A 144,179-nucleotide genomic window follows, 5' to 3' on the forward strand; every position below is an offset into this window, starting at 1 on the left:
TACTACTCCAAAATAGAGTGAGTAGCTCTATTATCATCTATACCACCCAAACAGTTGAAATTGCTCACAATGCCTTTCGCAATTTGAATGGAGTAGCGACCAAGATGTGATCAGGGGGTGCTTGTTGAACTTCCACTGAGTATATATTGCTAAACCTGAACTCCCCACAGGAAAGACCCCCCGTCCTATATATTTTACATTAGGCTATCAAACACTATTGAAAAGCACCATCTATTTACAATGTCACAGAAGAATCAAAAACCTTCTGCAACTTCTAAAAACACTATCCTTCATGCCTGGGGAAAAGTTGACACATTACCTCGACATTCCCCTTTGGTGGATCACACCTCAGATATTGGAGGACATAGCCTCTTCAGACACTCCTCTCTCAATGATATTATAGCTGTTGTCACTAAGACTATCCAATCACAGATGCGATCTATCCTTTCAGAGTTTAGATCTGAAATTGCTGCTTTGGGTTTGCGAACAGACTACCTAGAACATAAAAAGGATGGAACAGGAGTTTGCAGACCTCAAAGATGAATTTGAAACAAACAAAGATCATCAGGGGAATCGCCACCGCCCCAAACACTATTCGCATCCGTAATATCTCTGAGACAATACTGGCAGATACTCTACCGCAGTACTTAGAAAGCCTCTTCCTACAATTCGTTCCAGGTATTACAACGGGGTTGCTCCACCTGCACCGAGCTCTACGTTCTAAACCACCATCAAATCAGCTGCCTTGAGAGGTTATCCTTCGCTTCCATTATTTTAAGACAAAAGATTGAATTACGTCTGCGGTTCGAGGGGTTCCTGTGGTCTCATACTTCGGTTCACAATTGCAAATATTCCATGATCTCTCCCAATCCACCCTTAAAAAGCGAAGAAACCTCATTAACGTGATGAAAGTCTTGCAAAATCAAATATAAGTGGGGAATTCCCTTTTCAGCGATTAGTCACCAAGAACGGATGCACACTCAATTAAGACACCATCACAAGGATACAAACTTCTTCAATCCTTTGGACTTCCTGAGGCTCTATGGGAAAAAAAAAAATAGACTCTAATCTTACTACACCAGCCCTGGAATGGTCTATGGCAGGGGTCAACCTGTAAGACAGTGTGGGCCACATTAGAAAATTCAACGAAGCCCAAAGGCCACTAAGCTATACAGAGTTATTTAGTTTCTGCCCCCTAGTAACACAATTATGTCCCATAACTGCCCCTCCTACAATTTTAATTAGATTCCAGAATGACCCCCCCCCTTCTCCCACAATTATGCCCCATAACTGTCCTACCTCCTCCATTAATTATGTCAGATAGTTACCCCCATCCTCAATTATGTCCCATAACTGCTCCCCTCTGCAGTGCCCCTCCTTATACAGTGCCCTCAGTAATGGCCCCCATTATGCAATGCCCCTTATATAGTGCCCATTACATACATAGGACAAAGAAAAAAAAACACTTACCTGAATCCCTGCTCCTGCACCCGCCGCTCCTCCATCCTCCTGGCCCGTTCTGTACTATGAGAGAGATGTCATGACGTCTCTCCCTTCACCCACCGCGGAAGCCGGAATTCATGAGTGAGCGCCAGCCCGGCTTCAGCCGTGGGTGCAGCAGCCAATGAGTTTGGCACTCTCATTGGCTGCCAAAACAAACACACCGCCGCCAGCTATGCGTTTGTTACTGTGTAGTGCGGACTGCACTCACTCACTGCGGTCCGCAATACACGGGCCACGGTTGAAGGCCCCTGGTCTACGGCATAATTGTTCTTAGTGTTTAGTTCTCTGGTGTCCATCATGTAAATATCATGCCTTGCATGTCCTAACCGTTAAAGTGGTTTCTTAATGTCATAGTTTAGCAATTTGTTTATAATCCTTTCCGGTCTCCATATTGCATAGGCCAGGAAATTGTTAGTACTAACGGTCTCACCTATATTGTCCTTCATCAACTTGGTTTTATTATATTTCTTACATTCTCACACGCCCCGACTGTCTGAGTCCTTTAGTTTATTTCCAATATTTGACCTCGTCTGAATATTGTCTGTAACATAATCAGACTGTCTAATATTGAGGCATGGACATGCAGGCTATTCTCCTTCTTGTGTTATATTACATAGACTATAGTTACTTATACAGTAGGTCTTTACTTAATACTCCCTTTTCCCACATGCTTATACCACAACTTCATTTAATAATTAGCTGCAGTTTCCCAAATGGACCCAGCCCTTCTATAGGGGTCATTCCCTCTTAATGGTCGCCTCTTGCACGCCTTTCTTAATTAACCCAGCCCTAACTTACCTTTCACTTTCCCCGTGCCAGCCGGTGTGTGCACCCCCTACAACTATTGATCGTTATGGCGCCGAATGTTTTAACCCTTAACGTCAACGTCCTCAATTCTCCTACCAAACGTGCTATGGCTGTCCAATACCTTTTCGGGCATAATCCGGATATGATTATGCTACAGGAAACCCATCTCAAAGCTCCACATCCTTCTTTAGTTTGCAAACAATATCCTCAAGTATATTATTCTTCTATGTCAGCTAAACGCAGAGACACGGCTATCATGCCCCACCCAAACCTCCCCATTGTCATTAATGAATCTAGAACACAGACGCTTTCATTATACTTGCAGGCACCTATAACCAAGCTCCGATTGTGTCAACATCTGTATACGCCCCAAATGTTCACGTTCAGCTACCTTTTTTTTTTTTTTTTTTTAAACCGCCTGGCTCAGCTCCCTAGGGCTAAAAAGGTCTCGTTGTGCTACAGCCCTCCCGGCCCATGCTAAATTATCTAAGAGGCCTGTTCTCTCATCTCACACTTAATGATCTATATGATGTGTGGCGTGTTTCCTATTCTAAAGCTACCGGTTACACTCACTGTTCACCACTCCACGATCTTCACACACATATAAACTACCTATTTATAGACCGGTCCACCTCTCAAAACATAATCGGGGGTTCAAACTGTTCTTGTCCCTTGGTCTGGTCACTTAGAGAGGAGTTGAGTTCTAGATCTACAGCTAAGTCCTACCCCCTGATCGCATTTGGCGCCTTAATGAATCCCTATTGCTAAAACCCTCTAACATTATGGTTCATTCTAAAAGCTATAGTGGACTATGACACGTTCAACACTACACCTAACCTAACTCCCCCCCCCCCCCCCCCCCCCCCCCACACACTCTGGGAAGTACATAAGGCTACTTTCCATTGGTTCTTTATTAGCCTATCGGCGACCCAGAAAAAAGTTGAAGCTGCGCGAATAGCAGAACTAGAGGTTTCGCTCACCTCTCTCACCCAACTTCATCAGTTCCCTAAAAAAGACACTCATCTAAAAAGACTAGCAATTAACGGTCAGCTTTCACAAACCCTTGCTAAGAAAGCTGCTAAGTCCCTCCTATGGGCCCAGAAGAGTTTTTACGAAAAATACAATAGAGCGGATACCCTGCTAGCTCGCAAATTATGTGTCAGGCGCATGCGTATCCGCATTCATGTTTTAAAATGCCTAGATGGGTCGTCTACTTATGACCCCGTAGAAATGACTAAAAAATTCTGAAGCTCCTTTCAAACGCTATATGACCTACCCACCCCCATAATCGGCTGCTCCCTGCTCTTCAGAGGTTACACGTCAATTTATTGACTCTTGCGCTCTGCCTACACTCACTGCGGTTCAACTAACATCCCTTATTGCTCCTATCACTGACTAAGAGAAACCTCCAACCACATGCAGGCTAGTCAGATACTTACGAGAGGAAGGGAGCCCACCAAAGAGTGGAGGAGAGAACTGGGTTAATGAACCTCCGCTGTGGCTCACCCCAGGGCCATTTTAATAGTGTTCCCTATGCAAAATAGGGTTACAGCTAGATCGCCTTCCATTAATGTACCCTGACATCATTTACTATCCACATGGACATCGATTGGGAATAGTAACCTGCCTGAAGCGTGGTGAGTGAAGCGAGCCCACGAGGGTAGACGTTTCTACTGTTGGTAGCCAGATACTACATTTAGGACAAAAGAACCGTGCGTTCAGGGTATGGAACCGCACTGCCACCCTTACTCAACGTCATGTCCAGGTACATTAACTGAAGGGGATCTAGTAACAACCATGCAAATATGTCCCTAGTGGTCCAGTGGGGAAGCGGAGGACTGGGCTAGCACTATGTCAGCCCATCCTCCGCCTAAGGGGAACCGCCACCATCTCTCAGATCCCAGCAGAGCAGGAAGCAGCTTACCTGCAATGCCCATGATCCACTCGATGTTGCTGTCCCTGCTGTGTGCTCTGGTTCTCCGGAGTAGCTGACAGTCGCCATGGTCACCGATGGAATGGTAGGCATGTGCGCCTGGCTCTCAGTAATAACTGAAAGGTGCAGGCAGGGTGTGAGGCATAGAGGGAGGAAGAGCCTGTGCTGTTCAAGCTTAACCTTTTAGTGCCCAGACTCCTCTAGCTCCACCTATACCCAACGTAGGACCTGATTCAGAGTTTAACGCTATGCAGCAGCATCTAGGTCAGGGGTTCCCAACCATGGTCCTTAAGGTACACATAAGGCGGGTATCCACTTATAGATATACAAACAAGAACACGATTGCGACATGTAGTCATGCTCTAGTTTGTATATGTAGTGATGTGCCTAGACTGAACGTTCACTCGTTCAGTCCAGGCACATCCCTCATCCCCGCACATGCTGAACCTGACGAGATCATCAGGTTGACCAGCAGGTAAGGGAGATGTCAGAAGCGACAGGTGGGCACGCGCATCGCTGGTCGCTTCCGACCAAAACATGCCCGATGCATGCGCGATTTGCAAGCGATTGCACGATAACGACGTAGTTATCGTGCAATCGCTTGGTTAAATCGCTAAGTGGATACCCCCCCTTAACAGTCCAGGTTTCAAGGATAGCCATAGTTGGTGACTTACTTAGTACCTTAGTTGTTTTGATTTAACCATCTGTGCTTGAAATATCACCAAAACCAGGACTGTTAGGGTGCCTTGAGGACCGAGGTTGGGAATCACTGATCTAAGTTGTCGTAGCCACTACTGTGAAATTATGCTATTGTGTTAATAAGCCCGCTCCTGTGATCCGCTGCTTTGTCAGAGGACGCCGCCATCTGATCACTTGTGTGAATATTGGCCAACTCACTCCCAGGTTACTCAGGTTGGCCGTGAATTTCACGCATCTGGGGCCAGTTAAGCTGCATCGGAAAAGGCACTTCCCTCAGCACACCCAGATAACGGGACAGATACCCCACCGTGTTCTGGGACACTAGCTGTCACAGCCTCTTCCCACACCCAAACGGCCGCAGCATGTCACAATCATGGTACGTCTTAGGGGGCACTGCGACCGCCGTTGCAGACACAGGTCAACACAGGCGCTGATTGTAGACCATCAGGGCTACGTAATTCTCTAGATCCGGCGCGTATTCTTGTTTCCCTCATGGATGATAGCGTGTTAATTTCGGGTTTTCGTTACTGGCCATCAGAAGCTTCTTTTCAATGTCCATCCAATAGCTGACAGCTCGTATACAGCTGCTGACACCCAGAAGTGGTGACCTCCGCACAGCTAAACCACTGTTGGGTATACCATCTAATGGCTTGGATGATTTCATGTTGGAAGACCGGCAACCATTCATTGCCTGCTCTTACATTACCCACTTACTTTTTAAGTGGATTGAGATCAATTGAATCTTTTATCTAAAATTAATTGGTCTGATTTGTCTGTCCTTTTATGCATGCAGACACCCCTGCACCGACTAGGATGAAACCAATGCGAGGTGATCCAATTGAATCATGGCCAAATTTTAGTGGGGTTAGGGTCCCGGTCGGACCTCCCATTAGTGTACGCTGGGCAGAACTTTCACCCGGGGAGCCTGTTCTGAGTCTTCCACTGGAGGGATGTAGACAAATACTTCAGAGTGGCAACACTGGATCCCCAAAGACATACTAGGGGGGTTGAAGTCCTGGTTGGACCTCCTGTTGGTGTATGCTGGGCAGAACTTTGAAACAGGGGGCCTGTTCTGGGCCTTCCACTGCATGGATTTGGATTAAAACTTTACAGGGGGGGTCGGGGTGGGGGGGGGGGGAGCAATTAGTCTGGGGTAACTCAGTAACTTGAAGATTTAAACCCGGGCAACGCCAGGTACTTCAGCTAATTTATGTATAACCACAGCCCTTTTCTTTCCATTAACAGAAAATGGAAGAGATATGAGAGAACACAAAGTCCTGTCGAAGTCAAATAATTGCATGCAACCGCAATTCAACTGTTATCGGACGATTTGGTCGTCCGCCGCCCGATTTATATTGGTACAATCCATGACGCACCATTGCATGCGCACGCACCCACACATTCACACAACACTAAATAGCGAATAATATACAACACTCTCACACTGACAAAATATGAGATATGGTAAGAACTTACCCTTGTTATCTCTATTTCTACGAAGGCCATAGGGTTCCACAGGATACCTTGGGGTATAGGTGATGACGTCAGGCATCGGGCACCATAGAGTTAAGTTTTCAGCCTCCCAGGATGCACTAGGGTCCCCCTTCTATATCCCGCCCCAGAGCCAAGGCATCTCAGTTACGTACCAAGCCATAGGCCGGAGGAGGAGAAGGAAGAGAGAGAAAACAAAGATCTGGACACACACAAGAATCACATTCTCACCAGAGGGAGACGGGAAAAACCGGTGACCAGAGTAAAGCCTATCTGCAGCACAGGTGCAACAGGATGGGAGTCCTGTGGAACCCTATGGACTTCGTAGAAATAGAGATAACAAAGGTAAATTCTTACCATATCTCATATTTTCTACATAAGGGTCCATAGGGTATCCACAGGATACCTTGGGGACGTCCCAAAGCAGTATCCTTCAAGGGTGGGGACGCTCCTGTGCTGAAAGGAGAATCCGCCACCCGAAGTAAGCATCCTGAGAAGCAAAAGGTGTGAAAAGCGTAATACCTCACAAAGGTATGGACAGAGGACCACGTGGCAGCCTTGCAGATCTGGACTGCAGAGGCACCACGTCGAACTGCCTACGAAGGACCCACAGACCTAGTGGAATGAGCCCTCACAGAGGATGGAACCGGAAGGCCTTCATGAAGATAAGCTTCTGAAATGGCCATACGAATCGAACCTGCCAAAGTTTGCTTTGAAGCAGGCCAACCCATTTTACGGAAGCCATAGAGGACAAACTAGGCGTCCGACTTCCTAAACGAAGAAGTGAAGTCAACATAAATCCTTAAGGCCTTCACAACGTCCAAAGTGGCCTCACCCACTGAAAGATCAGGTGAGTTAAAAGCCGGGACAACGATGTCCTCATTGATATGGACACATGAAACAACTTTGGGAAGGAATCCAGGATGAGTGCGCAGCACCGCCCTGTTCCTATGAAAAATCAGAAAAGGGGGTCTACAGGAGAGAGCCCCTAAGTCAGAAACACGTCTGGCCGAAGCAATGGCCAGAAGAAATATTGTTTTAGCTGTCAGCCATTTAAGGTCCACTGAGCCCAGTGGTTCAAACGGCGGTCCCTGGTGAGCCCTCAGGACCACAGCTAAATCCCAAGGCGCCACCAGTGGAACAAAAGGTGGCTGAATTCGAAGAACACCTTGCATAAAGGTGCGCACATCAGGGATTGCAGCAATCCTACGATGGAACCAGATCAACAGGGCAGATACCTGTACCTTCAGAGAAGCAAGGCGAAGCCCATGGTCTAGTCCCGCCTGTAGGAAAGCTAACACTCTAGCCAGACGGAACTCCTGAGGGGCGTAACCTCTCGGTCGACACCACTGGAAGAACGTATGCCACACACGATGGTATATCCTTGCAGAAGATGGTTTTCGAGCTCTTAGCATAGTTTGCACTACAGAGCTGGAAAACCCCCTGGACCTTAACATGGCCGTCTCAACAGCCACGCCGTCAACGGCAGCCGAGTCAGGTCCGGGTGAAGACAAGGACCCTGTGACAGCAGGTCCGGTCGTAGCGGCAACCGCAGAGGAATGTCCACGGACAGACTCTGAAGGTCTGAGTACCAGTGCCGCCTGGGCCACGCGGGAGCTATCAACAGGAGCGTCCCTCCTTCCTGTTTGAATTTCCAGATTACCCATGGAAGAAGGGAAAACGGAGGAAAGAGATAAGCAAACCGGAACGTCCACTGGACGGACAGAGCATCCACCAGAGACGCCTTTTCGTCTCTTGTTCGAGACCTGTACACCGGCAACTTGTTGTGCCGTGACGCCAAGAGGTCTATCTCTGGAAGACCCCACCTGTCCACCAGAAGTTGAAAGACTGGCGACTGAGAAAGTCAACCTCCCAGTTGAGGACTCCTGGGATGAATACTGCTGATAGGGCCGGGAGATTGCACTCTGCCCAGACCAGGATGCGGGACACCTCTACGAGTGCCGCCTGACTTCGGGTTCCTCCTTGCCGATTTAAGTAGGCCACGGTGGTGGCGTTGTCCGACTGGACCTGCACGGGGTGACCTTGGAGAACCCGATGTGCCTGCTGGAGAGCCTTGAAAACCACGCGGAGTTCCAAGATGTTTATTGGAAGCTCCTGTTCAGCCTGAGTCCACCTGCCCTGGAACAAGTGTGGACCAGTGACCGCCCCCCAGCCCCGAAGACTGGCGTCCGTTGTTAACAGGACCCAGTTCGCCACCCAAAACGGACGACACTGGTTGAGATGGGTCGTCTGTAACCACCAGGCTAGGGACAGGCGAACCTCCGGAGTGAGCACCATCATCTGGGACTTTAGACTCTGAGGCAGTCCATTCCATTTGGACAGGATCAATTGCTGAAGAGGTCTGGAGTGAAACTGGGCATATTCTACCATGTCGAATACTGACACCATGGAGCCCAGTAACCTCATCGCTGAGTGCAGAGACACTCGTCGACGCTGCAGACAACTGCGCACCTTCAACTGTAAGGCAGAGAGCTTTTCCCCCATCACAAAGATCCTCTGCTGACTGGAGTCCAATAAGGCTCCGAGGTGCAGAATCCTCTGAGACGGGATCAGGGTGGACTTTTGCCAGTTTATTAACCAGCCGTGACGTTGCAGAACTGCAATCTTCAGGTCCAAGATCCTGCTACCAACAGAAGATCGTCTAGGTACGGCAACAAGCGGACTCCCTGCAGCCGCAGATAAGCCACCATGACCTTGGTGAACACTCGTGGTGCTGTCGCCAGGCCAAAAGGTAACGTCCGAAACTGGAAGTGATCGTTGTGGATTGCAAACCTGAGGAACTGTTGATGGTGTAAAAGAATAGGGACATGCAGGTAAGCGTCCTGTATGTCCAATGACACCATGTAATCCCCAGGTTCCAGCGCCAGAATGATGAACCGTAGGGTCTCCATCCGAAAACGCGGCACCCGCAAGGACTTGTTGAGGGCCTTGAGGTTGAGAATTGGACGGTACGACCCATTGGGTTTCTGCACCAAAAATAGATTGGAATAGAAACTCTGGCCCCTCTGGAAGAATGGAACAGCCACTATAACTCCAGCCTGGAGCATAGTGTGCAAAACCTTTCCGCAGTTCCACGGCTTTGTTCTGGTCTAATGGAAGGCCCGTGGTGAAGAATCAGGATGGAGGCCTGTGCCGAAAGGAGAGGGCATACCCGTGAGAAACCACCTCGTGAACCCATATGTCTGTCGTGGTTATCGACCAACACTTGGCGAACTGCAGCAGGCGGCCTCCCACTTTGGGATCCCCCAAAGGGAGGCCCGGACCATCAGGCCGCAGGCTTGTCATCTGACTTAAGGGGCCGGACGTCTGGTACTCCAGGCCTGTTTCCGGGGCTTGGCCGATTTTTTGGGGCCAGCCTGTCGGGGAAAAGACTGTGCTTTAGGCCTACCCTGGGCCCTGTAATGCCAAAAGGACGACGTACCTGAACTGAAAGGGAATGTGGCAGACGGGAGACATGCAGATTTGGCTGCCGCCAGCGTGGCTACAATTTTGTCCAGATCCGGGCCAAATAGGACTTCTCCATTAAAAAGCAAAGCTTCCAAGCCCTTTTTGGAATCAGCGTCCGCAACCATAAGGTGCGACGAGCAGCCACAGCTGCCGAAGAAATCTGAGAAGTCAGGGTACTGATATCCAAGGTCGCTTCATTGATGTAAGTGGCCGAATCCCGGAGATTGCCTACCAACTCGGCCTGTTCAGCCGAACAGTCGGAATCCAAAGACGCCTCCAAACTATCGGCCCAGCGCTCCATAGCTCTGGCTACCCAACATACGGCCATAGCCGGTCCGGATGCCCCCCCCAGCGAGGGAATAAATGGACTTTAGGCAGATCTCCACCTTACGGTCCGTAGCATCCTTCAAGGAGGACATGGAGGGCAGGGGCAATGTGGCACTTCGGACTAGGCGTGTCACATGAGTATCCACCTGAGGAGGAGATTCCCACTTAGAAAAATAATTGTACGCAAACGGGTAAGCCACCGCTAAGCATCTTTGAGGCTGATACCGTTTACCAGGGTGTTTCCACGCCTCCTCTAAATGGTCTACTAACTGACCCGAAAGAGGAAACATTGTGGCGTCACCCTTAATATCCTTAAAAAAGGCATATTTGGACTTGGACACCAGAGGATCATCATCCTCAATAACTAAAGCTGTGCGGACTGCCCGAATAAGGCCAGGAATATAAACCTTGGACTTCGCGTTCGACTCTTTAGTACGGAGAGGTTCTTGGTCAGAAAGATCCAGAATCTCCCCATCATCAGTCGTCACGTCGTCATCCTCATAAGGAGCGGACAGAGACGCCACCGGCCGCTTATGTGGCCGCAACACAGACTCCCCTTGCAAGTTGCAACATGTCCGACAAATGCTGCACAGAACTTGTCAGTGAATTAACCCACGCAGGCTCCTGAGAGACCTGGGGAGGGGAAATAGGGAGACTGTGGGGTACCATCAGTTGTCTCAGGAAACCCTGCATGGGTGACGACACCACTGACTGCTGGGACAATCCCATCTGTGAAAATGCAGGTTGCGGAGCTAACTGGCCCACTAGGGTTGTAAGCGCTTTGGCGAAACAAGCCCAGGGAAGTTCCTGTACCGGAGCAGTGACAGTAATTGGCCGCGCCAATAAATAACACTGCCGACATAGCCCCTCTGCGTTACCCTCCCCCTCCGCTATTGGTACTTTGCACGTAGTACACAGAAGCTGGAGAGGAAATTCACTCTCAGACATGATGGTAAGTATGTGACCCCTCTCACTGATACTCGTTAGTACAGTGGGAGAACAGGCCTGCAATCACCGCACCGCAAGGGCTTTAGCAGAAGAGCAGGGACAGTGAAATGGCTGACAGTAGAAAGTGAAAGTACAGGCAGCAGACGCTAGCAGCAGTCACATACAATGCAAAAAAATTAATCCCTGCACTATCAGCGCTGATCCTCAACTACGCAGACACAGGGCTGCATACACAGACCTGTTTCAACGGAGGAGAGGTATGCCAGGGCACCCAGACCGCGATGCCACCGATCAGCAGCTTCCAGCAGCGTACACCATGCTTCTGCAAAGATGGCCACCAAGGAGCAGAGAGGAGGCCGGCCTGGGGGAGGAGCGCTGCCACAGGGCCAATCGGCAGGTGCAGAGAGGGCTGTGTACAGTGGGGGAGGCACCTGCTGTGTACAGGGAAGGCGTGCTCCCCTGGCATGCAATTAACCCCTGGGACGCCGCAGCGCTACCGCTCAACTACGGTCCGCTGTCCCAGGGGGTAGTGGAAGCGCAGGTTGTTACCTGGCTCCACACTGCAGCCAGTCCCCAGGGAGCCCCCTGCCTGGGGACTCTGGACCATGTGTTCAGCAGGGAGCCACCGCGGGACCCCGCTGCTTACCTGCTGCCCCCTTGAATCCGGCCATGGTCCAAAACATCTGGGGTCACCGCTAGCTGTGACCCCAGATGCTTGCCAGCATCCCCGGATCAGTACCGGCGGGGGTGTAGGGAAGACAGCATGGACGTCAGTAGTGACAGAAAACTTCAGGGGCTATCCTTAGCCCCCCTCTAAACAGGTGCTCCGACTCCGAGCTGGGCACCAACGAAACTGAGATGCCTTGGCTCGGGGTATAGGAGGGGGACCCTAGTGCATCCTGGGAGGCTGAAAACTTAACTCTATGGTGCCAAATGCCTGACGTCATCACCTATACCCCAAGGTATCCTGTGGAACCCTATGGACCCTGATGTAGAAACACAATATTCATGCAGGGTCTAGTTAGTAATGAGAAACAGCTTCTGTATACATGTCTGGGAAAGGTAGTTGAAAGATATATACACCAGGATACTGTGAGTGTTTTACATATAAATTGAGAAGCCCCGCATACAGACAAGTGTGGCTGTGGCAATTGAAATATAACCCAGACACCGATATGCACAATTGAACTTGTCTGAATGAGAAGTTAGGAACAATGGTCGGAGGTTTGCTTAAGAAGTACTGATAAGTGTATTCTAAATAGGCAGAGGGAAACTTTTGAATTAGATATCAGACGAAGTGGCAATGGCAGTCAGCTGGGGGTCTCCACCCTGCTTGAAAGTGAACCTCACTGCTTGTAACACCTTGCACTGTAGTTTTAAAATATGTTAGGAAGGGATAATATATTAAATCCATCATAAATACACTGAATTGCATAACACACACACACATAGACTTACATGTATAACAGTCTCATAGACTTACATGCAAACACACATTAAATAAAACATATAAATATATCACAGCACAAAACACAAACACACCACACATATTAGCGAAACTATGCAAAATTCTTACACATTGCACACTTACATAAACGTTCCCTAGCATTAAGGTTAATATTCAATGTTTATTCATTATAATGTAATAAAGCGACCGTATTTAAGATCTCAGGTTTAGTACATGATAAACAGACAGTGTTTGGTGCTATTCTAAACCACTGTGTATTTGCAGACTTCCGGTTCCATCAGTGAGGAAATTGCAACATGTGTCTGGGAATTATGGATAATAGAGAGATAGGCATTAAAATGTACTCTGTAATGCAGCCAGGTTAGACTTGTTATTCAGCGGGAAAATGGACACAAAGAGCTGTTGGAGGCTGGACTATGAGACCTATGAACTGCATCGTAACAGGAGAACCAGGAAGAAGAACCAATGGGATTATGCCAACTTGTTCTATTGTATTGCCTATCTCTGCAAGGGTTTATATGCAAGCTCCCTGAACCTGCTAATCAGTCATCATATTCTTTCTGTTGACAGAGGCTTCACCTTTGATGCCGGAAATCTGGATCCAGAGCGCCTGCGTAATGTATTCACTGTACCCTGTTTATGTATAATCTTTTGCGCCAATTGTATTTTAGATCAAGTCGTGTAACGATCTGCTTTTTGATGAAACACAATATCTTTGGTGCTTTGGAAACACAATCAAAGTCTGGAGAGCAATTATTTCTTGTGCGACTTATTACGCTAAATTGTGACATTTTAGAGTGTATAGATAGGTAGGAATCAAAAGTCACTAGAAGAAATTGGTCAGATGCATTTAAATATGTTCTCAGATTCCATCTTTGTTTCAGAAGGGTTTGGTATACATGAAAAAGATAGACTAATGTCTAGATATACCACACATAGTTTTTTTGTTTCCTAACCGTAATCCTCACCCTAACCCTCCTGCTGCCGCCGCCTAAGACTAACAGTCCCTCCTAGAGCCTAACGCTTCGTTGAGTGCGCACATTTGTACCTGTCTTTCTTCATCCATGTCGACATTTTGACTATCTACCATTTGGTGTCTATCTAGACATTGTCGACTTTTTAATGTAGTACTATTGACTGGAACCAGTTTCAGAAACTCCAATTTATTTAGGAGAATGAGCTTATAAAGCACAGAACCATGATTATCCGGGTTAGGCTTAGGTTACTCCCAATTAATACACATTCATTTACCTATTTGTATATTAATATTGCCTCAATTAATCAGTTTGTTTGTACTGACAAATAGCTAAACTATGTTCCTAATATCTCGCGTTGGTAAGTGATCCATGTTTGAAACCTTACGGCGCTATGTACAGAAATATTAAACACAGAAGAAAGGTGCCAAGAATAGTGTGGTATATAAATGCAGAGGTTTAATTCCCCGAGGCATGATATTAATAACTGCATGCCAAAGCGCTGATCTGTAGGGAGAGCCGTCATAGCTGGCTCTCCTTCCTAACGTAATGCAGGCGCCTCGCTGGTCTGTATCCCCTAAGGTCACAGTAAGTAGTGTGATCGAATTATGAGCATTTATAGTTACTGTATAAAACAGTTGCATTAATACTTTATAGATATAGTAAACAGCAAGTGGTTTATCTGCAGTAAACCTTAAGGGGTACATTGCTTAACTTAGACTGCTCAATAGAAGCACCACCGAAGTCCCCTGGGGGGATGTGATAACCGCATAACATCACGCAGCGTGCAGAACACGACTGTTAAATGTAATGGAATTCCTTGGAGATGACAACTCTCTTCGCATTTTTTCCGTGGACATGCGTTACATAACAAAAAAAAATAAAAAAGGATGAGACTTATTAATCTGGTCGATCTGCCATTAGATGCCACCATTCTCCTTATCTATGAACCCTCTTTCCCAGGTCATTCTATAAATCTGACCAAGCCCCACTGAGGACATCGGTGTGGCTCCTAAGTTGGCGGAAAGTTATCGGCTGTTCGTGTACGTAAACCTGATCTGCAGAGGACATGCATTCCGTCAGTCTGTGGGCACACGTAGACTGCACTGCCCAATGTGATCTGATCACTTGACCCAAGTGGCTCTCACCCCATTTGTCAGTAGGTGGTGGTCCAATTGAAGAGCCATCTTGTCCCCGAGCCCTTTAGCCGAGGAGCAGGGTCAGTGTGGCTGCTGTTTTGGTTTATGGTCATCGCCATTGCTCATCCCTGGAACATTCCAGCTGCACAAGGCGCCCGTGTGTCACGGTGTAACGGGTCCATGATAACACAGCGTTCTATAGCCTGTAAGCACCGCTGGCCGGATCTAGCAGCAGGTGGAAATTCAGTATTAAGTTTACAGAGAAGAAAAAAAAAACATAATCAAACTTGATTGCGCCTTAGGGCAGACTCGCCGTAATTAGAGCTGAAACACAGATGTCTTTGTTATGCAAGAGCAGTGGATTTTCAGGCCCATTTACCTGCCCAGATAGATTTGGTGTGTAACGGCATAGGAGCCTCGTGTCTCTCCTACAGGTGGCACAGAGTAAGCGATAATGGGTAATCTGCCAGGTAATGAGTCATACACACAAAACAGGAACACGCTGGAATATACAAACATAAAGAGTTTATTAAATGCTGCCCCCCCCCACCCCTCCCTCCCAGCCCCCGTGACTGCCTTTAATTACAAAACAGTTTCACATGACTGCAAATGATTGGAATGGTGCTTCTAGAGACATCATCCATCGGGTAGAGACGAGATTGAATGCGTTCAGCTTTATATTCAGGAAATACCTGCATTTCTATGACATAAAATGAGGCATTTACAGCTAAATCCTACAAGATGGAGGAGAGACAGTAATTTCACAGAACACGTCATATATTCACATTCCAATTTCCCGCTATCACAATTTCTCATCAGCGTATAATACAAACGTATCTGCTGCCTTTATCTCATATTTTACTCAGTACAATAATAGACTCTGCAGTATCCTAAAGCTTATCTAATATAAATTCTGCTTTTTCTTTTTTTATTTAAGGAAATGTTACATGAAATTTAAAAAAAATATATATACTGTATTTCTGACTTGAATACATCAATCTAGTATGAAAATAGTCATCAAGAGACAAAAACCTGGGAAAGTGGATGGAATCCTTCATTTCTGGTTCTTTAGAGCTCTTTAAAAAAAAAAATGGCATAAATATATTTTTATCTGCTAAAAGTAACGAAAAAAAAAAAAAAAATTGGGAAAAAAAATAAGTTTTAAAAATGTAATACAAATATTTTTATAGTTAATATGGCGAAACCTTCTCCTACACAGTGTAAGCCTTCCAACGTTAGACAGACTAAGAAGTAGGAGTTCCCTGAAAATAATCTCCCTGATTCCGGTTAAGATATTATTGCAGGTTTCTGTAGGGCGAGGAGGGGGAGAAACGCGTTGTACAGAGTGACGTACGGATGGGTCACAATGACAAGAATGTGACTAATGAATACTGCAGTGTGTGTATCCGTACATTACAGTAGGCAAAGGCTACATGTGGCTCAGGTTGTACCCTGCAAACCATGGCTGATGGGGTATGCTGGGACTGTTAGTTCCGCAAGTCGCCTTCCTCTTACAGGGTAACTAAAGAAGGGTCAGAGTGTTATCGGCACGGCCACGTCGGTAGTAACGGCTTGCTGGCGCACAGCTCTTGCACATAAAGACCGTTGTGTTGCTCACATTCAGATTATGGAATGATAGCACTTGCATGTACTTTAGGCCTCAACAGGGCTTGGATAACGTAACCGTGAACGTGCTGTAATCTGAGACAACCAATCAGATTTCAGCCATCATTAGTCTGACAGTGCTAGGCGTCATATAGCCTGTTTCCCACACGTTACCTCGTAGCACTGCTCTCTGCACCAAGTTACTGAACACGTCCCATTTGCTCTTGGCATGCAGACACAGCAGACAACAAAGGCCATATATTCCGTATGGGATGTAACCATACGCACGGGCCTATATGAATGGGGAGTCTACGTAACACATTAAGACCTGATGAAGCAATGCAGCCGCCACCACCCTTCAGTTCTCGCTTATACGGAATGATTCCCTGTAAGTATCGTCCCCACTGAGGCCCACGCAGCAATCTGGGAAATGGAAGCCCATTTGCAGGCCACGTTCTAGATCAGGAGTATTCAATATACGGCCCTCTCCAGCTGCTGTGGAACAAATCCCAGCATGCCCTGCCACATTGTATTATTAGGGCATTCCCAGGATGTGAAGTTCCACAGCAGCTGGCGGGTTGCATGTTGCATAGCCCTGTTCTACATAGACCCTACAGACAGGAGCTGGAAAAGATGACGAGGGTGACAACTCTATGAGGCGAGTGGGAGTAATTGTGGACCCTTAATAAAATAACAGCACACTGGTTGTAAAACATATAGAGACCACTTAATACCTCCCATTATAATACCTGTTTGCGGGATGAACCTACTCCCTGATAAATGGATAGGCTGCAATCTCTGGTACTCCCATTCAGACCACAAAAATGTCCTCCACTGTTCACAATTATTGCATAAGGCGCAATTAATAGATCAGAACCCAGAGATGCAGAAAATATTGTCAGCTTTCTTATTGCGCTGTATAATTTACCTAAATAATAATCATCTGTATATTTGCGTAGAACGTACAGTTCAGTAGTCATCAGATCAAAGTACTGGGACAAATCAGATGCAGTTACTTAGTTTGTACCATAGGTCAGTTTTAGGTAAGGATCAGAATATCTACACCATTGGATGGATAGAAGATTCAATTATATTTCTATCATTCAGATAAATGCAACACAGCCAGCACAGTAGTCATAACAAACAGGAATAATCAATGATTTAGCTCAGTCCCAAATTGAATTTCTAAATACCGTTCACAAGCATTGAATCTTCTACTCAAGAGACCAAATGGTCCAATTAAATAGAGCATTATCATTTGATATTCCTCAGTGCGCTTTAGTGAACAGAATTCCTCCAATTAACATGCTTCTGTGGTTTAGCTCCCACTAAAACAGATTCTAATGGTTTCCTCCACCACTGCTCAGTGGGTGCCCTCCGCTTCCTGCTACAGATAACTAAACTGTTACAGTAATAAAACCGATCAGGAGATCCTTTGCACCCTGAAGTGGTTACTGTTCAGCAAACCTACGCGTTTCGCCTGTGATGTGAGGGCTTCACCAGGGATGTTTGCAATGCAGTAATGTTTACACGTGTTCCATTGTGGATTTATGACGGAATTTCCTTGTGTGTTCACAGCGCAAGGTCTTTCTTATTTACAGAGCCGACGGACAGTATTTTCATAGTTGTTAGTGAAGCACTCTGCCCCGCCAGACCCTACTTTTGCGGAACTGTGATCAGTGTAATTACCTGCAGAAAGAAACCAGGAGACTCCCACTGAGAAGTGAGCGGAGAAAGCCGCAAAACTCATTTGTGAACGAACGCGGCTCTCAGAGGGCTTATTATATTACACTATTCAAGTGTACAGACCTTAACTACAAATTCATTTGTTACTGCTGATGTATTGACTTTTTTACATTCCATGAATTATTTTATCTTCTTTATAAGCAGAAAACCTGTTCTTACAGCAATCCAATGATCCAGTCATACTGACCCTGACCTACGCTGCAAACTAGGTAAGTTGCTCTGATAGTCATAGAGACTTGATCTGAACTGTATATTATATGTATATATACAGATCATAATCGCTCTCATTTTTTCAGCTCAAAAATAAAAAGTAATACTTTGTAGGTCCATAATCTATTGAGCCAGTACACACACGCCCTTTGGAAATTTATTCTGAACAATTATAGATTCCAAAGGGTGGGCTTTCCCCCTAACCCTGCTCTCACCTAGGACTGAACGGACAGAACTGGTTACACACCTCGCACTGCGTAAACGTAACTGGTGCAGCTTAAAGGACAAAATAAATGATCTCTAGTTACATACACTATGGCTGAAACCTGGAATCCACTGACAAAATCACCCCCACACCCACCCCCCCCCCCCGCAAAACAATAAAAAATAAAAATCAGGAGGAGAGAAAAGATCATTAAACTGGGCTGATAAAGGGACAAATGTCTGCACAGCTGGTCTCTGGGACACGAATAAGTCCTAGTAATCTAATCTCATTACGGGACTACCAGGGGAGAGTGCACAACACGAACACGGACACAGACGTGACTAATACTTCCCTGCCAGTCACTGCACGTTGTCTAATACTCACTGGAATGATTTGCATAGGTGACCACTACGATGTAAATGAATGGCAAGGGTGCGCCCTGTCCGTGTTCTCACAGCCTCTATTCCCACAGGCAGGCTGCAAGCTTAGTATCTGCTGAAAGGAGATTGGGACGTAGGCTCCTGCTGGGGGACACAGAACTAAAACCCCATCACTGTGGATGGAGCAGACTCTAAGTTCACAAGGATGTATAGGGTGGGGAGACAAAAAGTACCTTTCTTTTAATTTACGGCAGAAACCGCAGCGCCAAGGGCCACGCTTTCTTTACAGTGGACCCTGTCACCCACGTAAAAGTGGAAGCAGCCATTTTGTGGAATGAACAGATATGGAGTCTGTCAATTCACTGGCAAGGTAGTGATGTCACTGACGCTCCAGTGTCGCCACTAGAGTACATAGACTGGAAAAGGCTGCATTCTCATGAATATTCAGTTTTGGTAGTAAAATGGCTGCCTTCACGGAGAGTTGGTAAATGGTGCGCATTAATAGCCTCCAAAAGAGAAAACCGCCAAGAGATAAACACATGTAAAACGCAGAAAAACAATGTACATAGCAGACTAATACACCTATGTGCAACACAATAATAATAATAATAAAAAAAAAATATTAAAGAATTCAAGTCATAAATTCTCCCCACCCCCAGAATTACCTCACGCATATTACAAAAGTCATCTCTCCTTAGTGATCGCTTTGCAGAGCACAGGAGGCGCCGCGGCAATGCACTAACGCCTGCTGTCGGAGAGGTCAGCAACGTGTCGCCCTGCAATGTATTACTGGCCCTCCTCACAGCCAAGACAGGGATGTGCGCCCTCCAAAAAACTGTCCTTAAATCTTCATGGAGAACCTGTGGTATTTACTTTACATTTTTTTTTTGGGGGGGGGGGGGGGGGGGGGAAATAAAATAAAAATATAGAAAAGTAAGCCTATGAGCGTTGTCGTCATGTGGTTTATTTGGCACTTGTATTTTTCTGTACACTGAAAGCGCTGTTCTCCACCAAGGCCTTCCTCAGCTGAAGGTCATCCAGCTTCCGCCATAGTTCCTCACGCTCCAGCTCCTTTTTCTTCTCTCTGACGGGGGGGACACAAATGTACATATTGGAGTCATTACCACTGTACGGTCTATACAGTACTCGCTTAGAGCAGCGTTTCCCCCAATCCTGTGCTCAGGTAACCCTAACAGTGCATGTTTTCCAGAATCACAAGTGAAATAATTAAAACGCCTGTGCACTAGCAAGGAGACCTGGAAAACATGCGCTGTCACGGTGCCCCGAGGACTGGATTTGGGAAACACTGCCTTACAGCTATCAAATTCAGGGCCGCCGAGACTCCTGGTGGGTCCGGGTGAAGTGGGGTGGGCATGGCTATGCTCGCTCGTCTGTTATATATGTTGCAGGGACACAGCACAGTAGGGTCCGTGACCTTGACACAGGAGAGTTGCTAATACCGCTTTTCCACCAAAATCCCGGATCCAGTCCAGGACACTGAACACGGGTTTCAAGCTTGAACCCCATTTACACCGCCGCCTGGACCAGGGATGTTTACAGTTTACATCATCTCCAAGCGCTGGGAAATGAGGGTCTCCCCATGCTGTAAATGGGACCCGGGATACCGGTTTTCACTGACCCATGTAAAACCCTGCTCAAGACCCGGGATGGAATGTTGGGACAGTCGACCCGGGATTTATTCCTAGGAGCCTTTTCCACTGAGCTGCGACCAGCGCTGACACTGCAATAACCTGGATTTTAGCAGCAGTGGAAAAGGAATATAAGCCTCCCTGCAAACCCAGGCCTGGATAATCACTACCCGCTTTCCCCCTCTTTGCACCCTGATCACATAAAAAAAATCGGTTTGCCACAAAATAGCTGCCTCAGCAACATGCCGCGGGATGTAGTTATGAGACCGGCGTCCGCGATGCCCCTGGTCTCAATACTGACAAGGAAATCCCGACAAGGGACTTAAGACAGGCGTTGAAATACCTGGGGGGGGGGGGGGTTAGGGTCCCAAAGCGTTATGTTTCACTTGCATGTACCGAAGAGGGCACACGCCCTACCTTTGCGGAAAGAGGTCGGGGTAGGACAGGTCGCAGGCACAACACACAGGTGCGGATCATTGTGAGGCTCGGCAAATGAGAACGCGGTCGCCCTGCGCCACATCTGCCCGATAAGGTATTAACCCTCACATCTGTATAGGTTATTCTTTATATACCTTTGCCGTTCTGCTTTGTATGAGCTGGTAAGTTCATCAAACAGTTTCCCATTCATTTCCATTAATGTTTTCAACACGTTGTACACCAGGGCTACAATCGTCCTAAAGAAAGAGGAAGGCACACATAGAAATAAGAGACTGGAGTAACACCCTATGCTGTATGGGACAGACCACTGAGCCAACCCTCATACTGCAAAATGCATCACTATCAGTAACCTCCTGCAGTGACATTGTATATAACATGGCTCCAGAAACTCAGTTTCATAAAAGATCGGAGTAATACTATTTATGTGTATGGATATTTAGCAACAACCCCACATAGGATTGGTCCTTTCTCCAAATGGCAAGAGAAGGGTCTGTAAAGCATTTATGTATTACAGTCAGATTTCTGAGCTGCCCTCCTAGAAATCATTATATGTTCTGGTTTTTGTTTTCCAAAACCTCACTGGTGGGAGGGACAGTATGGCTGCCAGTCACACAGCTCTCAGCATCAATGTCACGTGAAGAGGTCTCATTTTACTGTACACAGAGCTCAGAGAGGTATTTCAAAGACTCTCTGCTCACTATACCATGTGACTATGGCCATCATAATTCATGAAACTGTGCAGAATTTTAAATCACTAACAGCAGCCTGACGACACAAACCAAGAAAAAATGATAAATACAAAGATTCTTCTTATAAGCCTGCTAGTTGGATTATTATATTAAACTTAAAAAAAAAAAAAAAATCATGTTTTTGCATGGCATTGCTTCTTTACATAACAAATATCTATGTTCACAGGATTTAGAACAACAAAAGCCCAAACATGTCATCTTAGGGCAACACAAAACCAAACCAGTAGTAAGAACCCAGTACCAACGAGTCTAGAAGCAAAACTGACTGGGGAACCGTAAGCACAGATGAGCATGACCGTACGGTGGCAAGAGGAACACAAGGGGTACTCACGGGTTCCAGTGTTCTTTGGAGATTTTGTACAAACTAGCGAACATGATTGGTAGGATTTTGTCAATGTTTTCCTCAATCAGACTGAGAATATACTCGTTGTTCCAGAAATACAGGGCCCTCTCAGCCACCTGCACAAGAGTGTAATGACAAACATCAGCGTGGTCTAATGGTGTACACCGATCACTATACTGTAACATTACCCACATGTGTGGAAGACACGACTGTAATCCTGGACGGTGTTGTACAAGTCCATCGATGTAGTGTCAGTCGCTAGCGGTTATTCAATACTAGTCAGGTAGGACATAACACATTGCAAACTGTACAGCGTAATCACTCACTAATGCAAACTGTACAGCGTAATCACTCACTCCACCCACCTGAAAGTGAGAGCTGGACACGCACTTTGATATCTGCTTAAACAAGTGTTCCTGAATCTTTTTGAACTGAGTTGGCTCAATTACATCCAAGATCTCTTCTATTTCACCTAAAAACATCACCTGTGGCAAAACAGAACATAAAAGTAACACAATGGAAAAGGGATCATCGCACACTACAAGCAACATCTCACACAAGAGCACAGAAGACAGCAATGCTGGATACAATGACATTGTCCACACGATTAACAGACGTTACAGAGTAATATGTATCTCATCCGTGTACTTGTCTCTGCGGCTTCCCAAAATCACCTATTAGGCGTAACCCAACTGCCTGAGCCTATCAGGTGTGGCCAATAATCGTGTGCAGACTGTTCTATTTGGAACAATAGGAGGAATAGTTCAAGGGTTATATTTTATCCTCTCATAATATTAAGTTAATAAAATATAAAGGTAACAGTTCTCCTTTCTGTCTTCATATCTACATCAGGGGCATTCAACGTGCGGCTCTCCAGCTGCTGCGGAACTACACATCTCAGCATGCACAGCCAGTTTTAGCGTGCCCTAATAGCAAAACTGTGGCAGGGAATGCTGGGACGTGCAGTACCACAGTGACAGGAGGGCCGCATGTTGAATATCCCCGATACATATAGATCAGGACAGGCTGTGTACAAGATTTCGGAAGGTATATTTCCCCTTTGCGCAGTGCCATGTCTGTGTTACAGTGCGCCCCTGTTGCGCAGTGCCATGTCTGTGTTACAGTGTGCCCCTGTTGCGCTGTGCCATGTCTGTTACAGTGCGCCCCTGTTGCGCTGTGCCATGTCTGTTACAGTGCGCCCCTGTTGCGCAGTGCCATGTCTGTGTTACAGTGCGCCCCTGTTGGGGATATTATACACAAGGGGTGTGCAGTAAGTTTCTGGGTGTGCAGGGCACAGGTAGAGTAGACACAATCAGACTGTCTGGTTGTGAATTGTAATCTCTGACTAACGTTCTTGTGACATGTCAGAGCACAGAGCCGTACATAAGCAGCACTGCACACCGAAGCCGTCAGTGTGTTCACTTCCTTCACAAACTCCTTATGGAGCTGAACAGAGGCGACTGGAGAGCCATTATCTTCTACTACAAGAGTGGTCTGCGACAGCAGGACAGTTGACTGGCTGCGAGCTGCTTTTCGAGAGAAAGCACCGTCCCAATAACACTGAGTAGTTTGCAGAACTTCGGCGCGTAAGACGGTCCCTGGAAGATTAGGAGCGCTGTGTCCGACCTGTGTCGGCCATAGTTGAGGTGGACGCCAGGGTGACGGTGGGTCAGTTAGAGAAGGGGATAGGCATCTCAATGCGAGCCATCTGCTCAATACTCCACAAAAAGCTTGGCCTGAGCAAGGTCTCTGCATGCTGGGTGCCCCATCAGCTGACTCGGGAGCAGAGCAGGAGGCGGCTCGGGTGACTTGGAGCTTCAACATATGGCCAGGTTTGGTGACGATCTCTCAGACAGAGTTTGAGCAACCATCAGTGGTGTTGAATCCAGGATCCTCAGTTTCGACCCCGAAACCAAACAGCTCAGTGGACTCCAGTTGGAGGTGCGCCACCACAGAAGTTCCGACGTGAGTGCAGCATGGCCAAGCAGACAGTGGGGGGGACTGGTACGCCAATCAATGCCTGCCGCAAGTCATGGCAGCCATTTCCAGGTGCCGTTCAAGAAATCTCGAGCGTGGTGCCCTTCTCCATCAAAACAATGTGCCTGCCCACAAGCGGTGGCTTTTCTGGACCATGAACGCATCCAGGAACTTAGTCATCCGCCATATAGTCCAGACCTGGCCTCGTGCAACTTCTTTGTGTTCCACACAAATCAAGCACAAGATGCGCGGGGACTCGTTCTGAGTCATCGGAAGCTGCAGTGAAAACCTTCATCCAGCATGTAGAAGACTTACCCGCTTCGGACTGGTCCAGCTGCTTCACCAAGTGGTTTGAGCGCATGCAACTTTGTATAGGCAACTCTGGTGAATACTTAGAAAAAATGTAATGTTCACTTTGTTTGTAAATATAATACTTTATGTGCACCAGGAAACTTATTGCACACCCCAAGTGTATATATGGGAAGACATAACTGGCTCTCCAGTGATCGGCAACCCCTGCATGCAGACTACATCACACCATTACAGATGCTGGGGAAATCTCTGCAACAGGATTTCTATCATTATACATTATTCACTTAATATTCACATTAGTCCAAAAGAAATAAAATAGCGTTAGTGCGCCAATGGGTACCGACTAGGTAAAATCGTGCCAGTGAATGACCACCTTGTCACAAAACATATATTTTTAAAGTACCCATATTCAGTTCATAGCACAGTAGGTTATATTTAAAAACTTCTAATACAATCTGTACATTGCTTATCATCAGTAGAAACAGATACATACTTCTTTCTGACTACAGGTTTTAGGCCAGAACTTCAGCAATCCTCTGATGACCTACAATTAAAATAAAAGGTAAAATGCGATTTAAAAAAATAAATAAAATAAATTAGTCCTTTTAGTTTATTATTTACCTCGGTTCGGTTAACCATTACCACTTATTGCTCTTACTCTACCCTGCCACCAACCCCCCTCCCCCTCTTAGGATTAAGCACGTATTTAACACTGCACAATAGTTATGTACAGTAGCCACCGAGGACAATATATTAAATAAAATCTGTACTCAAAAGATAGTGGAACAGAATCAGTAATGTTAAGATTGGAACACACTACGCGATCCATTGCGCGATATATATCGTTATGAGGCACATCAGAACGATATATTGTGCAAATTGCATAGTGTGACCGTGCGTGCCGTGTGTTGTACATCACAGCAGATGGGACGATGTGAAGAACGACGCCGTGCTGCTAAATGCAGCATGGAACTAACAATCGCGCCGTCGTGCAGTGTGTACAGATGGCGTGCAGTATCGCGCTGTCTAGGGAGGCCAAACCCGTGCAGTGTGTACGGATGGCGTGCAGTATCGTGCTGTCTAGGGAGGCCGAACCTGTGCAGTGTGTACAGATGGCGTGCAGTATCGTGCTGTCTACGGAGGCCAAGCCCGTGCAGTTTTTTCAATCCGGGATCCAGGATTGAAAAACACTCAATCCCGGGATTGGTCCGGTTTAAAAAAAAAAAAAAAAAAAAGGCCCTGCCCAGCCCCCCCAGTGACTTACCGGATGGCGATGGTGGAAACTATAGCATGACCATGTAGAGGGGTGGGTGGTCAGATGCTACAGCCAGCGCAGGGCTGCGCAGTGTGACCTCTGTCCTCACGTTGCGCAGTGCGCACAGCCGGGGGAAGGGGAAGCTGGGCAGCCTCAGAGCGCACTGCTGGAGGTGCTTAGTGCTGCCCAGCATTTATACAAAAAATAAAATAAAAACATTTATGGCCATTGTTGGGATCGGGGAGGCTTCCGATCCTGGGATTTAAACCGGGCCATACCTAGGCCAAAGTCCTGGAATCCTGCCGATCCCGGGATCGGCCTCCCTCCTGCTGTATCTGAGTATACACATCGTGTAGTGTGTACCCAAGCGCAAGACCCTCCAAGGGTGGAGTGATCAGTCCTGTATCTGTAATAAAAGACCGGACCAGATTTCGCTGACTGCGCATCACTAACAGGGCTACTAAACTAAAATACAACTTCACTCATTTTGAAAAAGCGTCTTGTCCCGAAATATACAACACATACAGGTTATATCTCCTACAGCAAAAATTGTGCCAGAGGCTAAGTTTAAACCACTGAGCTCAGCCAATATCTGATCTGTCAGAGGTTACTCATCCCTCTTTACATATGACTGAGCACAGCCTACTATAGTAATGGCACATGTACTCCACGGCTTCCCACGCTGCCTATAAATAAGTGTGTGCCGTATACATACTAGAGAGCAGACAAATGCACGCCGCACACCCACATACGCGTGTTCCAGCTATAATTAGCACAGCTACTTCCCATTGTGAATCTCCACCGCCGCCCACACAGACAATGGAAGATGCGCGCTTGCTGCGTTTTCTACCTGCGCGTGACTTTTCCGTGTTGCTTTGGTTGTGAAATCTCCTCTGCGATGGCGATTCGCGCCACACATTTATCTCCATGGGGGATCAGATTCCAGCTTGTGCTGTGATCTCGGCTATAGAGCCGTTATGCATTGGCCGTGTACATACAATAATTATAATAAAATAATAATATAGATCTCGCCAATGACTTTCAGCATTGCCTCTCGTGTCCAGAACTGCAGCAGCAGCAGGACCCTGCAGTGTACTTCCAGCCTGGCTTCACAGGCATCAAGATCACATTCATTTATATTACCAGCTAAATCAATAAATGAATGAAAGCTAAGTACATACAGGAGAAATGAGAATGACTTACTGGCTCTGTGAGAGTTGTATCTTTCTCCAAAAACTGGACAACGCAATACGCCAGCTGCAGACACAAGAGAAGTCTTTATTAGTGTAAGTACACAGAGTCCCGGTTTATCATCCGATATAGAAGACGCACAATTAAGCCCAAACAATAGTTCTCCTACACACTGTTTACTTAGCCGTCACAAGAGAACAGGTACTGTAACTGAAACATAACAGATCATTAACATTAATGTGTAACGAGAAAACTAGCGCACCTCAGTTATTCATCTACTAATGCAATTACTGAGCTATTTAGGGTGGCGTCACATTGAAGTGCTTGGAAAGCATGGCATCCTGAGGGGCTCGATCACTCCTGTGAGGGGCAACAGTATTGGGGGGGGATGTTTCTATGGAAGGGATTGGTGAATCTAAGTGTGTATGTGTGAAGGAAGCGGAGCTCCCCTTAAGCTGTTACCAAAGGAGCAAATTATCACTTGGGGGAGATTTATTAAAGCTAAGAGAAAATTGTGAGATAAACCAACCAATCAGCTCCTAACTCATGTTTGAAAAATGACAGTTAGGTGCTGATTGGCTGGTACTTTATCTCTCACAATTTTCTCTCTCTCCAAGCTTTATTAAATCAGCCCCCTTAGTGCTCCCATGTGACTAACCTTCATTAATCTAGGAAGTTATGTTTTGTATATCAGAGACAAGCATGATAATGTGTATACTATGGGATCTTTTTAATTAGGAGAGAGTATGCGAAGGTGAGTCATGAAACTTACATACATCACACATGTAACATACATCACGTGAATGCACGCAACCGAAAAATGCGACATTCAATTAGAAATACCAATTTACAGTACTCATTGCGAGGATGTGCAACTTTTATACAAAAAGCGACCTGGGAAGAGTGCATGAAAAAGTGGGGAAACCACCCTGGACCCCAAAAAAGTGACAGCAGGACCATAGAGGAGGACGTTAGTGACAAATGAGATAACAGGATCATACAGGAGGACGTTAGTGACAACTGAGATAGCAGGACCATATAGAAGGCTACTCGTGACAACTGAGATAGCAGGACCATATAGAAGGCTACTCGTGACAACTGAGATAGCAGGACCATACAGGAGGACGTTAGTGACAACTGAGATAGGATCATAGAGGAGGTCGTTCGTGACAACTGAGATAGCAGGACCATAGAGGAGGCCGTTCGTGACAACTGAGATAGCAGGACCATACAAGAGGCCGTTAGTGACAACTGAGATAGCAGGACCATACAGGAGGCCGTTAGTGACAACTGAGATAGCAGGACCATAGAGGAGGACGTTAGTGACAACTGAGATAGTAGGACCATAGAGGAGGACGTTAGTGACAACTGAGATAGCAGGACCATACAGGAGGACGTTCGTGACAACTGAGATAGCAGGACCATACAGGAGGACGTTCGTGACAACTGAGATAGCAGGACCATACAGGAGGCCGATAGTGACAAATGAGATAGCAGGCCCATACAGGAGGACGTTAGCGACAACTGAGATAGCAGGACCATACGGGATGATGTTCGTGACAACTGAAATAGCAGGACCATATAGGAGGCTGTTCATGATAACTGAGATAGCAGGACCATATTAGAGGTTGTTAGAGGCCGTAAAGAAAGTACTGGGGGTTCTTACAAGTTGTCAAATGGCAGATTTTTGCACATTTTATTAATGGTAGAAAAATTATAGCAACCAGGTGTTTTCATCAAATGAAAGGGTTCCAGCATTTTGGGGTACAGAAAAATGTATGTACCCCACATACCTGTCCCACATCATTTACACCTCCCCATACCTGTCCCGCATCATTTACACCTCTACATACCTGTCCCACATCATTTACACCTCCCCCATACCTGTCCCACATCATTTACACCTCCCCATACCTGTCCCACATCATTTACACCTCCCCATACCTGTCCCACATCATTTACACCTCCCCATACCTGTCCCACATCATTTACACCTCCCCATACCTGTCCCACATCATTTACACCTCCACATACCTGTCCCACATCATTTACACCTCCACATAACTGTCCTGCAACATTTACACCTCCACATACCTGTCCCACATCATTTACACCTCCACATACCTGTCCTGCAACATTTACACCTCCACATACCTGTCCCACATCATTTACACCTCCACATACCTGTCCTGCAACATTTACACCTCCACATACCTGTCCCACAATATTTAAACTATTATTGAGGTTTTTAGAGAATGTCAACTGAAAACTGTCTTTATTGGCTAAATTATGTTATCTAAACCCCTCCAAGTGCATGATTATACATTGGGAGGGGTGTATCAGAGGTTCTGCACCGTGTCCTGACATTATTGTAGGTTGCGCACGAAACCCCCCCAATTTCCTCAGGGACAGCACTGCGTGTATGGAATTGAATTGCAAATGAAAATCGCAGTGCGGGTGCGTTGTGAATAACCACTGCAGGACCCAACTTGCATCAACCTCATATAAATAAATTCCTTTTATTTTTTTTTTAGATACTGTTTTTTTTCCCAAAGACCAGGACATACATTTTACTGGTAATTCTGTAGGTTTGTAGAAAAATGACGGTGCCACCAATCTGTACCTTATATTTAAAACATCTGCATAACCTGTGCTGGTACCTGCACATACTACTGGATTGTCACCAGCCACCTGCTGCGTTCCCTTAGCTGCGCTGACAGGACGGCAACGGAACCGTAAACCCCCAGCCCTCCATCACTGCAATCAGCAGAGGTGTCTCTCCATGCCCCCGAGCAAGGAGTATTGGTCAGGCTGCTGAAGATGGGCCACACGTTACCAGTTATGCATTGTAGCCTAATAATAAATATGTGTGTCTGTGTGTTAGTAATTTAATCAATGTAACAATGCAAATGTGATGGTCCGCTTGTATTTTACGTGCGACTTCTGTACCGGTTATGTCCACAGAACACAAAAGAAAAGTAAAAAGTAAATTAGCCCTGTCAGGAATACTTAGCGAATTTTAGGAACAGAGGAGAGAGAGAGAACCACCGTAATACAGGTTACAATTATGCAAATGACTCACTACAGCTGGAGAGTGAACTGTAGAATAATATTTCATTATAGGCATGCCAATCATAAATAAATACTAATAATGATAATTATTGTTATTATTGACTCACACCAAGAAATTGGGTTTTTTATACAAAACAGAATGTTTAAAAAAAACAAAACAACCCCCAACAAAAAAAAACAACCACAGGAACAAATCTGGCAATAAAATAAAAACGGTATATTTTGGTCTTTTGTGGCACTTTTTCCCTCCAGCAGCAACAAAACTAACTGTACGAATATGTCCTGTTAAGACCTAAGAGTTAGGTGACCATTACGTCAGTGTTTATTTCCTCGTAGACATCAGATACAAGACATAGTAAAAGCATCTCACTAGTATCCCACGTGGCAGCCGGAACGTGCGAGACTCACCTGCGCGTGAAACAGAGCTAGGCCTTTGGCTGTGTGCATAGGAATCAGGACTTTCATAAGGAATTGTTTATGTTCAGATTTTAAGGGTAACGCGAATCCATTGATGATACTGTGGTGGAAACAGAGGCACAAGCTTTAGTACAATTAACAAAAAGTCTGCTAATAAATTGCATGTAACACGTTCTACAACAACCCTTAGAAGTATAAAAAAGCAAAAACACTAGAAAACAATAAATCGCTGGGTCCTTTTTGCCGTTTATCCGTCTCTGGTCTCTAAATGACTTTTGACATCCTTAGAACTGGAAAACCCCTTCTCGTCATCAGAAGCGCACGCCTGTTTTTCTCCGGCCTCTGCTGGGATGGTGCACCGCACGCGGTCTGGACTTTCTAGATGTGTCGCCTGCCAAAGTCTTTGGACATTCCCGGCTGAGTCCGTAAGGGAAGTCACTTGTGCCAAAATAACAACAACGAGCCTTTCGCTTGTATAAGCAACAGCCTTGCTTAACACTGACAGAGACCAGGACCTCTTCCCGCAATTGTTCTGCTCCTCGGTGATTCTCCAGGTGGCTACGCCAGGCGTTTCACTGTGTAGCTGGGCCGCAGCGGTCATTTTAAGGGTTACTTCCAACTGATTATACATTGGATGAATCTAGGTTATTATCGGTCACCAGCATTAAATGGGCGTTTACTTGTTCATGGTCTCAGGGCAGAAGAGTCGCCTCTTTGGTTATAGGCCCAGTCCGTTATAAGCCATTCCTTTCTACAGTGCAGCCGAAGGTATAAATAAATCCCACCGCACATCCTCCTGTGGCAATTTACGTGTCACCATTGTGTCATTAGCTCCCAGGCCTTGGTCTTTCCCGGGGGCTGGGGTACCCCTACTTGTGTTGCTGCATTATACAGCACAGTATGAGAATCGGGAACCTCTGTAACCACAACGCTCCGCAGGTATTGCAGGACGGTCAGCGCGGCTTCTTCTCACTGAGCGGTTACAGGATTGTGAGAGCAGATCCCCCAGTAGGGGAAGAGAATAAGCTGGAGATCAGAGTCCATCAATTAGAAACCTCTGGTCCTTCCCCGCCATGACCCTTCTGAGAACGGTACCTCAACAGTCCAATACCGGCCTACTTCACGTCAGCCGTTTGCAGTGTTAGGCTGTATAGAAGCTGGTTACCTTAACGCTGTGGGAGGGAGAGGCACTGTCCGTGGCAGTTATGTCAGCTTTATGGCTAGCAGCGATACATAGGGGGAGATGTAACAAGCCTTGGTGAGAGATTAACTGAAGACATTACTGAAAGCAACCAATCAGCTTCTAACTGACACTTATCTAACACAGTGTTTGAAATGACAGTGGAGAAGTTGACCAGTCAGATTCTTACTATCACTCTCCAAGGCTTGGTACATCTCCCCCATAGTAACATAACGACATGTTCCTTTAATTACTTCATGGTCACTGGGGAATGCAAATACCTTAAAAAAAAGACCTGTAGCCATCCTCATATTATTGTACTTTACAGCAAATAATAAAAGTACTGCACATATAATACGACAGCCGCTTGCACGAGGATACTGGATTATAAAGGGGTAGGGGTCCTGATTTTTTTGGGCGATATCTTATAAACAACATTGCCCGGTATCTAGTATTAGAAGGTGACCTCATTCCTACATGCCAGTCCCACGTGTGTAAAGACCATGGACCAGTACGGACCTTGGCAATAAGATAACCTCATAAATCCTCTGCTCAGCCAGAAGATGGGGATTGTAACAAAGTACCAATGAGATCAGCGGAGCGGCTCTATAATGTATAATATAACAATATAATACCTTACACACAGTGAGGCAGCCACACAATGGGGGAGTAACACATTAGCGGGTCAGCTATGGCGTGCATATAAAAGGCCGGCAGCATGGCACAACGTTGGCTTTTACTAGTAAATTACCTGCCCAATATTTCCAGCAGTTCCGCCACCCCGTTAAAATGTTCTGTTTCATAGATAAACCTATTGAGGAAAGAGATTAGTTAGCGAAAAGTATTTGCAAAGTGCACTTATCACTATTAAGAAGGAAAAAAAAAAAAAAAGCATAATCCAATTTAATTTGTTCAGACATGATACACTAATAACCAGGACTAGTACATCATGTGTCTGCCGGCCTCACATTGTGCTATCTGTAACACTGAGATGAGATTAAAACGTTACGACAAGGCGTTTTTAAAGACATATGAAACCAAAACAATCGCTACCTATTGCCTGCGGGCAGTATGCTGTGAAACGGTCGCCCCCATGCACCACACGATTTGGTTATATCTATGCCAGCCTCAGACATGCCTACACAAAGAAAGGTTTCCACTGGACACACACAGGCCATAAAAGAGTTTTATCTACAGTATTTTATCCAACCCCTCTGTACGCTAATTACAGGACAGGCACCGCGGGAATAGAGGAGCAGGCGGACGAATGGATAACAGAGTGCAATCGAGGGAGGTGGAGGTTAATATAATTTCACTATGCGCCATACTGTTTACTTTTAGAGGAAGAGCCCATTTATTATACTAGTAGCCACATACAAATCACTCAGCTAGCGCAGTCTGTACTGCTACCGTTCTCCCAATCCCGGATGTATGTTTGCCTAGACACACGTAATACCCAGGTACATTCTGCGCACACATTTATTCTGTATAGTATTGGGTCAGAGCAGTATTTATTGTGTCAGAATATCCTTATTTGTGGTAAACGGCCGCGCAGGGAGCCATACAGTAAAAGGGAATGAGTTAGACTAATTTCATTACCCTAATATACATTATGTATTTTATTCCTCTTCTGGCCATGGCAGTGTTTGTTGTGAAAAACATGAGCGCTATTCTATAAAAGGCTATTTTGGGGACTGCGCTTACACCACAAGACCTAGTTTCAGCGTCTCGCAGCCCCGGTTTTTGGGCAGCGCGATCGAGTTGGCGCCTATGTACAGTTTCACTCTACTCACATAGTACGGTTTCAACAGGCCCTCTCTCATTTCATCTATTACAGTCTATTGGCTGGCAAACCACTGTGCCAACTAGTGGGAAATAGCAACTGCTTGTGGTGTGTACTTACAAATCTGAATTCCAATACCTGAGAAAAATGTTGTTAATTTGTTTTCTGATGAATGCTCTTAGGCCAAGGAACTTGCCATAAATTCGATGTAGTACGGTCTTCAGGAAGTCTCTCTCCCGGGGATCTTCGCTGTCAAACAGCTCCAAGAGCTGGAACAGGAGGAGCACAGTCATTTCGGGAAATTCTGGTTTGAGCACTTTTACTAAACAGCTAGAACCTCGTGTTACACAGAAACGCTGCCTATGTTTGGTGTCCAGTACAGCGGGAAACAGTCTAAAAGCTAAATCATTATATTTCTAGTTAACAACAAGATTTGTGTTCAGTAAACCTGAACCTGTAAAACGAATGCAAGAGGATTCTTTACATTCCTTAAAATCCAGAACACAAGTCGGTATATTTATAAAGACCCGTAAAGGGTTAAATTATTGGTAGTCTAGCAAATGCACGCACTTTAAGTGCAACTATTTCAGAGCATCGTGGGGATGTAACTCCTGGTTTAAGTGCCCGGCGCTATTCAATTGCTCCCAGTCTAAGCCCGTGACTAGCGGTGTTAAATCCACAGAGGAAAACCAACGGCATGACAACTATTACCGTTCCCAAATTCCACTATAAAACTGGCTTAATTATAGTAAAGTCCGTAAATAATGAATTTGCAGTCAATACCGCTGGTCACAAATGGTTAAAACAGAACTTTATTATGAAATTCAACATTATAATAATAAAGAATGGTTTCTGTGCCTACACAAATACATATCTTTGCCTTCTTTACAATCTGCTTGTAAATCATTTGCTACAAGATAATACAAAACTTCTATAGGTTTAATATTCCAGTTATTACAGTGAGTAAGAAGCCAGTCTCCTAACAACCCCACATACCAACCTAAGTGACAATAAACTCTGCATAGTATGAATCTTCATAAGAATTACAACATACAAATACATGTTGCACTGAGGTATGTACCCGGAGGGATGTTTACTGAAGCTTGTTACACAATAAATGATATATCATCCGATCCAACAGATAAATATTATATATTAAACACATTGTCTAATGCAGGGGTGGCCAGACTTTCTGGACTCAGTGATCTACTTTTAAAGCTAAAAACCTTTTGTGAACTTCCGAGTCCAAAAAAGGGGCGTGGCATGCAAAAGGGGGCATGACCTAGCAACAAGGGACAACACACAGTAGTGCCCCTTGTACACAGTGCCCCTTATGCCATGCCCCCTGTAGTAGTGCCCCTTATGCCATGCCCCCTGTAGTAGTGCCCCTTATGCCATGCCCCCTGTAGTAGTGCCCCTTATGCTATGCCCCCTGTAGTAGTGCCCCTTATGCTATGTACCCTGTAGTAGTGCCCCTTATGCCATGCCCCCTGTAGTAGTGCCCCTTATGCTATGCCCCCTGTAGTAGTGCCCCTTATGCAATGTCCCCTGTAGTAGTGCCCCTTATGCTATGTCCCCTGTAGTAGTGCCCCTTATGCTATGCCCCCTGTAGTAGCGCCCTTTAGGCAATGTCCCCTGTAGTAGCGCCCTTTAGGCAATGTCCCCTGTAGTAGCGCCCCTTATGCCATGCCCCCTGTAGTAGTGCCCCTTATGCAATGTCCCCTGTAGTAGTGGCCCTTAGGCAATGTCCCCTGTAGTAGCGCCCCTTATGCCATGCCCCCTGTAGTAGTGCCCCTTATGCAATGTCCCCTGTAGTAGCGCCCTTTAGGCAATGTCCCCTGTAGTAGTGGCCCTTAGGCAATGTCCCCTGTAGTAGTGCCCCTTATGCTATGCCCCCTGTAGTAGTGCCCCTTACACATAAAAGGCCAAAACACACAAACTCTATATAGTTACCTGAATGCCCGCTCCAGCGCATGCCGCCGTCTTACTGCTCCTCCTGCTATGCACTATCGGAGAGACGTCATGATGCTGCTGTATGGAAGAAGCTGCCAGGCGCCCGCTGGTAACAAAATCTCAGCGGGTACCCGGCAAATAAAGTATGCAGCGGTGGCGCCTCTCCGGCACGGCGCCAGCTAAGCGCATTGCGCCGGCCCTGGGTGCAGCAGTCAATAACAGTCTGTCTGACTTATTGGCTGCTTCTGGTCACCCCCGATCGCATGGTCACCCCTGGTCTAGCGGCGATTGCTTGCTCCCACAGTTTGCCAGCGACGCTGTGTGCTGCACAGCCCGTCACAAACTATGGTATACAGGGCCGTGCGGTGTAATGAAGGATGGAGCGAAGTATCATTCATTACATCCGGTAATGTGTACCGGCAATGAGGCACGGTTCGGAGCGAAGGGTAATCACCCTGACCATCGGCAAGTTTGCCAGGCTGTTTAATGTGTGCCCGGCATTAGGCTATGCTAGTGAGCAGCACAGATTTGTGTTATATGTGTACACACACACTATACGAGGCTGTGTGTGCGTTTCCCATATCTTTGCAGTCCTCTAGTAACACAGTGTTTACCCAACACAAGTCTCATTGCTGTATTGTGAGTCCCTTGGAGACAGCCACCCCCTCCCCACTGAGACGGCACGGTGACATACTAAATGCCACCAAAACTGGTATCAGAGACAATATTATCACTAATTCACATCAGTCCCAGCCCCAGTATGTTTCTGGATTGGGGGAGGAAGCCAAAGTAGCCAGAGGTAACCCACACAAATATGGAGAGAACATGCAAACTCCACAGTGAACACAAGATCTTAGTGCTGTGCCAACTACGCTGCCCATAACCATGGATGGCCTCCTTATGGTACAAGTTATTTATCTGAATTTAGATGCAAAATTTGAGAAGTGGACATCTCCTATAAGTTCCTACATAAAAGCCGACATATCCATATAACAACGTGCGGTACGCAGAGAGACTGCGAAAATATGCAAAAAGGTCACAGCCTCCGAGATTTGTCCCGAGGTGCTCACCAGCGACTGCGCAAATCCAAGCTAAAGCGCAGCAATAGACGCAGTTCAGTTGATTATCAAAGGTCTGAGTAACCCTGTGGTCTCACAAAACGGAGGTCGGAACAGAGAAGCCGCAGCCATATATTTGCCTATAGGATCACAATCTGAGACCCACCCCAAAAACGCGACACGTCTGCGTTTGAGCCGTACCTCCCCCATATGGTGTCAGACTGTCAATCACACGGTGGGCAAATCCTTGCTGCGACCGCAGACAGTAATGAAACTTGGCACGCGTGTAGTGTAACTCTTATTACCAGTGTGTGTGATCTATAACGCTGATAGGAAACCATAAATTCTATATGTACTTTACTGGAGGAGCGCTATAGACACGATACTGCATAACTATCAGGGGGTCATATGCTCCCCTTATCTAGTTACATCTGGAAGAAAGAGTGTCAGAGGCCTGAACGCAACACGCTGAGGCCGAAATGACAAATCACAACAGATTATAGTGATTCAATGTAACTGGAATTCTGCGCAAATTACCTTCACATAAAACCTCAATATCGCTAACGGGGGCCCACACTGACGACGTGGAAAGTACAGACCCTCCCACTCATTATTGGAGGTGCTCTGTTGTGCATCCGAGGCTTTATGCTGTACATGGGTGTAGCACCGAGTTATCATACATTATGTATTAGTGATGTGATAACATGTATAATAAGAAGCCCTCTCTGATTATACCATGAATGCAGCAATAGCTCTGACCGCACTTGCATGGTGACGGACTGGTGATTAAATTGGTTTCAGGGGGCAGAAGAGGTCAGACACCCGGAGGGGAAGTCTCACTTTGGAGACAATATATTGTCAGGTGCAGAAATATTGGGACATTGACAGAATTTTGGCCTCTATTCACCACCACAATGGCTTTGTAATGAAACAAACAAGATGTGCTTTAACTGCAGACTTTCAGATTTAATTTGAGGGTAATTACATCCAAATCAGGTGAACGGTGTAGGAATTACAACGGTTTCTATATGTGCCTCCCACTTTTTAAGGGGCCAAAAGTAAAGGGACAAACTAAACAATCCTAAATCTAACTTTCACTTTTTAATACTTTGTTGCAAATCCTTTGCAGGCAATTACAGCCTGAAGTCTGGAACGCATAGACATCACCAGATGCTGGGTTTCATCCCTGGTGATGCTCTGCCAGGCCTCTACTGCAAATGTCTTCAGTTCCTGCTTGTTCTTGGGGCATTTTCCCTTCAGTTTTGTCTTCATCAAGTGAAATGCATGCTCAATCGGATTCAGGTCAGGGGATTGACTTGGCCATTGCATAACATTCCACTTTTTAGCCTTAAAAAAACTCTTTGGTTTCTTTTGCAGTATGCTTCGGGACTGTATGCTTCTGCACTGTGAAGCGCCGTCCAATGAGTTCTGAAGCATTTGACTGAATATGAGCATATAATATTGCCCGAAACACTTCAGAATTCATTCTGCTGCTTTTGTCAGCAGTCACATCATCAATAAATACAAGGGAACCAGTTCCATTGGCAGCCATACATGCCCGCGCCATAACACTACCACCACCATGCTTCACTGATGAGGTTGTATGTTTTGGATCATGAGCAGTTCCTTTCCTTCTCCATACTCTTCTCTTCCCATCACTCTGGTACAAGTTGATCTTTGTCTCATCTGTCCATAGGATGTTGTTCCAGAACTGTAATGGCTTTTTTAGATGTGGTTTGGCAAACTCTAAGCTGGTCTTCCTGTTTTTGAGGCTCACCAATGGTTTAGATCTTGTGGTGAACCCTCTATATTCACTCTTGTGAAGTCTTCTCTTGATTGTTGACTTTGACACATATACACCTACCTCCTGGAGAGTGTTCTTGATTTGGCCAACTGTTGTGAAGGGGTTTTTCTTCACCAGGGAAATAATTCTTCTGTCATCCACCACAGTTGTTTTCCGTGGTCTTCCGGGTCTTTTGGTGTTGCTGAGCTCTCCGATGCGTTCCAAACAGTTGATTTGGCCACACCTAAATGTTTTTGCTCTCTCTCTGATGGGTTTGTTTTGATTTTTCAGCCTAATGATGGCTTGCTTCACTGATCGTGACAGCTCTTTGGATCTCATATTGAGAGTCGACAGCAACTGATTCAAAATGTAAATGTCACACCTAGAATCAACTCAAGACCTTTTACCTGCTTAATTGATAAAGAAATAACGAGGGAATAGCCCACACCTGTCCATGAAATAGCTTTTGAGTTGATAGTCCCATTACTTTTGGCCCCTTAAAAAGTGGGACGCACATATAGAAACCGTTGTAATTCCTACACCGTTCACCTGATTTGGATGTAATTACCCTCATATTAAATCTGAAAGTCTGCAGTTAAAGCACATCTTGTTTGATTCATTTCAAAGCCATTGTGGTGGTGAATAGAGGCCAAAATATGAAAATTCTGTCAATGTCCCAATATTTATGCACCTGACTGTAAGGGATGAGGGGTCAACAAGGATACAACATGATTCACAGCGTAATGAATTGGCCCCATATGTAAATACAAGGCACAGGTATTCGCCTTTACAGATTCCACAAGTTATACTTCTATACAACAATTATACAATTACCGCTCCCAGACCTTCAACCTGAGGACAAGTCTTGATAAAAGTTTGAACTCTAAAACTGAACTTTCCCTAAAGTTTATTGCCTGTTCTTGTTAAGAGCCTATAGAATATATTCCCATTCCTATAGATTTAATTATATGATAAATATGTATTTAACCTATAAATTTGTTGGCTTTATATTCATTTTGTATGTATGTATTACATCATATCAATCTTTCATTGAACAGTAACTACATGTATAAAAGTGTGCATTTCTTTATCATAAAAACAAAATTGATTTACTGTAAGTAACATCAGGGATTGACACTGGCATTATGTACATGGCGTTATGTGACCTCTGCATTACTGCGCTGTTTATTAGGAAGCTGCAGTGATCTATTCTAGTGTACAGGGTCGGGGTTACTGGGGTTAGTGGCTCAGGAGGGGATGTAGTTATGTGACCGGCGGGGGCGCGATGCAGTCGGTCTAAATCCCGACGGGGGAATGGCGGCAAGGGACTTAAGCTAGGCGTCGAAATACCGATGTCTATCTTAATCCCGACGCCGGAACACAGAAGGACGCCAGCACGAACTAGGTAAGTCCGGGGCGCCCTTCGTGTTAGCCGTGGGAGCAGAGGGCTAGGTTTAGGCAGCGTAGCGGAGTTAGCGTTAGGTTGTTTTTTTTTGGGGGGGTGGCGAAGTTAGGCACTAAGGGGGGGGAGAGTTAGGCACTAACGGGGAGGGTTAGGCTAGAAGGGAGGGTTAGGGGGAGAAGAGGGGAGGGTTAGGGGGAGAAGAGGGGAGGGTTAGGGGGAGAAGAGGGGAGGGTTAGGGGGAGAAGAGGGGAGGGTTAGGGGGAGAAGAGGGGAGGGTTAGGGGGAGAAGAGGGGAGGGTTAGGGGGAGAAGAGGGGAGGGTTAGGGGGAGAAGAGGGGAGGGTTAGGCTAGAGGGGAGGGTTAGGGGGAGAAGAGGGGAGGGTAAGTATACTTACAAGACCCATGCTGGGATAGCAGCCATCGGGATTTGACAGGAGGCATTGCAGCAGCCGGTATTACATACCCATTCCGCAGGAGTATAGCGCCTGTGGTGCAGCACTACATGGTAACTCATTCCATGGCTGGGACGGTGTCTCAATATATGTGAATTTGTTCTGTGCCTTGTACCGTGGAAACCAGCATCAGACTGTGGGGGAAGTCAGGGCCGGCTCGTCCTCAGACACTACCCTAAGTTGTATGCGGTAGGCCCTCGCTATGTCCTCACTACTCTGGCAGGGTCACACAAACATTGCTCTGTAATTATTACAATCAAAGTATTAGTACACATTTCTGGCTAGCATGTGTCTCAGCTCAGCTCATCTATCTGCTATGGATAAGAAAAGGTGGTGCACCAACAGCCTCTCACTTAGGGGTATAGTTACTAAAGTGAGGGGTTTTAGAAGTGGAGATATCGCCCATAGCAACCAGATCCTACTTTATCTAGCACCTTCTAGAAGATGATAGCGAGAACCTGAATGGTTCCTATGGGCAACATCTCCACTTCTAAAAACCAGCACTTTAGTAAATCAACCCCTTAGGTTGCAAACTGCACGAAACCATTAATGCGGGCAGACTGCAGTCACCTGCCAGGCAGGTTTTCAGGAAGTCTCATCTTCAGCATCATCATCTGGTCAATGCCGATCTTATTTGTGCCGAGAGAGACGTCATTGTAGAGTCTCCCTGCACATTTACTATGGGACACTGGCATGGAGAACTTGTACACCTTTCAGTGCGAGTGGTCACAGGGCCTGATTCAGTAAGGATCGCTATTGCAATCGCAGCTGCAATAATTGCACGGAACGCAACTGCGAACATACGCTAATGTTTTCCAAAGCTCAGCCGGCATAAAGACGCCCATTGCTGCTTTCTCACATCCGTCCAAAGTCGCTCTTCTGTGTAAACATCGGGACCATCGTTGCACATCGCACAGGTACGCAGACACTGCAGGTCTCCTCGCACGCAGAGGGCTCTGGAGCCGCGAATGCAATCATCGCAGCTAATTTATGCATGCCCAAGCAACAGTGCTCAAACGGACAGGCACGTCCGACCACTCCCACGTCACCATCCCCAAAAGGCACACAGCCTGTCACTCACCCTGCAATGGATTCCTCTGTGCGTACGTAATCGCGGTGCCACTTATACGCATGCGCAATGGCTAACAGTTGCTCGATCTGCGTACGTAGTTGCATTAGCGATCACTACGGAATCAGGCACAGAGACCATACTGATGGAAATAAATGGGTAATTACCAAGTTAAAAATGAAACTATAAAGAAAGTTCCGATCGAGTTGCATAATAACAAGAGAATGTAATAATTACCTGCTGTACAAATTTCTGGTCCACAAACCTCTTGGCGATACTAGGTTGAAAGTCTGGACTCTCCAAAAATCGCAGGAAAAACTCATATACCAGCTGGAAAAGAGATGCAGACAGAATCATTCTAATTTGGCTTAAACAATATACGGAGATATTATATATATATATATATATATATATATATATATATATATATATATATATATATATATATATATATATATATATATAGATTTTCTTTTCGTGAGATGTGGAGATAAAATTCGCAAACCCCAAAGCACTGCCAGACAAGCAGCGTAGGATTATATCCCGGTCATTTGTCTCTGTATCAGATGCTGCTATTCCCTAAGTTTAGGGCGCGAGATCAGGAAGAGTATTCAGAGAACTTGGTCAGTTTAATCATCATTTTTCTGTACAATGTCCGACCTGTCGCACAGTGAAATTACACCGAGTTCTGGCTTCCCTCAAGAGAATACTAAGTAACCAGCATTTTAAGAAGCCTCTAAATATTGCAGATATACTCATTCAGGATCTCTGCATTAATACGCCAGCAAGTATAAATGACATGTTCTTTTGTGAAAGGCATAATGTAACAATTTAAATATTCCCATATACTTAATAATGTATCTATACTTCGAAAGAAACAGTCGACAGTGCTTTTATTTAGGCATTTCTTAAGCAGTACTGACTGGTTTATAGAGAACATATGTAACTTGCACAGACTGCCCCAGCGGTTCCTGAAGTTAGTGAGACAGTATGGCAGTACTGACTGGTTTATAGAGAACATATGTAACTTGCACAGACTGCCCCAGCGGTTCCTGAAGTTAGTGAGACAGTATGGCAGTACTGACTGGTTTATAGAGAACATATGTAACTTGCAGAGATTGCCCCAGCGGTTCCTGAAGTTAGTGAGACAGTATGGCAGTACTGACTGGTTTATAGAGAACATATGTAACTTGCACAGACTGTCCCAGCGGTTCCTGAAGTTAGTGAGACAGTATGGCAGTACTAACTGGTTTATAGAGAACATATGTAACTTGCAGAGATTGCCCCAGCGGTTCCTGAAGTTAGTGAGACAGTATGGCAGTACTGACTGGTTTATAGAGAACATATGTAACTTGCAGAGACTGCCCCAGCGGTTCCTGAAGTTAGTGAGACAGTATGGCAGTACTGACTGGTTTATAGAGAACATATGTAACTTGCACAGACTGCCCCAGCGGTTCCTGAAGTTAGTGAGACAGTATGGCAGTACTGTAGCGGACTTGGTACCAGTTATTTGGGAAACTCTCCTAAGCAAATGATGGCTGATGGAAGAATCCCCTTACCATACACATACTGTATGCTGCCAGCGTATCCGCAAAGTCCTGATAATAAACATGAGCGATAAGTTCTTCTTTTGGCAGCTTCCATTAGCAAATGCAAATAGGAAGCGACATCTAAAATCGTACGATTAAGGCGCTCTAGGAATGATTTCTCAGAGACTCAGTGATGTCACTACGATACTGGATATGGCTCAGGTTAGAGAGTAATTATTGCAATAAGAGGTTTTGCCTCTAGTAGTAACTAGTAACTGTAGTAAAAGAAAGGGCGTTTGGCTTGGGATTGGCTGCTTGGTGTTTCCTATCTGTTGGTTTGCAGGACTCCTTATTGATTTCTCTCAGGCTAGTGGGTACGTAAACCTGACAAATCACACAGTCTACTGTATGTGTGTGATGGATTTTATCATGTGACAGTGACTTTTCCCAGTCACAAGACCCATGGAAGCATGTTCTACATTGGCTGTTACTGACAAGGAGCACTTTGTACTCCGCTCTACGAGATCCCATTCCTTGGTGTGGAGATAAAGGCCTCACCTTACACTCCGGTCAGCTGTTCCTTATGCACTCGGGCCCTCATTCAGAGCCGTTCGCTATTTGCGGTCGTTCGTTTAAAAACAAGGGGTGGCTATTCAAATGATCCGTACGCACATTGTAGTCTGTTCACACCTCTAAGTCTAAACGAGCGAGCAAAACATACGCTCGTTTATTTGTTAAAAACGCCCCCTGGCCGCTCGCATCCTACGTCATGTCCGCTATTTATTAGATTAATCGAGTACATCGACCAGCGTATGAACTGCTCGCTATTCTTGTGGTTGGTGTTTGCTACCACAAATTTGCGAGCAGTTCTGGCTATAAAATAACCCAGTGACGTGAACAATGACGCTGCTGTTTTAAATATACACACCCATAAAACGCCCGTTTTGACCTTTAAGCACGCCTGCGTTCGGATCTCCACTCCCCATTTTCAAGCACCTTCCCCTGTTACCACCCACATACGCCTCATTCTGTCACTCAAAATAGCAGGCACTCGCTATATTGCGTACCAACGATTTTTGGCCGCACTGACTGGTTCGCGCATGCGTACTAAAAACCGTACGCATGCGCTGATGTGCAAACATCGCTCGGAACGAGCGTACTGCCGCTAACGAGCGGCTCTGAATGAGGGCCTCTGTGTCCTCACCTCCTCCCCCAGACTTACAGGACCAGCATATTTCTATATCACACACAACCCTATGGTGGGCAGTACACATAACCTTATGGTGGGCAGTACACGGAGGCCCCATTGCTGTATCACATAACCCTATGGTGGGCAGCACACATAACCCTATGGTGGGCAGCACACATAACCCTATGGTGGGCAGCACACATAACCCTATGGTGGGCAGCACACATAACCCTATGGTGGGCAGCACACATAACCCTATGGTGGGCAGCACACATAACCCTATGGTGGGCAGCACACATAACCCTATGGTGGGCAGGACACATAACCCTATGGTGGGCAGTACACAGAGATCCCATTGCTGTATCACACAACCCTATGGTGGGCAGTACACAGATATCCCATTGCTGTATCACACATAACCCTATGGTGGGCAGTACACATAACCCTATGGTGGGCAGGACACAGAGATCCCATTGCTGTATCACACAACCCTATGGTGGGCAGTACACAGATATCCCATTGCTGTATCACACATAACCCTATGGTGGGCAGCACACATAACCCTATGGTGGGCAGGACACATAACCCTATGGTGGGCAGTACACAGAGATCCCATTGCTGTATCACACAACCCTATGGTGGGCAGTACACAGATATCCCATTGCTGTATCACACATAACCCTATGGTGGGCAGTACACATAACCCTATATTGGGCAGGACACAGAGATCCCATTGCTGTATCAGACATAACCCTATGGTGGGCAGTACACCTAACCCTATGGTGGGCAGTACACCTAACCCTATGGTGGGCAGTACACCTAACCCTATGGTGGGCAGTACACCTAACCCTATGGTGGGCAGTACACCTAACCCTATGGAGGGCAGTACACCTAACCCTATGGTGGGCAGTACACCTAACCCTATGGTGGGCAGTACACCTAACCCTATGGTGGGCAGTACACCTAACCCTATGGTGGGCAGGACACAGAGATCCCATTGCTGTATCACACATAACCCTATGGTGGGCAGGACACATAACCCTATGGTGGGCAGTACACTGATACCATTCCTTGCCTAGTAGCATGCCAATTGTTTTGCAATCAGTTAATTTTTCCCAAGTAAATTTATAATCAGAGATATTAATGTGTGTAACCCAAATACTGAATGTCATGCTGGCACTTATTTATTATCAGTTATTTTTATAGCACCTAGATATTATACAGAGCATATGTAATCAGTCACATCATTTCCTACCCCCAGTGGAGCTTACAATCTATATTCCCCATCACAGAGACACGAAGAGCTTACACTCTATATTCCCCATCACAGGTAAACAGAGCTTACATTTTATATTCAATATCACACGAATACACACAGCTTTCACTCTATATTCCCCATCACATGGACACAAGGAGCTTCCACTCTATATTCCCATCACACAGGCACAAGAGGCTTCCACTCTATATTCCCCATCACAGGTACACAAGAGGCTTCCACACTATATTCCCCATCACACAGGCACAAGGGGCTTCCACTCTATATTCCCATCACACAGGCACAAGGGCGCCGGACCTAGAGTGAACACTATAATCAATGCACTCTTCACGGCCAATTCGATCGTGTTTAGCCGCATAAAAAGGCTAATGCAGTCTTAAGTCCAGGAATTATCGCACATTTCTGCTAGTCCTCCTCACGAGTTGGCGAGCATAAATGCCGCCGGCTGTTCGCGTAATAACGGAGCAACAATTGAATTTCTCTGTTGGGCACCCGGCACTACCAGCGAAAACGATTGAACTGCTCCTTCAGTTTGATCAAAGTTATGGAGAGTTTATGGGAGGTAACGGGGAGTGGAAGCAAAAAACAGGCGTGACCATTTTCGGGGCATATCACATTAGCACCCTAAACTTACAGCTAATCGGATATTGGTGTATCCTGTAGTAAGAGTCTCATACCATAGTGCCGTACCAAAACATTGTCATAAAAAGTCTTGTGTGGAGTGTGAAAAACTATGAAACTTTCCCATGTTACGAAAACCCTTCTCGTGCCCCTCTCCTCCTGAAAGGATCCCTCCAACCAGTCCATGCGAATTATGAAAAATATTTTCTTTTTGAACTAAAGTCGCATTTGCCAGATTCCAAATAACCCATCAGTATATTTTTTGATTGTGGGCTGAAACTGTAGCACCCGGAAGAAACCCACGGAAACATGGGTAGAACATACAAATGCCATATATATAGGGCTGTGGTCAGAATTGAACTCAAGAGCCCAGTACTGTGAGGCAACGATACTAACCACTGAGCTAACACCTGTAGTGCCAGAGATTAGTTGCATCTGCCGATAACTAATAAATGTATTATATGACTGTAAATGATGATCAATACAATTCCACAAGTTAATGCAGGTCAGAAAACAGCCAGGCTGAGGTTGAGCTGCTCAGCAATAACCGGGGACACGCATTACTGACATGTAACAGAGCTGGCTCTGGCTGACGCAATCAGGTGACTGCACGTGTCAGCTCAGGAACAAAACCCTATGTTTGTTTCCAAGCAGGGGAATGGAAGCCTAGCGAGACCAAACCCTAAACAAACAGCACCGTTACGGCACATGAAAAGCCAACTCAGGCCCACCTGTATGTGCGGCCACGACGCTTCCAACGTTGGCTCGTCCTCTTCGGGGTCAAAGTCTGGGTTGTCACTGGGCGGGAGTGTTCTAAAAATATTTGAGCTAATCTGTAACAAAAGCAGAGAGCACTGGTTACATAACATAGATAAATAAATAAAAAAATACTCAGATTATTGCATCCTAGTGGGAAGACAGACTAGTGAAATCTAAAAAAGAAATAATAAAAAAAAAAAAAATGTTTTTTTTTTTTTTTTTTTTTTTTAACCTATACATTGTATTACTGTTTATATGCTGGTTACGTCTGCTGGTTTCCCTGGCCGTATTTGAAAAGTTTGGTTTCCTGGAGGAAGGGCTCATTACGGGCCGGCTGTAGGACAATCCCTATAAATCTAGGTTGTAGCTGTGCTGGACTAGCCAGCGGAAACAATAGACGATCGACAATAATGAAGTGTAATGACTGTAGCGTTTACAGAAGGGACACAGAGCAATGGTGCTGAGATTAATAAAGAATGGAAAATGATTTACAGCACGGCGGGCACGAGTTTCTTTACGTACGGAATCAGTAGATTTTACCACACAGGACAACATTACTTTAAAAAAAAAAAAAAAATTGAGTATTAATAACCGAACCCATTAGGGTGAGATTTCTGACACTTCCTATAAAACAGGATTTTGGTACTTACCGATAAATCCCTTTCTCCGATTCCACAGGGGACACTGGAGTCTCAGTACAGTTGGGTAAAGATGTGGGATAACCAGGAGCTGGCACTTTAATAAATCTGAATAGTAGCTAGCTCCTCCCCCTCTATAACCCCCTACAGGTCAGTCTTAGGAAACTGTGCCCGAGGAGAGCTGGAATATAGAGTAATAGAAAAGAGAAGCTAGAACATACATGAACAAACAAGCAAATATGCAAACAAAAATCAAGCAGACCTTTAAGAAAGACGACTGTCCAAACCAGGAAGAACAATAACCAATGCAGGTGGCACAGAGCCGGGCGGGCGTCCAGTGTCCCCTGTGGAATCGGAGAAAGGGATTTATCGGTAAATACCAAAATCCTGTTTTCTTCTTCATACACTAGGGGACACTGGAGTCTCAGTACAGTGGGGACGTCCCAGAGCTCACATCCCGGGCGGGAGAGCGCTGAGAACCCTGCAAAACAGCACGGCCATACTGTGAAGCAGATGCTGCAAACGTGTCAAAACGGTAAAACTTTGCAAAAGTATGCCGGCCTGACCAAGTGGCCGCCTGACAAAGCTGAGTCAGGGAAACACTGCGGGCAACCGCCCACGAAGGACCCACCGAGCGCGTAGAATGCGCTGTGATTGAAGTAGGTGGTTGTTTTGATGCAGCCAGATAGGCTTGTCTGATTGTCAGACGAATACATCTAGAAATAGTTGCCTTAGAAGCCGGCCAGCCCGGATGCGCCATATCATATCGAACAAACAGCGTATCAGACTTCCGGAGGGATGCAGTCCTATCAACATAAATCCGAAGAGCCCAGACAACGTCTAGGGATCTGGAAGCCGAAGAATCGTCTTTAAACACCGGAACCACAAACCGGTTGGTTGGGAAACGCAGACACTACCTTAGGCAAAAAAAGATAACTGCGTACGTAGCTCAGCCCTATCCTCATGAAAAATGAGTTAAGGCGAACGACAAGAAAGCGCCCCTAGCTCCGACAAATGCCTAGCAGAGGCACGCGCCAAAAGGAGAACCACTTTCCATGATAAAAGTTTTAATTCCACAATCTGTAAAGGTTCAAATAGGGAAGACTGGCGGAAAAAAAAAAGAAGAAAAAAAATAGGAGGACCAAATCCAAATCCCATGGGGCCGTTGGAGGTACAAACGGCGGTTGTAACCTGACAACCCCTTGTAGAAATGTCTGGACATCCGGCAATTATGCTAGTTTCTTCTGAAAGAAAATCGACAGAGCCGATATTTGAACCCAGACGAAGACCTGCTGATAAACCAGCCTGTAGAAAAAGCAGCAGCCTGGTTAAGTTGAAGTCTGACGGTGGCGCACCCTTGCGTTCACACCAAGAGACATACGCCTTCCATGTACGATGATTGTGCTTTGAGGTAACGTCCTTCCTAGCCCTTAACATAGTAGGAATCAACCTGGAAGGGATACCCTTTCTTCTTAAGATAGCCCGTTCAACAGCCACGCCGTCAAACGAAGTAGTACGATCAGTAGAAGACGTAGGTTGGAATACCACGCCCGTCAGGGCCAGTCTGGAGCCACCAACAGAACCTTTAACCTTTCTTGTTTGATTCTTTGAAGCAGACAAGGAAGAAGTGGGAGTGGTGGAAACAGGTAAACAAACTGAAACCGCCAAGAAGTTGTTAGAGCATCCACTGCCACCGCCTGTGGATCTCTTGTCAGTAAGCAGTAAAGTGGCAGTTGATGGTTCAACCTCGACGCCATGAGATCTACGGGAGGGAGACCCCAACGCTGAATCAGTTGTTGAAAGACCTGTGGATTGAGCATCCATTCTCCCGGATGAATGTCTTGTGGACTGAGGTAGTCGGCCTGCCAATTTTCTACCCCTGGGATGAAAATTGCCATATCGCTACAGCAACTTCCTCTGCCCAGAGAAGAATGCATCTTACCTCCCTCATGGCGGACCGACTCTTGGTGCCACCTTGTCTGTTGATGTATGAAACATCCTCGGAATTGTCGGACTGCACTCTGATGGCACGGCGCTTCAACAGAGGATGTGCTACCTGAAGAGCATAGAACACGGCTCTTAGCTCCAGAATGTTTATGGGTACTACCGCCTCCAGTCGAGTCCAGCAGCTCTGAAAGTGTATTCCCCGAGTCACTGCCCCCCATCCTCTCAGACTGGCGTCTGTGGTGAGGAGAATCCATTCCCACATTGCAAACCGCTTGCCTGCCAATAGGTGAGAGGAATTCAGCCACCAAAGGAGAGATGTTCGAGTCCTGGGTGACAGTTGAACTCGCTGGTGAAGAAAAAGGTGGGACCCTGACCACTGAGAGAGGAGGTCCAGTTGGAATGGACGGGTATAGAACCTCCTGTATTGGATGGACTCGAAGGTTATAACCATCCTCCCCAGAAGGTGAATACACAGGTGTACTGACACCCTGCGATGACACAGTATCAATCGCACCATGTGTTTGATGGAGGTGAACTTTTCTTGCGGAAGAAACACCTTCTGCTCCACCGTGTCCAAAATCATTCCTAGGAAAGGCAGACGCTGAGTAGGCTGTAGATGAGATTTTTGGTAATTCAGGATCCATGCGTGTTGTAACAGAAGACTGTTACCTGGATGTCCTGCAGTAACTGAGTGACTGACGGAGCCTTGAGAAGCCGGTCGTCCAAGTACGGGACGATAGTAAAGTCTTGAATCCGAAGAAGGGCCCTCATTACTGCCGTGACCTTCGTGAACACTCTTAGTGCTGATGAGAGACCGAAAGGTAAGGCCTAAAATTGAAATTGAGAGGCCCGCACTGCGAACCGAATGAATGCCTGATGAGGCGGCCAAATGGGAATGTGGAGATAGGCAGCCTTTATGCCCAAGGATATGAGAAACTCGTCCCTCTCGAGCAATGTAATGACAGACTGCAGGAACTCCATTCTGAACTTGAAGCTCCGAAAATAAGGATTGAGAGGTTTCAAGTTCAGAATGGGTCTCACTGAGCCGTCCGGCTTGGGAACTACAAACAGGCCAGAATAAAAGCCTTGACCCTGCTGATGGATAGGGACATGCACTATTACTCGAGAAGACAGTAGCTTTTCTATTGTATCTGTATCACAACCCGTTTGGCCGCTGATGCCAGCAAACCGGGTGTGAAAAAACGGAGGAGGAGGTTGGATCTGAAAATCCAACTTCAACCCCTGAATAACGATGTCCCGGACCCACGCATCCTGGCAAGACTTGATCCAAATTTTGAAATTGCGAAGGCGAGCTCCCACCCTGGGGTCCCCAGGAGAGAAGAGAGCGCGTCATGCCGGAGCCTTAACTGAAGACTTATCCTGCTGGGATGACGATGCAGTGGCTCTAACCCTGCCTCTGGAACCACGGGAGATAGCGGAAGCTCCTCTGCCACGACCCCTGAATCTCCCTGGGATACAAAAGGACGGTCCAGCAAAGGGTTTCCTAGGAGGAGGAGCAGCAGATGGGAGATTAAGTGGATTTAAAACCTGTGGCTTGGAAATATCCACTTATCCAGTTCCATTCCAAACAGAGCTTCCCATGTGAATGGAAGCGCTACTACGGCTCTTAGATTCCGCATCTGCCTGCCATTGTCTCAGCCACAGGGCTCTGCGGGCTGAAACAGCCAAAGCCGAGGATCTAGAGGAAAGACTACAAATATCTTTTGAAGCCTCTCCAAGAAAAGAAGCAGACTCTGCAATCTGTTCCGCGAGAACAGTGATTCAAAACCTCGGTCCTCAAGGCACACTAACCTAGTTTTAGTGATATCCATGATTGTGCACAGATGGTTAAATCAAAATAAATGAGGCACCAATTAAGTCACTTGTGCTCAAGAATGGCTATCCTTAAAACCTGGACTGTTAGTGTGCCTTGAGGACCGTGTTTGGGAACCCCTGTGCTAGAGGAAGCAAATCCTCCGCCGGAACACCAGTCTTAAGGCCTTCAAGCAAGCTACGTAGCTCATGCTTCCACCGCCTTGTTGACCCAACAGCTGACTAATGCGGGTCGAAGGGACACCCCCGCTACAGTGTACATAGACTTTAAGGTAGTTTCTAACTTCATGTCAGAAGACTCCTTTAAAGAAACTTCTCTTGGAACAGGGAGCACCGTCTTTTTAGACAGACGTGACACTGAAGTGTCCACTGAAGGAGGTGTTTCACATAATTTCCTGCTCTCTGCATGAAAGAGACAGTAGGATAAAAGTTTATGAGAGATCTGAAACTTCTTATCTGGGTGTTTCCACGATGAGGTAAGGATCTCATCCAGTTCCTCAGACACAGGAAAGGAGGCTGCTAGTCTTTGATTCTTATTAAAGATAGACGGCCTAACTTCCACAGGGTCCATGTTCTCAACATGTAACACCTGGCGTATAGCTGCAATCAGCGCCTTTGCACCTTGAGATACAGACTCCACTTCCGCTGGCGCCTGTTCCTCCCCTTCCTCTGATCAGGCATGTCGTCCTCCTCCGGATCATCCCACATAAGGGGATTCGGTATTAGTCTGCTAGCAGGGACACTAGAGGACGATGCCACAGGAGGAACCTGGGCTGACATAACCCTTGTGAGCCCTTCTACAGACCTGGCTAAAGACCGCGTCCAGTCTGGTTCAGAGAAGGCAGACCTCTGAGATCTTTCAAACTCTCTCGCCCTGCGAGAAGCTTCCAGCTCTGCAGACATTTGAGACAAATAGGGTGTTGTGGGGATGCTGCAGTCTGTGTTTCTGAAACACACTTCTCACACAACAGGGAACTGGATGATAGTCCCTGTGTAAACTTCTCTGCACAATTCTTACAGGAGAAAGCTTTTTGTGCAGCCTTAGACCCCTTTGAAGTCATGTTACCAATTCACTGTTCACACACAGAGAAAAGGTAGTGATACACACAAACACACACAGAGAGACTGTTTAGAAAGAAGAGAATAAGGGCATAGAGTGAGATTATGCTATTAACCCAGCCCAACCAGCGCTGATGCAGAGACCAGTGCTGTGTAACACAATATAATATGCTGTAATCGCTGTGTAAACAGAGTCTAACCTGCTCTTCACAAGTCTAACCCCATTGTGCAGTCACAATCTGGGCAGACAGGTCTCTCTTCTGCGTTTGTCAGCAGCCTGTGTCTTCTAAAATGGCCACCAGCCTCCGTCTGGGAGCGCTGGGGCAGCTGGGAGGCAGGAACAGAACTGTGTGTTAGGCTCCGCCCTTGCTGCTTTTTAATGCCCGCCTGTCATTTTCTCCTGGCCACCCTGCTAATCAGGAGGAGCTAGCTACTATTCAGATTTATTAAAGTGCCAGCTCCCGGTTATCCCACATCTGAGACTCCAGGGTCCCCTAGTGGATGAAGCAGAAATAGGTCTTATTTTTTTCTAACATTGTATATTAAAAAAAAAATAGTATTAATATGCTTTAGATATATCGCCAACATATTACACACTGCTGTACACTAGGGTTTCATAATGCAAATATAGATCATCATGAGACAGAAGGTGAACAAAGGAGCTTACAATAATCAGATGTGTGGGGAACACTTGCTACATAAGATAGCAGGAATACAACAAATGTAGCTGGTGGAAGTCTGTGTGGAATACTGTAAGGCAGAGGCATTATCAGCTGCCATAAATAAAGGTGGGATATGGATGGAATGAGGAGAGGCAGCAGAAAGTGGCGACATGTAAGATGAAGACAGATGACAATGTCACCCATGCTCGCTTATCACCATTTACTATAACTGGAACACTTCCGCTCCAGGATTTTACATGTGCTGCAGGGACGCCTGAGGTCACTCACCAGCTCTGAGAAGCCCAGTGCCCGGTACTATCCCGTTATCATACTCACTGCTGTACAATTCTGTACAAATCAAGTTATGCTGCAGCACACGCACTATACAGCAGTACGGGCAATGCGCTGCAGCACACTCACTATACAGCAGTACGGGCAATGCGCTGCAGCACACACTATACAGCAGTACGGGCAATGCGCTGCAGCACACACACTATACAGTAGTACGAGCAATGCGCTGCAGCACACACTATACAGTAGTACGGGCAATGCCCTGCAGCACACACACTATACAGCAGTACGGGCAATGCGCTGCAGCACACACTATACAGTACTACGGGCAATGCCCTGCAGCACACACTATACAGCAGTACGGGCAATGCGCTGCAGCACACACACTATATAGTAGTACGGGCAATGCGCTGCAGCACACACACACTATACAGCAGTACAGACAATGCGCTGCAGCACACACACTATACAGTAGTACGAGCAATGCGCTGCAGCACACACTATACAGTAGTACGGGCAATGCCCTGCAGCACACACACTATACAGCAGTACGGGCAATGCGCTGCAGCACACACTCTACAGCAGTACAGACAATGCGCTGCAGCACACACACTATACAGTAGTACGGGCAATGCGCTGCAGCACACACTATACAGCAGTACGGGCAATGCGCTGCAGCACTCACACTATACAGCAGTACGGGCAATGCGCTGCAGCACACACACTATACAGCAGTACAGACAATGCGCTGCAGCACACACACTATACAGTACTACGGGCAATGCCCTGCAGCACACACTATACAGCAGTACGGGCAATGCGCTGCAGCACACACACTATATAGTAGTACGGGCAATGCGCTGCAGCACACACACTATACAGCAGTACAGACAATGCGCTGCAGCACACACACTATACAGCAGTACGGGCAATGCGCTGCAGCACACACACTATACAGCAGTACGGACAATGCGCTGCAGCACACACACTATACAGTACTACGGGCAATGCGCTGCAGCACACACACTATACAGCAGTACGGGCAATGCGCTGCAGCACACACTATAGTAGTACAAACAGGACTGGCACAATCATCAGCTGCACGCCTGAATAGAAGACAAATGTTTGCTTAGGAAAAACTATAATCATGATCTAATATAAAACTTCTATCCAGAAACAAAAATCAGGAAAAGGCAATGCTGACTGAAACAGAGAAAGTGGAAAAGCTGTCCTGTATGTGTCGCGGTATCACACAGGAAGCCGCACGTCCTGAGAAACAAGAGGAGGAAACCTGACGCAGAACATGAAAAGCTCTGGCACCAGGACACTGAAAGATCACTGTACACGTCACAGCCGTGTTCTGTTTATAGCTCCATAGTCTGCAAGCGTCCAGTTCCCAGGCATGACACTACATGAGAAATGGACACGCTCTGCAGGATTGTATCACACAGAGAAACACACGGGGCTGCATTTCATGCACCAGGAGGAGGAGGGAAATAAACTGACCGTACCATAGAGACCAGAGACATAAGATAGATACAAAACGATATAAACATACACCAGGAGGAGGAGGGAAATAAACTGACCGTACCATAGAGACCAGAGACATAAGATAGATACAAAACGATATAACCATACACCAGGAGGAGGAGGGAAATAAACTGACCGTACCATAGAGGTCAGAGACATAAGATAGATACAAAATGATATAAACATACACCAGGAGGAGGAGGGAAATAAACTGACCGTACCATAGAGACAAGAGACATAAGATAGATAGAAAACGATATAAACATACACAAGGACTTACATTTTTGTTACAGTCACTGCACTATTAATCTTGTATAACAATACAGCGGTGAGACACCTAATGCTAATAAAGCAGGAATTACATGTTGTAATTACAAACATAATAAGTTTCTATAAGACTGACGAGACAATACGGACAGACAAAGAACCAACAAAACAGACACTGCTTACAATACAGACACCTGAGGACAAGTGATGTACAAGGTGCTATAAAAGGTACGCTCTGTATATAACACATGTAATAAGAATTAGGGCTGAGCAGAGACCACTGGCACAAGATTAGGGGAGAAGTACAGAGACAGACAATGAGGCTATAATGACAGAGGACACCAGTCATCTACTGAGCGATGGTACAGCAGATAGAAGGCAGAATGCCTGTAATAGAATTTTATCACAGAAGAACATGGTGTACCCCAACACTTTAGGCAACTTGTCATAACTTTCAACTACAAGAATAACATAAAAAAGCGGGATTAAACGTGCACTCAGAGGGGCAGATTCAATCAGCTAATTATCAGCCCTGAGTAATTCAATTAGCCTGCGAGGAATAATCCGCAGTAAGTGTTCCCCTTGGGGCTTACAGCACAGGGAAGCCCACAGATTCCAGCACTTACCGCGGAATCTATGGGTTCACAGGCGCTGCCCGCGAGTTTACTGCGCGGAGAAACTGACTAATCATTGAATCGCCCCAGAAGTTGAACCCATCCATTACAAAGGGATTTCTATTAGAATGGCCAAGTGATACAAGATGGGAATCAGCAGCTGGGACAGGGATGAGACACAATCGGAGCTGTCGGGACATAACCAATATACAATTATAGCTTCATGGGCTTACTGCGGAATCCATTACCCGAAACAATGTGCGATCTCCAGACATCATCACCCTGGACCATCAGCACTCTATAAGACCTCTGTTCGGTATATAGTCATTAAGTTGACAAAAATTTAGACACCAGAATGTCATGACATTTAGTGTCAACATTATGTCAACACTGTGAATGTCGGCAGTCACAATATAGACATCACAGGTTTGGGTTTAATGTTAGGTTGCAGTTATGGTTCTGACCGTAGGAATAAAATGTTATGCCGACACGCCCAAAGCCATTCTGAATGTCGATACAATTTTCTTTTCAACATTTTGTACCGCACCCCTCTGTTCTTTGTATCTATGAGCAAAGTAGCCAAGCTTAGATAAAATCAGGGCACTATTTTCAAATGTTGTATAAAAGCAACATAATTACTGTCTCCATTTAATACACAGAGAAGGAATGTTATTATTGCAAAACCGATACAATAACTGGCTTCATGTTTATTGGTAAATAACATAACAAGTGGATTTCATGACTGTCTGCAGTCTGGAAAAATGGCTGCTCTGACTATTTAGCCAAACAAAACATATATGAAATATCGATCATGTATATATATATTTATACATGTGCTATAAATACCGCATTCTCTTTTCCTAATTACGCAATTAACAAGTACAGTAATTCCATCACCTGTTTCTCTACATTATTTAGCCTTGGTAGCTGAAGGTAGATTAGTAGGGTGCATTACGCCAAACCCGCTATGAAACGCCACCACCAACCAGCCTCTCTCCTAGTCTGCGCTGCCTGTATGTACGGAACGCCCGCTTTCCACAACACAGGACAGACAATGGGGTAGATTACTAAAGCTTGGAAAAAATGAAAAGCGGCGGTGCTGCCCATAACAACCAATCAGATTCTGTCATTTTATAGGATGCAATATAGAAATGATAGCTGCAATCTGATTGGTTTTATCATCATACTTGTCATTTTTAGAAGCTTTAGTAAATCTACCCCTACAAGTGAGAACCTTCCTCGGTACTCTCCTCACAACAAAGAGTCCCCGAATTGAGAAAGAGAATAAATCAAGTCACTGGGGGTGTAAGTAGGTATTACCGCCGGCCTCATGGTTCAAATCCCGACAGCGGCAGCCCGGCAAGGGTGAAGTTCCCGACCGTCCCTGAGGTAAGTATCGCTAACTTATTTCTACCCCCTAACCCTCCCTTAGGGGTGCCTAACCCTAACCTCCCCCCTGAATGCCTAACCCTAACCTCCCCCCCCTAGTGCCTAACCCTAACCCCCCCCCACCAATTGCCTAACCCCCCCCACCAATTGCCTAACCCGAACCCCCCCTTCCCTGCAGCCTAAACCTAATGTCCCCCCGGGTGTGCTTAACCCTAACCCCTCCTTCCCCTAGCCTAACCCTAAACAGGCTAGTTAACTAGTGGCATAATTTGGAAGCAATGCCCAAAGCAGGTTTTTAGCTCTAGCTGCCAGTCTTCAATACTGTGAATAAATTAAGTTTCTGATCATGCTACAAACGTGCATCGCAGCATGCAGCTGCATACAGTACACTATTGCGCACTGCGATCGCACCATGCAATCCTATGAGATCGTGGGTGCGTAGAACCGTTCGTGGGTACACGACTTGCGCCATGTGTGGCGCAATTTACCACACAAACGGCAACAATGTAACTGGGCATATCTCTAGTTGGCAAGGCAGCGGAAGACTTCAGACAGTGGTTCTAGAGGCGTTGGCGAGTTTCAGTGGTGACCGGATAATTAAGACACAACACTGATCGCTCTCAAAATCTTTATGTCACTCGACTAAACACTAGCCATGATATAACAGTAACGTTCATATATAAAGTAGGTCCATCGCCTACACATTAAAGTGATATCCCAACAAACAAATGTACTTTCTAAATGACTGTATTGTACCCATAGAGTGGGCTTCAATACTGAACTTCTACGTATATCTTCTAAAAAAGATTCTATAAACTACGAAGTAGGAGGTGGCCTGACAGACAGAGGGGGGAAATAAAGCAATAAAAAATTACCTAAAAGGAGACTTTATTTCCATAGAGACTAAGGGGTAAATTTACTAAAGTGAAAGTTTTCAGAAGTGGAGATGTTGCCCATAGCAACCAGATTCTACTTATTTAACTAGCAGCTTCTAGAAGATAATAGCTAGAATCTGATTGGTTGCTATGGGCAACATTTCCACTTCTAAAACTTTAGTAATTTTACCCCTAAGAGCAGCCCACCATAATTCCCATGCAATTCTCCGTGATTGAATGAAACACACAAATGTGCACAAATATGGTAGCCAACAAGTCAGACCTATTTGACTAGTACAAATGGATAAACAAGTATACACAAAGCGCAAACACCTGGAAAGTTCCCTATAAAAGCCCGTGCGCAGATGTATGTTTTGGAAAGCCTTCCCATTGCACCACATCTGATGATGAGCCTGCTTAATATCTAGCTCTGGTAGGAAGACCACCTTAGGGAGAGGTGGTGACCCTATGTATGACTGTAAGATCCGCCACTCCGCATTTATCAGTGTGACCCCCCAATGTGACCTTTTATGTAGAGCACTATGTTTTGCCTTTTCTCACTTTTATGTTATGCGCATTGAGAGCAAATATCTAACGGGAAAGTGCGCCATTTAGGAAGATTTGTGGTGATTCAATTTGAAAAGTAGACAACTAAAACGCATTTAATTAGGGGTACACCTATGTATTAGAACCCCCTTCCCCCATCTCTGGATGTTTTAAAACTTTCTGGGGGGAATGCAATTGTTTATTGGGCCGCGCTAACTATTTCGGTTGTTATACCCGAAAGCACCAGGTTTAGCCGAGAAAAGCGGTGTAAAGTGGCTAAATCCCATTTATAGTCCTGGTTAGGGCGCACAAAGCACACATTTTTCGCACATTTCTGCTCCCCAACTCAGGAGACAGCGAGCAGAAATGGCGGCACCAGTGGCTCTCGCGCCTGGAGAAACATTTGAATTGCACTAAAAAAAAAAAACCCAAAACCGATAGAATTCCGCTTTCTGTACTATAGGGTGTTATTGTCTGGAAAATTAATGGGGTACATTGTTTGAAAGACGGGACTCCCTCTATTCTGGCTTATGGTAAGTCTATTGTGTAACTGGAGTGAGCAGCCCTTAATTATGTCATTTAACTAAGTATAATGTCATCAAGCCCCAAACTCCCAGCATCATCACCTATTTAGAGGCTGCTTTTAGTGAAGTACCCTTATGAAAGTGTTAGTTATGAGCCCGTGCTGTGCTGAGGACGAGTCCAACTTGTCATTCGCAGTGAAGAGGTTAAAAATGCAAACTGGCAGCTAAACCACCAGCTCCTTATTAGCCATCAATAATGATGGGATTACAGACATTCCACGGTGACCACCGCCAACAGCTATGTGCGTGTCGCCTAAGGCAAAATACCAGGTAACACAAGACAGCGCTATGGGAAACTGCACAGATGCAAATGTCCTCAGGAATGGTATGTGTGCTGTAAATGAACACTGCTCTTAGACTTCCCCACTAATGTTGGAGTCTAAATCCTCCGTGACAGGTTCCAGCGCGTTACCAGTCACATACCGGTACTATAAGCAGACACACAGGAGGGCAGAACGCCTCTCTCTCACTATCCCATGGGCCGTGCAGCACTATAAGTGACCACTTCTGAGACGCGCTGTACAGAATCCTAGGCTTGCACGCAGGAGAATCCCCAGTGATGTCACAGCGTGCTATACAGACATACGCCAAGCTTTGCCTTTTATTCTTCTAGTATCACCCCCACCACTTCTAATGGAGGACATGAAAAGCACACGCAAACTATTCCTTTATACATTTGTATATACTAATGTATAATGTACACATTAAAAATAACAGCCAATGTTAATTTGTTTACGTCAGTGTGCTTTTCATAACTTGCAATTCAGGTGGGCAATAAAGTAGTATACGGTATATGCAAAGAATGAGAGCCAAAGAGCCAATAACTGCAATCACTAACGACTGTTTCCGCCACCATTTTAATAATACTGTGGTCGCTTACTAAACACAAGACTCTAACCTGAGCTGAACTTCCAAGTGCATAATAAAACCTAATCCAATTTCCCCATGTAATCCCCTAATTGCAGGCCCTTCATTAAGTGGATCCAGCCACGGTATTACCCAGCCTGGGAAGCCAGGTTTCCATACGCGGCTTTAAAAACAACAACATGTATGTTCCACTCCCCTCCCCGCACCTCACGTACATGGCGCGGAGGTTTCCGAGCTCGTCATATTCCATTCATTATGTCAGACGCTAATTAACCTACAAGTATGTTGTCGGAATTAAAATAAATGTAAGCCTTAAATGATAATAAATAATAATTAATAATAATGAGGGACTAAATGGGATAGAGCTGCTGCACTAAAAAAGAAAAACACAAAACAAACAATTTAATGTCTGTAATTAGATATTGAACAAAATTTATTCTGTTCACTCAGTGAGGCCAGCAAGTGAGAAACCTGCCATCACCATAAGAGCAGCCGGAAAGCTTACCTCCCAACATGACCCTCTCCAGGAGGGACACCATGCTCCGGTCCTGGACTTCCCTGGTAAGAGGTGGGGCTGCAGCACAGTTCAAAATTCAAATAGGGGAGTCACACCAACTGTCATGTCACACACTGCCCAACATCACTGGCTGGGACTCACTGGCAGTTGGTGTGACTCCCCTATTTGAATGTTGGACTGTGCTGCAGCCCCGCCTCTGGAGCCTCCACCAATCATAAATTACCAGGGAAGTCCAGGACCAGAGCATTGTGTCCCTACTGGAGAGGGTCATGTTGGGAGGTATGGGAAAGGCTTATTTAATACCACAACCCCACATGCTGCAACTACCATCGTACATTGTAAACGCAGACAATAGCGTGTTTCATTTACATGCAATACACACTACAGATGTGTCCACATACATCTTACCTCCGTGCACTTCAAGTAGCAACTCAGTAGCTCTGAATGTTTTTATTTTGTGCGACTTTTTACCTTCAAATGCGTCTTATTCACAAAGTGATGCGAACAGGACGCACAAGCAGCTGGTGATTAAAACATGCAGCAATGCCAATGGGACGCACAAGCAGCTGGTGATTAAAACATGCAGCAATGCCAATGGGACGCACAAGCAGCTTCAGCTGGTTAAAATGATATGTGGCATGCCTATATTCTGTGTGTGACTGTGGGGTATCTGCATGCGAAACTACGTTACAGTGTCAGCGGCTGTGGTGCCAACGTAGCATTTCGCAATTAGATACACCCGCAGTCTCACACAGAAGATAGGTATACTTTAATCGGCAGAAAGCTGCTTGTGCGTTCTATTCGCATTTGAAGGTAAAAAGTCACATGAACTGACACTCGGTGCTACAGAGTCACGCCACAGCATGGCGCAACTAGAAGGAGATGTCTTTGGACACATCTGTTACCATAAGTGTCACAGAACATCTAGCGAACGGCCTACGTCTGTTCTACCAGAGGCACCACGACACAGCACTAACCATCTGTTCTACCAGAGGCACCACAACACAACGCTAACCATCTGTTCTACCAGAGGCACCACAACACAGCGCTAACCATCTGTTCTACCAGAGGCACCACAACACAGCGCTAACCATCTGTTCTACCAGAGGCACCACAACAGAACGCTAACCATCTGTTCTACCAGAGGCACCACAACACAACGCTAACCATCTGTTCTACCAGAGGCACCACAACACAACGCTAACCATCTGTTCTACCAGAGGCACCACAACACAACGCTAACCATCTGTCCTACCAGAGGCACCACAACACAGCACTAACCATCTGTTCTACCAGAGGCACCACGACACAGCACTAACCATCTGTTCTACCAGAGGCACCACAACACAGAACTAACCATCTGTTCTACCAGAGGCACCACTACACAACGCTAACCATCTGTTCTACCAGATGCACCACGACACAACGCTAACCATCTGTTCTACCAGAGGCACCACGACACAGCACTAACCATCTGTTCTACCAGAGGCACCACAACACAACGCTAACCATCTGTTCTACCAGAGGCACCACGACACAGCACTAACCATCTGTTCTACCAGAGGCACCACGACACAGCACTAACCATCTGTTCTACCAGAGGCACCACGACACAGCACTAACCATCTGTTCTACCAGAGGCACCACAACACAGCGCTAACCATCTGTTCTACCAGAGGCACCACAACACAGCGCTAACCATCTGTTCTAACAGAGGCACCACAACAGAACGCTAACCATCTGTTCTACCAGAGGCACCACAACACAACGCTAACCATCTGTTCTACCAGAGGCACCACAACACAACGCTAATATCTGTTCTACCAGAGGCACCACAACACAACGCTGACCATCTGTCCTACCAGAGGCACCACGACACAGCACTAACCATCTGTTCTACCAGAGGCACCACGACACAGCACTAACCATCTGTTCTACCAGAGGCACCACAACACAGAACTAACCATCTGTTCTACCAGAGGCACCACTACACAACGCTAACCATCTGTTCTACCAGAGGCACCACGACACAGCACTAACCATCTGTTCTACCAGAGGCACCACAACACAACGCTAACCATCTGTTCTACCAGAGGCACCACGACACAGCACTAACCATCTGTTCTACCAGAGGCACCACGACACAACGCTAACCATCTGTTCTACCAGAGGCACCACGACACAGCACTAACCATCTGTTCTACCAGAGGCACCACGACACAGCACTAACCATCTGTTCTACCAGAGGCACCACGACACAGCACTAACCATCTGTTCTACCAGAGGCACCACAACACAGCGCTAACCATCTGTTCTACCAGAGGCACCACGACACAGCACTAACCATCTGTTCTACCAGAGGCACCACGACACAGCACTAACCAATGTAAAGGTTCCTATCGATCACTTTATCCCCTAAGAGAAATAAAAGCTCCGCAAAACCTCTATGATCTTGGCGTTTAAGCTTAAAAATATAGATCAGTGTCGTTGGATTAATGAATGCAAAGTGGAAATTATGCACAGAGGCCATAAATTATTCTGAATGGTCTTTTCAAAATTGGAATAGTTTCTTTTCAAAACCGGAAAAATGGATGTCAGAATAAATGTATTTGCTGACGTGGTGTGTGCGGCGGGGAGGGGGCAGACTGGACTGAAATGCATGTCATTAGGCAGCGCAGCGGAAGCCATGTTGATGCAAGTTTACATGGTTGCCGTGGAGACACTGACTCGCAGGAGCTGTGAACCATCGGATGCTATTTATAAGGCTGGGAGTGCGGAGTAATGCTGCAGAGCTGCCCATTTCAGAATGCTTTAAAAAAGGTCCTGTAGATTTAAATTTCCATCAGGGACAGTTACGGATACATCTCGTACTAAAAAGACAATGAAAAATGCATTTTTGTTTTATGCACAAAATTGAGTAACTACGGCTCCATCTGATCAGCAACCAATAGCAATTTATAGGATGCTGGGAAACTGAAAAAGCACATTCATATCGCCTAGCCAGTCACCAACAACCCTCAAGAACTGCAGTGACAGGAAAAATATACGATTTATCTATATCTACCTACCTCTATGAAGTAGGTTGCAGTATAAAATATCATTTTGGAATAATTAAGTAACCTTAAAGCAGAGTTTAGATTGGCAGAACAAACATTAGGACACACAATGGAAGTGGCCACACTAGAAAAGCCCACCGGCATCTTCTCTCCAAGGGGGCGATTCAATTCAACGCGAATTGAAAAGCGCCGGGAGCGAGCTCCCGAAGCTATTCAATTCAGTGCGCTATGTGGTCGGAGAATGCCAGTTATCGCGCCTTTCAAGGGTGTTAAGTCGCGTTAACCGGCATTCTCTGACCAAAGTGCCGGGAGCGGCTGATAGTGCCTCGCTAAGCAGAAAAATAGCTGCGCGCCCGGCACTTTGGTCGGATTTCTCCTCGCATCCCCAGGGGGGTGCGAGAAGAAATCCTTACCGCATCCAAACAGCGCGGTGTATTGAATAGCTGTGGGAGCTCCCTCCGGCTGCTATTCAACATTGCGTTGAATTGAATCCACCCCCCCCAAGAGGCTAAATTTACTGCTGAAACAATGTAAAAAAAAACAAAACACATTTACAAGAACCGTAACAAAATAAAAAAATATTCAGAGTGGTTCCAATGTAAATCAACAGAGGGAAAACAAAATGTTAAGTAGACTGATATTTCTATTGATTCAATTAGCTCGGCCCCAAAAGTAAGTGCAGCCATATGCCGCACTTACGGTAGCTGAGGACTCGCCAATTCGTTTTCGCAGGGCTGCCTACAAAAATCTTTGGGGGCGATTCAAATCAGCGAGAATTGAATAGTGCTGGGAGGGAGCCCTGGGAGCTATTCAATGCAGTGCGCCATTTAATCCGACTAATGATTTCTCCCTGCACCCTCCTGAGGGTAAAGTGCCCGTTTTCCAGCTTAGCCCGGTGCTAAAAGCCTCGCGGCTGGCACTTTGTTCACGAGAACTGGCTTTCTCCGACTAAACAACCAGGTTAAGTTGCGAGAACCAGCATTCTCCGATTTAACTGCTTCCCGACAAAGTGAACATTGCAGTGAGTTGAATAGATCCGAGAGCTCCATCCCAGCGCTATTCCTCTCCCGCTAAATTGAGTCGCCCCCTATGAGTGATGGAGGAAGACTAGGCCTAGGGGGAGGTGGGAACAGTAACTCGTCCCCCTTGCAGCTAAGTGAATTGACCCTTAAATTGTCCTGCAACTGGAGATCTAATAAAAATAAATAAAAATCCTTCTAAAGCTGCGTACACACTACACAATGTGTGTATGCGGCAATCTAGTCATCGGTGGGCCTGGCGGGGGTGTCGTCATCGGCAAGTGTATACACACTTACCGATGCCGACCAGCGACAGACGATTGGGGGTTGGGGGAGCAGGGCCATGGCACATTCAACAGCATGGCATCGCTCACGATAACCCCAGATTGGGCTGCATGCACGGCCGACTGGGGTTATCGTAAACGACCAGCGGGAACTTCGTGTTGCTGGTCGTTTTTCGCATACACACTAGTCGATATTTTTAACGATTGAATAATAACGTTATCGTTCAAAATATCGTCTGGTGTGTACGCGGCTTAAGTCTGCAAACATAAAAATATTTATATAGCTTTAACACACATTAATAGAAGCTTTATTGTATTTATTTTTTGGATTCCCAAGATGCCACTATGACGACCCTCAGATCTCATGTTATCCATTTAGGGGCATCTGACACCTCTGGATATCAGGCACCATTTATCTTGTCTACTCCTATAGAACAGAAGCCATGGCAGGTCCGCTCTCCATAACAGGAATACTTGGGGGAGGAATCCCGGCCCAGTGGTAGCCAGGGAGTGGGGGGCACTTCTAAAATAGATAGAGACCTGGTTTACATGAAATATGTGGTTCTAAAAATAGGACAGTTGGAACGTATACATTGCAAACAAACTGAAGCAAAACTAGTGTTATTATTTGTGTCTCCAATTCTGTATTTTGGCAGGTGAATAACGGAAAGACAGTGGAGTTCTCAAACTATCTCCGATAGAGAGCCCCCCCTGCACAGATTCTGCACGCACCTCTCCATGGAGGTCACCTGGGAAGAGCAATCAGGACTTACCATTACTATGATATCTGGGTAGGCAGACTCAATGATCACTCCCCGATTTGTGGATACGTATTCCACCAGCTCATTAAGTGTGGCTCGCTTTATTTCTTTGCTCTTCAGGTCCGATATTGAGTCCATAAAATCAAACAGTACACAGCACTGCTGCAGCTTCTGACAGAAGAGGTCTTGCTGGTCATTGGAAGCAGCGTCTGGAGAGAGAAGACAGCGTGTGACTGGAGGTGTGCGCGTCATACAGAGAGAGAGTACACCTGCACGGCTGGTTACACCTAACCTTAATAACAGAACCCGGTCTGTGATAGAGGCTAGGCGAACGCCTCTGATTGGCCGTGAGAAGACCATACCACAATCCAATTCAGAACAAAAGGATCCTAAATACACAAAACTATCCCCCACAAAATAAGATGAGTGCTATGTGGCATGTACTGCGCTATCGACAACGCCATACCGTTCCCGAATCTTTATTAGTTAACAACCGCTGCCATCATTGCAGGCAGAACCCAGTTAGAAACCCAACGTTGGCACTTTACTGTACAGAAGCAATGATTGCAGTGTGCTCCGATAGGTACCTTAGAAATTATTTCTGTATTGCTATTTTACAGAAGCAATCTATTCTGCACAGGGAGCTCCAACAATCCGCATACTTTATACATAGGACTGCAATACTGCCCATGGACTGAGGAGGCCAGTCACCTCTGAGGCTAGGTTATCTGTGATAATACAAAACCTCTCTCTGCCGCAGAGCGCCCAAGATAAAAATGCAATATTCAATGCAGAGCAAGTTGGCGCCTTTGCCATCGATTTATACTTTTCCCCAAAGTGGCCATCAGGTTTCCTCCACTTGGCGCGCACACAGCTGAAATAAGGCTAGTTTTCCGGTAGATAACCAGATATTGCCATCAGTTTCCTTCTGCTAAACACGAATGTAGGGATAGTCTATCTACAAACATGAGAGCAGAGTATGGTTTGAGCAAGGTTCCATCTGAACCTTGTGCGCTAATATTCTGGGCTATTAGTACAGGGGAACCTCACTCGTTATTTACCCCTGTCCGTAGAGGTTTGGGCAAAGAACAAGCCAGGTTTGTCTACTTTAAGCGCAAATATGCAGAGCTCAGGGGGGTGCGAGAAGAAAACCTTAAGTCTGACCAAACAGCGCAGTGAATTGAATAGCCGCGGAAGCTCCTTCCCAGGGCTATTCAGCATCACGCTGAACTGAATCGCCCCCAGCATGCGATATATCATTCATACTGCTGACGGATGGTATATTATTAAGTGTGTTGGCTCGTGTGTACTCACACTATATCTGTGCAGCACGACAGATGCGATCTATCGTAGACATCTGCCAGTGTGTAGTGCGACCCACCGACTGTTCCCTACACTGACTGCAGGAACCGCAGACACTGACATGACAACTGCCCGGGTAAATTTACATGCCCAGCAGTTGTGACATAGCGAGCGGCAAATGCTTACCCAGTGGGTCGCTCGGTATGTAAGGACAGTCAAACGACCGGCCGCTGGTTCGCATAAGTGTGTACCCAGCATTAGACCACTACGTCCATTTGTTGTTCAATGGTTCCAAGGCAACCACAACCTTGTTCCACTATAATATGGTCATCTCCAAGTACAATGCAGACACCGGGCAAAACACACAATTACCAGCCCATCTTAGCAATGAGCCTACTGTAGATGCAATAGATTGGACTCTATACAGTAGAATTGTTAAAGAACAAAACAAAATCTGCATGCAGTTCGTATGACTCGTGTATAGGTGATCAACCTCAAACGTGCACAACTCGCAACATAAATTACATATACTATATAGGTAGATTTTCTTTCACATTCCGCACTATAGGTCACACTGACAGAAGTACAGCAACCTCTCGGTAATGTACCACTAACTGCTGGAGGGAATTGCAGCCTATAATACTGTAATTGCTCGGATATGAAAAGAGCCACAAAGTCCTAATGATCCCATCGCCAGTTGTGTTGTGAGAGAGTAATTGCCTTTGTATGACGAACATGGAAAAGGCCAACTAGCGCTTTGCAAATTCACTTCAGAAATGTCAGCTGGTGTTTTAGCTTCGTAAAAAGGAGTCCAAGGACGTAACTCAATACACAGTATCTGCAATAGCACAAGTAAGGAGCACAGGTGTACTAATTAGCAACAACTCAAAATGTTTCCCACCTATCGCACGGCTTCTCTCACACCCTACAGAGGGAAAACCTGTTATTCACTGTGCACTGCAGAATTAAATTCCCCCCCCATAGTTATAACCAAAAAACAGACCCCCTACAATTCTATCCTATCTATAACCGTAGATATTCATAGCTATAGCTCTCCATAAAAATAGATTTATATACACACACGTTATTTTATGCATTGGCCTTCTTTCTGGAATTTTCCTTCTGTGACCGCAGATAAGTACGCAATATATTCATAATATGCTGCCAGGCGTCAGCATGAAGGTCCAGCTGCGAGCGTGATCGTCCAATACTCAAGAAAAAGCAAGTGAAGAAACTGGATGGTGAAGGGTCATTACCGACCTGCTATTAAGGCACTTCACGGTCATCATCACTAATGAAATACGTCCCATATTCTCCCACAGTGCAGGGACAGACACACGGTGGCACTATGTGGGGGAGTAGAGCTAGTAGGAAAGGCAGAAGCATTAGGAGGGCTGGTAGGACTGAACAAATTAAGAGCCTGATTCAGAGCCACTCGTAAGCAGCAGCTCGTTCGCTCCGAGCAATGTTTGCCCAACTGCGCATGCGTACGGATCGTTATACGCATGCGCGAACCAGTCAGTGCGGCCGAAATTCATGTGCTCGCAAAATAGCGAATGCCTGATAATTTGAGTGACAGAATGAGGCGTATGTGGGTGGTAACAGGGGAAGGTGCTTGAAAACGGGGAGTGGAGATCCGATCGCAGGCGTGCTTAAAGGTCAAAACGGGCGTTTTATGGGTGTGCATATTTAAAACAGCAGCGTCATTGACCACGTCACTGGGTTTTTTTTAAGCCAGAACTGCTCGCAAAATTGTGGTAGCAAAAACCAACCACAAGAATAGCGAGCAGCTCATACCCTGTTCGATGTACTCGATTAATCTAATAAATAGCGGACATGACGTAGGATGCGAGCGGCCAGGGGGCGTAGTTTCCCAAAAAACGACCGCAAGTTTTGTTCGCTCGTTCAGACCAAGAGGCGTCAACAGACCGCAAACAGCGAACGGTTCATTTGAATAGCCACCCCTATTTTCAGGACGAGCGAGCGCTAATTGCGTCCGGCTCTGAATCAGGCCCTAAGAGAGGAGTTTTGAGGGTACATTTGAAGTTATGGGACACTAGCAGCTAATCCAATAGGATGTGGGAATGTGTAACAAGGTCTGGAGCAGCACGAGCACAATCCCGGGTGCAGTAGTGAGAAGGGGTAATGTGTGTGGGCGAGGCGGCAGCCCTTGGCAAGCAGAGGGGGTTGGAGAGAGGGTAGCAGAGGAGATTGGCGATGTATGAAGTACAAGGAGTGGATAAGAGCTTTGTGTAGATTGAGCTTGAGCTGTAGGAGACCTGCAGCCGATGTAGAAGACACAGAGGGGGCGATTCAATTGTTTTTAAGGCAGCGATAATTAACGGGCACCCAGTGTTGCAATTCAATTGTTCTGGGCGCCCATTAATTATTATTGTGGCTTTCACGCCCAATTAGACAGAGTTAAGCCACGTAAAACGTCTAAAACAGTCTAAAGTCCTTGTTAAACTGCTGTGACATGCTAAATTTGTATCAAGGCACGCTGGGATGTGTAGTTCCACAACAGCTGGAAGGCTGCATGTTTAATACCGTTGGTGTAACGCATTCATTTTTATTTGCATTTTACACAATATCTTACAGGGAAAAATAAGATTTCAGTAGCCCTGACAATTTAACCAGTAGGCCAGTGGTTCCCAAACTTCTCTGAATCACGGCACCCTATAGTATCAGCATTGTTTTCACGGCACTCCTAAGCCAAATGTTTGTTATGGAGAAATCCAGAAAAAAAATGTAGTAAATTGTGCCGACCTGTCATCTTTAGGGTCAGTTATGTGGTTGTGGACAGGTTTGCGCTTCCGTATGTCCACATATTTATGTTACATTGACCATAAATAATTTTATTTTGTGCTAGACCACCAACCTGAAGCACCCTTGCAAGTTTCCCGAGGCACCCCAGGGTGCCACGGCACACAGTTTGGGAACCACTGCTCTAGGCCAAATCAGATCGAGCAACAATCCAGAAAACGGTCAATATACACCATACAATCTACCCAATAATCGCTTAGTTCCAAACGATCCTTTAGATTCCAAATCGTCTCCGTAAGGGAATGCTAATTAGCAGAAATCATGCAAAGGTCCATAAACACTGCTCTTTCTGATTGATACCATAAAGGGCGGGACAGGCACAGCATGTACAGCCGATATATCGGGAGCCGATCAAACAGGTTTTAGGCCGACCATTGGGCCACGTAGCTGCATACACAATACACATTATCGGCCCTATCGGACAGATATGTCGTGCCCAGAATCACAGAATGGGGGAGATTCAGAGGTGGATGCAGGTAAAGCATCGGGTACAAGTAGGATGGGTGTTACTTAGGCAATAACTGGGGGGGTGGGGGTTGCTAACCGTCATGGCGTCAGTGTCTCCGTCTGAAGACACAGGGAGATGTACTAAGCCTTGCAGAGAGAATGTGGGGAGAGATAAAGTACCAACCAATCAGCTCCTGAGTTTACAGGCTCTGAATGAAAATTGGCAGTTGGAGAAATAAAAGTACCAACCAGTCAGCTCCTGTAGTTTTTCGAACAGCCTGTAAAGTGACAGGAGCTGATTTGGTTGGTACATTATCTCTCTCCAAGTCTTAGTACATCTGACCCCACGGTTCTAGTGTTCAGGCTTTACCATGTAATTTGCAGCGTGATTCAGTTCTGTTACGTACAAAGCACAGTGCGCACGTAATAGACATGTTATTTTTGCCTGTACACACATTTCACTTTCAAAATGATTTGTGTTTCCTCAAAAAACAAAAAAAACAAAAAAAAAAAAAACGCACTGCCCTAAATATCAGTGACGCAGGATTATGATCTTATTTCATATTATACAAATTTCTTTGAAATAACACAGCGCTAGCTCCCAGTTTACTCTCAGTGATGACCCATAAGCATGTACAAATATACTAGGATGTTTTTTTTTCCTCCTTTTGTGCATTTTCTAGTGCGTTATCCGGAGATCCAAACGGATGATGACGGAAGATAATAAAAGCAGAGCGAGTGAGAAGAAAATGGATGTACAACGCGGGAGTGTTTCATTTAAGTGAAGACCATAACGTAACAAGCAATGACCTTCCCCTGCGTCTCTGAAGAGGGCACCGGGCATTTGGGGAGAGCTACGCAGCCGGCGCAGTGCGAAGACACAATATATGTCCGCAGATTGGACCTGCAGTCATATCCGCATCAGGCCCTTTCATGTAATAGGTTTTACATGACTTTTAAATGTTCTAAGTGGGACATACCTTAATGTAGGTATAATTGCACGACATTGTAAGAACAAGTATAGGTTAATGGGATGTGTTGCTTTATTAGACACGTTTTGCCCCTTGTTATATTGTACGGGGATTGTTTTAGTGGCAATTACATTATATGTGGAACATGGGCCATCTCTGTTCCTAGGTTACATTCGGCTAATCACAGCTTTTACACAATATCATCGGTCACAAGGCTCTGAAAGAAATTCCCACATTTTTGGGCAAAAATAGGGATTTTAAATTTTTGCTCTCCTGGCCTGAGATGGAGAGAAGTTTTCACCTGTCTTTTGGCGAAAAACAGACGATTTCTACGCGAATTGAATACGCCCCTTAGTGGAAGAACGCCGTTTACCACACCTGAAACTTTGTGTTAGTGCCGCACTAAGCCCGATAACAGCATCACGCCTGGCACTTAAGTCGAGAAAAAGTCCTGTAGTCGGACAAAACAGCACGGCCAATTGAATAAGCTGCTGAATTGAGGCGCCCCCAGTGAGCAAGTTTTAAAAAAGCTACGCCATAAAATCGCTCAAATCCTGGTTAAATGCACCATAAATCTGTAATCCCATTAGAAAGTGTTTGTGGGTTTTTGTTTTTTTTAGGGACGGTTTGTGTGCGAGTTATTTACTGTAATAAAGACCATTTTGTGACATCGACGCAATGTGCCATTCCGGAACAGATATTCCCCAGCAAAAAGATCAGTCTCTGCATTTGGAAACCTATAACAATGGCAGCGATTTGTTGGACAGGTACAATGAAGTAAATAAAAAAAAAAAAGGCAGCAGTCAGTATTTGTGGGATTGCAGCTTTAAACCCTACGGGCGCAGTCTCTGCAGGTGCATCCTGAGGATACCGCATTCTGGCAGTGTGTTATTTTTAAAGTACAACGTTCTCTGTGGAATATGCTGGTGTTCTACATTCTGTCAACTACTTTGTACAGTTTCATCACAGTTACACAAAATCAGTAATTACGTTGAGTAAAAAATCATTACCAGAAAAAAAATCAAATGTATGGTCAGTAACGTGATTTCAGCAGGCACTCCGCTCCTGAACCTCTCATTAACTATGTCGTAATGTCCTGGGCCAAAATGCATATGTCATAAGATGAGATTCATTTTAAAGGCCCTTTTGAGTGCCTACTTTTCTAAATTATATATATATATATATATATATACATACACACACACACACACATATCTACACATACACACACACATATATATATATATATATATACACACGCACACCTACACATACACACACATATATATATATATATATATATACACACACACACACATCTACACATACACACACACACACACACATATATATATATATATATATATATATATATACACACACACATACATATCTACACATACACACACACACATATATATATATACACACATACACACATGTATATATACACACACACATACATACACACATACATACTACTGTATAAAAGTGAAAATTTGTCCTTCTGTCTTTCTATATAAATCCACAGTTTACAAGCCACGTTCGCGAAATTTTACATACAAGCGTGTAAAAACACGGCGGAGGCAACTAAAAAAAAAATTTGTAATCGAAATTATTTACTTGTTAATTTTTAATTAATGAAAAACCACAATTTTTGCATAGCATTCGCCCTCTACAGGTCAGGGACAGAATTACAAAAGGATTTAGCTTATCTACTAATTTTTCTTTTCTATCTTCTCTACTATAGCTCAGCGAAAATTTGTCCTTCTGTCTTTCTATACAAATCCACAGTTTACAAGCCAAGATCATGAAATTTTACATACGAGCGTATTAAAACACGGCAGAGGCAACTAAAAAAATTTGAGATTGAAATTACTGTTAATTTTTAATTCATTAAAAAGCACAATCTTTCATGTACGCTCATTGTGCGGCCTCACGGCATATGGGTAGGGCCTCGGAGCGAGCGTTTTGTGTTGTCATGATCTTAATGTTTATTATCGAAGAGAGCTTTAGCAGGCTTTCCCAGCATTCTCAGCTCTCTGACTATACCAAATTACGCAACATTGACTTCTTTCTTCGAACTGTGTCAAAATGATGACTTTGCAAGGACCCTGCTGTACTGTGAGCTGCCAAAATATTACACATGGAATGCTTCTCCCAAAGTTTTTCTGCGCAGAAAACAGGGAGTCGCTGTAGATGGTCATCCTTGTATCAGAGCAACAGAAGCTCTTGGCCGTGTTTACACTGTACATCCGACAAATTTTTAATGCTTCTATCTCTGAAGTTTGCTTTACACCGTTACAGGTCCTACTTCTTTCCAAGGCCTTAGGACTGTTGATGGGGAAGTTTGTCACACTTTTCGTGAGGCCTGACTAAGGACAGGTTTGTTGGAGGATGATGTGTAAAGAAACATTTTTAAAATCCCGGGCAACCGCGGGTACGCCAGCTAGTGTGTCTCTCTCTCTATATCTATAACGCTCTACCCCCAATAGCTCCATCCACAGTTCCTGAAGCCCTGATTAAATTAAAGTGCTGTAATTTCTGCATGTGTACGCCCCGCAAGTCGCGCTATTTAATTATAAAACGATTATCCTGGGTAAATCTGCTTGGTATTAGCCACGTTAAGTGAGGGTAAAAGTGGGGTAATCACCCCAACAAAAATGCCAAACATTGGATAACACTATAAAAAGGTTATTAGTGGTCACAAGAAAAGTATTTAGGGCTCCTGAAAGGTGTCAAATGGTTAATTTTTGCATTTGTGGAAGAAAGATAGTCAGCAAGGTTTTTCTTTTTAGCAAATGAGAGGCTGTAGATGAATTTGGGGTGCATGAAAATGTGTATAAGGCAACTGTTAAGTAATTTTAAGCAATTTTGAAACTTAAAAAAACAAAACAAAAACAACAAGTAACTCCCATCTGCAAGATTAAAAACAAATTTCAATAAACCCCACCCCTTACACATGTCCCACATAGGTTAACTCATTATTCTGCTGTTTGCAGAATATGACCTCAAAAATTACAATATTGGCCAAATTACACCATTTAAAAACTCCTAAGTGCATTATTAGTCATTTGTTTGGGGTAGGGGGGGGTCCCAGTGGTTCTGAACCAAACCAAGTCCTGACATTTTTAAATTGGGATTTTTTTCACCTCCTCAGGGGCTGCAAACAAAAAGCGGCATTAAATCCTATTGAGAACTAGGTTAACACAGCATTTTAATTGTAAATCAATAGACCCGTGGCTGGCTGAATTAACCTGCGTTAACAGCCATCGTGACTAACTGAATCCGGGCCTATCAGACAAGCCGTATTTAGCATTACACTAGGCCACTGCAGGTGCGTGCACACGGAAATGCTTTGTAGGATTGGGCAAGTGCCGTTCTCCACAGCAGAGACAATCCCAGAGTCCCTGATATCCTGTGACGTCCTCCTGAGTTACATGCAATGAAGTGCTATTTCAGCATGTCACCGAGAGGTGATGTCCCGCATGTTGCTAGGATACAGCCCCCTCCGAAATGCCAAAAATAACACCAAGCCCCCAGAGGTAAAGATAATAATATCACTTTACAAATGAAATAAGAGGAGCATCGAAACTCTAGAATATGTTGCTGCCATTTATTTTTGAACAGTGAAGCGCTGACGTGCAATAAGTAATTGGGTGCCAGGGGGTGAAGGCAGAACGGAGGCACGGAGCTTGCTCATGAAATGGCATGCAGCTATTATTGAGCCTGGCACAGAGTGAGATAAATGCACACAGCTATGTAATAAGGAGGAGTTGTGGGAGTCGGATCTTGGCAGCCTCCGAGATTTGTTTCGCTTGTTACTGTTCACATATTTCCCTTTGATTATCCCCTGGCTTAGTAGCGTGACGCGGTGTAATCGCACTGCACATTAGGAGCTAGGACATCACAACACCACCTATTGTGGACGGAGCCATCCGCGGACATTTCAAGTGGTTACCTCTGCCATTAGAGTGTATTATGGTAACAGCTCATTATGTACAGTCATAACAATAAGTATTCGCTTATTCCCTGCAGGAAGATAGTATGGCCCTTACCTGTGCTATGTAATACAGATAATAAGCCAGTGGCTGGGGATACAGTCCCCTCAGAACAAGGCTGCCCTTACAGTCGTCAGACAATGCAACTATTTTATTCCATCTTTGTCGTTTCGGTCTTTGTAAGCTCTTCCTATTGCTGTCAGTGAATGCACATTGGGCCCGATTTACAATGGATCGCTAGTGCGATCGCAGCTGCGATTACGCACGCCTTTCTGCTGTGAAAATATGCTAATGTTTGCAACCGCTCAGCCAGCATAGAGACGCCCGCTACTACGCTTTCACACAACCGTAAGACCTCGCAGTCCTGCGTATACACCGGTAACATCGAACCCTTACGCAGAATTACAGCAGGTCTGACCTGCCTCCGAAATTTCAACTCTCGTCGCACGCAGTGAGTACTCAAGCTGCGTGTGCCGTCGCAGTGGCTAATTTATGCACGCCCATGTAACAGCGTTCAAACAGAAAGACAGGCCTGCGTTTTTCTGACCACTCCCCCGATCTGCGATGGCTGGCTGTGTGCGTGATCGCAGTGTTATCACAATCCTGACCTTCACTGCGGTACATGTCCAGTACCATTGGCCGATCTGCGTATGCTGTTGCAATTGCGATCCGTGATGAATCAGACCCATTATCCTTAATACATTTCTATCACTGACTGCTGGGCCTTGGGTCGGGCAGATAACAGTTAAGTTTCCCATTATCGCAGGAAATCCTGTGAACAGCACGAATGTCAGCGCTCTCTATGGCTAGGGAAACCCCTCCGAGATGTCCCCAGGAGTATCCAGGGTACCTAATAATGGCTGCTGTTCTGATAAATCAGTGCTGGTAATAAGAGAACCAAGCAAATTACCTTTGTTTCTACGCCCTGACATCGAAGCTGGAACGGCACATCTCGCCCACAGACATCGCAAGCTTTCCTCGCACACCATAGAGGGGAGAGGGAAAACTCGCCATGTCGGCACTACCATAAGTGTCCGATACATGCTCAGCCAGGCATTGCATTTGCCCCGATATTTAGGATAGGATTGATATCATGCACATATATTGCATTCCATTACACAAAAGAACTAGATCATTAGGGCACATTCCCAGGCTTTCTTGAATTAGGCTAAAGGCGCTATGGAAAGAGGTGTCCTTTTGCCTAATGTACTTAGTACCTGAGTAATGCACTTATAAATACATGAAAGGGGCGGGGGATTAGCTCCAGGGTTACATCTTCCCTCATTCTCCGTCATCTGCCATTTCTGAATTCCCCGATTGCAGTCACATTGAACAACGCCCCCCGGGGACTCTAGTTATCCCCTCAACGTAATTAATAGTTCACGTACTTTTCCCGACTGAGAAATTTAATTGGATAGAGCCCATTATGTTTTTACGGAGAAACTTTTAAACGCCATCTTCCCCCCCCCCTTTATATTCGGCCATAGATGCTGCCAAGTGCTACAATTGTCTACATCATTTTTTCCGCCATGCGTGACGGCTCTCGGCTCTCCTTTATAATCCCTGCTCTCATTATAGGACCCCTCACAATTAAGGTCAGGTCTGGTTGCTCTGAGCATAAGACATTGTATTACTTACACCCTTCTAACCACGGACTTCACTACCCAAAGTTGTTTAATGAAGGCAAACATTATAGCCTAGCGTGGAAATGCTTATGTTAAGGATGATCTAAGCTCAGCGCTCTTATGTAACTATTTATACATTACAACAGGTACTGGTACATCCAGGCAAAGTTCTTCCTCACAGCAAGATGCAGAAGATTACATTTCCTATATTGGCCAAGTCTGCTGAAAAGAATAGAACAGAACCAAGGCTCGCCACTTCCAGACACCTCTGACCCCTGTCCCTTCAGCACTATGCAACGAGTTATTACACATAATTATTTTACATTCTAATTCCCCAAAGGGAACAATGCCATTCCCCTGTCAGCTCAAACGGTTCTCCCAAATCACGGATTTTACCAATATCTGCAAATTAGGCCCTGCTCCCCTACACCAGCAGCAGATCCTTACCAGCCAGCAGGCTAACTTACATACAATCTCTGCAATCCGTTCTGTTGCTGGATTTACTAACCTCCTAGTGCTTCATTTATCTGCAGAACATCTGCTTAATCACAGTATCTCTATGGCACTTAGTCCCCATCTCAATCTTATCCTCCCAATGCCTCTGCTTTATACTAGCGGTCACATGGAATCTGACGCTGCTTTTATTTAGCTGTGATGTGTAAAGCCTTTTAATACAGTTTAACAATACAATTGTAATATGTATTTCTCTGTGCTACCAAAAGACAGACCCATCCGAAGTAAACTGAACGTGACCAAAGCTTCCTTTTACTTTCACCCATAAACAATGTGCATGTTATGTAACGTCATTAAATGGGATTTCTTAACAAGATGTACAGTTTCTCCTGACCAATCAGATGCAAACTGAATTTAGAACTAAATCATTTATTCAAGACTGCGGCTTTGTTTATTTGAAGTGTTCTGGTTGTATTGCTTTACATACTGGTCCACGTGACCAGCAGCGTTATACAGACTGTTGGCAGCAGCACCTTCACCCGCCACTCTCACCAATCTCACTGTGTGCCCTGTGCACAGACTGCTATGTACCCTATCCTATTCATGTGACCGCAGGCCCAAAGCACCTCTTCCCCCACCCCTTACCAGCCACACACATGGTGCCACATCTATCTCACCAATGTCACTGTGTGCCCTGTGCACAGACTGCTATGTAGCCTATCCTATTCATGTGACCGCAGGCCCAAAGCACCTCTTCCCCCACCCCTTACCAGCCACACACATGGTGCCACACCTATCTCACCAATGTCACTGTGTGCCCTGTGCACAGACTGCTATGTACCCTATCCTATTTATGTGACCACGGGCCCAAAGCACCTCTCCCCCCACCCCTTACCAGCCACACACATGGTGCCACACCTATCTCACCAATGTCACTGTGTGCCCTGTGCACAGGCTGCTATGTACCCTATCCTATTCATGTGACCACGGGCCCAAATCACCTCTCCCCCCACCCCTTACCAGCCACACACATGGTGCCACACCTATCTCACCAATGTCACTGTGTGCCCTGTGCACAGGCTGCTATGTAACTTATCCTATTCATGTGAGCCAGTGTGACGTTACATGGAGGGGACGTGGCCTGCATCGGGCCCGCAAATAATGTTATATATAGATCAAAATGGCCCTCGGCAGAAAAAAAAAGGTTCCCCATGCCTGCCATAAGGGCAAAAGTGATAAATGAGTAGCTCAGGGAACAAAACATCGAAATTTTGAGCCCATGGCCAGGAAACTCCCCAGACTTTAATCCCATTGAGAATTTGTGGTCAATCCCCAAGAGGTGGGTGTACAAACAAAAACCCACAAATTCTGACAAACTCCAAGCATTGATTAGGCAAGAATGGGCGGCCATCAGTCAGTATGTGGCCCAGAAGGTGAGTGACAGCTGCCAGGGCGAATTGCAGAGGTCTTGAAAAAGAAGGGTCAGCACTGCAAATATTCACTCTGTGCATAAACTTAATGTAATTGTCAATAAAAGCCTCTGACACTTATGTAATGCTGTAATGTTACCTCAGTATACCATAGTAACATCTGACACTTATGTAATGCTGTAATGTTACCTCAGTATACCATAGTAACATCTGACACTTATGTAATGCTGTAATGTTACCTCAGTATACCATAGTAACATCTGACACTTATGTAATGCTGTAATGTTACCTCAGTATACCATAGTAACATCTGACACTTATGTAATGCTGTAATGCTACCTCAGTATACCATAGTAACATCTGACACTTATGTAATGCTGTAATGTTACCTCAGTATACCATAGTAACATCTGACACTTATGTAACGCTGTACCTCAGTATACCATAGTAACATCTGACACTTATGTAATGCTGTAATGTTACCTCAGTATACCATAGTAACATCTGACACTTATGTAATGCTGTAATGTTACCTCAGTATACCATAGTAACATCTGACACTTATGTAATGCTGTAATGTTACCTCAGTATACCATAGTAACATCTGACACTTATGTAATGCTGTAATGTTACCTCAGTATACCATAGTAACATCTGACACTTATGTAATGCTGTAATGTTACCTCAGTATACCATAGTAACATCTGACACGAAGGTCTAATAACACTGAAGCAGCAAACTTTGTGAAAACCAATACTTGTGTCATTCTCAAAACTTTTGGCCATGGCTGTACAATAAAAACACCCCACACACATCCGCACTGCAGTACACAACTAGTAATACATAATAAACTCAATTTTAGTCAAGTTATAAAGGACTTCTAAATAAGGAGTTTATGAAGTGGAGCATGCTTATGTAATACCAGGTTCATCTTTTTCCAACCCGTGACAAATCTCTGTTCCCATTAAGGTATTTCTGTAATTTAATTTTTTAGGCTCCAAAACAAGAGAAGTATATTCTATTACGTAAAACAAAATTCACTTTCCTTATACACAACAATTATAGAAAGACCCAGATTCTACTCTGCTGCATTTTTACTTTCAAGCTTAAATGTTAACTAAACCGCAGACCGTTGCGATTAACCCAACAAGTCACTTTCACAGAACCTTACATGCAGCTGTTACCAATTAGTAATACCTTGTATGATCAGCAGCCTCTGGTCACAGGAAGAAAAAGATCTTTGTATTCAAAATATTACATCCATACATTGTACTAACGCATATTTCCACACTGATCATATGGCCATGGTAGGGAATTGCTTATGTAACGCTTAGTACACACTACGCGATCTATCATTTGTACAGCCGACGAAAGATATATTGCATAGTACATTGGCTCACATGTACGTGTGACCCCCCGACCGACCTGTACATTGGCGGCTGGAGTCGCCGACAATGACGTCACCACAGGTTCTTGTGGCCAGGCACGCCGGGCGGCAAACTGGTGCATCTGTTTGCGCAGAAACTTACCAGATCGTTGAAACGGGTGGCCCGCAGGGCATCCGGCCTAACCATCGTTCAGCTGTGTACCCAGCCGTAAGGATCATCTATCCTCAAAAGATCCTAAAAAGCTATTCATACCTTATCCCAGTTACGGGTACAGCGCGATATGCCTGGCATGAGTGAGCCGCCAGGTCCCATGCAACCCTGCTAGCGTCGGCCATCTTTTTTTGAAAAAATAAATGAAAAAAAGAGTCTAATTCGCAATGCGATGCAAATAGGACTCACCAGGAGACTCCGCCGATTAATTTTATATATGCGACACTTGTATAACGATGTATAAGCTTCACAAGCATAGCGTTGTGTATGTATAATTAATATATATATATATATATATATATATATATATATATATATATATATATATATATATACACACACACACACACATACATACACATATATTTTTATATATTAGAATTATATAATATATATATCAGCGTTCTCCCCAGAAAATTTTTCCAGCCGGGTGGTATGAAGTAGTCGGGTGGGGGCCTTCGCAATTATGCGTGCGCCGGGAAAAGGGGTATCTCCCTTACCAATCCAGCCCAACAGGTCTCAGGCTGCTTACCCACTGGCTCTCAGTCAAAAGTGCCCATTATGCAGTGCCCCCTGTAGTTTTCCCCTTTATACAGTGCCCCCTGTAGTTTTCCCCTTTATGCATTGCCCCTGTAGTTTTGCTTTGCCCTTATGTAGTGCCCCCAGACTGGTCCCTTATGTAGTCCCCCCAGGCTTAAATAGTGCCCCCAGGCTTAAATAGTGTCCGTTATGCAGTGCCCCCAGGCTTAAATAGTGCCCCTTAGACAGTGCCCCCAGACTGGTCCTGGTCCCAGCCCAGAACATGCTTGCCGCTTGCGCTCCCACTCCCTCGCTCTGACTTCATCTAACTAGATCCAGCAGGCAGGCGGGGCAGGCTCCGTACGTCGCGGGTGAAGTCATGACTTCACCTGCGCACTGCATCATTCTGAACGCTTGCCTCTGAAGCGATCGGAGGCTTCTTTACATATATTTATATATATCTAGACAGTAATGCCACCTATTGTCTTTGGGCTCTGGCTAAGGAGAGGGCCACTTAATAAATTGTGAATTGGCTACTGACAAAAACAAACTTGTGTGTGTAAACAGATTGTAAGCTCCAAGGAACAGCGAATAACATGGACACTACATAAACAACTGTTAATGAATAAATAAAGTTCATTCAGTCTGGTGTAATCATGAAGGGGCAAAAAGGTCTCTAGTTTATCTACTGTATTCTGCTGGCAAGTTTCAAGTTTTTGTTTTTCTTTTCTCAAAAGTGACCTTGTGTGTAAATAGATTGTAAGCTCTAATGGGGGAGGGACTGATGTAAATGATGAAATATAGTGTGTGTGAAGCACTGCGTAGTGTAGGACTATATAAATAACAGTAATACATTATCATTTAATATCGGGATGGGGGAACAAGGCCTAAAAATATAAGTTATTATCTGGCTTGCTTTCAGTTCTCCAGCAAATCGACTTGTGGGGGTCTGCTCATCGGGACGATAGAAGATTGGTACTGAGAACAGTGCACAAACAGCTCCCCCTACACTTCACAGATTATTGGTTGGGCTTTCGGCGTCCTTAATTTGCCCAGCATTGCCTGCAGCATGCCCCAACTAATGGACACTCACACCTCCAGCCTGCTTGTCCCATTACACTGGTCTGCACAATTTAAGGTATTGAAAGCTTTTTTTTTTTTTTAATACTTTTATATTCTTAATTATACTCCTGTGTACATCAATAAATAGTATATTAAAACGAAGTAGTGTAGATATCGCTTTGTTTTTGTCTTAATTACATAATAAAACAATAAAATCAAGTAGAAACAAAACCATATTTATTGAAAAAATTGTTAATATCTTGGTTTTTTTTTTGTCGTCAAACTTCGTTTTGTCGCTTTTCGCTTAGAAGCTTTTTCTGTGTCGTCTCTGTGTATCATCCAGCAGTAGCCAGCCATCATGCTGACGTCCCAACGACCCTGGTATCTTCTTTCTACATCTTTAACGTCTTGGTGGAACTGTTCACCCTGTTCTTTACTGTAGTCTCAGAGATGATTCGGGAAATGCTCAATATGGGATTTCATAAAATGTACCTTTAAACTCCTATTGTAGCCAAGGTTTCTGTAACTATTAAGCATTTCCCTGACAATTTCTTTGTGGTTTGGATCCTCAACATTGCCTAAAAGTTTTGAAATCACTTGTACTGTGTGTGTGTGTGTGTGTGTGTGTGTGTGTGTGTGTGTGTGCGTGCGTGTTGGTAGGCAGGGGTTAAAATGAGCCGACCCAGGGCAAATCTGTGCTGGATCTGCTGTATTTGGTTCCACCTTCGCCAGCTCACCTTGTAGTTGTGGTGTGTAATGTTCCTTTAGACCAGGCATCCGAGGCACACTACACAAGATTTGAAGATTGCCAAGGCACACCATCCGGCGATGCGGCGTGCGTGATCAAAAAGCATACAAAAAAAAAACCACACACTACATTGGCCTCCACAGGAATAAAACACACTACATTGGCCTCCACAGGAATAAAACACACATTGGCCTCCACAGGAATAAAACACACTACATTGGCCTCCACAGGAATAAAACACACTACATTGGCCTCCACAGGAATAAAACACACTACATTGGCCTCCACAGGAATAAAACACACTACATTGGCCTCCACAGGAATAAAACACACTACATTGGCCTCCACAGGAATAAAACACACTACATTGGCCTCCACAGGAATAAAACACACTACATTGGCCTCCACAGGAATAAAACACACTACATTGGCCTCCACAGGAATAAAACACACTACATTGGCCTCCACAGGAATAAAACACACTACATTGGCCTCCACAGGAATAAAACACACTACATTGGCCTCCACAGGAATAAAACACACTACATTGGCCTCCACAGGAATAAAACACACTACATTGGCCTCCACAGGAATAAAACACACTACATTGGCCTCCACAGGAATAAAACACACTACATTGGCCTCCACAGGAATAAAACACACTACATTGGCCTCCACAGGAATAAAACACACTACATTGGCCTCCACAGGAATAAAACACACTACATTGGCCTCCACAGGAATAAAACACACTACATTGGCCTCCACAGGAATAAAACACACTACATTGGCCTCCACAGGAATAAAACACACTACATTGGCCTCCACAGGAATAAAACACACTACATTGGCCTCCACAGGAATAAAACACACTACATTGGCCTCCACAGGAATAAAACACACTACATTGGCCTCCACAGGAATAAAACACACTACATTGGCCTCCACAGGAATAAAACACACTACATTGGCCTCCACAGGAATAAAACACACTACATTGGCCTCCACAGGAATAAAACACACTACATTGGCCTCCACAGGAATAAAACACACTACATTGGCCTCCACAGGAATAAAACACACTACATTGGCCTCCACAGGAATAAAACACACTATATTGGCCTCCACAGGAATAAAACACACTACATTGGCCTCCACAGGAATAAAACACACTACATTGGCCTCCACAGGAATAAAACACACTACATTGGCCTCCACAGGAATAAAACACACTACATTGGCCTCCACAGGAATAAAACACACTACATTGGCCTCCACAGGAATAAAACACACTATATTGGCCTCCACAGGAATAAAACACACTACATTGGCCTCCACAGGAATAAAACACACTACATTGGCCTCCACAGGAATAAAACACACTACATTGGCCTCCACAGGAATAAAACACACTACATTGGCCTCCACAGGAATAAAACACACTACATTGGCCTCCACAGGAATAAAACACACTATATTGGCCTCCACAGGAATAAAACACACTACATTGGCCTCCACAGGAATAAAACACACTACATTGGCCTCCACAGGAATAAAACACACTACATTGGCCTCCACAGGAATAAAACACACTACATTGGCCTCCACAGGAATAAAACACACTACATTGGCCTCCACAGGAATAAAACACATACATTGTCCCCACAGGAATAAAACACACTACATTTGCCTCCACAGGAATAAAACACACTACATTTGCCTCCTGTGGAACAAAACACACTACATTGGCCTCCACAAGAATAAAACACTACATTTGCCCCCACAAGAATAAAACACACTACATTTGCCTCCTGTGGAACAAAACACACTACATTGGCCTCCACAAGAATAAAACACACTACATTTGCCTCCTATGGAATAAAACACACTACAATACAAGTGCACTGAGCTGATCACCACGGCACACTTGACAACTGCTCGCGGCACACAGTGGTTGAAAAACACTGCTTTAGACAGTATGGGGTTTAGTCCCTTTGTAAATTTCAGCTCCAGGCCCATGTGGACCTTAATCTGGCACTGGGCAGGGGGGAAGTTTCATGACAAGAACTGAACTGCAACGTTCTATGCTAGCAACTGAATTAAGTTAAGACAATGTTTCATAATAAATGAAGGCAGAATACATTACTTTAAAGAATATTAAAAAACTGACATTCATAAATACACGTTTTGCAGAAACGTGATATGCAAAATCGGGAGTCATTATCGTGTTCAAAAGCCAAAAATCTATAAAATTTATAACATAAATTCGTTATAAAAGCTTTTTTATCGCAGACCTGTGTTATTGTAGCGGAAGCGGTATGAAATACCGCATGGCCAGCGGTTCGATTCCCGGCAGCGTGAGGCAGACAGCTGGAGAGATCCCAGCAGCAGCAGCCCGACAGTGCTGGAAATCCCGATCGTCCTAAAGGTAAGTACTTACTAACCTAACCCTCCTTAGGGGTGCCGAACCCTAACCTCCCCCACTGTACCTAACCCAAATCCCCCCTCTAAGTGCCTAAACCTAACCCTCCCTTCCTCGCTGCCTAACCTTAAGTCCCCCGGGGGGGGTGCCTAACCCTAACCTCCTCCCAGGGGTGCCTAACCCTAACCCACCCTCCCCCTAGCCTAACCCCAAGTCCCCCCGGGAGCCCTAAACCTCCCCCACCCCCCCGCGGTGCCCGAAAAAATGACAGGCGTCTACATCTGTAATTTAACCCTCGCCGGGGTAAAGCAGTCGGGAAGCCGGCTGTCGGGCTTACATCAGCCGGCTTCCCGATTGCATCCCATTGTAGCCGACCTCAGGAAGGCTTATGGAGCATACATACAGTCAGATGTGTCAGATGAACGATTAATGATTTTTGACTGCATTAAAATGACTGGAATCGTCCAAAACTGACTGCAAACACATCAGATGTCAGATATCGTTATCTGACCATCGGGAACGCGCATCGTTCAAACATGTCAGATTTTCCTTCAGGTAAGAACGATATTTTAAATCGTTATCGTTCAGATCTGAAGAAAATTCTGACCGTGTGTATGCACCATTAGACAGCAGACAGAGTAAACACATGTTGGTGGTGGGAGCAGGACCCCACAAACACACATATAGTGTTCCTTCTAGCTCCGGCGGGAGGCAGGGCGTCGGAGCTAGAGAGGGCATGCCCGCGCGTGCGCCGAAGGAGCGCGCGCGTCCGAGAAGGGGGCGCAGTCATCGGAAAAAAGGGCGTGTCTATAAGACGCGTCCCCTTTTCGTCACTCTTGGGGGCGTGCCCGGCACTTACGGACACGCCGGGCAGCCCCCAAGCCCTGCAGACAGGGAGAATAGATGCCGGGCGCATGCGCCCGGCGTCTATTCTCCGGCGGTGACCGGGTCACCGCATGTTTCTCCACCCGCGGGACACTGCGTCCCGCGGGTGAGAACGGCTCCCGCAGGCTGTGAGGGCAGGGCGCTTTTTGCACTCCTCCTGGAGGGCAGGGTGCTTTTTGCCCTCCAGAAGGAGGGCAGGGCGCCGCGCCCCGCTAAAACAGCCTAGCGGGAACGCTACACATAAGCCAGACTGACCGTTCTAGCTGACCACAGAAAGCAGCAAGCACACTACTAGCGCTCAGTACAGTCAGCAGACACCTAACAGTGAATAACAGAAGCCGTACAGCCCACAATGGGAGATGCCTTTGCCAATAGAATTACATTTTTCTTCTATTTATAAAAAAAACGGGTGAAAAGACCATTTAGAAACACTGCGCATTACCCATGTAAGACAACTATACAGTTGGTAAAACTCTCAGCTCTGAATAAACTTTTATTCTTTAGCTGAAAACGAAAATCCAGCATCTTCCTTCCCTGCGTCTTTCACACGAAACAATAACTCTAAAACCTTTATTGGTAAAAGTTAGCTCAGTGAGATGTACGGGGCTGCCTGCTGTAAAATAAATGGAGTACCGCGTTACGCCAGTCACCCAAACGTGCGTCACATTCCTCCATGTTACGGCACACTCCGCTCTACAAACATTACCATGTTTTAGCCGTTTGTTTTTATCGCTCTCCAGGACTAACTGAAACGTGTGTAGTTAATGAATGACTGCGCTGTAACGAGATTCTCTGCATAACCTTGGCCGACCCTGAGCCCACGGCTGAAAGGAAGATAATCTCTTCATCGCAGCAGGGATTTCAGGAGCGCGCAGACGCCGCTGTAATTTGTTTCACTTCAACATAAGAAATGCAACCTAATTATTGCAGCAGCCGCATTGTCCCTCCCTCACCGCTAATGAGGCAGCTACAAAGCCTTCTCCACCAGTAGTGGCGTCAGTCAGGAGCATGCGCTCTAGGTTATGGGTCGGCCGTTCTGTAGCTTATTCTAATAATCACCTTTATCTCAGCGGAATAATCAGATATCTGGCAGGAAACTGAAGACTTTTCACAGGATTTAGGCCTCTGACAGTAGGAGATCAAATCCTTTTCTTCCCCCTTTTATACTCTCCAGGCAAGAAAATAGTAATAATGACAAAAATGTATTCTGTTTCTACAATAACTCAGATGACTTGTGCAATATTACAACATATCATACACACACACATACATACATACATATATATATATATATATATATATATATACACATATATATATATACACACACACACACACACACACACTCTATGACAGTGATTTTCAACCTTTTTTAACTCGCGGCACACTACACAAGATTTTAAAATTGCCAAGGCACACTATCCGGCGATGCGGTGTGCGCGGACTATGAAAAAACACACTACATTGGCCCCCACAAGAATAAAAAACACACTACATTGGCCCCCACAAGAATAAAAAACACACTACATTGGCCCCCACAAGAATAAAAAACACACTACATTGGCCCCCACAAGAATAAAAAACACACTACATTGGCCCCCACAAGAATAAAACAATCCCATTGGCTGGCCTAACAGAAAAAAAAAAACACATTGCTCCCCACAAAAAAAACAACCATACCACATTGCGCCCCACAGAATTGCTCCCCACAGAAAAAGAAACCTATGGCTGGCCCCACAGAAACAAAAAACAACACAAAACACATTGTTCCCCACTAAATAGGCAAATATATGGCTGGATAACATATGGCTGGTTTTCACTAAAAAAAATGACATGACTGGTTCCCACGAAAAAATAAACTATGGCTGGTACCCACGAAGAAGAAAAAAATGTCTGGTCCCCACAAAACCCACATTTCTCCCCCCTTGTCACTCACACTGCAGCAGGATCGCGTGCGGGCGGGCTTCCAGGCAGGCTGCAGAGCCTGCCTGGACAGAGCGCGGGCTGGCTGATTGGCGCAGGGCGTTGGCTGGCAGAGTGGGCTGGAGGGCAGTGGACAACGCAGCGTGCGTGACCTGTGATGTCACGCCACCGCATCTTTGCAGGTCACTACCCGGTCGCGCCTGAGTCTCCCAGAGGATCTCAGCGGCCCGGGATGTTGAAGTACAGTAAAATGTGCCCGGTGGCTCTGACACACCTCACAACCGGCCACGGCACTCTAGTGTGCCGCGGCACACCGGTTGAAAACCGCTGCTCTATGAAGACAAAAGTGATTGGACACTAACAGCAAATAGATCAATGAGATTCACTGCACGTGGTGGACCTACAGACACCCTCCTTGGCAAACCGTCCTCCAGTTCCTAGACAGCAGCAGGCGGTAGGTTTTGCCATTCCACCTTATGTACAGTGACCAAACTGAGGAAGGTTGAGTCGGCCTAGAACGCACCCATCGCTCCAATTCGTCCCAGAGGTTCTCAATGGGGTTAAGATCTGGACTCTGAGCTGGCCAGTCCGCACTGGAAACAGGACAGGTGGCATTGCCGCCCTGATAAAATCATTTGTTGTTTCCGTAGAACTAAGTGTGTGGACTTCCCTATGTTCTTATTGAAACCACCACATTAGTGGCCCCATTTGGAACTAGTGTGCAATAGTATGCATTTTGCTTTTGCACACAAACACTTAATCGTATTGGCTGCAAGAGCCTATAATTTGGAGATTACATAAGAAATCTTACAAGGTCATTTGTTTTATGTTCTGGTTACAGCCAAACTATAATCTAAGTCTTAGTGCAACACATAAGGGGGAGATGACCTACTGCCCACATTAGGCAATGCAATAACTACCACTAGAAAACAAAACAAAAACTTTAAGGAGTAACACACAAATGTGACTGTACAAGTATACAACACAGCATACGTCCCGCACATACAATACAGATGTAGTATGGTCAGGCTGTCCTGCTCGTCAATCCGCAGGTCCCTCATATTACCTTATGGGCAGCACAGACGGTGTAATGGTTAGCATTGCTGCCTCACTGCACTGAGGTCGTGGGTTCGATTCCCATTACGGCCCTAACTGTGTGGAGTTTGTATATTCTCCCTGTGCTTGCGTGGGTTTCCTCCGGGTACCGCCCACACTCCAGAAAATATACTGGTAGGTTAATTGGCTCCCAACAAAAATTAACCCTAGTGTGTATGTGTGCGCGCATGTGATAGCGACTGATGTGAATGGGCAAATACTCTCTGTAAAGTGCTGCAGAATGTGTGTGCTCTATATAAATAACTGGTAATAATAATATTACTGTACATATAGAGCTCATTAATGAGGTTATGCTGCTGCAATTGCTGTTTCGCTAACCTTCGGTCATCTCCTCATACATGGACTGAATGACTTGCTGGGAAGGCCCCCGGCCATTTACAGTGTGATGACACAGGTAGGAATGTATATTTCTATCCGTCCTGGTATTTCCTACTCTCTTCAATCCGTTTGATGCTGTGCTTATATAGGTGTGATTTGTACAGTGTTGTAATTTCTTACCGTCCCACTCGATTACTGCGATCCGGTGACGAAGGACTATTAATAGTACCTAGAATCTCCCGGACTTCGTCTGGGGGTCGAGCTTTCAGTTTTGGGGCTCCAACCTTATGGAACTCACTTCCCCGCACAGTTCAAGAACCCTCCACTGTAGAATCCTTCAAAAATAGACCAAGACTCCCCTATTCACCCAGCATTTCACTAATGTCCCTTGTATATGCTTATTTTGTACTGTAAAGGAAAACGTAAAGCACTTTGAGTCCTTTAGGAGAAAAGCTCTATATAAATAAAAATAATAATTTTATTAATTATTATTATTATTGTCACAGTGATTTAGGAAGGGACGGGCCTTTTCATTTTGCCGGTATGAAAATTTATGGTGAGTATTTTTAAAGCTGTACATTTAAAAATGGACTAGTCTTCCCCACATTAGATCAACAACATTAACATACTAATTGCTGGAATCTACTAACAAAAACAAAAAACACCACACAGAATACACCACCAACACCTATATGACAGAATGGTCTCTCTAACCACATATCTCTACTATACAAAGACAAGACTACACCAAAGGGAAAGTACAATACACAGGTCCACAGAACAGCCCTCACTGCAGGGGAGCCAGGTGCCAGGAATGATACGCATCAAAGGGATTACTACAACGGGCTCAGGATATTACACACTCTGGGGGCGACGCAGCAGAGGACGCAGCTGTGCGCCTGTACGCAGATAGTCTGGAATCTGCGCATGTGCAGAACGGGTCCTGCGTCATCGCACGCAGAGCGGCAGCAGATGGTCAGTGGCGGGCAGTCTGCTGCCATTTGTTGGTGGAAAGTGGGCGTGGTGACAGCCACCATATCCCAAATTGGAGGAGTGTCGCTGTCGTTGGGGTGGTGGAGAAAAGGCCTGGATCTCCGTTGGGCAGACAGATTTCCGAAGCCTCTGTGTTGCATCTGCGGCGGCTTCCGTGCATGACACATGGGTCACTCAGCCGGCCGATGGGATTGCAGATTATCCGATACTGCGCAGCTCGGATCAGTAATGCATGTAGGCAGCGTGACGCCTCCTCCTGCATTACCATAAATAGCGCTGTCGCAGCTGCTACCATGTTAGTAAATGAGATAGCACTTGCGTCCTCTGCCGAATCACTTCCTCTGATATACGGGGCAACGGGTTACACACAGATGGAAACCACCATTCACTGACCGTCTATTTTGTAAAAATGTATATTGCTGCTGGTCTTCACTATTACCACAAACAGGGGGGGATTCAATTTCGGTGATATGAGGTTGTGCCTGAAAGTAATCTCTGCACAATCTTACAACATAAATCCAAAAACTTCTCCACAAAATCACATTTTTGAAAAAAGGATATTAACGACACATTTTCTGTACCCTAAAATACAGCACAGGCTTTAATGTGCCGAGAAACATTTGCCGCCTATCATTTTTCTACCATTATTAAAAAAAAAAAAAAGGAAGATCAACCATTTGACACCTTGTAAGAAGCGCCAATACTTTGCTTAGGGTTAGTGACGGCCTCATAATACTTTTCAGCCATAATATTTGGCAATTTTGGGGGATTCAAAGTGATTTCCCACTTTTATATCCACTTCTCCCTGGTTGTGCATGAACACGTGATATTGCCTCAATTCTCAGAGACAACCACTTACAACTGAAGTGAGAGGTGCGCGGGAACGAGCTTCATGAAAAAAACTTGCCATTTTTGTGATATAAGCTCCCACTGAATCTAATTAATGTCAAAGAGTTTAATATCGAACACAATAACACAACATAGTGGTCACACGTTTGCCAAGGCTGAACCATCCTGTGCGGCTCCATCACAATAGACACCAACATTATCCCTCACTCAACGCCGCAAATCCTGCCCAAAACATCCATCTCTCCCCCAGTCAGTGTTTAGCAGAGCAGTCACTGCCAGCTCGGACTACCTGAGACTGGTGCTGCTCCTGATCGATCAGGACAGAAGCAGAAGGGAAAATGGCATTAATACACTTAATTGAAAAGGAAAGTAAAAAAAAATCAGAAGCCTTGGTCCTAGTCTTCCTCCTCCAGTTTTAGCATCTAAATCCTTACCAAAGAATTGGGACAGAAAATATGGGGTGTTTTTAATGTGTAACATTACAATAGATCTCAGGGGGTGCCCGCTGAAAGTATCACGTGCGAATAGGATTAACTACTGACAATGGCAAGAGCCAGCACAGGTGCGTTGGGAGAGATTCAGGGTATTTTATCTTTCAGTGATTTACAGCGCATGACGGAAAACAGAAGTTCCTTCCCCAGTTACACAGAAGATACATAAAAACAAAAAAAGTTCTAACACCAACAAAAACAACACTAGAGGAGCGAAGAAAAGTAAGCGTGAGTACACACTTGCATGATTTGCCATAAAGGAACGAGAAAAATCGAGCCAGTGTGTATGCCCGATTGCGTGCTTCCGCAGGTCGCATGTGATATTGTGTGATCGGCCGTGCTGCACGGCTGCATATTAATGGACAGAACTACACATTGTTCATTAAATCTTCTAATGTGTACTGGAAATCTTGCATGGTCCGGGGCAAAGGTAAATCGCTCCGGCCATCAGCGAAATTGCCGGTTGTACAAGTGCGTATGCGGCCTAAGAGAAAAATGTAGTACATGTAATACTTTAGTGGTAAGCTGCTGCCCAGGATGACACTGCTTATAAATGACAGAAACACGCAGTTAGAACAGCGCTGACGTATTCAAAATCTTTTGGGGGCGATTCAATTTAGAATTTAGCAGGAGTTGAATAGCGCCGGGAAGTTGGTCTCAGAGCTGTTCAATTCAGCGCGTTTAGTCCGACACAAGTTAAGTTGGAGATCGCCGGTTCTCGCAACATAACCTGGGCGTTCACTTGCGATAAGCGACATTCTCCTACTAAAGTGCCGGCCGTGAGGCTGTTAGTGCTGCGCTAAGCCAGAAAACAGCCTCACGGCCGGCACTTTAGTCGGATTTCTCCTCTTACCTACAGGAGAGAAGAAATCCTTTAGTCGACCTAACAGGGATGAAGTGAATAGCTCTGGGAGCTCCCTCCCAGCGCTACCGACAGCGCGCTGAATTGAATTGGCCCCTTTGTGGCCTGGATGAAACAAGGTGCTGGAACTATTGCTTAGACATTAGTCCATGGTGACACGACAGCATCACCTACATGCAGCAGATGTGGCAGATGCACGTTCATGCTGTGAATTTCCCCTTCTACCACATCTCAAAGGTACCCTATTGTACTTGGATACATGGCAGCCATTGGCATACCCTTGGGGTGGGCAATAAGAACCCCCCCCCCAGATGTTGTAGAACTACAATCCCAACATGCCCTGCAACAGTTTTGCCATTTGGCCATGCTAAAATGGTTGCTGGGATTTGTAATTCAACAGCTGGATGGCCGTTTATTGCCCACCCCTGGCATACACAGACCTCATTTTGTCATGTACACGGAACTTCGCAGAGAGGAAGGTGTGCTGGGTAACATGGCGCGTTATCCTGCGGGAAGTAGCCAGTAGAGGATGGGTGTGCTGGGTAACATGGCGCGTTATCCTGCTGGAAGTAGCCAGTAGAGGAAGGTGTGCTGGGTAACCTATGCCGCATCCATTCACAGTGACTGCAGACGCTTCATAAAAACACGACCCTTTTCATTGGTCACGCCTCCTTTTCGGGTTCGCGCACAGAAGTGCCCTTTCTCTAGGTCCGGCACCCTGCCTGGCGCTGAATCTAGAGTGAACACTAAGTCTGTGCCCACGGTAACCTGAGTTTCTTGTTCTTAGCTGACAGGAGTGAAACCTGGTCTGACCCATCTGCTTCAAGGTTTGACATTGGGCACTTTTCTGCATGCCACTAGTGTAACGCAATGGTTCACCGAGCTCTCAGCTGGAATCACTCTGCTCATTCTCCTCTGACCTCTCTCTGACAGGGTGATTTCACCTACAGAGCTACCGCTCACTGACCGTCTCTCCCAGGAGATACAGAAACCACCACCTGTCATCGACAATTACTCCACAGTCAGAGCCACTTAGATCACATTTCTCCCCCATTCTGACCTGCGGTCTGAGCCTCTTCCGTTGGTGGTTTTATGTAATATTGCAGTGTTCTCCCCAGGCTGCTTTCTGCGGGCGCATCGCCCGGCAGAAACAGCCCACCGCCCGGCACTCCCCCCTGCCGCATTCCTGGTCAGCCTCCGCCTCCTGGTGTGGAACGCTGGCCTCTGAAGGGACCGGAGGCTAAAGAAGCCTCCGATCGCTTCAGAGGCAAGCGTTCCCAGTGATGCACTGCGCGGGTGACGTCACCAGCGACGTGAGGAGCCTACCCTGCGTGCCGGCTAGATCCAGTCAGTCAGAGCGAGGCAACGGGAGTGGGAACGCAGAGCATGTTCAGGTAAGTTCTGTGCTGGGGCCAGCCTGGGGGCACTGCATAAGGGGCACTACTTCAGCCTGGGGGCACGTCATAAGGGGCACTACTTCAGCCTGGGGGCACGGCATAAGGGCAAAACAAAATTACAGGGGGCAATGTATAAAAGGGGAAAACTATAGGGGGCACTGTATAAAGGGCACAAATAGAGGGGGCACTGCATAATGGGCACTTTTGACTGAGAGCCAGTGGGTGAGCAGCCCGAGACCTGTTGGGCTGAAATGGTAAGGGAGGGCAGTGTTCTACCCCAGCTGTTTTTTGCGGGTACACCACCCGGCACTTTGGGAGCCTGCAAGTGGTGACAGTATCTGGGAAACTGTATAAAAAGGACCCGATCCTACAGACTTTGCGGCTTTCATAATCAGACAAGTGGGCCTCTAATAAGAGGAGAATTAATATACAAAATGTTATTTCAAGTTTAAATCATTATAAAGGTCAGGGTTTAAAACATTTTATTATTGCGATGGCCCCCACCCGGCTACTTCTTGATACCACCCGGCTGGAAAAATTTTCTGGGGAGAACACTGTATTGGCTAATTAGATAAATGCATTAGTGAGCAGGTGTACCTGATAAAGGGGACCCTGAGTGGACTTGCTGTAAATAAAATATAATAGCCGGGCTTACACAATTAGAATGAATTTGCTTCAAGATGTAAAAGTATCATAATCTTTACTTACAAGATAATAAACATTTCATGTAACACAATCAATATACAAAATCATGTAGCGAAATGTAATTGGAGCAAATAAGTCCTTAGAAAGGCAGCCCGCGGTCAGGGCACAGTGTGCAACTCTGCTGCCATAGTGAGATGAACAGTCCGCAAGACCAGGGTGCGTGATGATGGGCTAAAATATTTCTATTGTGTAAGCCCACTTCAGTGAAATTGGCGACTTGCAATATTATTATTAATAACACAGAAGGTGACCATTCACACTGCTTAATCATGATAGCCTGGAGCAGGGCCCTGGCAGGTGGATGCATTTACACTGTACAGAGCAATATTTCCAGCAGGTGCAACCACAGAATCCCAGTTACTAAAACTCATTTAGGGCCATATTCAATTGTTGGCGCCAGCAGCTCTCCCCCTTCGCACCCGACGAAGCTATTCAATTGTTGCTCCTGTCTGGCGCGAACAGCTGCCGGCACCGGCATTTCAGCTTGCGTCCCCTCAGGAAAGGTGAGCTGAAATGCACGAAAAGTAACCCGTTTGGGCACCCAAATGGCACTTTTTACGATCGCACTCAGCACTTTGGTTGGGTTTAGCGGTTTTACGTGGCTAATCCCGACCTCTTTGGGCGCGATAATCTGAATCGATTGAATATCGCCCTGTGACTTCCCGTCACTTCAGTTGTTTCATCGAGCCCGTTCTCACGTCTGAATACCACCCTTAAACTTTATAACAGAAATATCTGTAAATGTAAGAGTTTAGCTCATAAAGGGGGGGGGAATTCAAATAGTTTTTTGGGCAGCAATAAGTAATGGGCACATTGCAAAACAATTCAATTGTTGTGCCGATCGGGCACAACTGCATTACTTACTGCACTTGTCGCACACTAATTCACCGGGTTTAGCCGCGTACAGCTAAACCTGTCTAAACCCCTAGTTTAGGCGCCCACACTACAGACTTATGGCACATTTCTGCTCACCTCCTGCGCACACAAACGACGGCTTCTATCACGCCCAAACGGAGCAAGAATTGAACTGCATTGTCGGATGACCATAACCGACAGCCGCCGGTGCAAACCATTGAATTCAGTGCAAACAATGTGCGTTTGCCTATGCACAAAACCATGCACATCACAGTGACGATACAAAATAAAAACCGTAGTGGCTAAGGTGGCCGTACTTGCAGGTGACAAATCCCATCCGGACAGTTCTGTACCATTACATCGCAAATCTATATATATATATATATATATATATATATATATATATAATCAAATGTGACTTTCAGAGCGATGCTTTTAGTCCTGTTCTCTCCTGGTACAGTACGGACATAAGTCACAATTTTCCTGCACTGCACAAATACATTACAAAAGCTTACAAATAATAATATATTGATTAAGACTAAAATTGGGTAATATTTGGCCATCTACAGACAGGACAGATCATTTAACATCTATCATGTAATTGTAAACGTTCATCTAAAACCAACAAATATTAGATCATCTTTTACTGTAAATACCCTGGTGCAGTGTATTGTCAATTTCTAATAGGGATTACGGTCATTTCTACTATCACTGATTTATAAGGCTCCACAACGCCGGACACAGGGAAAAACAGGACCTACAAAGCAGACAAATAAAACACAGACATGAAAACAAAATAGGGATGTTAGCAGGGCTTGCAGCTATTTATTTTACCCAACATGAGCCGCAGGACATGTATATAAATACTTCCCACGCAGTGCCACTAATATTTGGAACATGTTTGCAGACAGAGCTGTAAAGTGCTTTTTTTTTTCTTTTTTCAAGTGTATAATATTTATACATATATGTTACATGTTTAAAACCCTTGTGCCATAGGGTCCCACCTCAACTGTGCAGGGCAGTGGCAGCAAATCTCAGCAGTATATCCACCAGCAAGTACCTGCGGTGCAATAGTCCCAAAGGTGCTGCTAAATGCTGCCTCCTGGAGCCCCGGGGGTATCGGTAATAGCATCCCGCTGCAGCCGATTACAGCTCTGGAAGGAGCTCCATGGAAAAGACTTAATACTAGAGGGAAAATGTAACTGGATCCAATTCTGTAAAACTGAAGCTTTTGCAAAGATTTTGTTTTGCTTATTTATTTATTTATTTATTAAAACAAAAAGTTTTGCCTTTTAAATAAAAAACAGAGATTCACATAGGAGAGAAGTGAACTGGCAAAAAGGATAGGGGGCTGGATTACACCCCTGCCTGCAAACATGAGATTACTGCATATAATGGGCAGAACGCGAAAAGTGTGTTAAACATCTTGCACCTTAAAGTGGTTACGTGTAACGGCTCCTTCTAGCGCTAATAAACATCCCCTCCCCGAGACATCCAGCTCTATGCCCATATCTGCTGTATTCCTGTAACTACAGAGAAGAGCTGGAACTCTCTCATGCATCATCCAGTCCCTGCCCACTACTCAGCGGTGCTGATTCAAAATAAGAGCTGCAGGGGAACCGGCCACCATAGCCTTAGCTAGTGGCCAATACCTCTTTCAGACATATTGAGAATCCCGGGTATTTGCTGGGGCTCGGCCAAACTACCTGGGACTCGCTTATGTCTGAAGGGCACCGACCCGTGATCACAGTCCCGGGCAGGCGCCCCTGCTGTTGACCAGGATTTTTACAGGGACTATTGGCCCAGGTAGAAAAAGTCTGAATGGTGCGACCCTCTGGTCACACAGAGAGGCCTTTGGTCGGCCGTTCGGGGCTGTCTGGAGGCGGTAGGACTGCATGGGGGGAGGGGCAGTGCTGCCTGGAGTGGGCGGGGCATCCTCCTGCAATAGCATGCAAATTGACAGCACTGGATCTGGAAGACAGCCCCGCCCACAAGGGGTGAGGACCAAGTACCTGATGGATTGGAAAGAGGTGTCCAGTCCGTGCTGCAGTTTGTAGGAGCAGCCAGTGTGAGCTAAGATACAGAGACGCTACCCGTTGTTGTGAGGTCTGGTGACTGCGTGTGTGAGACATGTATGTGTGTATAGGACATGTATGTGTATGTCTGAGATGGGAGCAGCCTGTCAGCCCCTGGCTGTTAGAATACCTGGGCAGACCCGGTCTATGTCTGAAAGGAATCGACCCAGCCCACCTGGGAATTTCCCGGGTCTCAGGTGTAGTGTGAAAGGGGGTCTTGAGTAAAAACCCGGGTCTGAGCAGGGAAATTCCCGGGTCGTATGTCTGAAAGTTATATAAGCAGCACCAGGCAGAAGGAGACGTCAGAAGAGCAGCTTACAATCTGCAAGGAGAACCCGTAGGATACTGTAAGCCAATGCCATACCCCCCCCCCCTCCGGCCAACAGGATACCAAATTAATCCCTTCCCCTCATGGGAATAATAAGTCTTCAAAAGAAAAACCTCAAAGAGGAAATATAAATGACTGGTCATCCAGCCTAAAGAATACTGACAAGTGCAATGATTTAGGCATCACTTCTTAGCAAAGGAAAACAATATATAATATGTGCGGTCAGGTCTTCTGGTGTTTTCTTCCTCTAGCGTTTCTCACTGAGCCGATTACACATACCATGGGAAATAGTGCGAGGCAGGGAGACCTGTACTGGCTACTCCATCACTAATATAACATTAGCATCTCAGCAATTGTTTATTAACATAGCACCTAAATACTACACATCGCTTTACAGTGCCTTTCCAACTATGGTCAGGTCTGTCTAACACGGATCCCGCAAGTATGGTTTTTGGTCTGCACGAGAAAGACAAGAACACTAGGACGAAACCCGCTCAATCACGAGAACAACATACAAACTCCACACAGATGGGTTCTAGTCCGACTAGGGCACTATCACCCCAGTGCTTAGAGACAGCAATGCTAAACAATGCGCTTCCTAACCATGGAAACTAAAATACATAAACCCAGCACAGACAGAAGTATCGGTGGATATAAAATTGATGTATTTTGTTATAGAAAGAATTTGTAAACCATTCCAAATGTGAACTTGCTGGTGAAAGGGATTGATACTGAATTGCACAATAGTGGTCCCTGAAAGCAGAGAGAGTAATATCAGATGTACAAGGCGCTATGCCGATTTAACACAGTGGCAAGCAGTGAAACCAATCAACAATGTAACAAGTAACTTGCCAGGTTCTGGCTTTCAGAGCAGTGCAAATTTACATCTGAGAAGACAAGTGTAAAGAGTGCAATAAAATTAATTACAAACCCTGCACTTTTGCTAATGAAATTATAAATAACACTACACAGCAGAGTCGCGTTACACCGCAGACATAGAGGAGACGGGCACTACATGGACTCTATGCCCACCGGTCATTGTTATTAAGAGCAGGCGGTAACGCGCATTGCCACATACCCAAACACTGGCTTCCGATGATATTTAAGAAGAGTCCTCTTGTCGAACCAATCCACTCACTTCCCTGAGAGCAGCCCCGCTGTTACCCACTGGCTCTTTAACAAGATGGAGGATGATATGTGCGAGTAGAGGGAGAGGCAGAGAGCGGCAACGGGGGAGCATATCCTCCATGTCAGTAAATTAATGGCAAGTATGAGACTTGAGAACTGTCCATTACGCCGCCAGTGAGAGCTCTCGGCAATGACACACTAAACAAAACGTACAGCTTCTACACCTAGCCTAATGTGACAGGGAGGTGGACATAAGTGTCCCCCAGGTGCACAGCGCAATATAATGTAACCCCGAGCATTCGGGGAAGCTGTGAGCAGAAGGCTTCAGGTCTAGTTTTTTGCTCCTACACTTTCACATCCATTAAATGCAGCACTAGAACGTTTCCCGGCACATCAAAATATCTATCTCATGCAGACTCTCTTTAGGACTCTGCACACTACACCTGTGGTCATTTGGGGATACCAGGTTACTGTCCACTCTTACCTCCCAGAGCTAGCTGGCCAGCCCGAAGGCAGCCTTGTGTGCCATAACCTGGTACCTCTATGGGTTTGTAATCACTTTGAAAAACAGCTGGTATGTACAACTGTACCTAATGAACTATTACAACAACCAGACTAACACGTATAAACAGCTAGTAATTCACCACAACAACAAACAACCGGACCAAAAGGGTCTATAGACACCAACTCCTTTGGAGCGACAACAGATTTAACCTTTTAGTTCCGCTCCTGTATTCATGAGAGAGGGATCCAGTCCTCTGTCCTCCCACTTTTGGTAGTTACAGAGTATGACAAAGTCCATGGAGGCTATGAAGATCCGACTGCAGGAACAATCCTGGACAAACTCAACAGGTGTCATTACTGTCGCGAACAAGAAGAGAACACTAGCAGCAAGAGGTCTCTCGAGCCTGGTCCGTTTTCCACGGTGAAGTGTCTATGGAAGAGGTTCCCAAACGCGGTTCTCAAGGCACCCCAACAGTTCATGTTTTAGAGCTATCCATGGCTAAGCACAGGTGGTTAAATCAAATTGACTGAGGTACTAATTAAATCACCTGTGGTCTACCATGGAGATCTCTAAAACCTGAACTGTTGGGGAGCCTTGAGGACCGCGTTTGGGAACCTCTGGGCTATGGTATAGATGACACTTCCCAGCCAGATTGGGGGCCTGTTTATCAGGACACTGTCCGCCTCAGCGGGTCCCACTGGGGTAGTCTGCTCTGGGACGTTTGAGGGAGCTCTATGGAAAGAGCAGGGTGGTAAATCGCCTTAGGAGCTGGAGCATTACCCAGATTAAACCTCAGTTTGATTTTTTCTATGAAGGATGACCTCTGGGCTGACTTGCGTTAACACACGGTCAACTGCTCGCTGGTGCAGTCCTCTCGCTGTGCCTAACCAAACCAACTGGACAACATTTTAGAAAAGAGTAATTATGTTAACATCCTAAGACCTACTAGCCATATGAAATACAAATCATACTACAGTACCTGAGAAAGGAGACAACTCAGAATGAACTCTTCTTTTTGCACAATACCCAAAAGCCATCTACATGTGCATTGGAATCCAGCATTTTACATGGCGCACCAATGATAATCCCACATAGCAATAACTATGCAACGTAACTGAGAAGTCAGAGGGACTACACCACACCAAACAAGGATGAACCTGGTACCAATACACACTCATCTACACGAATCACCGAAGAGTACTGTAGGGGAATGGCAGAGTCAGGACAGCGTTTGCACAAACTTTATGCGATACGTGGCATATATAAAACACATAAGACTTTAGCGTCATACCAAAAAAAAAAAAAAAACCCACAGCACTATAGTACAGACATTACTGTTCTTAGGGCAGCACAATGCAACATTTTACTATATCTTTAGGAGACATGAACTTTTTTTGTTGGTGGAATAGCGTATCATAGAACACAAATTAGATTTGGGGTTCTGTTTCCTCCTTGCTGCAACATCAGTCACAGTAAAAGTCAGTCCGCTGCCTAAGAAATTAAACACATATAAACTTCCCACGTGCACAAAGCCAGATGTGGTGGCCTAAGGAACCGGGTTCTCTTCATCACAGGTAGAGGAGAGGCTCAGTGATATACAGACAACTAACTCACTTAGATGAGCCATATCTTGTTACACTTGCTCATCAAATGATAGCAGATCACTACGCACCAGTGTTATTATTTGTACACATGCAAAAAAGACTAAAAACTAAAGCTATGTGACGTTGCAGCATACACAGAGAAAAGGAGCACTCGCAAAATAAGGTTTTCTATACATTTTTCGCATTCTGCGTCTGCCGACACATTGCTGACAGGAGTACGCAGTGTTAGGGTGTGTAAATAGCGCCTAAAGTAGGCACCAGTAGGTTCCAAGAGACAGACAGACAATATAAAGCAGAGGCTGTGTTTTGACAGGAACTATAAATGGCATTTTAATAGGAAACTGCTAATATAAGACACCTGTGACATGTCGCTGGTTCCATTGCATTCCGCACATACGGAGATCAGAGATACACCAGGTATGAAGGGACAGCCACACTCGCTCGCTCTGATGTGGTGGATTGGTGATTAAGGGGGACTATAGAAGTAGGAGCTGAAAATTCATTACGATGGAGATATAGTAACCCATCATTCTGTGACAGGCGACCACTACTGTTTACGCCAGTTTAGAACCACAAAAGGCACTTTGAAATAGAAGCCTCTTACATTGTACACAACAGAAACATAGTACATCACTCATGTAAATCTGTTGCTGTATGACAATTGTGAACTAACAGAGGTGACCTGTCATCTCATAGCTGAACGCCTCAGAGATACGGGCGCACGGCCTGCTGCCGTTTCTGGGCGAGGAGGGGCAGCAACGGCCTCGGTTTCCAAAAATGGAGGCGTGCCGCCGCCATTTGGGAGAGGCCGGGATCTCCGTCAGCTGATGGGAGATTTCCTGGCCTCTTCTCCTGAGCTGCGATGGTCGGCCTGCATGACCCCATGGTTACGCAGCAGGCCAAGGATCACACAGATGATCTGATGCTGCATGTATGAATGCATTAAGGCATGATGCCTCCTGCTGCATTAACATAATAGCAAGGATGGATTTGCAAAGCTGCTTGTGTGCGACTTCGCAATTCCGTCCTTTGCTAAATCAGGCCCAAAGCTCGTACTGATTAGGCTACTAGTGAAAGAAGGGAATGGAAAGCAGCTGAAGGGGACGTGCTTTCACTTCTAAAAGGGGGGTTGAGAACTGGTGACGTATTTAAAAAATCACTGCTGTAAAGGCTTCCTATACGGGACGTAGTCAGCATCCGGCGTGCGGGATGCTGGCGGTCAAAATACCAGGGGTTAGGGGGAGGTTAGGTTTAGGGTTAGGCACTAAGGGGTGAGAGTTAGGTTTAGGCACTAAGGGGTGAGGGTTAGGTTTAGACACAGGGGAGATTAGGGGTAAAGGTTAGTGGTAGGATACTTACCTAATGGTGTCGGGACTCTCATTTTCGGCATGCCGCTGTCGGTATTCTAACCGGCGGCATCCCGACCGCCGGGATCCCATATACAACCCATCCTACATGCAAAAAGCGAGCGCTCGCTCTGAATGAGGGCAGCAGTTTTTTTTTTTTTTTTAAAGCCGGCCTCCTGGCCACTTGCTAAGCTGTGGGTGACCACCCACAGCTTTAGTGAGCGGCCAGGTGATGGTTGCGATGGTCTTGACCATCGCGACCATTGGGGCTTGCGACGTGACCCTTGTGGTAGGGTCTCGTCTGCCGCAAGCCCCTGTGAGCTTTCGGCTCTAATAAAGCCGGAAGCTCACTACTGACATCACTCGTTACTTATTGGGCTGTGTGTCTCACGGGCAGAGTCAATTTGCCGCGGTGTTTACGGCGTGGGTAAAGTTCCGGATTTAACGCTCTATTCAATTACTATGCATTTTCCCCACTTGATAAACCAGTGGCTAATGCGCATTAACCTATAGATTAATATGCAATCTATGGGCTATCGCATAACATAACACCCTTAGCGGAGTATTGTACAGCCCATATCACATGCCATACAACACTGGGCGAGACAAGCCTCTGCCAGCGCTCACACCAGGACAATGTTCATGTTCCTGGCAATACATAGCATTCTGCACCAATCAGAACTTGTTTAGTAGGAGAAAATAAAGGAGATGTAAATACAATACAGGCATAATAGGGGAAACATTTCCTTAAGAGAACCTAGCAGATTATGTACTAAATTAAAAGGTCTATTCCATTTCATTCTTTAGCTGCAAAGCCAAGGTGACAAATTGGTGCCCAATTTGGTGACAAAAGGTAAAAACGATTTAATTAGCGCCATTCACTCGGTTGGCAGGAGCAATGCGCTAACACAAAATGCATGCGTGTTTGATTGACGTGCACCCGCCAGTTGTGGATGAGAAAGTGCACACACACACCAATGATACAGGACACAACAGGATGAGCTAAAAACTGACTAAGAACAAACAGAGCCCGCATGACTTGCTTTAATGATGTATGGACAATGTAAATAAAAAGTAAAGATTATGGGGGGTATTCAATTTGGAGGAAAAAGTCCATGCTGGACTTTTCGCTCCACATCGGTGGTTTTGACAGGGATAAAGTATCTGGCGCATGCCCACTTTATCCCCGTATTATATTAGGAATCAGCGATAACGGGGGCCGGAGGAAAGGTAAGTATCGAAAAAAATTCAGGAATTTTCAGGAAATGTTCGTGGGACCCCCCTAAAGACGTCCAGACATGGGGGATCACTATGGGTACCCCCCTTTTTGCCTGCTGAAGGGAGTCGGGGGTTATTAAATAGCCCCGGCAGGTGCATAAATGCGCCTGGAAGAAGGTGGTGAAGAATAGCACTTAGTTATTTTTCCCCCCAAAAAAGCTATGCCCATCAAATTTGGGGTACATGAAAATGGGTGCAAGCTAATTTTTAAGTCCCTAAAATTATTTTTGCAAATTCTTAAAAAACTGCACCAGCCGCTACTACCCACAATAAAGAAAACACCTGCCGCACGCTTGGGAATGCCTCTGAATTCAAAATCACTATTTTAGAAGCGAGTTAAATATTTTTTTTTATTTTTTTTACCCTTTAAAATGATCCAGTTTTTTTTCTTTTTACTTTTTTGACACAGATTATTTTTAGGGGACACTCCCAGGGGTGCAGGCTATTTTTTTTTTTTTAAAGCCTGCACCCCTAAACCCCAATTCTGCACTTTTTTTTTTTTTTTGTAAAACATGGTGAAAAGTTATCCCCGTTTTTTAACAAAGACTTATCGCACCGGCGAAAGATTTTTGAAATTGATTAAAGGGATAATCCAAACAGGCGGAAATGTCGTCATCGGCGATAAATTATCGTCGAAGCGGCTTTTCGCAGCCAAATTGAATACCCCCCTTAGAGTGGAGCTAGAACAGATATATTGGCCGATCAATTGATCGGGCAATATATTTGGTGCCCGTTGGCCAGTGTGTACCAGCAATATGTCTGAACGACGTCGTTCACAGACATATGGCGTCGGCTGAGCTGCACAGCCGATGGACAAATATTTCCGCAGATATTTCTATCGGCAAGTGCGCACATGCAGCGGCAGCCGCGGGGAGGGGGGCAGGACACGCCCCCCATGCCAGCGGGACCCGCGGTCACAATCAGATGATGGTCGTTCAGTGTGTATGAACGACCATCATCTGCAGATATATCTGTACAGTGTACCCATCTTTAGGGGTATACTTTCTAAAGTGAGTGTTTAGAAATGGATATGTGGCCCATAGCAACCAATCAGATTCTACTTAACATTTAACTAGCACCTTCTAGAAGATAATAGCTAGAATCTGATTGGTTGCTATGGGCAACATCTAATCTTCTAACTCCTCTCACTTTATTAAATATACCCCTAAATCTGCTTCACACGGTGCAATGGTTGCGTCACAGGGCAATATGGTTCCGTCTGTAGTTGGATTTTCTTCTAACTATAAATCAGGTTCTTGCTTCTAGCGATTCTCATGTCCACAACATATTATACCTAGCCAGAAACAAGATTAAAATAACCAGTACACATTAATCATAAACCTGTGGCAGGGAATGCTGGCATGTGTAGTCCCACAGCAGATGGAGCGCCGCATGTTGCCTACCCATGTCCTAAGATCAGGCCTAGCCAATCTGTGCCTCTCCAGCTGTTGTGAAACTACAAGTCGCAGCATGCTTTACCAGCTGATCGGTGGGAGGGTATGCTGGGACTTGTAGTTTCAGCTGGAGAGCCACATGTTGGCCAGGCCTGTTGTAGATGAAGGAACGTGGCTTTCCACCTGATGCTCAATTCTGCAATGCTCTCTGCTTATCGGCCACTCAGACAGGTTATCAATAAGACATCACTAGCCTCTGCGTAACCATTGGACCCGGTGTAACCACTATCAAACTTTACTCCAACACCAACATATCCTCTTGGTGCTAAAGGAACTCTCTATAAGGGGAATGCTAGGACTATGCAGGATTTTTATATATATATAACACTTAAAGGGCGGAGTTCAATTCAGCGTGATGCCGAACAGCCCTGAGAGAGAGCTCCCGCAGCTATTCAATTCAGCGCGCTCTTAAGTCGGAGAATGCCGGTTCTCGCGACTTAAACCTGGGTGTTTAGTTGCGAGAACCAGTATACTCTGACTAAAGTGCCGGCCGCGAGGCTGTTAGCGCCACGCTAAGCTGACAAACAGTGGCGCGCCCGGCACTTTTTGTCAGATTTTCTCCTCGCATCCCCAACAAGGGGTGCGAGAAGAAATCCTTTAGCCCGACTAAATATCACGAAGAATTGAAAACCCCCGAGAGCTATTTAGCGCATTGAATTGAAGTCCCCGCCAAAAACACAATATGAAAGCACTGTATGCACATATATAGCTTTATTTTAAAACAAAAAGCAAAAATAACATATACATCTGAGTGCAAAGCTTAAATCATAAATGTAAACCATACAATACTAAAATGCATATCAGGAACTATTATTACCTCCCAGGGAAGTAATTTATATGAAACAAAAAGGAGAAAAAAATAGAATCGACCAATATATATTTTTTACTTGATGAAATCCAGAAACTCTACATTCTGGTCAAACTATTGGGCAGATTCAATTTAATGCGATGCCCAACTGCGCACATATCGGCCATTTCATTACACACAAGGGAGCCCATATATCTTTGTTTATTGGTGGCTTAATCCCCGAAAACACACGTTTTCTGTGGTCAACGGCAAATATTAAATACCACCCATAATTAGCTGGCAAACGGATCGCCCGGAATCCACCTTGGCAGAGGCGGCCGCACATGTGCAGTCAGCGGGACAGCAGACGTGCAGCGACCCCCAGCAGCTCTCCGGGCACATCGCAGGGACGGGCCCCTTTCGGTGCCCCTGCGTTTGCCAGGTGATACATTCCGGCGCTATGATCGCATCTTGAAATGCGATCATGGGCGGTGATGTCACTGCCAGATCGCATTGCAAAAGCGATTATTAATAAATGGGGCCCAAGATCACACAGCAGTCCATAGCCGACTGATATTTCATGTCCATAGCAGCAAGGACTACAGTACATAAGTAACTAATAGGTAGCAGAGTCATTACAATGCATCAAATCCATCACCATAGCACGAGTATCAAACTACAGTACAAAAAATGTCCCTACTGCAAAGGTGGTTTACAGACAGGTAGCCCCGGTATAGAAGACCACTTGCCACAACTCGCAGCCTATTACATTGGGCTCGATTCAATTGAACGCAAGTTGAATAGCGCCGGGAAGGAGCTCCCAGAGCTATTAAATTCAGCGCGCTGTTAAGCCCGACTAAGGATTTCTTCTCTCATCCCTTCTGGGGTGCGAGTAAAAATCCGACAAATCTCCAGGCGCGATGCTGTTTTTTGCCCTCCGCGCGGTGGAAACAGCATCGCGCCGGGAAGTTTCGTCGGAGAATGTCCTTTCTAGTTACTAAACACCCTGTTTAAGGCCCGAGGGGCGGGAGAACGGGCATTCTCCGACCTAACAGCGCGCAGAATTTAATAGCTCCGGGAGCTCCATCCCTGCGCTATTTAATTCGTGTTCAATTGAATGGAGCCCAATGTAGCCTATCTAGGGTAATCCCTTAAAATTAATTCTAAGAGGAGTCTTTATATGTGTACAATAGCGGTTACATTTTGCTTAAAAGTAGTTACACTTAAACTTTGACAGATGCAGCTGCTGAAGCAATTAAAGTCCTCTGTAACAACGTGTGAATTGCATGCAACTGATGTATTAGAAGTAGCACAAATGTGTAGATGGCTGCATTAGGTTTTCGGCCATGTGCTCCCTGGCGTGGCCGGCCATCTGTGGCCCGTCCCTGGTGTTGCTGGAACGCTGTGTGGCCCGTAACTTGTGTTTATTGGCCATCTATGTGGCCCTATACCTAGTGTCACTTGCCAGCTGTCAGGCCCCTGTCCTTGGTGTCACTGGCCGGCTGTGTGGCCCCCTCCCCTGCTCGTCTGTGTGTGTGTGTATTCCTTCACTAGCCCTGACTGTGTAGCTGTGTGTATTTCCCATTTACCCTGACTGTTAACTGTGAGCACCCCCCCACCTTACCCCCTGCACTGCCGGCCCCTAACCTTCTCCTTGCCCCCAGTACTGCCCCAGCTGCTATCTTCCCCTACCCTTAGTACTGCCTCCCCTAACCCCTTCCTTGCCCCAGCTGCTATCTGCCATTGCCCCCTTCCTACCCCAGCACTACCTGCTCCTAGCCTCCTCCTTGCCCCCAGCACTGTCACAACTACTGTCTGCACTTACCCCTCCCTACCCCCAGCTATACCTGCCCCTACTCCCCTCTAACCCACACGTCTCCCTGCCTTTACCCCCAGCTCTACTCCAACTGCTAACTACCGCCTGCCCTCACCCCTATAATATGTGATGGGACCCAAAAACAGTGGAGTAGGACCCCAACTTTTTTAAAGTGAGGGTTCCCTGAGAGCCACTTTTTTCCGCTCAGCGCGATCACTAATAATGTGTTGTAATTATATACTGTCAGTTATTATAGATGACGCTGTGTTCCATGTGCATCACAGCATCACGAAGCTATTGGAGCGATTTGAAAGTTGTTAGAAAACTGATGGCTCGTGATTGATGTTTGTAACACGTGTCCTGGCATAAAATATGCAGAGAAAAGACCTGCAGGCCTCAACTGTACTATAGTCTATAAAGGAGTCTTAGGTGTTTCCAATTCCCCGCTAGCACCAAGTAATAGAATTCCAAAGCGTCGCACCAATGAGAGAACCCCGGTGAGCTGTAACTCTACAACAGGCCATAAAAACGCTGCTCCTGTACAGAATAGTGTTGACTTAGCATGGTGCAATCACCCTGGAATAGTTCTGTGTGTACAATGGAACCAGCATCTCCAGATAATGGACATCAAGTACAGGCAACTCCCTGCTAAGGAGAGCTATAGCTAGGATACCAGCACAACAGGAGAGCGAGGGGGATGAGCCTTAGAAAGCGCATTAGCAAAGGGAACACGTTTTTCCGACTACAGGCTGGCTCTTACAGACCGTACACACCTGACAGTCACTCCAGGAACAGACTCGGGGGATATTTCCAAGAACTTCCAACAGACATGTGAGGAATGACAGCTGCAGAAGTGATTCCAATGCAACTTCTCCTTTTCTAAGATAATACTGTTGAACAGTTTATAAAAGATATGAGTGGTCCCTTTTTTACAAGTATATGCATGTGTGGAACACCTTAATGCTCCCCAGTAGGCAAATGTTACAATTGCCACATAACGGTGCAAAGTTTAATACGTTCATTGTGTAGAACGATATGTAACCATTAAGAGGGGGGAGGCAATTAAATTAGAAACGAACAAGCTGGAGTGCCATATAAGAGCTGGCAAAGGCACATCAGCTCGCCCCAGATTTCTGGATTTTAGTACACAGCCCTATGGGGCTGAGAACAAAATTCTGTGAGGTTCCTTACACCAAGCCCTGGCAGCTAAGTGGGTTAAAATACACACCCCTACCTAAATCTGGCCTGTGAGAAACACAAGATGGCAAGCGTGCGATATTCCCAGGAAAAGAGGAACCATACGACTACTTCAGCTTCCTAAGCTGCGCAAGCTGAAATGCCAGCGCTGAGGACAGTAATACCACTTTTATGCCTAAATTCCGGGTCTGACCCAGTGGTTGGAACAGGGTTCCAAAGGGGATCAGACCAGGAATTTAGCCGGCGCCGAATATTCCCGAGCCGGCGCCGTTCACGACGGAGCCAGGGCTGCAGTGAACTGGCTGTTCCGGCGTGGAAGTGGAGGCTTGAAGATGACGCAATCTCCAAGCGCAACTGAAGCCGGCCAATCGGCAGGCATACAGCGCGCTCCAGGTGACCCGGATCGCGCAATTTACACTGCAGGGTTTCACGGGTCATTCCCATGTTAAACCCTGCAAGTTACCTGGGTTGGATTGCTGGGTCACTCCACCCGGGGATCCAACCCTCTCCCCTTTTACACCAAGGAGCTACCCGGGTTATCCCTGCAATAACCCGGGTTTTAGTTCTGGTGTAAAAGGGGTATTACTGGCACAAGGTAGAGAGATTCTGCTTGTTGCAATTACATATCATCTTTGCATGAGAAGAGTTTGAGCATCTTTCGGGTATAAACACAGCTTGCAAATCATCCTAACAATCAGCAATTAATAAGGCACATAGGTAACTAGAAAGGTAAGCCATAGAGACTTGCACAAATCACCAGGGAGCACGAGCTGCCTTTGTCTATCAGGAAATTAATTAATACCAGCTAATTAACAGTTTACTGTCCAGTTATCATTGACGTAACAGGGATAAACAAACTGGAATATAAACTCTGGTTATATGTCCTGCATGCAAAGCATTAGCTCCCAGCATATCACACTTCCCTGGGTATTAACCTCATCTTACAGTGGCCTCCTCACCTTACCCCAGGGCAATAATTGACACCAAATGCTCTAATCACTTCTAATGAGTAAAACACATGACCCAACAGGGGTGACCCCCTGACTAGCAGTAAGTGAGCCTTTCACTCACCCTAGGTACACCTTCCTCAGTTTATGTTGACCTCACCTTATAAACCACTTCCTAAACTTATGCCCCCTCCTAACACAAGACTAGTCAGACTGTGTCCCCCACAGCTGCTGCTCCTGTCTAACACTATTTCCCTCACATTACCCCAGATGGCTGACAGACAGCGTAACCCTGTGTGTTCCCGTTGGATAGTCGAGCGCTCCCCACCTTATCCAATGGCCCAAATCTTGTCTGAAATTAAGTGACCCCCACAACGGGCACCTTCTGCCTGAGAGAGTGACCATCAGCACTTTACACCACAGGTGTTGCCTGAAAGTGACAATCACCTGATGCAAAAGCTCTTGACTAGCAGCAGAAGCCCCCACAAAAGTGCTGCCCCCTCCCCAACTGCATGTATGACCAGCAACATATGTACTGGTTCATGTATGACCAGGTAGGAACGTGTATAGAGCATAGTGTGACTGGGCAGGAGGAACGTAGGTAGAGTGTGGGGTGTACTGGCACATGGATGACTGGGCAGGAGAAACATAGGTACAGTGTGGGGTGTACTGGCACATGGATGACCAAGTAGGAACATGTATACAGCATAATGTGTACTGGCACATGTATGACTGGGCAGGAGGAACGTAGGTACAGTGTGGGGTGTACTGGGACATGTATGACCCAGTGATGTGCTGTGAGGTCAATGACTGGGGAGGCACACATGTATAAAAACAGTTTTTATATCAAAACTCTGGAGCATGACAGGTACTATAAGGGAGGGAGTATGACGGGAGGCTCTGCCTCCCCTGACCACACGTCCCTGGTATGGACAAGGGACATATATGACCAGGGACATGTGTAACTAGGAAATGTGGGCAGGGACACGCATGACCAGGAAACGCGCGCGGGCACGCATGACCAGGAAACGCGCGCGGGCACGCATGACCAGGAAACGCGCGCGGGCACGCATGACCAGGAAACGCGCGCGGGCACGCATGACCAGGAAACGCGCGCGGGCACGCATGACCAGGAAACGCGCGCGGGCACGCATGACCAGGAAACGCGCGCGGGCACGCATGACCAGGAAACGCGCGCGGGCACGCATGACCAGGAAACGCGCGCGGACACGCATGACCAGGAAACGCGCGTGGACACGGACACGCATGACCAGGGTCATGTATGAGCAGGAAACGTGTGTGCAGGGCCATGTATGACCAGGGTCATGTATGAGCAGGAAACGTGTGTGCAGGGCCATGTATGACCAGGGTCATGTATGAGCAGGGTCATGTATGACACACAGGCCAGGTTACCTTTCAGTGTGGGCAGCGGGGACAGCTCCACCAGGGCCCCCTGCCCCCGGAACTGGGACGAGCCCTGCGCCTGCTTCTGCCGCTGAGCTTTCCTCACCGACTTCCGCGTGAAGCCGTCCACTTTCTCCGAGGGGGAGACGGCCGACATGGCGGAGTGCCCGCTCCTTGCTCACAGTAATCCGGGTGTGCGGTGCCCTGCTCGGGTAACCGGCCCCTCTAGCTGCCCTGCTGGGAGCTCTCAGCCGAACTCCGCCCCGTCATCTTCTCCGGGGAACTTTTACCTCACAGCGCCGGCTCCATGGGCCGTGCGCTCGGCGCTGGGGCTGCGGGGAACCGGGAAGACCTGTGTGCCTGCTGCTGCCCGCACCGGAGGGACACTGACTGACAGCGAAGCCGGCCAATGGGGAGGCGCCGGCGACAGACTGACAGTGCGGCCGGCCAATAGGGAGACTGACTGACAGCGCGGCAAGCCAATGGAAGAACGGGGAGACTGACTTGCAGGGCGGCAGACCATCGGGGAGACTGACTGTCAGCCCAGCCGACCAATAGAAGGGCGGGAGCACTGTGACGGGCGCGGCATGCTATCGGCTGAATGGAGATTCACGATCCTGGCCGGAAGGGGGCAGCCGGGAGCTGGGGAGGGGCGTGGCGCCCACAGTGACGTCTAAATAACACATTAGTAACAGGAACCGCCCGGCGCCCAGAGGTGGGAGCGGCAAGTTGTCATGGAGACGGAGATGACGCGACATAGACAGGAGCGCCAGCCAATGACAGGCCTGCTGGACGGGGCCTGACCTATGAGGTGCGTGTGTGAGATTTCCAGACCAATGAACGCTGGCCGGGGGCGTGACAGGGTGAGCAGCGCCGCCTACCTTACTATAAAAACAAAATACACTCACATTCTCCTCTTACTCTTAGGGGCCCATTTACCAAAGTGTATACTAAGTATCCCCCGTATGTATGAAGGGATTCAGTATGACTGACCGCCGGCCGCATGGTTCAAATCCTGACAGCGGCATCCCGGCAGCAGTGAAAATCCCGATCGTCCCACGGTAAGTATTTCCTACCGTATTCTACCCCCTAACCCTCTCTTAGGGGTGCCTAACCCTAATCTCCCCACAAGTGCCTAACCCTAACCCCCACTCTAAGTGCCTAAACGTAACCCCACCTTCCCCGCCGCCTAAACCTAAGTCCCCCCCCGGGAACCCTAAACCTTCCCCCCCTGCCCCCCGCGGTTGTCTGAGCCTGGCTTACCTTTGATCGGTAAGCCGGGTGTCGGGCTCCTGGCGCCGGTAACATGACAGGCGCCTGTCATTTAACCCCTTGCCGGGATTCGACAGTTGGGAAGCCGACGGTCGGGATTCCGTCCGTCGGCTTCCCGTATGAAGGAGGTTCCTCAGCAGGATCTCCGATACCTGCTGTGATCGCTCCATTGCCGCTGGCAGCCGCCTCCCCCATAGGTTTCTATGATGGAAGCGATGCTGACAAATTCTCCAATATCCGGAATGCGATGCATTCTGGATATTGGCCACCGCAGCTAACTAACGCCATCTTAAGATGGCGTTAGCCACTGTAGCCTATAGGCTACACTGCGCACTATTAGCCGGCGGAGGGATCTGCCGGAATTCACCCCGGCTATGGCGGATGTGCATGTGCACCACCCCCCTGCACTGGCCGGCAGCTCTCTGGCGACATCGCAGGGACGGGCTCCTTTCGGAGCCCGTGTCCCTTCATGTCTTGGATGATACATCCGGCCACGGACGGACTGGGGCTGTATATCAGCCCTGGCAGTCCGCCCTGCACTCGCATGTGAAGGGGGGCATGCTTAAATTAAGGGGGCTTGCCGCGAGTCACGGGACTGGCCTCGCGACACGCCCCTTGTCTCTTCCCAGCACAACCGCCGGCGGCCCATACACGCCTCCACCCCTTCTGTCTCTGTGATATCATAATGATTCTGGAGCCGTTGGGTGGAGGGCGGGGGACTCTTCCTTACCCCTCCTCGAGTCAGTCCTTAGGCCATCTGCCCTTCTGGCATATGCCAGAAGGGAATATGTATGAAATACCGCCGACCGCGTGGTTCGATTCCCGGCAGCGCCTGGCCGACCACAGCAGAGTTCCCGGCAGCGGAAGCCCGACAGTACTGTAAATCCCGGTCGTCGATGGGTAAGTATTGACTAACCTAACCCCCTAACCCTCCTCCCCCCCCCAAGTGCCTAACCCTAATCCCCCCTCTAAGTGCCTAACCCCCCCTTTCCCCGCTGCCTAAACCTAAGTCCCCCGGGGGGTGCCTAACCCTAAGTCCCCCCTGGGTGCCCTAAACCTAACCGTCCCCCCCCCTGCGGCTGTCCGCTCATTGCCCGGCGTCGGGGAAATGTCAGGTGTCTACATCTAGACGCCCGGGAATTTCACCCTCGCCGGGATATGACAGTCGGGAAGCCGGCTGCCGGTATTAAGGCAGCTGGCTTCCCGATTGTATACTGCCAGAAGTGCCTGATGGCCAATCCAGCCCTGCATCTGGCCGATAGGATCGCTTTTTGCAATGCGATCAGAGGCATTACTGGCGTGCCCTGATCGCGTTGCAAAAACGATCAATGATAAATGGGCCCCTCTTACACCATACTTGCCTACTTTTGAAAATGCATGTCAGGGAGATTGTGAAAGCGACACCTATGAGCGCGGCGTAAATTGGGCGTGTGCTGCTACATCTGAGAGGCGTGTCATATAACTGACTTACATCCAAATGTAAATGAGCCCCAAGGCAGTTAGTATAATCTTCTTATTGATGAAAACACACTGATACTTTTCAGAAAATGCATGTAGCCATAGGGATCATTGTGCCTTATAACCAATGCAGGGAAATGATACTAATGATGTCATTTGTTTTTGGCACAATCAGGGAGATCGTTAAACTCAGGGATACAGGGAGATTGCTACTATTTTAGGGAGTCTCCCTGACAACCAGGGAGAGTTGACAAGTATGACTCACAGACACGCACTCATGTCACACTCACATTGCTGGAAGTGACAAAACTACATTGCGAGCTGACACTGATCAATGTGATGTTCAACACTTGTATATCTGTGTGCGCCTTGCAGGTGTTGTCGGTCACTTACCTCACGTCACTCACCTTCAGGCTGCCGCTACGCCGAGTGTCGGTCCTGGAAATAAGGCCGGTGCTAGGTTTCTCAGCACCCAGCGCCTGTCTGTGCTCCATTATCGCCCTGAGGAGCTATTTCAGACCTGGAGGCTAAGAAGCATTCGCTCGTAGCTCCCGATGGTTCGCTTTGTGCGCATGCATCGCAGTGCGCTTGCACGATCCGCTGCGAAAGATCGGGAAGCGTACGCTCGCCAAACATAGCAGAGCCCAGCAGAGTGAGTGACAGGAGAAGCCGTTGTGCGTGGTGACAGGGGCTGGCCACTAGAAGCAGGGGAGTGTAGATGTGAACGCAGGCATACCTGACCTAATTTAACGCCATTTCAGAGGCGCACATGATTAATAGGCAGCGTCATAGTACACGTCACCTGGTTGAATTTCACTCTGAAGTGACCGCAGTGCTTGAGGTAGGGTATAGTCTACCTCAAGCGCTGCATTCGCTTCCGATGGTACTCGATGTACCGATCGTTGCATACACTTCCTGGAGATGATGTGCATTAGTGGGCGTCTTAAGACAGGCTGGTGGGCGTCTGCATACACAAAGTGAATGCACGCCAAGACATAGTGGGCGTGCTTATGGCTTGCCGTGCGTTCGCCTGCCGTGCCGTCACTTAGCCGAATTTGCATAAGCTGGGAGCGAAAGAACGCATCTAGCAAGCGGGTCTGAATGAGCTCCTGAGGGCGGAACCGGCCGCCCCCCACAATTTCTAACCGCCGGACTTCCACTGCTATATATTAATGGTGCGGTGTGCGGCGCCCGGCTCTTCCACTGAACAGGCATGTCACTCAGGCACCCTAGTCTCTGCCTCCTCCCGACCTGATCCCGCTGTGCAGTGCAGTCTCTTGTGACCGGGGGTGACATCATAACGTCTCTCCTCCGTTACCACACGTTATGCCACACAGTAAAGCCCCTTATACACATGCCACACAGTCGTGCCCAATATATTGAATTTGTGCTATTGCAAGCGCCAACTGGCTCGCCCACAGCACCTTTTTCGATATGCAGCGCCATGATTTTTGGGACCTGAATTTGTACAGATTGAGGCCTTCCGACATTTTGCCCGTGGATGTAGTGGCCCGCCACTAGATCCATGGTCATTGCTGTGTAATCTTTTCCCAATCTTTCCCAGCCACTGGGATCTGCCAATAGCCATTAGCCAGAGCTATGGTGGAAATGTATTGGGCTCATTCAAGCACGGACAATGACTCTTGGAATCATGGGAGGGGGTACGTGTCACAGGTGGTACATTGGTTTAGTCACCTATAATCCATACAGAAGCGCATGGTCCCATCCCTCCTCTTCACAAGTATGGTCAGGGCTGCCCAGGGGCTATTACTCTTGGTTATCACCTGACTGTCCATCATCTGCCAATATCTCTCCCATATAAGAGCAGCATCGCCAGTGGGGATCTTGTGTTCTATATGTTCATCCTCATGATGGGAGAAAGCCTTCTGCTGCTTCCACAGTAAGTCTTCCAATTGGGATAACTCTTGTGGGGTTAAGTCGTCTATGGGGATGCCTATCTGTTCCCGGATGGCTCGTCCATTCCTGTCAGCTGTTGGCTCTTCTATCCGAATCTGGACTGACAGCATCCATGGTTGGTCAGCCACCTGCTCCAGTTCCATCTGGTGCCTGGTTCCTTCGGACACGGGGGCCACCCTAAAGACCTTCGCCATGATTGTAGAGGGCAATATCCATCGGGATTGGTCTTCTATGTTGAAGAAGCACACCAGCACTCTTCCATCCGTCACTCTGGCCAAAGTGTGGGCCACCAAGGGAATTCCTTCTTTTCCATTGATGCCTCAGCATCCACCAGGACTTCCACTCCTTCCCAATTCCTTCTGGTACGTACGTCCAGGAATAACATAACTTCCTGACTCAGTGGAATTGCCAGGTTCTGCAGGCAGCCGGTATTGACTTTTTACTTAATTCACTGCAGAAGTTTGCTCTTGTTTGCATTGTAGCAACATTGGTTGCAACACCTGCTGCATAGGCCTTGTCCAGGTACAAATCCTGTCCAAGATCTTGAAGAATGTTCATCCCCACCATCATGGGACCATGTTTGAGGCCATCGATGACCATGACCAAAATTCCTATTTGCCCTAGGTTTTGGCCTTACAACTCCTCTTCCATCCACACCATGCCAATCACTAGGATGGGCAAATTGCGGCATTTAGTGTTACCCAGGTATCTTCCCTGGTTTCCAGGAGATGAGCATAGTGTTGTTGGAAGCACTGGTGATCATGGTGGTCACTTGTGACCCAGTATCACGATTGTGCCTTTCCCCCACTGAAACACTGTACATCCTCAACCCTCTGCCTCCACCATGGCTTCCTCTGTCTCGTGCTCCGCTCCACTTGGTAGGGATCTCAGCTGGGTGAGTTATTCCATTATGAGGGTCAGTAAGTCCTGAAGCGCCTTCTTTTCCAACCTCCCAGGGGCTATTGTCTTCCTGTGGTGTGACTGCGGCAGCCTGAGCCCATTGCTGAGTCGGGTCTCAAAATTCACGTTCTCGTGCAATGGCATTCATTTGCACTTGGAGGACTGTGAGGGCGTCATTTAGGGGAGATCCTGTAAAACATGGTTATAGTGGGACATTTCTCAATCCCATTGCAATTTGGTCCCGGAGTGTTCAGTCCACATTCCCTATGCTTCTGAGCTCTCTCTGGAGTGTCCCTTGTACATTTATCTGAGGTATCACAGCGTAACGTTACGCTGTGATACCTCAGATAAATGTTATCTTTTTAAATGCATTTAGCAATACATTACAGCTAAAAAATAATTTACTTGCCATATTTATCTCTAGGATGTATTTCATGTGCACATGATTGTAATTCTGGTGTTTTATATGTGGATTATATTGTGTTTATTAAAATATCAATTTTATTTTCATATTAAGCCTCCTTTTTATTAACAGACAGCAAACCTATTATAGATATTTATATTTCAATACAACACCAGTGTATAGCGCAGTATAGATTTGTTTTTTCCTCTGCTTTTTAATATAACCTACCTAATATTCTTTAATATAACCTACCTAATATTCTTTAATATAACCTACCTAATAACATTCTTTAATGCAATATTGATGTTCTTTCAGGTTTCTCTCCTGCCATCTGTTTGACGTTTGATATGCGATGTTAAGGATCCTGGCTGGGTTGCAGAGGTCTTCTTTGGGATTTCCTTGAAACCCAGATTTGTTAGCGGATGCGACGCAGTTTGGTGTCCACAAAGTGATGGTAATCCATCTAGGTGGGAGTAACCTTGGCTCTAGGATAGCTCCTGACTTACGCCTTAACATTGTGTCTAACCTACTCATAATAGTGGCAAACGCAGGATTTCTAGAGGGGGGTTTCTAAATGCTTGATTTTAGAGTGAGTGTGGCCGGTCCATGAAGAGGGCAGAATTAGCATTTAACCAGCTTTAATATGCGTCATACAAAGTATATTATGTGTCATAATTCCAGCATATACAGGACCAGCGATCACAGTAAGCCATTAGATGCGGCAGTAGGCCCATCCTGCCTGAGCTGAATGTATTTATATTAGATGTGGGCACCATTGCAGAGCATTAGAGCAAGTCCGGGAGAGCAGCAGAATAACCTAGCACTGCCCTGGGCATATATGTACATATTGGGCTCTATAGCAACACATCCCTAACAGTGAATGTTTTCCAGATCTCCTAGTTGGTGCACAGGTTATTTATTACTGACTGATACATGTTAGAAGATCCACAGGTGGTGCTAATTATTTAATTTGTGATACTGTGAAGAACATGCAGCACTAGTAAAATTCTATTACATTACAATTTCTATTGTGGTGATGGGGAGGGGGGTTTCCAGGCAGACGGAAACCCCCCCTGCGTTTGCCTATGCATAATGGGGCTTGGCCGTTCTGTACAATACTGTGGTCTTGCATTACTCCCTAGGCAGCAGTGTCGTGGTGCCCATTGTCCGAGGGTTTTAAACGAGTCTAGAAAGAAGTTTTCATGCTGTTGTGGCTAAATTTGTGCTGGCGCATGGTGTTTTTGTGGTGAAGCTTCCTTTGATCTGTTTCCATGGTAGGCATCTCTATAGGCTTGAGGGGGTACATTTGATGGAGGAGCTTTTGGTCTTGTTTGTGGATGCAGTAGTTAGTTCGCTAGCATAGGTCAGGTGGTTTAGTTTTGTATGGTGGCGGTCTCCTTTTCTCTTAGGTAGAAACTGGCGTTGGCGTGAAAGTACGGCTTATCATCAGCCCAGGTGCAGTTGATGTATTGGGTGCACTCACCTTCTAGTAATTATGGAAAAATACTGTACCACCTTTACGGGGGGCAGTATGGCCATCTCCGGATGGGATTGTGTGCTTAGTTCCCTAGTGTTTGGTTTTTGCATCCAATGGGTGGACACCGCCCGCAATGCAGTGTTTGGTTGTTTGGTTTGCATTGTTGGGCTGCTCTGTGTAGGGGCCATCCTTTCTAACCACCATATAATATTTTAAAATTAAAATGAAATTCTTCAAATAAATAGCTGACCTATTTTTTTAAATCCATTTACTGTCTCCATGTGTTTATTTGAGATAAGTTTTGGTTATGTACGATGATGACACACCCACGACACACCTAGGTTTGCTAGGTTTATACAAAGATAGAAACATAGAATTTGGCGGCAGATAAGAACCACTTGGCCCATCTAGTCTGCCCCATTTTTAAACATATTGTTACCTCAACCCTTATTGATCCTTACTTCTTCTGAAGGATATCCTTATGTCTGTCCCATGCATGTTTAAATTGCTCTACTGTCTTAGCTTCTACCACCTCTGGTGGGAACGATTCCACTTGTCCACTACCCTTTCTGTGACGTAGTTTTTCCTCAAATTTCCCCTGAACCTACCACCCTACAGTGTCAGAACATGTCCTCTTGTTCTAATACTTCTCTTTCTCTTTCTCTGGAGAATGTCTCCTTCCTTCTTTAGTCTTTCCTGGTACGTTTTGTGGTGTAGACCTTGCACCATTTTAGTTGCCCTTCTTTGTACAGTCTCTAATGTGTTAATATCCTTCTGGAGCTATGGCCTCCAGAACTGAACACAGTATTCGAGATGCTGTACATGCTGTTTAGCCCACATAGTAGTAATAAAAGGTTATGCTTATACGCTAATGTAAATCAATATGTGGCTTCTGTAAGCTGTATGTATTCTACTTGTTCCGTTCACATACTCTTCCCAGGTTGTTATTGATTTACAGCCATTAACTCGTCTTTGAGGGCTCATAACAAGCGCACTGGGCTTCCTCTTTAGCTCTGCCAATCATGCATGATATATACCTCCATAAATTCCACATATTTAAAGGGCTTTCCTTTATTTATCAAGAGCTACTGACACAAGCAACCAGAATAGGACATAAAAAGAAAGAGTAAAGTGCGGTTTACCAGTATTGGGCTACGTATCAGACGCTACTGTTTGTGTCTCTTTCATGTCAACAGCTGGCGCTTCAGATGGGGCATAAAATATACAAGATTATGCCACGCAGTCATAGTATTTGGAGCCCTCTGGGAATTGGTGCCATAGGCAGTGGTCTAGATTAGCCTAATGGTAGCACCAGCTTTGGGCATCTGTGATCCTTACAGGGATAAATGAGCCATTTATATTGCCCTGGCAAAGCTTTCACTTTGCTTTTGTCATGCTGATGGGTGACACTGGCTGCCCTGCCAAGTATAGACACTGCCAGGCTTGCCACGCTCTGAATGAACTTTTGTATTTTTCCACACACACAGACATCTCATGCGCACATAGAGCCTGATTCAGCGAGGATCGCAACTTCTAATTGCACACGCAATCGGCCGATTGTTGCGTACTGTGCCCGCTTATGCATCGCAGTGCGCGTCCACGAACCAGCCACTGCAATCGGGTCTGTGATCGCAGTGACTACGCAGACCCATTGCAGAGTGATTGACGGGAAGTGCCGTTTGTGGGTGGTGGCGGCGGGGTGGTCAGCGAAACGCAGGTGTGCCAGTGCATTTGAACGCCGTTGCGGGGGCGTGCATGAATTAGCCACTGTGATGCCGTACGCAGCCTAAGGCCTGATAGCGTGCAATGGGGTTAGCAATGCCTGAGTAAGGTCAGAGCTTGTGTAAGTGTGTGTGAGGCTGTGATGGTACTCCATGTTACTGATGGTATCTCAGTCTTGTGTAATCACTGCGTGTGATGAGGTTAGTAATTCCTGAGTAAGGTCAGAGCCTGTGTAAGTGTGTGTGAGGCTGCGATGGTACTCCATGTTACTGATGGTATCTCAGTCTTGTGTAATCACTGCGTGTGATGAGGTTAGTAATTCCTGAGTAAGGTCAGAGCCTGTGTAAGTGTGTGTTAGGCTGTGATGGTACTCCGTGTTACTGATGGTGTCTCTGTCTTGTGTAATCACTGCGTGTGATGAGGTTAGTAATTCCTGAGTAAGGTCAGAGCCTGTGTAAGTGTGTGTGAGGCTGTGATGGTACTCCATGTTACTGATGGTATCTCAGTCTTGTGTAATCACTGCGTGTGATGAGGTTAGTAATTCCTGAGTAAGGTCAGAGCCTGTGTAAGTGTGTGTGAGGCTGTGATGGTACTCCATGTTACTGATGGTCTCTCAGTCTGATTCAGGCCCATAATTGATTAGCATTTTTGCTGATCTGATTGTCTTGAATTCGATTATCCATCACAAAATAAATTGCTGACACAAGTTGGATGGGACAGAGCAGAAAGACTTATTCAGTGCATGTACAATCAGTGTCCAATCAACTCCAATGGAAGCCTGTGCTGATTTCTAATTGAAGAGGAAATTTCTGCGGATTTTGTAGCCATGTTCAGCAATTTTTGCCCAACTCATGGCCTCTAAAGGTGTTAAGATAAAATGGACTTGGAACTTTTTGTACTCCATCTGCACTTAATCCTTCTATTTGCCATAAGTTCAGCACAACTATTCTATGTATACAGTATGTATGTGTATGTAATAAAACAAGGCATGTGCTAATATGTGTATAGATTTATGTATGTGTGTGTATGCGTGTGCTACGGTTTCTTTTACCATATTGGCTGCTGCTTCACATGGCAGGATGAGCTGTACCAGGGCTGTAACTAGGGTGGCGCGCAATGCCCGATTCTTTCACACTGTGACTGGCCGGCTGGACTGTGGGGCCGAATGATGTATGTGGCCTCGCCCCCAGTCGCATGTCACTCACTGCACCATTGATGTATTACAGGCACTGGCAGCCCGCCAGCCCATTACTTGTCAGTAGCCCCCAGTGTGGAGGTCAGTTCAGCTCTGAGTTCCTGAACTCAAGCGATAACCGTCTCCTCTCGCGACTTCAGGTGCTCGGACCTGACATCCACGCCGCGGGCCGCTAGTACTGACAAAGTACCTCACCACGTCGCTGCGCAGTGCTCCCAGTTCCAGTTGGCCATCTCTACTCTGTTCTCCTCCTACTGAACGCGCAGCCGCGCAGAGACTGTTCGCTCCCTCTGTAGCAGCAGAATACCGGCAACAGTAAGTAACCCCCCCCTCTCTCCTGGTCAACAGTCTTTTAGTGAAGCAGGAGGTAGAGGAGGAGCGGAAATGGGGGGGGGGGAGGGAATTGTGAGATTTAGGAATGAATAGTTATAAACAGATGCCCCTCTGCTGTTCCTTCCACCCTTGAAACATGAACCTGTTTCAGTGTAACTGACCCCTCTGCAACTGAAACCCCCCACACCCTGCAACTATCCCTACTGCACCCCTGCAATTGCCCCCTCTGCACAGTGTAATTACCCTCATGCAAGTGACACCTCTCCACCCTGTAATTGCACCCCCCTACACGCTGTAACTTACATTGTGTAACTGTCACCTATGCAAGTGACACCACTGCACCCCATTCAACTGTACCCTTGCATGCTATAAGTGCACCCGCCTGCAACTGCACCCCCACATCTTGTAACTGCCCTCCTTGCACCATGTAATGGCATTACTGTGTGGAATAATGTGCAAGGGGCATTACTGTGTGGCTTAGTGTGTAAGGAGCATTACTGTGTGGAGTAATTTGTTAGGGGGACTCCTGGTTGGTGTAATGTGAATTGGGGGTACTATTATGTGGTCACGCCACCTGCTTGTGAGGCCACGCCACTTTTTTGGACTCTCCCTATTTAAAGTAGGGGGGGCACCAATGTGCTTACTGGCACAGGGCCCCAAAATGTCTAGTTACGGCTCTGAGCTGTACAGGTGTGCGCCATCTGAGGGCTGGATTTTGGGATCGGTTACAGGAGTAGTTGCTCCCTGGACCAGATTACTGCATTACAAGGGGCAGGATGCTCTGTAGAGTTTATAATGGTAACTTAGTGTTACTATACGTCCCGGTATTTCCAGGATCGTATCGGAATTGGGTTCTGTAACCCCAAATGTCCTTGCTTTGTGAGGAGGGCGGCCGCTGTCTCTGGAGGGGCGGCCGCTGTCTCTGGAGGGGCGGCCGCTGTCTCTGGAGGGGCGGCCGCTGTCTCTGGAGGGGCGGCCGCTGTCTCTGGAGGGGCGGCCGCTGTCTCTGGAGGGGCGGCCGCTGTCTCTGGAGGGGCGGCCGCTGTCACTGGAGGGGCGGCCGCTGTCACTGGGACACTGAGACCTTGGGGTCACTCACTGAGGGGTGGCAGCTGTCACTGGAGGGGCGGCCACTGTCACTGGAGGGGTGGCCGCTGTCACTGGGACACAGACCTTGGGGTCACTGTCACTGAGACACCGAGACCTTGGGGTCACTCACTGAGGGGTGGCAGCTGTCACTGGAGGGGCGGCCGCTGTCGCTGAGGGTCGGCCGCTGTCGCTGAGGGTCGGCCGCTGTCGCTGAGGTTCGGCCGCTGTCGCTGTCCCTGAGAGGCGTGGCTGCTGTCCCTGAGAGGCGTGGCTGCTGTCCCTGAGAGGCATGGCCGCTGTCGCTGGAGGGGTGGCCACTGTTACTGAGGGCAGTCTGGTGGTCTCCAACACAAAGGCACAGTGTCCAAGCACAGGCTTGCCTCCTATAATACATCCACCAGTCAAGACAGAACCCACAGCAGCCTGCACTCTCCCGGGGGCCGTGGCTGGGTCCGCCAGTGGCACCACTACTCTCATTACCAGAGTGAGGTGCCGCAGATGCCTGTGATAGCAGAATTGAACATTTCCTATAAGAAAGGTATCAAGTAAGTTCTACTAAGCTATGTCAGTACATCACAGCTCTAGCAACACACCCCTGAGGGGCTTATTGACAGCCTAATTAATGGGGGCACATAGAATGGGTACCCCTGGTCTCCCTCTCTCAGCGTTAGATGACCTGGCCTCCACAATCACCCAACCTAAACCCAATTCAGCTGGTTTGGGATGAGTTGGACGGCAGAGTGAAGGAAAAGCAGCCAACAAGTGCTCAGCACCTCTGGGAACTCCTTCAGTACTGTTGGAAAACCATTCCAGAAGACCTCATGAAGCTGACTGAGAGAATGCCAAGCGTGTGCAGAGCTGTCATCCAAGCAAAAGGGGGCTACTTTGCGGAATCTAAAATTTAAAACATATTTTGATTTGTTTAACACTTTTTTGTTTACAACATAATTGCATATGTGATCTTTCATAGTTTTCAGTATTAATCTACTTCTACTATGTTGAAAATTATTTAAATAAACAAAAACCATTGAATGAGAAGGTGTGTCCAAACTTTTGACTGGTACTGTGTGTGTGTGTGTGTATATATATATATATATATATATATATATATATATATATATATATATATATATATTATTAGCTTTTATTAGGTTTATTTTACGATGGACACAGCAACTCCTGATGGACACAGCAGCCCCTTCCCTGGACAGACACAGCACTTCTGCTCACTTCACTCTCCACAGCCGGAGTGAAATGGCGCAGATGACCGGGTACCTTTATAGTATCCAAAACCCGCGAGAATCCGACAGCTGGATGATGATATTTTGCCTCCTTTTGGGATCCTAGTCAGAGGAGAAAGCCCGAGCCGGTCTCTGATCCCAGCCCAGAACGCAAAACAATTCTCAGGGAACTGGACCCACTCGTCTCTAATACCTCTTTTCCACTAAAAACCCTGGTCCAACCTGGGTTTTCAGACATGGTTCACACCCAGGTCAGACACCGTTTACACAGCACCATCAATCTGGGTTATTCTCAGGTCAGCCCCGTTCACACTGAACCTGGGTCTGCCCTGCTAAACTTGTGAGGTCATAAAAATTGAGAGGTGTTTGCTCCACGACCACCAATTACCTCATTTTAGGCATGACCCAGGTCGGATAACCCTGGTTACGCCGTTTACACTGCACCATTACCCAGGTCCATCCTGGGTTTGACCCTGGGTTGGATTGCCGGGTCACTAGACCTGGGTTATTTTTCAGGGACCCTTTTACTCTAAGCTGCGACCCGAGTAGACCCAGCAATAATCTGGGTTATCGCTTAAGTGTAAAAGGGGTATAATATATATATATATATATATATATATAAATAAATCTTCCTGGGTTATTGATACCTGAAAATAACCCAGACAAAGATGCAAGACAACAGCATTCCTCCCAAACCATCCAGCCGGTGTGGAGATGTCTGTACTCTGCTGCCAGAAGGAGATTATGTATCAGAGGAAGGTTTGTGATGAAACTGTATTAGATGATGGAATTCACAAGGCCTAATTGGATAAATTAATATGGTAATAGAATTTAAATGACTATAATTAAAATACAGGATTTCGTAGTTTGTGCAAAATCAAATATAATTCAACTTAACAGAGATTAAACTATATATTATATTATATAATATTACTATATATACTATATTACTACTATATTACTATATTACTCAATTTCCTATGAGGTGCCTCCTGCTTTAGAATGTCATGTAGGACTGTCTCAGTCTGCTTCTGTCACTATGCTAAGAAGAGTTTGAGGGGCCTATTCATCAACACTAAAATAATGGTTTTAAGGACATTTTCCTTAATTACCTATTTTTAGTATTCATAAAGACACTTAACACAGGAGACATCACTGATATCTCCTGGCTAAGTCTGTCTGCGTTAATTTCCACACTCCCCATACATTAGTACATTAGTATGGGGATGTAGAAATTAGGTTATTAGTCAAATTCCGAAAATGATGGTGTTACTATCCGCCACTCTCAGGTGCCCGGGAGACGCAGGCCCGCTGCCGGAAGGGTTAGCTTACTGCTTCCATAGGACAGTCTCTGCAGATAGACGCTCAGGCTGGTTAACCTGCTCGCACATGAGCAGCAGAACTGACAGCCCAGATTTATTCTCTTAAAATTTGTTTTCGGCTTTAAAAAATAAGAGATATGGTAAAACCTTACCTTTGTTATCTCTATTTCTACGAAGTCCATAGGGATCCACAGGAGACCTTCGGGTATAGGCTGATGACGTCAGTCGTCGAGCACCTCAATAGTTAAAATTGTGCTCCCCGGATGCACCAGGTCCCTCTCTTATATCCCGCCCCCATGCCAAGGCACCTCAGTTTCATAACAAGCCAATTCCCGGTGGAGGAGAAGAAAGAACTTCTGGAACACACAAGTATCACATTCTCACAAATAGAAGGAGATGGAAAACCGGTGATCAAAATATAGCCCATCTGCCGCACAGGTGCGACAGGGTGGGAGTCCTGTGGATCCCTATGGACTTCGTAGAAATAGAGATAACAAAGGTAAGGTGTTACCATATCTCTTATTTTCTACTGCAGGATCCATAGGGCTCCACAGGAGACCTTGGGGATGTCCCAAAGCAGTCTACTTAAGGGTGGGGATGCTCCTGTGCAGAGAGAAGAATCCGCTACCCAAAGGAGGCATCCTGAGAGGCAAAGGTATTGAATGCACAATACCTTATAAATGTATGGACATAGACCAAGTGGCTGCCTTACACAGCTGAACAGCAGAGGCGCCACGACGAGCTTCCCACGAGGGACCCACAGAACGAGTAGAGTGAGCTTTGACAGAGGACGGAACAGAAAGGCCCTCATGAATGTAAGCCTCTGATATTGCCAGGCAAATCCAGCCTGCCAACGTCTGCTTAGTGGCAGGCCATCCTTTCTTTTGGAAACCAAAAAGGACAAACAATGAGTCCGACTTCCGAAATGAGTTGGTACGGTCCACATAGGTCTTTAGGGCCCGTACCACATCCAAGGAGGTCTCACCAGCTGAGAGGTCTGGGGAGTTAAAAGCTGGCACTACAATTTCCTCATTAATGTGGAAGCTGGATACCACCTTAGGCAGGAAACCAGGGCGAGTACGAAGAGCCGCCCTGTCCCTATGAAAAATCAGAAAGGGAGGACGACATGAAAGAGCCCCCAAATCTGAAACCCTTCTGGCCAAAGCAATGGCCAGAAGAAACAAGTTTTAATAATAAGCCATTTTAAATCCACAGAGCCCAGTGGTTCAAATGGTGGTCCTTGTAGAGCCCTAAGGACCACAGTCAAATCCCACGCAGCCACCGGTGGGATAAAAGGAGGTTTGATGCAAAGCACCCCTTGCATAAAGGTGTGTACATCCAGAAGGATAGCAATCCTACAGTGAAATAGTACTGACAGGGCAGAAACCTGCACCTTGAGAGAAGCAAGACGAAGACCGTGATCTAAGCCCGTCTGTAGAAATGCTAAAATCCTGGATAATCCAAATGTTTTAGGATTATAACCTCTGGGGCGACACCATTCAAAGAAGGTGTGCCACACTCTATGATAAATTCTCACAGAAGCATGCTTGCGAGCTCTGAGCATGGTGTTTACCACCGAGCTGGAAAAACCCCTGGAACTGAAGTGGGCAGCCTCAAGAGCCACGCCGTCAAAGACAGACGACTCAGGTCCGGGTAGAGGCAAGGACCTTGGGACAACAGGTCCGGATGTTGAGGCAACAGCATCGGGGTGTCTATGGACAGAGCCTGAAGATCTGCGTACCAGTGACGTCTGGGCCATGCTGGAGCCACCAGCAGCAGCGTACCTCCTTCCTGCTTGAACTTCCGAATCACCTGAGGCAGAAAGGAGAATGGAGGGAACAGGTACACGAACTGGAAGGTCCACTTGACCGCCAGAGCGTCTACCAACAGAGCCCCCATGTATCGTGTCCTTGAGCCATACCTTGGCAACTTGTGATTGTGCCGAGATGCCATCAGATCTACTTCGGGAAGGCCCCATTTGTCCACCAGAAGCTGAAATGCTTCCTGGTGAAGTGACCATTCCCCTGGATGTACGTCGTGATGGCTTAGGAAGTCCGCTTCCCAGTTCAGGACTCCCGGGATAAACACCGCCGATATGGCTGGGATATTTTCCTCCGCCCTGGTCAGAATGCAGGACACTTCCCTTAGTGCCGCCTGACTTGGAGTGCCTCCTTGGCGGTTTATGTAGGCCACTGTGGTGGCATTGTCTGACTGGACTTGCACGGGTTTTCCATGAAGTATGAGCCTTGCTTGCTGAAGAGCCCCTAGAACAGCCTAGAATATGCTTATTGGAAGCACGGACTCCTCTATTGTCCACCTTCCTTGGAAGAGGTGTGAATCTGTCACTGCACCCCAACCCCGGGGACAGGCATCCGTTGTCAACAGGACCCACTCCGGGATCCAAAAAGGACGGCCCTTGGTGAGGTGACCTGTGTGTATCCACCAAGTCAGAGACATATGTACCTCCGGAGACAGTACCAATGTCTGGGTTCATATCCGACGTGGAGACCCGTCCCATCTAGAAAGGATCAGTGTCTGTAGAGGCCGGGAATTAAACTGGCCATACTCCACCATGTCGAATGTCGACACCATGGAGCCCAGTAATTGCATTGCCGAGTGAATCGACACCCGGCGACTGTGTAAGCAGCTGCGAACCTGCTGCTGTAGTGTGGTTATCTTGTCCCTGGTTAAGAAAATCCTCTGTTGTTGAGAATCCAACAACACCCTAAGATGTAACATCCTCTGTGAGGGCATCAGCGAGGACTTCTTGCGATTGATCAACCAACCTTGGCTTTGCAGCACTGTTATAGTCAGCTGTAGATGCTGAAGAAGCAAATCCAGAGACCTGGCAAACAGCAGCAGGTCGTTGAGGTAGGGTAATAGATGGATCCCCTGCAGCCACAGTTGGGCCGCCATTACTGCCATAAGTTTTGTGAATACCCTGGGTGCCGTAGACAGTCCGAACGGCAAGGCCTGAAACTGGAAGTGTTGTTGTAACACTGCGAACCTGAGGTACCTCTGTTGAGCTGAGGCTATCGGGACATGCAGGTATGCATCCTGAATGTCCAGAGACACCATAAAATCCTCAGGTTCCATAGCCAGTATAATCGAACGCAGGGTTTCCATTTTGAACCAAGGCACTCGGAGAAACTTGTTCAGGGACTAGAGGTTTAGGATAGGCCTGTATGTACCATTCGGTTTTGGAACCAAAAAGAGGGTGGAATAATATCCCTTTCCCCTCTGGGGAGTAGGTACCAGAACTATAACTCCTTGCAGAAGCATAGATCGTATAACTTTCTGCAGTTCCAAGGCCTTTTCCTGATCCCTCTGAACTCCCGTAGGGAAGAATTGATGAGGAGGTCTGTTCTGGAAGGAAAGGGAGTACCCTTGAGACCACTTTCCTTACCCAAGTGTCTGTAGTGGTTTGACATCAACACTGGGCAAACTGAAGAAGTTGGCCTCCCACCTTGGGGTCCCCCAAGGAGAGGCCCACCCCGTCAGGCTGCAGGTTTAGCGTCTGGCTTGGCAGCTGGGCGCCTGGCACTCCAAGTCTGTTTCTTGGGCTTCGTGACCTTCTTAGTTCCTGACGGTCTGGGAAATTACTGAACCTTGGCCTTACTCTGGGGACAGAAAGTCCGAAAGGACTGAGTTCCTGATCCCGACGGCATTGGGGCCGAGGGTAAGCAGGCCAACTTGGCGGCAGCCAAAGTGTCCACGATTTTGTCCAAATCTGGTCCAAATAAGACCTGGCCATTAAAGGGTAAACCCTCTAATCCTTTCTTGGACTCAGCATCTGCTCTCCAAGATTGCAACCAAAGAGAGTGTCTATCTGATACTGCAGCCGATGAAATGCGAGATGTCAGGAGACTAACATCCAAAGCAGCTTCATTCACATATGTAGCCGAGTCTCTGAGGAAACCTACCAGTTCAATTTGTTCACTGGTAGCCTCTACAGGTAATGACGCCTCCAAAGCATTAGCCCAACGTTCCATGGCCACCCAGCATATAGCCATAGCCAGCCTAGTGACCCCCCCGAGAGGGAATAAATGGACTTTAGGCACACCTCCACGTTTCTGTCCGTAACATCCTTTAATGATGACATGGACGGCATAGGAAGTGTCGCACTTTTGACAAGGCGCGTAATATGAGAATACACCTGAGGAGTTTCCCTTTTAGAGAAATACTTCTCCTCAAACGGATAAGTGGCTTCCAACCGTCTCTGTGGTTGAAACCTCCTGCTTGGAGTCCTCCAGGCTTCCTCCAGGTGCTCAACTAGCTGATCCGACAAAGTAAAAGCTGTCACTGAGCTTTTGACTTCAAGAAAGCATGCCTGGATTTGGCTTCTGGGGTATCCTCATCCCCAATATCCATTGCCACATGGACCGCCCGAATGTGGCCATGTACATACATTTTGGACTTTGGTTTTGGACTCTTTTTGAGGGGGCTCTGAATCAGATAAATCCTGAATTTCCCCATCATCAGTCGACACGTCATCATGATAGTAAGTGGACTGGGACGACAGTACCTCCTTGATAGCGGTACGCTGGAAGGACTCCCCCTGTAACACCTCCATCAGGTTTTGTACCGTATTGGAGAGAGTATAACCCATACAGGTTCAGGAGACACCTGGTAGGGAGAAGGTTGTAAAGGCATATTATGAGCCACAACCAACTATTGGGGAAATCCCTGTGATGTAGATGGCATAGCTACCTGCGGAGTGTACCCCAATTGTGGGGCCACTTGAGGAGCAGCAAGCCGACCCATCAGGGTAGTTAGTGCTTGTGCGAAACAAGCCCAGGGCGGCTCTTGAGAAGAGCTGGGCCCAGCAGGTAATACTGCATTTCTGGTACACAGGGTACACAGGACCTCATTCAGAGGCGGTCATTGCGGCCGCTTGGGCGTACGCCTAATGACGAGAAACTGAAAAAGAAAGCAATCGCATGGCCGGTTGGTCGCAACCAAAGTGAAGCCCATACGTGAACAATGCACCTCCTCTAGCTAACGAGTGATAGCAGTTAGCGATCTAGTCAATCGTTGTCAGTCGCTGTATGTTCATTTTCTTCTGATGGTTGCGGCCGCTTGTGTTGATGCCCACAAAAAATAAAAAAAACACATAGAATAAGCCGTCACCATGAAATGTATTTATTCTTATTATTCGCTAATGCAAACGCAACTGAATCAATTACAAGCCAATTAGCAGTGTTATTAGCTTCAACAATCGATTATTAGCTGCATGCATTGTGTGGCTCAAAATAGAAACATCACTCCTAACATCAGTCACATTCGATAGTATCGATTGCACTGTGTGGCTCGCGGGTGCTTCTACCCTTTCTTAAGCTGTACGATCAGCCAGGCCTCTAACCTGCTCGCAGAGTGACGTTTTACTACTTCCGGCCTTCTATGTCGGTCGTAGCAGGTAATTTACGTAGCCCCTAAACGCCCTCAAAACACTGAGGGACGCCTACGTTTTCAGACCACCACCCCCGTCAACACCCACAAATGGCCTTTCATGTCAATCAACTCTCGGAAGCCACTTCCTGCTCGTAAGTCGTACGATCTACAGCATTTTGGATCGCAAAGCCTCGTACGCACATGCGCACAACTAACCGTGCGCATGCGTGGTTTGTAAACATCGGATGCGTACGACTGTGCGGCTGCTTACGACCGCCTCTGAATGAGGTCCACAACCCTCCCACAGTAATCTCTTCCTCCTTTATTCCAGCCAAACACCTGTTGCAGGACTGTGTGAGGGGACTATCAGCTTGTCCAGAATCACTGCCAGACATGATGAATGTATGTGTCAACTCCTCAGGTCAATAACAACTGAACCTTGAAGTAATTTGATCCCTCAGCAGCACGGTCACCACAAGGGCTAGTGACATAGAAGTACAGGGATAGTTAAAATGGCTGACAGAGAAAAGAATACAGTCAGACAGCGCTAGCAACAGGCACATACAATGCCAGGAAAAACCTGCACTATACTGCACTATCATCAACTAACTAGGCCTTGTGTCTAGTAGGAATAGTGCTACATACCCCGACCTGCTTGGAGGAGAGGTATGCACGGGGACCCAGGCTCTGCAGCTCCCAGTGAGACCAGCGTTTATAGAACATAAAATGGCCGCTGGAGGACTCACAGGGGGCGTGCCTGAGGGAGGAGAGCTGTCTGCAACTGCCAGACCGCAGTGGAAAGGTGCGCAGAGCAGCGGGGGAGGGACCGGCTGTGCTTAACAGGGAAGGCCCGCTCCCCTGGCATGTTGTTGACCCCAGGGATGCCACAGCGTCCGCACGCTGTGGCCCACTTTCGATGGTGGTCTAGTGTCAGAGCAGGCGCTGTGCCTGTTGACCCGCGCAGCCCATCCCAGGGACCCCTGCCCTGGGAAATAGGAACTGTGTATCAACGGGCACCCGCCGCGGATGCCCGCTGCTTACCTGAATGTCCCCCATGCAGTCTGGCCACAGTTCTGGGCGTCTGGGGGCTTTTGCTAGCCAAAACCCCCAGACACCCGCCGTGATCCCTGGCACCATGCCAGCATCTCGGCACCGGCGGGGTGTCGGAGTGGCAGCATGGGCGTCCTCCGGACAGCCCATGCTGACCATTCTTGAAGAAAAAAACTATTTTCAGAGGCTGTCCACGCAGCCCCCCTTGCAGTGACCCGACTCCGTGCCGAACACCTATGAAACTGAGGTGCCTTGGCATGGGGGCGGGGTATAAGAGAGGGACCTGGTGCATCCTGGGAGCACAATTTTAACTATTGAGGTGCTCGACGGCTGACGTCATCAGCCTATACCCCCAACGTCTCCTGTGGATCCCTATGGACCCTGCAGTAGAGAAAAATGTATTGCAAGCCTATTATTAGGAGCTATAAAAAGCTAATGACACACACAAATACCGCTGCGATTATTCTGTTTTGCCAGGGAAATGCTGTTTAGCATCAAATTGCTGCATTCAAGTGTTTTGTGCTTTGACTTTCCGTTACCATGTAACATGTAGCTACGTCTTTCAACATTTCTTGAACTCCGGTAAAACCTCCTGTACACTAAAAAAAATAGATTATGGGGAAAAAATGTATCTTGGTTATAGGTTTTATTTAAATCATGACTCAGTTTTGAACAACATCCACCCTTTATGTGCAAAATCAGCATTTATGCTCAGACGCTTGAGATGGGCTTGTGTGAGTAGAGGGACCTTGCTGAATTTTTATGGCAGCATTGTGGAGAGTCTCCTGACCTATGGGATTGCCGTATGGTTTGGGAACGGCACTGCTGCACAACGTAAGGCTCTGGATTGGGTGGTTAGGACGGCTGGTAAAATAATTGGTGTTCTGTTACCAGGCTCCCAGGAGATCTATGGGGGTCATTCAGACCCGCTCGCGAGCCCAGGACACTCGCAAGCGGGTCGATGTTCCCCCACTGCGCATGCGCACGACGGAGGGAGCTCCGTCGTGCGCATGCGCGAGACCCGGCGGGCGATGGGCTCTCCATCGCTCCGGGTCTCGCACCAAAGGGGATGTGCTGTCGATGTTGATTGACAGCACGCCCCCTTTGGTGCGCGTGCCGGGGGCGTGCCTGCCAGATGGAGGCGTTCCCATGGGAACGCCTACCGTTGGTCTGAAGTAGTGATGTCAGTGGGAGTGATTTTGGCTCTGATAGAGCCAAAATCACTCCAGGGCTTGCGGCAGCGAGACCCTACCGCAGGGTCTCCGTCGCAAGCCCGATGGTCATGACCATCGCGACCATCATCATGGACGCTCGCATATGCTGTAGGTGGTCACCCACAGCTATGCGAGCGGCCAGGAGGCCGCTCCATTTTCATGGAGGAGGGCCCTGATTCAGAGCGAGTGCTCTGGTCAGAGCGTTCGGCTCTGAATCAGGCCCTATGTACAGAGAGTCCTGAACCAAAACTATGCGATCTTTGAGTGGTTACCATCAAACATGCGTCTTAGAGCCTTACTATCGCGCACAAAACGGTTTCTTCCCTAGTTCTGTGCGTATGTTAAATGGTCGTAATGATCGTTGATTGATTCGTATATTTTTTATATTTGTAACTGCCATTTGTCTTATTATATGGTAATATGCCGAGTAGGGATATGCGCCAACCCAGGGCCGCAACTAGGGGGGGGCTGGAGGTGCACGTGCACCGCTGCACCCGGCGTCAGTGACCTCCAGCCCGGCGCCGCAGGGAGACTCTAAGACGGGCGTCCGCTGAGATGTTATTACCAGCGGGCGCCCGGCTCTTCTCTGCAGCGACGCGCTAGCCGGATGCTGGAGTTCTCTTCTGAACTCCAGCTTCTGGTTCTCCCCACAGGCACTATGGGAGAGACGTAATGACGTCTCTCCCGTAGTTCCATGGAGCAGTCGGACGGACCCAACAGCGGCGGTCACAGGAGCGGGGTTTAAGGTAAGTATTTCTTTTTTTTTGTGTGTGTAAGCGGCACTACGGGGGCATTACCAGGGGGACTACATGGGCATTATCAGGGGGCACTATGGGGGCATTACCAGGGGGCACTATGAGGGCATTAACAGGGGGCATTACAGGGGCATTATTAGGGGGCTCTACATGGGCACTATCAGGGGACACTATAGGGGCATTACCAGGGGGCTCTACAGGGCATTACCAGGGGACACTACAGAGGCATTAGCAGGGGGCTGTACATGGGCACTACAGGGGCATTACTAAATGGGCACTACAGGGGCATAACTAGGGGTATTACTACATGGGCACTACAGGGGCATTACCAGGAGGCTCTACAGGGGCATTACTAGGGGGCACTACAGGGGCATTACTAAATGGGCACTACAGGGGCATTACTAGGGGTATTGCTACATGGGCACTACAGGGGCATTACTAGAGGGCATTACTATATGGGACTACAGGGGCATCACTATTTGGGCACTACAGGGGCATTACTATGGGGGCATTACCATGTGGGCACTACAGGGGCATTACTATGGGAACATTACCATATGGCCACTAGTACAGGGGCATTACCTCAGCGGGCATTACTATAGGTGCACTACTATGGGGGCACTGCTGCGGGGGAATTACCAGGGGGAGGGGGACGCCAAATTACTGTCTTGCCCCGGGTGACAAAAACACTAGTTTCGGGCCTGGCCAACCCCTGTGTTTTGTTTTTGTTTTTGGATCTGTATCTCCTTCGTGTTTTGGATCCGGATCTGGTTTTGCAAAACCACCCTTGCATGTTTTGGTTTTGGTTTTGGATCTGGTTCTTTTTTTCAAAAAATTATAAAAACAGGTAAAACCACATAATTTGGGCCTGTTTTTGTTCCTACAGTATTATTAACCTTAATAGGATTTATTCCCAGTCATTTGCAGTCAATTTTGACCACCTCACAGCTCACAATATTGATTTTTTTCATCTAGGTTAGGTCTAGGGCCAAAATGTTACATCCAGCTAGCTGGCTGACTAAACTAAGCGACAGCATTGGGTGGCACTAACATGTGGTCATTTTTAAAAAATGAAAGGGGCATACAGGAGATGCTGAGTGTGGTCATTACAATTTCTGGACATTTACTCAGAAAAAAAATACACTTTTATTATATATATATATTTATTTATTTTTTGTCCAGAACTTAGGGCCCGCAACACCCCTGTCCGAGGCAGCAGCGATTGATGACACAGGCAGCACTAGGTTGCTGCTGCCTGATGATAATAAGTGCGGCTAACTCACATGCACACACAGAAAAAAAATTACACTTTTTATTATTTATACATATATATATATATAAATATTTTTTGTCCAGAACTTGGGGCCCGGAGCACCTCCGACTGAGGCAGCAGCGATTGACAACACAGGCAGCACGCTACCAACCCAGATGGACGCAGAAGACAGCACCAGCCCAGATGGACACAGCAGACAGCACCAGCCCAGATGGACGCAGAAGACAGCACCAGCCCAGGCCGGACACAGCAGACAGCACCAGCCCTACACTACCCACCCTCCCTGTTCACTCTCAACAGCCGGAGTGAAATGGCGCCGATGCGGGAACTCTTTATATAGCAGAGAGAAAAGCTCGCAAGCCGCAAGATTTCGTCTCCGAGAGGTTTTGCTTTGGTTTGAGTTCCGGGGCAGGTGAGGGAACCGAACACACGTTCGGTTCTCACCCTGGATCTCAAAATTTGGGAGGATTCAGATCTCTGAGATCCGAACCCGCTCATCTCTAGTGCCAAGTATGGTTTTTCGTTGACATCACTTGTGACAATAAAGTATTCTATCCTATTCTATTCTATTGCAATTCAGCAGCCTCCGTTCTTCAAATGATACTAGAGGCAATGGTCAGCTGATTAGCTTAGCTCATATTTGCAGACTTTCCGCTTGGGACAGCCAGGTCGGCACAGCAGAGGAGATTTACGTAAACCTCTGATGTTTGTGTTAGAAAGCAGTGTGCACCTGCACTGTCTCATCATTGTGCATACCTTGGAAACCATCGATGGTTTATATGGCCGATGTCAAATACTTTTACCATCGATAACAGAGAACCATGAATGGAGGAGTAGGAGACGATTTTTGTTTTCCCCTGGAAGGGCCAGAGCTTAGCACCCCACCCCCCTGATGTTCATTAAGCCCCACCCTTTTTTTGATTGATCCACGGCCCCTTGTTCTCCAACGCAGCGGTGGCCAGCAAGGGTTGCAAATCATTGATGGTTCACCATAGATGGTTTGCATGCCATCGATGGTAACCACAGATGGACCCATCGATGGACACCCCTCCGATGGCAATCCCTAATGCATACATCACGGGCACTAAGACCCAGAGTCTGCAGGAAGGTCCGACCTCCAACCTGATGTGCTACTGCACAAGTGACGGCTCCATCTTTACTGAGTACTGTGTAGAATGACATGATGGGAGACAGAAATCTCCTGCTTAGCTCCTATGAGAGACCTGGGCGCAAAAAGTGTAGGTTTCCGCTAGAGATGAGCCGTTCGGTTTCTGGGATAACTGAACACATCAGAACTGTGGGGTTTCCGAGTCAAACCATGTCCCGGTTCAGAATAACTTTGGGATTCAAGCAGAACTGATTCCCGACTCGGGTCTTTGTGCAATTTGGAACTTGGATTTAAGAAACGGATTTTGCGTGTTTTGGATTGCATATAAGTCCCTCCCTCATGATTTCAGATGCTGTGAGGTGGTCATTGACTGTAAGTTACTGTTATTTGATGTTAATTATACTATGGGGCCTATTCATCATCACTTATTTTTCACAAAAGCATGTGAAATTAAAACTTTCACATACTTTTGTAAAAAATAAGGGCCCTCATTCAGAGCCGTACGCTCTGAGCAGAGCGCACGCTCTGAATGAGGGCCGCCTCCATGAAAATGGAGCGTCCTCCTGGACACTCGTATAACTGTGGGTCACCACCCACAGGCTATACGAGCGTGCATTTTGATGGCCGCGATGGTCTTGACCATCGCGACCATCGAAACTGCGAGCCGGAGCCTGCGGTTGTGGTTTTCAACCGCACGCTCCGGAGTGATTTTGGCTCTATCAGAGCCAAAATCACTCCCACTGACATCACTAGTGATGTCAGTGGGCCGGCTTCTGACGGGAGGCGTTCCCGTGGGAATGCCCCCGTCAGGGTGGCATGCCCCCGGCACGCCTACCAAGGGGGGCGTGCTGTCAATCAACATCGACAGCACGCCCCCTTTGATCAGACACAACGAGCGAAGGACTTTCCTTCGCTCGTCGCGTCTGGCGCATGCGCACGACGGAGCTCCCTCGGTCGTGCGCATGCTCAGTCCATAACATCGACCCACTTGCGAGCGGACAGCCGCTCGCGAGTGGGTCTGAATCAGGCCCTAGGTGTCAAATTACTAAGAATCGAGTTTGGGAGAGTTTGCTATCTCTGGAGAGTTTGGGCATTTTTTTCCACTCGCAAATTTACTAATGTAAGACTCGGGAGAGAGATCTCATTTGCTACAGGAAAATACTGGAGAGGTGCTGTAGCAAACTCTCTTCAATTCACCATCGGCTAAACTCCGAGAACCTTTTCACTAGTGGAGATAGGATTCGGGAATTTACCAAGCAGAGAGTTTCTAAACTCTCATGAGATGAGAAAACTCTCCTGTAAAAACTTGTGAAAAAAAATCACCTGCCTGTGATCTGAGAGTTTGGCAGAAACATACACAGATCACTGTGATCCACGTATGTATCTGCCTGTAGATAGGAAAAAAATGGGTTCATTTTTATAAAAAAATTATGTGAGGCCCCCCCCCCCCAAAAGCCTAACCAGCTCCGGAATTGTCAGCCTGTACTGGTACCTAGAATTACGGGGAACAAAACGAGTAGGGTTCCACTGTAATTTAGGTACCAGCACCAGGCTGCAGGGCCAGTCCTGGTTTTAATTATAGGGGGGAAAAGTTGCGTAGGGGTTCCCCTAAAATTAAAACCAGCACCGGACCCAAAAGGGCCGGGCTGTAATGCCACAGCTCGCAGCGAGGATTTATTCGCAAAGTGATTGCCAGACAGGGACCGTTAGTGGGCGTCAACTGGGAGGTGGAGACTCATACGCAGGCATGTCATGACAGGTTTAAACATAAATGACCAGGGAAGGGGGGAATAGGGGGATATAGTTTGAGCACAGGATATAATATATTGGATATAATTAGTCAAAAGAATAATGAAAATCCACAATTATAAATATCAAACCCTAGTATAGGTGTCAAGCAACAATATTGTAAAGTGTGGAGGTGCTCCCCATGAGAGTATAGATAAACGTAGTATGGGGAAGAAGAAGAAAACTCTCTTGTTGGGGGCACTCGAATGTAAAGGTTATAATAAGAATAATATATAAAAAATAACTTTTATTAGATATATTTTAAAATACCAAAAACAAGTCTGAGCCTGTTACTTATTGGCATTACTGTTGGAATAACAGCTATAAATTATCACAAGCAGAACACGAACATACATAGAACATAAAACAACATATAATACAATACTTATCACAATTATGTGAAGCTAAGTGAAATATTACAAATAGGTCTATAATTCTCTGTCTCATACAATATTGAGACCTATATAAAACATTTACTAGTTCAATGACCTCATAATGTCGTCATAGCACAATGGCTAATCAGAATTACGGCAGAAGCATACAAGGAAATCTTCTAGAAAAGAATGTGATAATAACCATACAATATTCAATATAGGTTACGTGAGAAATCACAGCACAATAACACTGAACAGTAATCAGAGAAATACAATGATAAGGGGGTCAGATGAAATAATAGCTGACCCTGCAAATATCAAAATGAATATAAGTAAATCACAGGTTGTAATGAGAGGCAGATCACACGTAGGTCGCCTGTGATGCCACCCAGGTACTTGTAGACAGTAAGGTTATAGGAAAAAGTAAAGCTACTCCTTTATGTGGAGTTTACAAAATAGCAGCTGCTGCATGCCATTGTATAGCCATTGAATGGCATGTGAGCGTACTATAAAGGTACTCCCAGGGTAGGGAATAAGTACAATGAGTATCTGCTGTTGGACTGCGTTAAAAAGAAGGTCCTGGTGTAAACATTGCAGGAACCTCTAATAGGCGCACCCCAATGAGAGTACTCATAGAGACAATAGTTATCGTAATGAAATAACACAGCATAGGTTTGCGATCTGTGCTGCTGCCAGTCATATACCAAAGGTAGTGGTGAGTGGTGGGAAACCCAGATCGCATATGCAGTGATAGGAAGAAAGAGTATGAGTGTAGCTGCACTATGGCTAGTACAGGACAAGTGGAGCTCTGTTGCCCTAAAGGTATTGCAGGGTCACAAACTTGTCTCTGTTAAATAAAGTCACTCAGTGCGCTAAAGAAAGTGTAGTATGAAAAGTACCTGAGCGCTCACCTCCAGGGAGCCGGTGTGTAGTATAGAAAATCTGCCACTAGAAGAGCCTGTCAGTATGCTGCCATGACGAATCCCGCCTGTACACAGCCGGATTCGCGGGTCTGAGACGCGCGTTTCACTGTCGCTTCCTCAGTCAGATGCATCTTTTCATACTACACTTTCTTTAGCGCACTGAGTGACTTTATTTAACAGAGACAAGTTTGTGACCCTGCAATACCTTTAGGGCAACAGAGCTCCACTTGTCCTGTACTAGCCATAGTGCAGCTACACTCATACTCTTTCTTCCTATCACTGCATATGCGATCTGGGTTTCCCACCACTCACCACTACCTTTGGTATATGACTGGCAGCAGCACAGATCGCAAACCTATGCTGTGTTATTTCATTACGATAACTATTGTCTCTATGAGTGCTCTCATTGGGGTGCGCCTATTAGAGGTTCCTGCAATGTTTACACCAGGACCTTCTTTTTAACGCAGTCCAACAGCAGATACTCATTGTACTTATTCCCTACCCTGGGAGTACCTTTATAGTACGCTCACATGCCATTCAATGGCTATACAATGGCATGCAGCAGCTGCTATTTTGTAAACTCCACATAAAGGAGTAGCTTTACTTTTTCCTATAACCTTACAGTCTACAAGTACCTGGGTGGCATCACAGGCGACCTACGTGTGATCTGCCTCTCATTACAACCTGTGATTTACTTATATTCATTTTGATATTTGCAGGGTCAGCTATTATTTCATCTGACCCCCTTATCATTGTATTTCTCTGATTACTGTTCAGTGTTATTGTGCTGTGATTTCTCACGTAACCTATATTGAATATTGTATGGTTATTATCACATTCTTTTCTAGAAGATTTCCTTGTATGCTTCTGCCGTAATTCTGATTAGCCATTGTGCTATGACGACATTATGAGGTCATTGAACTAGTAAATGTTTTATATAGGTCTCAATATTGTATGAGACAGAGAATTATAGACCTATTTGTAATATTTCACTTAGCTTCACATAATTGTGATAAGTATTGTATTATATGTTGTTTTATGTTCTATGTATGTTCGTGTTCTGCTTGTGATAATTTATAGCTGTTATTCCAACAGTAATGCCAATAAGTAACAGGCTCAGACTTGTTTTTGGTATTTTAAAATATATCTAATAAAAGTAATTTTTTATATATTATTCTTATTATAACCTTTACATTCGAGTGCCCCCAACAAGAGAGTTTTCTTCTTCTTCCCCATACTATGTCATGACAGGTGTTGGGGCATGTCTCTGACTACAACTGCGATCCCATATGTAGACAAAATGGCTCCGGTGTTTCAGTTCCTACGCCCATTCTGCGTGACCACGGGTTTACTCAAAAGTTCGATAATCATCCGATTCACAACTGAGCTGCGCCTTTGCACACAGTCACTTGGATTTGCAAAGCCCCTGGTGGGCGTCTCTCAATACATATCCTGGTGGCTGCATCAATTGCATATTTTGTGCAGAGCCGCTGCGTCAAAATCCATAGCTGTGCTGGCATTAGCGTCCATTGCTTTAGGTCATAATCATCAGTTCGCACTTTTCTGAAACAGAGATCCCTGAGGTAAAAGATCCCCCTCCAAACTCTTTGCACCCATATTGCCCTCTCTCTACAGTACATTCATGCACTAGCATCCATTAATTTCTGGGCCTGTGCATTGCAGCATTGTACGTGTGCAAATAAACCACAAAATTCCACGCCGTAGGCTGAATCAGCCCCATTCCCTTTTTTAAATTATTCATTAGCTCAGTGGTTCCCAAACTTTTTTGATTCATGGCGCCCTGGTGTATTAGCATTGTTTTCATGGCACCCCTAAGCCAAAAGGTTGTTTGTTTGTTGAGAAAAAAAGTGATTAAGTAAATTGTGCTACCTGTCATCCTTAGGGTGAGTTATGTGGTGGTGACAGGTTTGTGCTTCTGTATGTTCACATATTTACATGACATCGACCATAAATAATTTGATTTGGTGCTGTACCACCAACCTGAGGCCAGGGCCGAAACTAGGGTTTCTTGTCACCCGGGGCAAGACAGTAATTTGGCGCCCCCCCCCCCCGGTACTTCCCCCAAAGTAATGCTCCCTGCAGCAGTGCCCCATAGTAATGCCCCTGTACTAGTGGCCATATGGTAATGTCCCCATAGTAGTGCCCCTGTAGTGCCCATATGGTAATGCCCCTGTGGTGACCAATTAGTAATGCCCCCTAGTAATGCCCCTGTAGAGCCCCCTGGTAATGCCACCTGTAGTGCCCCCTGGTAATGCCCCTGTAGACCCCTGGTAATGCCCCTGTAGAGCCCCCTGGTAATGCCCCTGTAGGTAATGCCACTGTAGTCCCCCTGTAGTGCCCCCTGTTAATGCCCCCATAGTGCCACATACACACACAAAAAAAAATACCTTAAACCCCGCTCCTGTGACTGCCGCCATCGGGTCCGCCCTGCTGCTCCTCGGCACTATGGGAGAGACGTCATTACATGCACCTCCAGCCCCCCCCTAGGTGCGGCCATGCTGAGGCACCCCTGTAAGTGTCCCGAGGCATCCCATGGTGCCACAGCACACAGTTTGGGAACCACTGCATTAGCTATTTAAAGTCTAAGTAGGATAAATGCTATTCCCCTATCTTGGTTCCCTTGGTTCTTGGAAATAGATTTGAAGTTTTCTCAGCATGCCCATTTCATACCGCACAGCGCACTGTCCCTCCTTGGCAGCACTTCTCCGAAGTCTAGAGAACTAATATAGAGCAGAGAGGCTTCAGTTGCAGACATTGGCATGTAAGTCGGGGTGTCTAGCATGTGAACCACTGATCAACATACTGAACGGAAGGGCATTGTAATGCCGGCGGTTCAAAACCCGACACTGTGAGCCCGACAGATGGCAATCAAAAACAGCGTGAGGTAAGTACCCTAACCCTCCCCTCTCACCCCCCAACTCTCCCCTCTCCCCCCCTAACCCTAACCCTCCTTTAGGGGTGCCTAACCCTAACCTCCCCCCTTGTGCCTAACCCTAACCTCCCCCCAGGGGTGCCTAAACCTAACACCCTCTCCCCGCACCCTAAACCTAACCCTCTCGGGAGGGTGCCAAAATCCTAACCCTCCCTTCCCCTAGCCTAACCCTAACCCTTCCGGGGGGTGCCTAACCCTAAGTCCCCCTGGGGTACCCTAAACCTAACCCCCCCTCCTGCGGCTAACAGGACGGGTGCCCTGTATTCACCTCGTTCGGGCCGGTGTCGTCCTGGATTCCAGCATCGAGATTACGACAGGCATTGGTATCTCGAAGCCTGTCATAAATTCCTAGCCCGCATTCTGTCGTAGGGATTGTGGGCCGCCGGTCACATAACTACCTACCTACTGAACAGCCTGATTAGCATACTGAACAGCCTGATTAGCATACTGAACAGCCTGATTAGCATACTGAACAGCCTGATTAGCATACTGAACAGCCTGATTAGCATACTGAACAGCCTGATTAGCATGCTATTTGCCCAACGTATCAGAGCCCCCTGAGCCAAGCAAGAGGAAGTGAGGGAGGAAGTGAGGGAGGAAGTGAGGGAGGAAGTGAGGATCATCTTTTCCCTTAAGCCTTTATTCGCTTGGTCCAGCCTCAGAGGTGACCGGTCCCCTGTGATAACAACATATTTTGATTTTTCTTGCGGCACAAAATGTCTTTTTAGACTGACTATTCTTTAATATTTTGGACTTGAACAGCAAATTTTAGATATTTAAATGACAGTCAACTGAACACCTGTTAATCATCTAATTAATTATCTATCCACACAGGTTGCCGGTCATTTGGTCATATCGGTTACCAAAACACTTAGGGGTTAAATTTACTAAAGTGAGAGTTTTAGTAGTAGAGGTGTTGCCCATAGCGACCAATCAGATTCTAGCTATTATCTTTTAGAAGGTGCTGTTTAGTAGAATATGATTGGTTGCTATGGGCAACATCTCCACTGCTAAAAACTCTCACTTTAGTAAATTTACCCCTTACAAGAAATTTACCCCTGACAAGAAAGAAGGATACGATGGACTTTCATGGTAATTGGGCTGTAATCGATCTGTCTCTTCTGAAAGCACCCATAGATCGTGCTGTGCTGTATTCCTCGCTCCAAGGACCAGTGGAAAGACTAGCAAAGTGTAGACATAGGAAGAACTGATACTTTGTTTGGAAGTGTGCGTACTATGGTATGACAAATATGTTATCTATATGTATACAATGATTACGTGTTGCAGTCTTAGCATAGGAATCCCAGCTGTCAAATACAGTTTGTTAAAGGAGTTGTCTATTTATTACAAAAGTTAAATAATCCATTTTTACTCAAATCCGATATGTATTTCCTACAGCCTGACCCGTTTCTGGGATCGGTGACTAGCCACGCCCCCACCCCGCCCCAAAATGCTTGGGGGGGGGTCTGTGAGCGTAATCGCAGGATATGTTCTGCCAGGGCCGGCTCCAGGTATGTTTGGGGCTGTGCAGTCGCACAGGGGCACCGGTGTCTGCAGCAGGAAAGTTCCGCACTGTACCCCGTCGGTAGTAGTGCAAAATGTAAGCACAGGGGGAGGGCGCAGTGTGGGAAGGGGCGGGGGGAACACGGGACGGCGCAGGGTGCCGAGACACCTAGTGCCAGACCTGTGTTCTGCACATGCAGACCCCTAACCATCGGAGATGTACGTTCATCTTAATTAGGCCTTCAATCCACACTTGGACTCGCCCCAGCCCCCCAAACTCTTAACATTTTACTGAGGACAACTGTTGCTCACAGGTCACATGCCACAGTACCCCCAGTGGACATTGGCAGACTCTTGCTTACCCATCGCTGACACCCTAACCTGGCAGATTGCATTACCCCTCTTTACGAGAGATGAGCAGGTTCGGATCTCAGAGATCCGAACCCACCTGAACTTATGGGATCCGAGTCAGATCCGAGCCGGCTCGGGTTTTCCCGCTTGACTCGGATCTCAAAACGAGGCAAAACATCATCATCCCGCTGTCGGATTCTCATGGGTTTTGGATTGTAAAAAGGTCCCGCGATCACCGCCATTTCTGATTCTGGCTGTGGAGAGTGAAGAGGGAGCTGTGCTGTGCTGTTGTTGCACTTGCATTATTTGTGAGGTTGTGCTGGGGGCGGTGCAGCACTGCTGTTGTGCGTAATAAATTAATTGTGGGGCTGGCTGGCTGTTGTCCATAGGGGCTGGCTGGC

At 46.5% G+C, this 144,179-nt stretch overlaps 1 protein-coding gene across 1 annotated transcript; it reads right to left on the reverse strand.

Moving 5' to 3' along the window:
- Positions 1-15,322: 15,322 nt before the first annotated feature.
- Positions 15,323-111,221, reverse strand: PPP2R5A (protein phosphatase 2 regulatory subunit B'alpha). Its single transcript, XM_088458324.1, has 13 exons — positions 110,776-111,221; positions 65,115-65,311; positions 46,336-46,437; positions 41,227-41,319; positions 33,408-33,538; positions 32,238-32,297; positions 30,298-30,406; positions 26,830-26,883; positions 24,865-24,915; positions 22,448-22,567; positions 22,071-22,198; positions 21,125-21,226; positions 15,323-19,987 (listed from the first exon to the last, which is right to left on the reverse strand). The coding sequence occupies exons 1-13, from the start codon at positions 110,921-110,923 to the stop codon at positions 19,867-19,869; spliced, it is 1,416 nt and encodes a 471-aa protein (XP_088314450.1). The 5' UTR covers positions 110,924-111,221; the 3' UTR covers positions 15,323-19,866.
- Positions 111,222-144,179: the final 32,958 nt, after the last annotated feature.

The sequence above is a fragment of the Taudactylus pleione genome, unplaced genomic scaffold (assembly GCF_031769625.1).
Source record: "Taudactylus pleione unplaced genomic scaffold, aTauple2 ptg000825l, whole genome shotgun sequence".
Classification (NCBI taxonomy): domain Eukaryota; kingdom Metazoa; phylum Chordata; class Amphibia; order Anura; family Myobatrachidae; genus Taudactylus; species Taudactylus pleione.

Bases quoted from the DNA above. Each gene is read 5' to 3' on its own strand.
- PPP2R5A (XM_088458324.1), bottom strand. From the start codon at position 110,923: ATGTCGGCCGTCTCCCCCTCGGAGAAAGTGGACGGCTTCACGCGGAAG. The intron at 41,320-46,335 runs GTGGGCCTGAGT...TCTCTTTTCCAG, and splicing joins CGTCGTGGCCGCACATACAG to CTGGTATATGAGTTTTTCCT. The intron at 22,568-24,864 runs GTATGTATCTGT...GTTTTGCCACAG, and splicing joins AAACCTGTAGTCAGAAAGAA to GTGATGTTTTTAGGTGAAAT.